The sequence below is a fragment of the Crinia signifera genome, chromosome 7, assembly GCF_055691185.1.
Source record: "Crinia signifera chromosome 7, ASM5569118v1, whole genome shotgun sequence".
Classification (NCBI taxonomy): Eukaryota; Metazoa; Chordata; class Amphibia; order Anura; family Myobatrachidae; genus Crinia; species Crinia signifera.
Window position 1 is genome coordinate 2,848,030 of NC_139223.1, and position 144,179 is coordinate 2,992,208.

The 144,179-nt window shown below is 49.1% G+C and overlaps 4 protein-coding genes and 1 pseudogene across 8 annotated transcripts in view; 3 read left to right on the plus strand and 2 right to left on the minus strand.

The window, feature by feature from the left end:
• The first annotated feature begins 1,040 nt into the window (after positions 1-1,040).
• Positions 1,041-56,667, plus strand: MMP25 (matrix metallopeptidase 25). Of its 2 annotated transcripts, none has more exons than XM_083152231.1 (10): positions 1,041-1,138; positions 31,405-31,537; positions 31,625-31,757; positions 32,943-33,211; positions 33,421-33,597; positions 33,679-33,763; positions 44,491-44,573; positions 44,651-44,803; positions 45,316-45,573; positions 56,270-56,667. In XM_083152231.1, the coding sequence occupies exons 1-10, from the start codon at positions 1,112-1,114 to the stop codon at positions 56,533-56,535; spliced, it is 1,584 nt and encodes a 527-aa protein (XP_083008357.1). In that variant the 5' UTR covers positions 1,041-1,111; the 3' UTR covers positions 56,536-56,667. The 2 variants fall into 2 exon arrangements, with proteins under 2 accessions (XP_083008357.1, XP_083008356.1); XM_083152230.1 differs by lacking the exon at positions 1,041-1,138 and adding an exon at positions 6,909-7,142.
• LOC146025336 (5S ribosomal RNA) lies at positions 51,119-51,237 on the minus strand (annotated as a pseudogene).
• On the minus strand, positions 56,577-83,678 carry LOC146019722 (uncharacterized). 2 transcript variants are annotated; one of them, XM_083152228.1, is made up of 15 exons: positions 83,522-83,678; positions 81,687-81,942; positions 81,512-81,613; positions 81,274-81,429; positions 79,458-79,544; positions 72,867-72,917; positions 72,302-72,334; positions 72,088-72,138; positions 71,938-71,997; positions 71,713-71,860; positions 65,259-71,557; positions 63,829-64,014; positions 57,636-57,740; positions 57,476-57,565; positions 56,577-57,054 (listed from the first exon to the last, which is right to left on the minus strand). In XM_083152228.1, exons 2-15 carry the CDS (start codon positions 81,923-81,925, stop codon positions 57,045-57,047), a joined length of 7,617 nt encoding a protein of 2,538 aa, XP_083008354.1. In that variant the 5' UTR covers positions 81,926-81,942; positions 83,522-83,678; the 3' UTR covers positions 56,577-57,044. The 2 variants fall into 2 exon arrangements, with proteins under 2 accessions (XP_083008354.1, XP_083008355.1); XM_083152229.1 differs by lacking the exon at positions 83,522-83,678 and adding an exon at positions 83,361-83,491.
• On the plus strand, positions 83,603-118,181 carry THOC6 (THO complex subunit 6). Of its 3 annotated transcripts, none has more exons than XM_083152232.1 (13): positions 83,603-83,750; positions 93,853-93,968; positions 94,045-94,109; positions 94,185-94,288; positions 94,378-94,415; positions 96,343-96,391; positions 96,690-96,761; positions 106,615-106,717; positions 106,801-106,850; positions 107,879-107,941; positions 108,021-108,131; positions 108,208-108,336; positions 118,028-118,181. In XM_083152232.1, exons 1-13 carry the CDS (start codon positions 83,736-83,738, stop codon positions 118,109-118,111), a joined length of 999 nt encoding a protein of 332 aa, XP_083008358.1. In that variant the 5' UTR covers positions 83,603-83,735; the 3' UTR covers positions 118,112-118,181. The 3 variants fall into 3 exon arrangements, with proteins under 3 accessions (XP_083008358.1, XP_083008359.1, XP_083008360.1); XM_083152233.1 differs by having other exon boundaries at positions 83,691-83,782; XM_083152234.1 differs by lacking the exon at positions 83,603-83,750 and adding an exon at positions 83,886-84,144.
• An 8,497-nt stretch (positions 118,182-126,678) lies between these two features.
• The window catches only part of BICDL2 (BICD family like cargo adaptor 2), a 134,698-nt gene continuing 117,197 nt past the window's right edge, over positions 126,679-144,179 (plus strand). Inside the window, exon 1 of the mRNA XM_083155133.1 lies at positions 126,679-126,744. The gene's annotated coding sequence lies outside the window, so the exon portion shown is untranslated. The remainder of the gene's footprint in view (positions 126,745-144,179) is intronic.

The following is a 144,179-nucleotide window of genomic DNA, read 5'->3' on the forward strand; positions in this document are numbered from 1 at the left end:
AGGCTGGATGTATGATGTATATCACGCTGCACGGTGTACTGAGGCTGGATGTATGAGGTATATCACGCTGCACGGTATACGGAGGCTGGATGTATGAGGTATATCACGCTGCACGGTGTACTGAGGCTGGATGTATGAGGTATATCACGCTGCACGGTGTACTGAGGCTGGATGTATGAGGTATATCACGCTGCACGGTGTACTGAGGCTTAGTGTATGAGGTATATCACACTGCATGGTGTACTGAGGCTGGGGCCGGGATGTATCAACGCTTACCGCTGCGCTGACATCCCGTTTTCGAGGCTTTTGTCCTTCTTCCTGATGTATCAATAATGTTTCACATTTTTCATTTCCGCATTTTGAAAGTCTCGCAGTGTTCCCGCAGCGAAGTATACTTACATTGGTCTGAATGTAAGTTGACGTCCTGTGATATGTATTAATATTCGTGATGCCCTTTGTTGTTTCGCCAAGTTTGACTGGCGGTATTGGTCTGGAGAGGAGGCGGGACCTGGGTGTAAGTTGGAGGTGTGGAGGGGAAAACACATCCCCCGGGTGCCTGAGCCAAGGGACAGCTTCTTTGACATGTGGGTGTCTGACCAGGGGCAGGAGGTCAGGATGAAAGACCTCTGCTGCTGGGAGCCTGAGCGGGTAGTGAGGCGGCATGCTGCGAGAGGTAGGGAGTGTGGGACCGGCGCCGGGTGACGGGTCGGAGCATTCTCCTGCCGGCTGGAGGGGGGAGGAGTGCAGGACTGCTGCCGGGAGCCTGAACGGGTAGTGAGGCGGCATGTTGCGAGTGGTAGGGAGTGTGGGACCGGCGCCGGGTGACAAGACAAGGGTCAGAGCAATCTCCTGCCGGCTGGAGGGAGGGAGGAGTGCAGGAGATTGCTCCGACCCCTGTCTTGTCACCCGGCGCCGGTCCCACACTCCCTACCACTCGCAACATGCCGCCTCACTACCCGTTCAGGCTCCCGGCAGCAGTCCTGCACTCCTCCCCCCTCCGAGGGAGAACAGACACAAAAAAAAAAAAAACCTCGAAAAAATATCGGAGGAGGGCACAGTATACGCAGCCCAGAAAAAAATACTACATAAAGCGGAAAGTCCCGCAAAACGGATGCGATACAGGCACGAAAAAAAACAGGTAACACCCACGAATATTGATACATCCCGCCCTGGATGTATGAGGTATCTCACGCTGCACGGTGTACTGAGGCTGGATGTATGAGGTATATCACGCTGCACGGTGTACTGAGGCTGTATGTATGAGGTATATCACGCTGCATGGTGTACTGAGGCTGGATGTATGAGGTATATCACGCTGCACGGTGTACTGAGGCTGGATGTATGAGGTATATCACGCTGCACGGTGTACTGAGGCTGGATGTATGAGGTATATCACGCTGCACGGTGTACTGAGGCTGGATGTATGAGGTATATCACGCTGCACAGTGTACGGAGGCTGGATGTATGAGGTATATCACGCTGCACGGTGTACCGAGGCTAGATGTATGAGGTATATCACGCTGCACGGTGTACTGAGGCTGGATGTATGAGGTATATCACGCTGCACGGTGTACTGAGGGTGGATGTATGAGGTATATCACGCTGCACGGTGTACTGAGGCTGGATGTATGAGGTATATCACGCTGCACGGTGTACTGAGGCAGGGTGTATGAGGTATATCACGCTGCACTGTGTACTGAGGGTGGATGTATGAGGTGTATGACGCTGCATGGTGTACTGAGGCTGGATGTATGAGGTGTATCACGCTGCACGGTGTACTGAGGCTGGATGTATGAGGTATATCACGCTGCACGGTGTACTGAGGCTGGATGTATGAGGTATATCACACTGCACGGTGTACTGAGGCTGGATGTATGAGGTGTATCACGCTGCATGGTGTACTGAGGCTGGATGTATGAGGTATATCACACTGCACGGTGTACTGAGGCTGGGTGTATGAGGTATATCACGCTGCGTGGTGTACTGAGGCTGGATGTATGAGGTATATCACGCTGCATGGTGTACTGAGGCTGGATGTATGAGGTATATCACGCTGCGTGGTGTACTGAGGCTGGATGTATGAGGTATATCACGCTGCATGGTGTACTGAGGCTGGATGTATGAGGTATATCACGCTGCATGGTGTACTGAGGCTGGACGTACGAGGTATATCACGCTGCACGGCAACCGCTGGTGCAGACAGTAATGTAATGAGTGGCCATGCTGTATAATGAAGGGTCTCTGGGCACTTGTACATCACAATATACAGGGACATTACTCATGTTATTCCCAGCACTGAGCCCCCTGCAGACAATCGCTTTACTATCCTGGGGGGAGACAGACTGGGAACTGGGAGCTTTGATCACCCACCCACCCAACAATTCCAGATCCGCAGCCGCCCCCAGTACAGAGAACACAGAGATACCAGGATGGGGGAGACAGGGATCACACACTCTGATGCATTGTATGTCAGACCCCCCTACCTCCGCCCAAGGCCTATCTGTGGGTGGGATCACAGAAGAAGTGGGTGGGGGGGGGGGGGGGGGTCTTTGATGTGACATTATTTGGGGGTTGAGGTTAATAAGAGAAATGGTCACTAGTCTGTTTCCCATCACCCCTATCTTGACCCCCCCGGGACATGATAATTATAATGTTATCACTGCTATTGGCGGTTTGCAGGTATGTATCACATGACACAGGTAGTGAAAGTGATGTCACTAGTATGATCACATTGCTGGGACCCTGCAGCGGTACTGTGCTAAATGCGCGAGCCAGGAGCGGTGTAAGAGAGGAGAGGGCCCATGTTCCGTGCAGTGCAATATAATCAGGCTTCATGTAAGAATCTCTGGGAGACATGGCAGCCTGTACCTGGGTCTCCTCTACTGTGCAAACACAAGTCACCAGGAACATGGCTGCCACACCAATTCTCCCGGGACTTTTGCAGCGCCGGGCCACCAGCAGACACAGGACTGTGGCAATGGGTGACGGTGAAGGGTGGTGGTGTGAGACCACCTGACCACATCGCACACCTGGCACATATTCTATATACTCCTTTATGTCCAACACACTTTCTTCACCAAATATTTTCCGTGGGACAGATATCTTATTACATAATAGCGATGACATCACACAATATAGTCATTAATAATCCATTCAGTGTACCCTCACCTCACCACTCCCTGACTCCATATCACCCCACACCCCACCACCCCCTGCCTCCATATCCCCCCACACCTCACCACCCCCTGCCTCCATATCCCCTTACCCCTCACCACTCCCTGACCACATATCACCCCACCACCCCCTGCATCCATATCCCCCCACACCTCACCACCCCCTGCCTCCATATCCCCTTACCCCTCACCACCCCCTGCCTCCATATCCCCTCTCACCTCACCACCCCCTGCCTCCATATCCCCTCTCACCTCACCACCCCCTGCCTCCATATCCCCCTCTCACCTCACCACCCCCTGCCTCCATATCCCCCTCTCACCTCACCACTCCCTGCCTCCATATCCCCCTCTCACCTCACCACCCCCTGCCTCCATATCCCCTCTCACTTCACCACCCGCTGCATCCATATCTCCCCATCACCTCACCACCCCCTGCATCCATATCTCCCCATCACCTCACCACCCCCTACCTCCATATCCCCACACCTCACCACCCCCTGCATCCATATCTCCCCATCGTCTCACCACCCCCTGCATCCATATCTCCCCATCACCTCACCGCCCCCTGCATCCATATCTCCCCATCACCTCACCACCCCCTGCATCCATATCCCCCCACACCTCACCACCCCCTGCATCCATATCTCCCCACACCTCACCACCCCCTGCATCCATATCTCCCCACACCTCACCACCCCCTGCATCCATATCTCCCCATCACCTCACCACCCCCTGCATCCATATCTCCCCACACCTCACCACCCCCTGCCTCCATATCTCCCCATCACCTCACCACCCCCTGCATCCATATCTCCCCATCACCTCACCACCCCCTGTATCCATATCCCCCCACACCTCACCACCCCCTGCCTCCATATCCCCACACCTCACCACCCCCTGCATCCATATCCCCACACCTCACCACCCCCTGCATCCATATCTCTCCTCTCACCTCACCACCCCCTGCCTCCATATCCCCCACAACCTCACCACCCCCTGCCTCCATATCCCCCACAATCTCACCACCCCCTGCATCCATATCTCCCCATCGCCTCACCACCCCCTGCATCCATATCTCCCCATCACCTCACCACCCCCAGCCTCCATATCCCCCCACACCTCACCCCCCCTGCATCCATATCTCCTCTCACCTCACCACCCCCTGCATCCATATCTCCACATCACCTCATTACCCCCTGCATCCATATCTCCTCTCACCTCACCACCCCCTGCATCCATATCTCCACATCACCTCATTACCCCCTGCATCCATATATCCACGCCACAGTGATTAAACAAAGTGGGTAGAAACGAACAGACAGAGGTAGGAGGGCAAGCTTACAATCAATAGGGATACCCTACCTGCATCCATATATCTTTCTCACTGCATCCACATCTCAAGGGGAGGTTTCAGGTACATGGAGTGTTCAATAAATGGAGTCTCGGGTACAGGAAGACTCAAGTACAGAGAGGGGAGGGGTGGTTTCAGGTACCAGAGGGGTCTATAGTACAGTAAATGTGGGATATCAGGAAGTAAATGGTGATTTAAGGTGTTGGGAGAGGGGTCTCAGTTACAGGAGGCATCTTAGAAGTAAGAGAAAAGGGGTGGTTTAAGGGACAGGAGGTTTCAGTTATGGGAGGAGTCTCAGGGACTGAGTAGAGGTCTCAGGCATAGGAGATATCTCGGCTAGAGAAGAGGACGTTTTAGGAAAAGGAGCACAGGATCTCAGTGACTGTGTGGGTCTCAGATGTAGGAAGGATCTGAGGTACAGGTGGGAAGACCTCACGTATAGAAGAGGTTTCATGGGGGGTTTCAGTAATAGGATGGGGTTTGGGGACCTCAGGTTTAAGGGGGCACATTAGGGACAGGTGGGAAAGTAGTGGAGTCTAAGGTATAGGAAGAGTCTGAGGTTCAGAGAGGATGGTCTCAGCTATAGGAGAGATCACTGGACTTGGAGAGGACTCAGGAACTGGGGGATGACTCAGGTATAGCAGGGGTCTCAAGCATATGAGATTTACAGAATGGGTCTCTGAGACAGTTGGGGTCTCAGGAATACTGTAGGTGGAATCTCATGGTCAAGGAGATGTCTCAGCTATACAAAGGTTCTCAGGGACAAGGGGACTCAGGTATATGAAGCATCTGAATTACAAGGTGGAAGGTCTCAGGTAAAAGAAAGATCTGAGGTACAGGGGGAAGATCTTTTGTATTTGAGAGGTTTCAGGTAATTTGGGTCTTGGAGAGAGTATCAGGTTCAGGAAGCACCATGGGGACAGTGGGAAGGTCTTTGGTACAGTGGGTTCTCAGATATAGAAAGTGTCTCAGGTATATGAAGGGTCTGAGGTACAAGGCAGAAGGTCTGAGTTATAGAAAAGATCTTTTAAAGAGAGATTTCAGGAAGGTCGTTAGGTATAGGATGGGCCTCAGGGACAAGCCAGAAGATCTCAGGGATGGGAAGAGTCATACGGAGGTCTCAGGCATAGGAGGGATCTCCAGGAATCTCATTTATAGTATGGGTCTCAATGACAAGGGGGGGGGGTGGGGGGGAGTCGAGTATAGAGGTCTGCAGGAGAGGAGGGGAGGTCTCTGTTATAGGTGAAGTCTCAGGGAGAAGGGTTCTCTGGAATAGGTGGGGTTTCTCTTATAGGATGTGTCTCAGGTTCATGAGGCATCGTAGAGTCAGAGAGAAGGTAGGTTCCAAGCTATAGAAAGGGTCTCAGGGTCAAGATGGAAAGTCTCAGACACAGGAGGGGATGGTCTCAATGGTATTCATCAGAGGTCTCAGGTAGAGGAGGGATCTCCAGGACAGTAGGGGAAGGTCTCAGTGGTATTAATAAGAGGTCTCAGACACAGTGCGGTCTCAGGTATAGGAAGGGTGGGGTCTCGGGTACAGGAGGGGTCTCGGGTACAGGAGGGGTCTCAGGTAAATGGACTCTCAGGGACATGGGGGGGGGGGTCTCCGGTGTAGGAGGGGTTTCAGGGACATGGGGTCTCAGGTACAGGAGGGGTCACAGGAACATGGGGGAGAAGGTGACAGGTACCCACCCCATGTGATACAGCAGGGACCCGGTGGGGGAGGGCAGCGGAGAAGGTGGGGCAGGAAGTGCAGCTGGTGCTGATGGAGAGCGGACACTACAAAGCGCAGACGGAACAAGACGCAGATGCGCGAAGGGAGGAAGATCAGAGAGTGCCGGGGCACAGAAAGAGAGAGAGTGCCGGAGAATACGGAGGGAGTGCCGGGGCATAGGGAGAGAGAGTGCCGGGGCATAGGGAGAGAGAGAGCGCCGGAGAATACGGAGGGAGTGCCGGGGCATAGGGAGAGAGAGTGCCGGAGAATACGGAGGGAGTGCCGGGGCATAGGGAGAGAGAGTGCCGGGGCATAGGGAGAGGGAGTGCCGGGGCACAGGGAGAGAGAGTGCCGGGGCATAGGGAGAGAGAGTGCCGGGGCATAGGGAGAGAGAGTGCCGGGGCATAGGGAGAGAGAGTGCCGGGGCATAGGGAGAGGGAGTGCCGGGGCATAGGGAGAGGGAGTGCCGGGGCATAGGGAGAGGGAGTGCCGGGGCATAGGGAGAGGAGTGCCGGGGCATAGGGAGAGGGAGTGCCGGGGCATAGGGAGAGAGAGTGCCGGGGCATAGGGAGAGGGAGTGCCGGGGCATAGGGAGAGGGAGTGCCGGGGCATAGGGAGAGGGAGTGCCGGGGCATAGGGAGAGGGAGTGCCGGGGCATAGGGAGAGGAGTGCCGGGGCATAGGGAGAGGGAGTGCCGGGGCATAGGGAGAGGGAGTGCCGGGGCAGGGTGCATGGAGAGACAGCCCGGGCTGGGGGCTCAGAGGGTGGAGACTGACCGGTAGTTTCCCATCTGTCCCGGGTGACTGCAGAGCGGATGCTGACCATGATCATCGCCTGGATGCTGTGCGGGTGTCTGGGGACAGCGGGGAGTAACCCGAGTGCCCGGGACATCAGCAAGGGAGTGGTGAGACCGCTGCACTGAGATATACTGTATACCATTGTGTGCTGCACTGATACCTCTGCTATATACCACTGTGTGCTGCACTAATACCTCTGCTATATACCACTGTGTGCTGCACGGATATATACTGTATACTATATACCTCTGCTATATACCATTGTGTGCTGCACTGATACCTCTGCTATTTACCACTGTGTCCTGCACTGATACCTCTGCTATATACCACTGTGTGCTGCACTGATACCTCTGCTATATACCACTGTGTGCTGCACTGATATATACTGTATACTATATACTATACACACACACACACACACACACACACACCACTGTGTGCTGCACTGATACCTCTGCTATATACCACTATATAACGCACAGTGCTGCACTGATACCTCTGCTACACATATACCAGTGTGTGCTGCACTGATACTTCTGCTACATATATACCACTGTGTGCTGCACTGATACCTCTGCTACATATATACCACTGTGTGCTGCACTGATACCTCTGCTATATACCACTATATAATGCACAGTGCTGCAGATACCTCTGCTATATACCACTGTGTGCTGCACTGATACCTCTGCTTATATACCACTGTGTGCTGCACTGATACCTCTACTATATACCACTGTGTGCTGCACTGATATATACTGTATACTATATACCACTGTGTGCTGCACTGATAACTCTGCTATATACCACTGTGTGCTGCACTGATACCTCGTCTATATATATACACCACTGTGTGCTGCACTAAAACCTCTGCTATATACCACTATATAATGCACAGTGCTGCACTGATACCTCTGCTATATACCACTATATGCTGGACAGTGCTGCTACTGACACCTCTGCTATATACCACTGTGTGCTGCACTGATACCTCTGCTGTACACCACTGTGTGCTGCACTGATACCTCTGCTATATACCGCAATATACTGCACAGTGCTGCTACTGATACATTGTATACACCCTGCTCTATACTACTATATACTGCACAGTGCTGCTACTGATACATAGTATACACGCCTGCTGTATACTGCACAGTGCTGGTACTGATACATTGTATACATGCCTGCTATATACTACTATATACTGCACAGTGCTGGTACTGATACATTGTATACACACCTGCTATATACTGCACAGTGCTGCTACTGATACATTGTATACATGCCTGCTATATACTACTATATACTGCACAGTGCTGCTACTGATACATTGTATATATGCCTGCTATATACTGCACAGTGCTGCTACTGATACATTGTATACACGCCTGCTATATACTACAGTGCTGCTACTGATACATTGTATACACGCCTGCTATATACTGCAGTGCTGCTACTGATACATTGTATATATGCCTGCTATATACTGTACTACACAGTGCTGCTCCTGATACATTGTATACACGCCTGCTATATACTACACAGTGCTGCTACTGATACATTGTATACACGCCTGCTATATACTACACAGTGCTGCTACTGATACATTGTATACACGCCTGCTATATACTGCACAGTGCTGCTACTGATACATTGTATACACGCCTGCTATATACTGCACAGTGCTGCTACTGATACATTGTATACACGCCTGCTATATACTGCACAGTGCTGCTACTGATACATTGTATACACGCCTGCTATATACTGCACAGTGCTGCTACTGATACATTGTATACACGCCTGCTATATACTGCACAGTGCTGCTACTGATACATTGTATACACGCCTGCTATATACTGCACAGTGCTGCTACTGATACATTGTATACACGCCTGCTATATACACTACACAGTGCTGATACCGATACATTGTATACACGCCTGCTATATACTACACAGTGCTGCTCCTGATACATTGTATACACGCCTGCTATATACTACACAGTGCTGCTACTGATACATTGTATACACACCTGCTATATACTGCACAGTGCTGCTACTGATACATTGTATACACGCCTGCTATATACTGCACAGTGCTGCTACTGATACATTGTATACACGCCTGCTATATACTGCACAGTGCTGCTACAGATACATTGTATACACACCTGCTATATACTGCACAGTGCTGCTACTGATACATTGTATACACACCTGCTATATACTGCACAGTGCTGCTACTGATACATTGTATACACGCCTGCTATATACTACACAGTGCTGCTACTGATACATTGTATACACGCCTGCTATATACTACACAGTGCTGCTACTGATACATTGTATACACGCCTGCTATATACTACACAGTGCTGCTACTGATACATTGTATACACGCCTGCTATATACTACACAGTGCTGCTACTGATACATTGTATACACACCTGCTATATACTACTATATACTGCACAGTGCTGCTACTGATACATTGTATACACACCTGCTATATACTACTATATACTGCACAGTGCTGCTACTGATACATTGTATACACGCCTGCTATATACTGCACAGTGCTGCTACTGATACATTGTATACACGCCTGCTATATACTACACAGTGCTGCTACTGATACATTGTATACACGCCTGCTATATACTACTATATACTGCACAGTGCTGCTACTGATACATTGTATACACACCTGCTATATACTACACAGTGCTGCTACTGATACATTGTATACACGCCTGCTATATACTACTATATACTGCACAGTGCTGCTACTGATACATTGTATACACACCTGCTATATACTACTATATACTACACAGTGCTGCTACTGATACATTGTATACACGCCTGCTATATACTACTATATACTACACAGTGCTGCTACTGATACATTGTATACACACCTGCTATATACTACACAGTGCTGCTACTGATACATTGTATACACGCCTGCTATATACTACTATATACTACACAGTGCTGCTACTGATACATTGTATACACACCTGCTATATACTACACAGTGCTGCTACTGATACATTGTATACACGCCTGCTATATACTACTATATACTGCACAGTGCTGCTACTGATACATTGTATACACGCCTGCTATATACTACTATATACTACACAGTGCTGCTACTGATACATTGTATACACACCTGCTATATACTACACAGTGCTGCTACTGATACATTGTATACACGCCTGCTATATACTACTATATACTACACAGTGCTGCTACTGATACATTGTATACACGCCTGCTATATACTGCACAGTGCTGATACTGATACATTGTATACACGCCTGCTATATACTGCACAGTGCTGCTACTGATACATTGTATACACGCCTGCTATATACTGCACAGTGCTGCTACTGATACATTGTATACACGCCTGCTATATACTGCACAGTGCTGATACTGATACATTGTATACACGCCTGCTATATACTGCACAGTGCTGATACTGATACATTGTATACACGCCTGCTATATACTGCACAGTGCTGCTACTGATACATTGTATACACGCCTGCTATATACTGCACAGTGCTGCTACTGATACATTGTATACACGCCTGCTATATACTGCACAGTGCTGATACTGATACATTGTATACACGCCTGCTATATACTGCACAGTGCTGATACTGATACATTGTATACACGCCTGCTATATACTGCACAGTGCTGCTACTGATACATTGTATACACGCCTGCTATATACTGCACAGTGCTGCTACTGATACATTGTATATATGCCTGCTATATATTACTATATACTGCACAGTGCTGCTACGGATACATTGTATACACACCTGCTATATACTGCACAGTGCTGCTACAGATACATTGTATACACGCCTGCTATATACTACTATATACTGCACAGTGCTGCTCCTTATACATTGTATACACGCCTGCTATATACTACACAGTGCTGCTACTGATACATTGTATACACGCCTGCTATATACTGCACAGTGCTGCTACTGATACATTGTATACACACCTGCTATATACTACTATATACTGCACAGTGCTGCTCCTTATACATTGTATACACGCCTGCTATATACTACTATATACTGCACAGTGCTGCTCCTTATACATTGTATACACGCCTGCTATATACTACACAGTGCTGCTCCTGATACATTGTATACACGCCTGCTATATACTACACAGTGCTGCTACTGATACATTGTATACACGCCTGCTATATACTGCACAGTGCTGCTACTGATACATTGTATACACGCCTGCTATATACTACACAGTGCTGCTACTGATACATTGTATACACACCTGCTATATACTGCACAGCGCTGCTACTGATACATTGTATACACGCCTGCTATATACTGCACAGTGCTGCTACTGATGCATTGTATACACACCTGCTATATACTACACAGTGCTGCTACTGATACATTGTATACACGCCTATATACTGCACAGTGCTGCTACTGATGCATTGTATACACACCTGCTATATACTACACAGTGCTGCTACTGATACATTGTATACACGCCTGCTATATACTACACAGTGCTGCTACTGATACATTGTATACACGCCTGCTATATACTACACAGTGCTGCTACTGATACATTGTATACACGCCTGCTATATACTGCACAGTGCTGCTACTGATACATTGTATACACGCCTGCTATATACTGCACAGTGCTGCTACTGATACATTGTATACACGCCTGCTATATACTGCACAGTGCTGCTCCTGATACATTGTATACACGCCTGCTATATACTACACAGTGCTGCTACTGATACATTGTATACACGCCTGCTATATACTACACAGTGCTGCTCCTGATACATTGTATACACGCCTGCTATATACTACACAGTGCTGCTACTGATACATTGTATACACGCCTGCTATATACTGCACAGTGCTGCTACTGATACATTGTATACACACCTGCTATATACTACTATATACTGCACAGTGCTGCTCCTTATACATTGTATACACGCCTGCTATATACTACTATATACTGCACAGTGCTGCTCCTTATACATTGTATACACGCCTGCTATATACTGCACAGTGCTGCTACTGATACATTGTATACACGCCTGCTATATACTACACAGTGCTGCTACTGATACATTGTATACACACCTGCTATATACTGCACAGCGCTGCTACTGATACATTGTATACACACCTGCTATATACTGCACAGTGCTGCTACTGATGCATTGTATACACACCTGCTATATACTACACAGTGCTGCTACTGATACATTGTATACACGCCTGCTATATACTGCACAGTGCTGCTACTGATACATTGTATACACGCCTGCTATATACTACACAGTGCTGCTACTGATACATTGTATACACGCCTGCTATATACTGCACAGTGCTGCTACTGATACATTGTATACACGCCTGCTATATACTGTACTACACAGTGCTGCTCCTGACACATTGTATACACACCTGCTCAGTGCCAGATTAAACCTTCGGGGGGCCCGGGGTACTTTAGCCAGGGGGGCCCCCTTGCACTTGTCACTACTGGCCGCACACTGCATGGGAGAATATTACACTGTCAAAACACAGAGTAAAGGCAGTATAAACTTGGTCAATGGGTAACTGTGTGTGTTACACACATATATACATACACACATACCATATGAAAAGCCTGTGTTTGTCCCTTTGCACCTTACTCTGTAGGAGACCTCACAGTTCTAGTGCTGCCTTTCATTAAAAACCCTCCCATGACTGAGCTGCTGCTGCTGTTCTCCATGGGCATGTAATGAGCTCCACCAATTAGAGCTCAGGACAAACCTCTCAGCCTCTGCCCTCTGGTTTAAAGTGTCATGGGACTTAGTCAACTCCCAGTAATGCACTGCACACTTGTGCAATCAGTGTGCCTTGGCTCCTGATGCTCAGCACCATTAATCATTGTCACATTGGCAGATAGGTGAAGCTGCAGCACTACCCCACTCCCATGCACAAAACCTTTAGCTAAATTTTTTTTTTAAATACATGCCAACCACAGGGGGCCCCTAGCTAGTGGGAGGCCCAGGGGCACTGACCCCTTGTGTCTCCATTATAATCCGGCCCTGCACCTGCTATATACTACTATATACTACACAGTGCTGCTACTGATACATTGTATCCACACCTGCTATATACTACTATATACTACACAGTGCTGCTCCTGATACATTGTATACATGCCTGCTATATACTACTATATACTACACAGTTCTGCTACTGATACATTGTATCCACACCTGCTATATACTACTATATACTACACAGTGCTGCTACTGATACATTGTATCCACACCTGCTATATACTACTATATACTACACAGTGCTGCTACTGATACATTGTATACATGCCTGCTATATACTACACAGTGCTGCTACTGATACATTGTATACACGCCTGCTATATACTACACAGTGCTGCTACTGATACATTGTATACACGCCTGCTATATACTGCACAGTGCTGCTACTGATACATTGTATACACGCCTGCTATATACTACACAGTGCTGCTCCTGATACATTGTACACACGCCTGCTATATACTACACAGTGCTGCTACTGATACATTGTATCCACACCTGCTATATACTACTATATACTACACAGTGCTGCTACTGATACATTGTATCCACACCTGCTATATACTACTATATACTACACAGTGCTGCTCCTGATACATTGTATACATGCCTGCTATATACTACTATATACTGCACAGTGCTGCTACTGATACATTGTATACACACCTGCTATATACTGCACAGTGCTGCTACTGATACATTGTATACACGCCTGCTATATACTACTATATACTGCACAGTGCTGCTCCTGATACATTGTATACACGCCTGCTATATACTACACAGTGCTGCTACTGATACATTGTATACACACCTGCTATATATACTACACAGTGCTGCTACTGATACATTGTATACACGCCTGCTATATACTACACAGTGCTGCTCCTGATACATTGTATACACGCCTGCTATATACTACTATATACTGCACAGTGCTGCTACTGATACATTGTATACACGCCTGCTATATACTACACAGTGCTGCTACTGATACATTGTATACACGCCTGCTATATACTACACAGTGCTGCTACTGATACATTGTATACACGCCTGCTATATACTGCACAGTGCTGCTCCTGATGCATTGTATACACGCCTGCTATATACTACACAGTGCTGCTACTGATACATTGTATACACGCCTGCTATATACTACACAGTGCTGCTCCTGATACATTGTATACACACCTGCTATATACTGCACAGTGCTGCTACTGATACATTGTATACACACCTGCTATATACTACTATATACTGCACAGTGCTGCTACTGATACATTGTATACACACCTGCTATATACTACTATATACTGCACAGTGCTGCTACTGATACATTGTATACACACCTGCTATATACTACTATATACTGCACAGTGCTGCTACTGATACATTGTATACACACCTGCTATATACTACTATATACTGCACAGTGCTGCTACTGATACATTGTATACACACCTGCTATATACTACTATATACTGCACAGTGCTGCTCCTGATACATTGTATACACACCTGCTATATACTACTATATACTGCACAGTGCTGCTCCTGATACATTGTATACACACCTGCTATATACTACTATATACTGCAAAGTGCTGCTACTGATACATTGTATACATGCCTGCTATATACTACTATATACTTCACAGTGCTGCTACTGATACATTGTATACACGCCTGCTATATACTGCACAGTGCTGCTACTGATACATTGTATACACACCTGCTATATACTACACAGTGCTGCTACTGATACATTGTATATATGCCTGCTATATACTGCACAGTGCTGCTACAGATACATTGTATACACGCCTGCTATATACTACTATATACTGCACAGTGCTGCTCCTTATACATTGTATACACACCTGCTATATACTACTATATACTGCACAGTGCTGCTCCTGATACATTGTATACACACCTGCTATATACTACACAGTGCTGCTACTGATACATTGTATACACACCTGCTATATACTACACAGTGCTGCTCCTGATACATTGTATACACACCTGCTATATACACTACACAGTGCTGATACCGATACATTGTATACACGCCTGCTATATACTGCACAGTGCTGGTACTGATACATTGTATACACGCCTGCTATATACTGCACAGTGCTGCTCCTGATACATTGTATACACGCCTGCTATATACTGCACAGTGCTGCTACTGATACATTGTATACACGCCTGCTATATACTACACAGTGCTGCTACTGATACATTGTATACACGCCTGCTATATACTACACAGTGCTGCTACTGATACATTGTATACACGCCTGCTATATACTGCACAGTGCTGCTACTGATACATTGTATACACGCCTGCTATATACAACACAGTGCTGCTACTGATACATTGTATACACGCCTGCTATATACTGCACAGTGCTGCTACTGATACATTGTATACACGCCTGCTATATACTGCACAGTGCTGCTACTGATACATTGTATACACGCCTGCTATATACTACTATATACTGCACAGTGCTGCTACATTGTATACACACCTGATATATACTACACAGTGCTGGTACTGATACATTGTATACACGCCTGATATATACTACTATATACTGCACAGTGCTGCTACTGATACATTGTATACACACCTGATATATACTACACAGTGCTGGTACTGATACATTGTATACACGCCTGATATATACTACTATATACTGCACAGTGCTGCTACTGATACATTGTATACACGCCTGCTATATACTGCACAGTGCTGCTACAGATACATTGTATACACACCTGCTATATACTGCACAGTGCTGCTACTGATACATTGTATACACACCTGCTATATACTGCACAGTGCTGCTACTGATACATTGTATACACGCCTGCTATATACTACACAGTGCTGCTACTGATACATTGTATACACGCCTGCTATATACTACACAGTGCTGCTACTGATACATTGTATACACGCCTGCTATATACTACACAGTGCTGCTACTGATACATTGTATACACGCCTGCTATATACTACACAGTGCTGCTACTGATACATTGTATACACACCTGCTATATACTACTATATACTGCACAGTGCTGCTACTGATACATTGTATACACACCTGCTATATACTACTATATACTGCACAGTGCTGCTACTGATACATTGTATACACGCCTGCTATATACTGCACAGTGCTGCTACTGATACATTGTATACACGCCTGCTATATACTACACAGTGCTGCTACTGATACATTGTATACACGCCTGCTATATACTACTATATACTGCACAGTGCTGCTACTGATACATTGTATACACACCTGCTATATACTACACAGTGCTGCTACTGATACATTGTATACACGCCTGCTATATACTACTATATACTGCACAGTGCTGCTACTGATACATTGTATACACACCTGCTATATACTACTATATACTACACAGTGCTGCTACTGATACATTGTATACACGCCTGCTATATACTACTATATACTACACAGTGCTGCTACTGATACATTGTATACACACCTGCTATATACTACACAGTGCTGCTACTGATACATTGTATACACGCCTGCTATATACTACTATATACTACACAGTGCTGCTACTGATACATTGTATACACACCTGCTATATACTACACAGTGCTGCTACTGATACATTGTATACACGCCTGCTATATACTACTATATACTGCACAGTGCTGCTACTGATACATTGTATACACGCCTGCTATATACTACTATATACTACACAGTGCTGCTACTGATACATTGTATACACACCTGCTATATACTACACAGTGCTGCTACTGATACATTGTATACACGCCTGCTATATACTACTATATACTACACAGTGCTGCTACTGATACATTGTATACACGCCTGCTATATACTGCACAGTGCTGATACTGATACATTGTATACACGCCTGCTATATACTGCACAGTGCTGCTACTGATACATTGTATACACGCCTGCTATATACTGCACAGTGCTGCTACTGATACATTGTATATATGCCTGCTATATATTACTATATACTGCACAGTGCTGCTACGGATACATTGTATACACACCTGCTATATACTGCACAGTGCTGCTACAGATACATTGTATACACGCCTGCTATATACTACTATATACTGCACAGTGCTGCTCCTTATACATTGTATACACGCCTGCTATATACTGCACAGTGCTGCTACTGATACATTGTATACACACCTGCTATATACTACTATATACTGCACAGTGCTGCTCCTTATACATTGTATACACGCCTGCTATATACTACTATATACTGCACAGTGCTGCTCCTTATACATTGTATACACGCCTGCTATATACTACACAGTGCTGCTCCTGATACATTGTATACACGCCTGCTATATACTACACAGTGCTGCTACTGATACATTGTATACACGCCTGCTATATACTGCACAGTGCTGCTACTGATACATTGTATACACGCCTGCTATATACTACACAGTGCTGCTACTGATACATTGTATACACACCTGCTATATACTGCACAGCGCTGCTACTGATACATTGTATACACGCCTGCTATATACTGCACAGTGCTGCTACTGATGCATTGTATACACACCTGCTATATACTACACAGTGCTGCTACTGATACATTGTATACACGCCTGCTATATACTACACAGTGCTGCTACTGATACATTGTATACACGCCTGCTATATACTACACAGTGCTGCTACTGATACATTGTATACACGCCTGCTATATACTGCACAGTGCTGCTACTGATACATTGTATACACGCCTGCTATATACTGCACAGTGCTGCTACTGATACATTGTATACACGCCTGCTATATACTGCACAGTGCTGCTCCTGATACATTGTATACACGCCTGCTATATACTACACAGTGCTGCTACTGATACATTGTATACACGCCTGCTATATACTACACAGTGCTGCTCCTGATACATTGTATACACGCCTGCTATATACTACACAGTGCTGCTACTGATACATTGTATACACGCCTGCTATATACTGCACAGTGCTGCTACTGATACATTGTATACACACCTGCTATATACTACTATATACTGCACAGTGCTGCTCCTTATACATTGTATACACGCCTGCTATATACTACTATATACTGCACAGTGCTGCTCCTTATACATTGTATACACGCCTGCTATATACTGCACAGTGCTGCTACTGATACATTGTATACACGCCTGCTATATACTACACAGTGCTGCTACTGATACATTGTATACACACCTGCTATATACTGCACAGCGCTGCTACTGATACATTGTATACACGCCTGCTATATACTGCACAGTGCTGCTACTGATGCATTGTATACACACCTGCTATATACTACACAGTGCTGCTACTGATACATTGTATACACGCCTGCTATATACTGCACAGTGCTGCTACTGATACATTGTATACACGCCTGCTATATACTACACAGTGCTGCTACTGATACATTGTATACACGCCTGCTATATACTGCACAGTGCTGCTACTGATACATTGTATACACGCCTGCTATATACTGTACTACACAGTGCTGCTCCTGACACATTGTATACACACCTGCTCAGTGCCAGATTAAACCTTCGGGGGGCCCGGGGTACTTTAGCCAGGGGGGCCCCCTTGCACTTGTCACTACTGGCCGCACACTGCATGGGAGAATATTACACTGTCAAAACACAGAGTAAAGGCAGTATAAACTTGGTCAATGGGTAACTGTGTGTGTTACACACATATATACATACACACATACCATATGAAAAGCCTGTGTTTGTCCCTTTGCACCTTACTCTGTAGGAGACCTCACAGTTCTAGTGCTGCCTTTCATTAAAAACCCTCCCATGACTGAGCTGCTGCTGCTGTTCTCCATGGGCATGTAATGAGCTCCACCAATTAGAGCTCAGGACAAACCTCTCAGCCTCTGCCCTCTGGTTTAAAGTGTCATGGGACTTAGTCAACTCCCAGTAATGCACTGCACACTTGTGCAATCAGTGTGCCTTGGCTCCTGATGCTCAGCACCATTAATCATTGTCACATTGGCAGATAGGTGAAGCTGCAGCACTACCCCACTCCCATGCACAAAACCTTTAGCTAAATTTTTTTTTTAAATACATGCCAACCACAGGGGGCCCCTAGCTAGTGGGAGGCCCAGGGGCACTGACCCCTTGTGTCTCCATTATAATCCGGCCCTGCACCTGCTATATACTACACAGTGCTGCTACTGATACATTGTATCCACACCTGCTATATACTACTATATACTACACAGTGCTGCTCCTGATACATTGTATACATGCCTGCTATATACTACTATATACTACACAGTGCTGCTACTGATACATTGTATCCACACCTGCTATATACTACACAGTGCTGCTACTGATACATTGTATCCACACCTGCTATATACTACTATATACTACACAGTGCTGCTACTGATACATTGTATACATGCCTGCTATATACTACACAGTGCTGCTACTGATACATTGTATACACGCCTGCTATATACTACACAGTGCTGCTACTGATACATTGTATACACGCCTGCTATATACTGCACAGTGCTGCTACTGATACATTGTATACACGCCTGCTATATACTACACAGTGCTGCTCCTGATACATTGTACACACGCCTGCTATATACTACACAGTGCTGCTACTGATACATTGTATCCACACCTGCTATATACTACTATATACTACACAGTGCTGCTACTGATACATTGTATCCACACCTGCTATATACTACTATATACTACACAGTGCTGCTACTGATACATTGTATCCACACCTGCTATATACTACTATATACTACACAGTGCTGCTCCTGATACATTGTATACATGCCTGCTATATACTACTATATACTGCACAGTGCTGCTACTGATACATTGTATACACACCTGCTATATACTGCACAGTGCTGCTACTGATACATTGTATACACGCCTGCTATATACTACTATATACTGCACAGTGCTGCTCCTGATACATTGTATACACGCCTGCTATATACTACACAGTGCTGCTACTGATACATTGTATACACACCTGCTATATACTACACAGTGCTGCTACTGATACATTGTATACACGCCTGCTATATACTACACAGTGCTGCTCCTGATACATTGTATACACGCCTGCTATATACTACTATATACTGCACAGTGCTGCTACTGATACATTGTATACACGCCTGCTATATACTACACAGTGCTGCTACTGATACATTGTATACACGCCTGCTATATACTACACAGTGCTGCTACTGATACATTGTATACACGCCTGCTATATACTGCACAGTGCTGCTCCTGATGCATTGTATACACGCCTGCTATATACTACACAGTGCTGCTACTGATACATTGTATACACGCCTGCTATATACTACACAGTGCTGCTCCTGATACATTGTATACACGCCTGCTATATACTACACAGTGCTGCTCCTGATACATTGTATACACACCTGCTATATACTTTACAGTGCTGCTACTGATACATTGTATACACACCTGCTATATACTACTATATACTGCACAGTGCTGCTCCTGATACATTGTATACACACCTGCTATATACTGCACAGTGCTGCTACTGATACATTGTATACACACCTGCTATATACTACTATATACTGCACAGTGCTGCTACTGATACATTGTATACACACCTGCTATATACTACTATATACTGCACAGTGCTGCTACTGATACATTGTATACACACCTGCTATATACTACTATATACTGCACAGTGCTGCTACTGATACATTGTATACACACCTGCTATATACTACTATATACTGCACAGTGCTGCTACTGATACATTGTATACACACCTGCTATATACTACTATATACTGCACAGTGCTGCTCCTGATACATTGTATACACACCTGCTATATACTACTATATACTGCACAGTGCTGCTCCTGATACATTGTATACACACCTGCTATATACTACTATATACTGCAAAGTGCTGCTACTGATACATTGTATACATGCCTGCTATATACTACTATATACTTCACAGTGCTGCTACTGATACATTGTATACACGCCTGCTATATACTGCACAGTGCTGCTACTGATACATTGTATACACACCTGCTATATACTACACAGTGCTGCTACTGATACATTGTATATATGCCTGCTATATACTGCACAGTGCTGCTACAGATACATTGTATACACGCCTGCTATATACTACTATATACTGCACAGTGCTGCTCCTTATACATTGTATACACACCTGCTATATACTACTATATACTGCACAGTGCTGCTCCTGATACATTGTATACACACCTGCTATATACTACACAGTGCTGCTACTGATACATTGTATACACACCTGCTATATACTACACAGTGCTGCTCCTGATACATTGTATACACGCCTGCTATATACTGCACAGTGCTGCTACTGATACATTGTATACACGCCTGCTATATACTACACAGTGCTGCTACTGATACATTGTATACACGCCTGCTATATACTACACAGTGCTGCTACTGATACATTGTATACACGCCTGCTATATACTGCACAGTGCTGCTACTGATACATTGTATACACGCCTGCTATATACAACACAGTGCTGCTACTGATACATTGTATACACGCCTGCTATATACTGCACAGTGCTGCTACTGATACATTGTATACACGCCTGCTATATACTGCACAGTGCTGCTACTGATACATTGTATACATGCCTGCTATATACTACTATATACTGCACAGTGCTGCTACATTGTATACACACCTGATATATACTACACAGTGCTGGTACTGATACATTGTATACACGCCTGATATATACTACTATATACTGCACAGTGCTGCTACTGATACATTGTATACACACCTGATATATACTACACAGTGCTGGTACTGATACATTGTATACACGCCTGATATATACTACTATATACTGCACAGTGCTGCTACTGATACATTGTATACACGCCTGCTATATACTGCACAGTGCTGCTACTGATACATTGTACACACGCCTGCTATATACTACACAGTGCTGCTACTGATACATTGTACACACGCCTGCTATATACTGCACAGTGCTGCTACTGATACATTGTACACACGCCTGCTATATACTACACAGTGCTGCTACTGATACATTGTATACACACCTGCTATATACTGCACAGTGCTGCTACTGATACATTGTACACACGCCTGCTATATACTACACAGTGCTGCTCCTGATACATTGTATACACGCCTGCTATATACTACACAGTGCTGCTACTGATACATTGTATACACGCCTGCTATATACTGCACAGTGCTGCTCCTGATACATTGTATACACGCCTGCTATATACTGCACAGTGCTGCTACTGATACATTGTATACACGCCTGCTATATACTACACAGTGCTGCTCCTGATACATTGTATACACGCCTGATATATACTGCACAGTGCTGCTACTGATACATTGTATACACGCCTGCTATATACTACACAGTGCTGCTACTGATACATTGTATACACGCCTGCTATATACTACACAGTGCTGCTACTGATACATTGTATACACGCCTGCTATATACTACACAGTGCTGCTCCTGATACATTGTATACACGCCTGCTATATACTACACAGTGCTGCTACTGATACATTGTATACACGCCTGCTATATACTGCACAGTGCTGCTACTGATACATTGTATACACGCCTGCTATATACTGCACAGTGCTGCTACTGATACATTGTATACACGCCTGCTATATACTACACAGTGCTGCTACTGATACATTGTACACACGCCTGCTATATACTGCACAGTGCTGCTCCTGATACATTGTATACACGCCTGCTATATACTGCACAGTGCTGCTTCTGATACATTGTATACACGCCTGATATATACTACACAGTGCTGCTCCTGATACATTGTATACACGCCTGCTATATACTGCACAGTGCTGCTACTGATACATTGTATACACGCCTGCTATATACTACACAGTGCTGCTACTGATACATTGTATACACGCCTGCTATATACTGCACAGTGCTGCTACTGATACATTGTATACACGCCTGCTATATACTGCACAGTGCTGCTCCTGATACATTGTATACACGCCTGCTATATACTGCACAGTGCTGCTCCTGATACATTGTATACACGCCTGCTATATACTGCACAGTGCTGCTACTGATACATTGTATACACGCCTGCTATATACTACACAGTGCTGCTACTGATACATTGTATACACGCCTGCTATATACTACACAGTGCTGCTACTGATACATTGTATACACGCCTGCTATATACTACACAGTGCTGCTACTGATACATTGTATACACGCCTGCTATATACTACACAGTGCTGCTACTGATACATTGTACACACACCTGCTATATACTGCACAGTGCTGCTACTGATACATTGTACACACGCCTGCTATATACTACACAGTGCTGCTACTGATACATTGTATACACGCCTGCTATATACTACACAGTGCTGCTACTGATACATTGTATACACGCCTGCTATATACTACACAGTGCTGCTACTGATACATTGTATACACGCCTGCTATATACTACACAGTGCTGCTCCTGATACATTGTATACACACCTGCTATATACTACACAGTGCTGCTACTGATACATTGTATACACGCCTGCTATATACTGCACAGTGCTGCTACTGATACATTGTATACACGCCTGCTATATACTGCACAGTGCTGCTACTGATACATTGTATACACGCCTGCTATATACTGCACAGTGCTGCTACTGATACATTGTATACACGCCTGCTATATACTGCACAGTGCTGCTACTGATACATTGTATACACGTCTGCTATATACTGCACAGTGCTGCTACTGATACATTGTATACACACCTGCTATATACTGCACAGTGCTGCTACTGATACATTGTATACACGCCTGCTATATACTACACAGTGCTGCTCCTGATACATTGTATACACGCCTGCTATATACTGCACAGTGCTGCTACTGATACATTGTATACAAGCCTGCTATATACTACACAGTGCTGCTACTGATACATTGTATACACGCCTGCTATATACTGCACAGTGCTGATACTGATACATTGTATACACGCCTGCTATATACTGCACAGTGCTGCTACTGATACATTGTATACACACCTGCTATATACTGCACAGTGCTGCTACTGATACATTGTACACACGCCTGCTATATACTACACAGTGCTGCTACTGATACATTGTATACACGCCTGCTATATACTACACAGTGCTGCTACTGATACATTGTACACACGCCTGCTATATACTACACAGTGCTGCTACTGATACATTGTATACACGCCTGCTATATACTACACAGTGCTGCTACTGATACATTGTATACACGCCTGCTATATACTACACAGTGCTGCTACTGATACATTGTATACACACCTGATCTATACACTACACAGTGCTGCTACTGATACATTGTATACACGCCTGCTATATACTGCACAGTGCTGCTACTGATACATTGTATACACGCCTGCTATATACTACACAGTGCTGCTACTGATACATTGTATACACGCCTGCTATATACTGCACAGTGCTGCTACTGATACATTGTATACACGCCTGCTATATACTGCACAGTGCTGCTACTGATACATTGTATACACACCTGCTATATACTACACAGTGCTGCTACTGATACATTGTATACACGCCTGCTATATACTGCACAGTGCTGCTACTGATACATTGTATACACGCCTGCTATATACTGCACAGTGCTGCTACTTATACATTGTATACACGCCTGATATATACTACACAGTGCTGCTACTGATACATTGTATACACGCCTGATATATACTACACAGTGCTGCTCCTGATACATTGTATACACGCCTGCTATATACTGCACAGTGCTGCTACTGATACATTGTATACACGCCTGCTATATACTACACAGTGCTGCTACTGATACATTGTATACACACCTGATATATACACTACACAGTGCTGCTACTGATACATTGTATACACGCCTGCTATATACTGCACAGTGCTGCTACTGATACATTGTATACACGCCTGCTATATACTGCACAGTGCTGCTACTGATACATTGTATACACACCTGATATATACACTACACAGTGCTGCTACTGATACATTGTATCCACACCTGCTATATACTGCACAGTGCTGCTACTGATACATTGTATACACACCTGCTATATACTGCACAGTGCTGCTACTGATACATTGTATACACATCTGCTATATACTTCACAGTGCTGCTACTGATACATTGTATCCACACCTGCTATATACTACTATATACTGCACAGTGCTGCTACTGATACATTGTATACACACCTGCTATATACTACTATATACTGCACAGTGCTGCTACTGATACATTGTATACACACCTGCTATATACTACTATATACTGCACAGTGCTGCTACTGATACATTGTATCCACACCTGCTATATACTACTATATACTTCACAGTGCTGCTACTGATACATTGTATACACACCTGCTATATACTACTATATACTATACAGTGCTGCTACTGATACATTGTATACACACCTGCTATATACTACTATATACTGCACAGTGCTGCTACTGATACATTGTATACACACCTGCTATATACTACTATATACTGCACAGTGCTGCTACTGATACATTGTATACACACCAGCTATATACTACTATATACTGCACAGTGCTGCTACTGATACATTGTATACACACCTGCTATATACTACGATATACTGCACAGTGCTGCTACTGATACATTGTATACACACCTGCTATATATTACTTTATACTGCACAGTGCTGCTACTGATACATTGTATATATGCCTGCTATATACTGCACAGTGCTGCTACTGATACATTGTATATATGCCTGCTATATACTACACAGAGCTGCTCCTGATACATTGTATACACACCTGCTATATACTCAGGGGCGGATTTAGGGATGAGGGCGCCCCTAGGCACACCAATAATCTTGCCCCCCCCCCCCCCACCTTATTGTATTATTTTTATTGATTACTTATAAGCCCTAATTTGATAATAGCCAATATAATGATTTATTTTTAAAAAGCCACTAACTGTGACGTGTTCTTTTATTATGAATACATTACTAAGTAGGACAGTTACAGGGGCAGTATCTGCATGTCCTATCCATTTACACTCTATTTAAGATGGAATATAGTACAGTACAGGGGATATTTTGCAGGTATTGGTATATTTTGGGCTGACAGTACCATCACAGGCATCCAAGTGCCGCCCCTAGGCACGTGCCTAATGGGAAATTCGGCTCTGTATATACTTCACAGTGCTGCTACTGATACATTGTATACACACCTGCTATATACTACACAGTGCTGCTCCTGATACATTGTATACACGCCTGCTATATACTGTATATACAGCACAGTGTGCTGCTTGTTTTAAGCCACCTCTTCCTGGTCCTTGTATCTTCAGCCTGGCTCTGTATGTGTGGTCTGTGCAGTCTCACCTGTCATATAATTAGACCATTACCTTGTGTCTGGCTGCCCAGTAGGCTTGTCCATTCTTCACCGCTCTGATTGGTTACTGCTTCCTATATTACCCAGTCTGCCCTATATTAATGGCTGGTTATAATGTTAAGGCTGGTTGCAAGGTGACAGTGTAGTACATTACAGCTGGGTGCAAGGTGAAACTGATGCTCTAGCCCAGCAGTCCTCCTGGGTGCTAAAGCTTTGCCTATAGCATCCGCCTTTCCTGGGTGAATTAGGTCCACCCAGTACTCAGATGCCCCCAGGTCTTCTAATGGACAAGGCTGCTACAGGAGGCTAAGCAAGACAAATACAGACAAAAAGAAAGGACTAGACAGACAAAGAACAAAAGGTACACTATTGTGTGAGACTGGCACTGGCCACTGTGGCAGATGGTGCACACCAGCGTCTCTGTACTGTAAATATTAGCATGTAATTCAGGGTAGTGGCTGCGGTGTAGTGTAACAGTCACTGATAGCGTCTAAATGCAGTATTGAGAAACACTGGTTACTGGCAGACGGACTACTGGACCGGACTGCGGAGCTGTACCGATACAAACACACTGATACACAGGAATGTGGGAGTAACCGCAAATAGCAACTAAGTACCTATACACACTGGCAGACGGACTACTGGACTGGACTGCGGAGCTGTACTGATACAAACACACTGACACACAGGAATGTGGGAGTAACTGCAAATAGCAACTAAGTACCGGTACACACTGGCAGATGGACTTACTGGACTGGACTGCGGAGCTGTACTGATACAAACACACTGACACACAGGAATGTGGGATTAACCGCAAATAGCAACTAAGTACCTATACACACTGGCAGATGGACTACTGGACCGGACTGCGGAGCTGTACCGATACAAACACACTGATACACAGGAATGTGGGAGTAACCGCAAATAGCAACTAAGTACCGGTACACACTGGCAGATGGACTACTGGACTGGACTGCAGAGCTGTACTGATACAAACAGATCTACGGATTTTGATTGTCTCGCTTGGGGCTTGTATGAGTGCTATAGCACTAGCCAGTGCAGATATACCCCCTTCCCCTTTCCCCCATAACTGATAAAAACACACAGGAATGTGGGAGTAACCGCAAATAGCAACTAAGTACCGATACACACTGGCAGATGGATTACTGGACCGGACTGCGGAGCTGTACCAATACAAACACACTGACACACCGGAATGTGGGAGTAACTGCAAATAGCAACTAAGTACCGGTACACACTGGCAGATGGACTACTGGACCGGACTGCGGAGCTGTACCAATACAAACACACTGACACACAGGAATGTGGGAGTAACTGCATATAGCAACTAAGTACCGGTACACACTGGCAGATGGACTACGGAGCTGTACTGATACAAACACACTGACACACAGGAATGTGGGAGTAACTGCAAATAGCAACTAAGTACCTATACACACTGGCAGATGGACTACTGGACTGGACTGCAAAGCTGTACTGATACAAACACACTGACACACAGGAATGTGGGAGTAACTGCATATAGCAACTAAGTACCGGTACACACTGGCAGATGGACTACTGGACCGGACTGCGGAGCTGTACCAATACAAACACACTGACACAGGAATGTGGGAGTAACTGCATATAGCAACTAAGTACCGGTACACACTGGCAGATGGACTACTGGACTGGACTGCGGAGCTGTACTGATACAAACAGATCTATGGATTTTGATTGTCTCGCTTGGGGCTTGTATGAGTGCTATAGCACTAGCCAGTGCAGATATACCCCCTTCCCCTTTCCCCCATAACTGATAAAAACACACAGGAATGTGGGAGTAACCGCAAATAGCAACTAAGTACCGGTACACATGGACAGATGGACTACTGGACTGGACTGCAGGGCTGTACTGATACAAACACACTGACACACAGGAATGTGGGAGTAACTGCAAATAGCAACTAAGTACCGGTACACACTGGCAGATGGACTACTGGACCGGACTGCGGAGCTGTACCAATACAAACACACTGACACACAGGAATGTGGGAGTAACTGCATATAGCAACTAAGTACCGATACACACTGGCAGATGGACTACTGGACCGGACTGCGGAGCTGTACCAATACAAACACACTGACACACAGGAATGTGGGAGTAACCGCAAACAGCAACTAAGTACCGATACACACTGGCAGATGGACTACGGAGCTGTACTGATACAAACACACTGACACACAGGAATGTTGGAGTAACTGCAAATAGCAACTAAGTACCGGTACACACTGGCAGATGAACTACTGGACCGGACTGCGGAGCTGTACCAATACAAACACACTGACACACAGGAATGTGGGAGTAACCGCAAACAGCAACTAAGTACCGATACACACTGGCAGATGGACTACTGGACTGGACTGCGGAGCTGTACTGATACAAACACACTGACACACAGGAATGTGGGAGTAACTGCATATAGCAACTAAGTACCGGTACACACTGGCAGATGAACAAACTGACTACTGAATCCGCATAAGCAGAATAGAAACAGACTTACGAACAGGGCAGGACATGGGTATCAAACAGAACATAAACAGAAGCTCCAATGAAGCTAGTATCAGCTGGGGGTAAACAGGACCCAACAGCACATTGCAAATGAGGGGTGACAGCAAGCTCTGAGAAACAGGATCCAGCTAGGTAATAGCAGTACTTGACAGGATCTGTTCAGAATGACACCGGCTTCGTCAGGAAATGCACACTATACAGGATGAGGATAAGTCAGGGTAGTTCAGAGTAACATAGGCAAGGACGGAGTATAACCAGCCAAGGATCTAGTGCAGGCTGGGTAAAATAGGAAGCATTTCCCAATCAGGATGGCCAAGAATGGACAAGCCTATTGACACACTGATTCACTGCAGCTGGGAAGCCAGACACAAGGTAATGACCTAATTATGTGACAGGTGAGACTGCACAGACCACACAGAGTCAGGCTGCAGTTACAGGGATCAGCCAGAGGCGGCTCATGCCACTGATATATTGTATACATGCTTGCTATACTTTGTATATACAGCTTTTTATATACTGTTTGTTACCTCCTATCCTGCTGTTAGTATTTTGAATGGTTCTCCGGCTAATTAGCTCCCATCTCTAATTTTTCAAACACATGACCATTAGAAGCTGTACACATGGCAGAAGCTGATTGGCTTTAGCACCACTTATCATTCATAACGAGTTTTATCCTTCTATGGGGCCGATGTACTAAGCCTTGAAGAGTAATAAATTGGAGAAATAGAGATGTCTCTGGCGCTGTGGGCATTTGCTGAGTGTATTATATGCCAGCAGCCTCTACGGTAAAGGGATGCCACCCTCTAATTACAAAACTAGAAACAATACCGTTGGCGCTGGGCATATAATTAATGACACAAACGGACAGTATTTAATTAAAAGGAAACAATATACAAATATCACAAAAGTATCACAATAATTGCAACATACATACTAAAAAACAATTATATCTACACTAAAACGGGCTATTGGCTGGTGGATTACATCTCCATGCATGGGGTTCCAATATAATGGTGGTAATTAGTCACTGACTTTGCACTTACATGAAATGCAGACAGGTGCCCTCTTTCTGCATGGAGTGAACACTTGGTTGAAATAAGAGCCAGTTGACACCAGAAGCACAAATGATCTGTGGATTTAGAAGTATCAGCTTCTTAATTCCAATTTTCAGTAGACTGTAGCTCGATGTAGACAGCGGGGGCTCCAATGTGTTTACAGTGGCTGGGATTGATCCACATTACTCCACAGTAGCCATCCTGCTTTAGGGTGCAAGTCCGTTCTGTATCACTGGCACTGATGTAAAGCCGGAGGCCGCCTTGATGTCACTCAGTGGGCAGCAGTGGGCAGGTCCCTGGAGTTTTTTTAGGGGACTGCGGCTTAGAGTACAGATGCCGCTTTCTGACCGGACAGGTACTACGCTGCAGTCAGCCGTATGTGGGGGTGTCAAGGCCGCTGTATGGCATACAGGTACCGTTTCCATCAGTCTCTGCAGTTCTGCTACTCTGTATGTGGGCTCCGTGGCAGTGCCTAGGGGTGTCAGCGACCTCCAGACTACCCTGCTCGGAGCACAGTAGCCACTCCTATGCCGTTTGCTCGGGTCCTTAATTAGCAGCGGCTGGGGGTGTCAGGAATTGGGTGGGTCTCAGTCCCCTGGAGCTCTCACTGTGCAGAGCGATAGATTGATCTTCATTAATTATATGCTCAGCGCCAACGGTATTGTTTCTTGTTTTGTAATAAATTGGAGAGATGGGAGCGGATGGGCTGCTACATTATCTCTCTCCAAGGGTTAGTACATCTCCCTCACACTGAGCCCCGATATCTCATGTGCTGTGTGTGTTACCCTGTTATAAGCATTACAGTAATGCCATGTTATTGCCATCCCTTCGCACCTGGTACTGCTCCGGTTCCATCCGTCACTTCGGTGTTACAGTGACACCATAGGGGATTATTCCTGCTTCCTATAGTGACTCCGGTTCTCCATGTCACACACAGGACTGGCTGACACGATACGGCTACCTGCCACTCCCGGACCCCTACTCCGCTCAGCAGCAGACACTGGATGGACTGATCAAAGCAGTGAAGACCATGCAGAGATTCGCTGGCCTGAAGGAAACCGGGGAGCTGGGTGAGTAAGAGAGAACACGCCCCCGTACCCCGAGTCTCAGAGATTGTACTCGTCCCAAAATTCACCGCTCTCTCCTCTTGCTGCTAGATGACCAGACCGTCGCCATGATGCACAGACCTCGTTGTTCTCTTCCTGACGTCATCATGACACCGGAGGGACGCCGCAAAAAGCGTTACGCCCTGAGTGGGGCGGTGTGGCCAAAGCAGCTCCTGACCTGGAGGTAAGATGGCTCCTGGGAGAAGGGGGGGGGGGGGGAAGGATTTGTGAGACTTCACCACAAAGCACATTATGTCCAAACACATTCTGATGGAGAACTGGAGTCGGAATCCCTTGTTGAAGCTGCCTTGTAAAGTTGCTTTAATCCTCAGCCCCCACCACAATAACAAAGAAGTCATACTAACGTAGTGACATAGGAACAAACAGCAATACCTGCCAAATAGGGTTACAGCATACAGGTTTAATGGTGGACCAGTGGTCCATTCGGCAGTCCACAGCCTGTCATATCACCTGCGCAGCTGGTCCACCTTCATGAGCAGTGACCGCCTACCCTGGAAACACTTCTGGCAGGAGAGCACAGGTGCTGCTAATCAGACCAACCCTGATCACATCACGCTGCTCTATAACCTGGCCCAGATCCTTCACATTACCTTCATCTGGAAGTATTATCCAAGAGGGGCATCGGGGTGATTGACCACCAGAGGAGAGTTCCGGGTCGCACACACACACACAATATACATATATATATACACACATTTATACAGCACAGGTGTGGCTTGACGACAACGTTTCAGATATTTATTAACTGTTTTCAAGTCATATAAAATGTGCACATTACATACCTTTATACATGTTTTACCTGTGAATAGCGGCAGTGGGCGGCGCGGCGTGGTGCGCCGGATAACAGTGGCCACCAATGATGATGTCATTAAACGCCTACAGCAAGCCACCAATGACTAACAGTGTACCATCACCAGGGCAACATAACAACAGGCTGAAATAAAGAGATTATAGGAACTTCATGGATACTGCAATAAACACATATGTTAGCGGAAGCATTGCATATGCTGTACTTTCCTTCAGGCCTCTTGGTGCTATGACATCTAATATAAATATCCATCTGGCTTCACATTGCAGCAGTCTTAGTGACCGGTCTTCCCCACGAATGGAAGCTGGAACTGTATCTATGATATGATAACGGAGCGAGCTAAGAGGGTGACCTAGCAACTGGCTGCTCGCTGGGACCAGATACAAGTGCTTTGTGTATTGCCGAACTGTCCGGCATCATAGGGCAATACGCAAAGCACTTGCATTTTGTTCCTTCCCTAGTTGTCTGAGTGCCACACCTGTGCGGTCAACATTACACTACACACACACCCCTGGTGAGATAAGATTGCCTGTGTTGCAGAGTGAAGAGCTTCCCCATATCATTGGATCAGAGGACCACTCGGGACCTCATCAGGAGCGCTCTCTCAGTGTGGAGCCGGGAGACGCAGCTCAGCTTTACAGAGACCCAGGATGAAGCTGACCTACGTGTTAGCTTTGTGGGGGGATCTCATATGGATGGGTACCCCTTTGATGGCCCTGGGGGTACCCTTGGACATGCCTTCTTTCCTGGCGTTGGGTCCAGTGCAGGAGAAACACACATGGATGCTGACGAGACGTGGACGTACAATGGTAAGTAGCCAGCAGACGAGTAGACGTATGCAGGTGGGTAGTCCTGCCTGTTCAGCACCTGTGTGGTTGTGATATAGGCATGTTCCCATACTCCCAACCAAGTCACGTGTGGTAAAGGAGCTTGGTGAATGTGCCACAAATCTACTGCAGCATCAGGCCAGGACCTACCTGCAGATAAATCTATGCTCCCCATGTCTTTGTTATCTCAGTGGAACACGGGACAGACCTGTTTGCAGTGGCCGTACACGAGTTTGGACATGCTCTGGGACTGTTCCATTCATCTGAGGAGAACTCCATCATGAAGCCATACTACCAGGGGACGCTGGGGGACCACAGGAGATACAGACTCTCTCCGGACGACGTGGAGGGAATACAGGCTCTGTATGGTGAGGACAAGCTGCATATCTGCAACTCACACGTTAGCCATGACCACGGATACAGATAGAACTTTATTGTTTTTCATTCAGGTAGAAGAACGCCACATGCTGGGGACACTCCTCCACGCCCCCTGCCCACTCGGCCCATAATTCCCCCACAGGGGCCAACGTACCAGTAAGTACAAAGATCAAGGTAATGATGAGTGACAGAAAGGCGACAAGTGGCCAACAGGCTCTTATCCATTTAATATCTAATCCCAGACTTCCCAGTATATTTAGCAGTCTGTGATGTGGGACAGTGTCCAAAGCCTTACTGATGTCTAGATAAGCTACGTCTACGGCCCCTCATTTATTTAGTATTTTATTCACAAGAAAGTCAGTAAATCCATGCTATGTGACATCTGGTAAATTGCTGATCTTAAGCTATGCCACTACTCTCTTAATAGTGTGTCCATTACTTTCCCTACTACTGATGTGAGGCTCACTGGTCGGTAGTTACTTGCATCTTCCTTGCTTCCTCTTTTTGGCAGTGGTACTACGTTAACTCTTTCCCAGTGCTCTGGGATTACTCCTGTAACTAGTGACTGGTGTAATAATTCTGTAAAGCTATTTTAGTATATTTAGATGTATCCCATCTTGCCCAAGTAAATTATTCACTTTCAGATTTGAGAGTTCTGTTAGGACCGTCTCCTTTGTAAATGTACTTTCATCCACTTTATTTTACCGACTGCCCTGCAAAATAACTGTGGCCCGTTCCCTTCTTCTGTAGTAAATACTAAGCAAAAACAATAATTCAGTTGAACTTCTATTACTTGGTCTTAATATTCCTCCATTTCATTTTCTTCTTTCACTCATATATTTAGAAAATGTTTAGCACCCTTTATCTATTGAGCAGGCCATTTTCTCCCCAGCTTCTGCTGTTGCACGGATGACCACCTTCTTATTATTAACAGTTTCTTATATAGCGCAGCAGATTCCGTTACAGTGTCTTATATAGCGCAGCAGATTCCGTTACAGTGTCTTATATAGCGCAGCAGGTTCCAGTACAGTGTTACAGTATAGAGCAGCAGATTCCGTTACAGTGTCTTATATAGCGCAGCAGATTCCGTCACAGTGTCTTATATAGCGCAGCAGATTCCGTTACAGTGTCTTATATAGCGCAGCAGATTCCGTTACAGTGTCTTATATAGTGCAGCAGATTCCGTTACAGTGTCTTATATAGCGCAGCAGATTCGGTTACAGTGTCTTATATAGAGCAGCAGATTCCGGTACAGTGTCTTATATAGCGCAGCAGATTCCGTTACAGTGTCTTATATAGCGCAGCAGATTCCGTTACAGTGTCTTATATAGCGCAGCAGATTCCGTTACAGCGTCTGATATAGCGCAGCAGATTCCGTTACAGCGTCTTATATAGCGCAGCAGATTCCGTTACAGTGTCTTATATAGCGCAGCAGATTCCGTTACAGTGTCTTATATAGCGCAGCAGATTCTGTTACAGTGTCTTATATAGCGCAGCAGATTCCGTTGCAGCGTCTGATATAGCGCAACAGATTCCGTTACAGCGTCTTATATAGCGCAGCAGATTCTGTTACAGCGTCTTATATAGCGCAGCAGATTCTGTTACAGTGTCTTATACAGCGCAGCAGATTCTGTTACAGTGTCTTATATAGCGCGGCAGATTCCGTTACAGCGTCTCATATAGCGCAGCAGATTCCGTTACAGTTTCTTATATAGCGCAGTAGATTCCGTTCGTGTCTTATTTAGCGCAGCAGATTCCGTTACAGTGTCTTCTATAGCGCAGCAGATTCCGTTACAGGTTCTTATATAGCGCAGCAGATTCCGTTACAGAGTCTTATATAGCGCAGCAGATTCCATTACAACGTCTTATATAGCACAGCAGATTCCGTTACAGTGTCTTATATAGCGCAGCAGATTCCGTTACAGTGTCTTATATAGCACAGCAGATTCCGTTACAGCGTCTTATATAGCGCAGCAGATTCCGTTACAGGTTCTTATATAGCGCAGCAGATTCCGTTACAGCGTCTTATATAGCGCAGCAGATTCCGTTACAGCGTCTTATATAGCGCAGCAGATTCCGTTACAGTGTCTTATATAGCGCAGCAGATTCCGTTACAGTGTCTTATATAGCGCAGCAGATTCCGTTACAGCGTCTTATATAGCGCAGCAGATTCCATTACAGGTTCTTATATAACGCAGCAGATTCCGTTACAGCGTCTTATATAGCGCAGTAGATTCCAATGCAGCGTCTTATATAGCGCAGCAGATTCCGTTACAGTTTCTTATATAGCGCAGTAGATTCCGTTAGTGTCTTATATAGCGCAGCAGATTCCGTTACAGCGTCTTATATAGCGCAGCAGATTCCGTTACAGTGTCTTATATAGCGCAGCATATTCCGTTACAGCGTCTTATATAGCGCAGCAGATTCCGTTACAGGTTCTTATATAGCGCAGCAGATTCCGTTACAGTGTCTTCTATAGCGCAGCAGATTCCATTACAGCGTCTTATATAGCGCAGCAGATTCCGTTACAGCGTCTTATATAGCGCAGCAGATTCCGTTACATTGTCTGATATAGCGCAGCAGATTCCGTTACAGTGTCTTATATAGCGCAGCAGATTCCGTTACAGCGTCTTATATAGCGCAGCAGATTCCGTTACAGCGTCTTATATAGCGCAGCAGATTCCGTTACAGCGTCTTATATAGCGCAGCAGATTCCGTTACAGGTTCTTATATAGCGCAGCAGATTCCGTTACAGTGTCTTCTATAGCGCAGCAGATTCCATTACAGCGTCTTATATAGCGCAGCAGATTCCGTTACAGCGTCTTATATAGCGCAGCAGATTCCGTTACAGTGTCTGATATAGCGCAGCAGATTCCGTTACAGTGTATTATATAGCGCAGCAGATTCCGTTACAGTGTCTTATATAGAGCAGCAGATTCCATTACAGTGTCTTATATAGCGCAGCAGATTCCGTTGTGCTTTACAATTGTAAACCGAGATAAAACAAACTATGTAATAACAGACAGACTTGGAGGTAGGAGGGCCTTGCTGCAAGTTTACAATCTATAGGGACATAGGAGGGAAACACAAGGACAGGCACCAGTAATAGCATAGCAGTCCCAACAAGTTACAAGTCCAGAATGGAAGCTATATAATACATAAGTGCCTCAGAGGGTTATGTGTGTGGTATATAAATATGATAGGCTTGCCTGAAGAGGTGAGTTTTCAGGGAACACTTGAAGGTTTGGAGGCTAGTGGAGAGTCTTATTGTGCGTGGAAGGGCATTCCATAGGGTGGGAGCAACCCAATGAAAGTCCTGTAATAGTGAATGGGAGCTAGTGATCCGTGCAGAAGAGAGACGCAGATCATGTGCAGAGCGGAGCGGTCGAGATGGGAGATATTTTGTGATAAGTGCAGAGATATATGCTGGTGCAGTATGGTTAATAGCTTTATATGCGAGTAGAAGTGTTTTATATTGAATACGGTAAGATACAGGTAACCAATGTAGGGACTGGCAGAGCGGATCAGCAGACGATGAGCATCTAACAAGGAAGATCAGCCTAGCAGCAGCATTTTGAATGGATTGCAGTGGTGAGAGTCTGTTCTTGGGAAGACCAGTTAGGAGACTATTGCAATAATCAATGCGGGATATAATGAGTGCATGGATAAGAGATTTAGTAGTGTCTTGTGTGAGATACGGTCATATTTTGGATATGTTGTTTAGATGCATGTAACATGATTTGGAGACAGATTGATTGTGGGGAAGAAAGGACAGTTCAGAGTCGAGGATGACCCCTAGGCAACGAGCTTGTGCGGTAGGTAAATTGTCGAGTTGTCAACAGTGATGGAGATATCAGGATGGTAACTGTTCTTAGTTGGCGGGAATATAAGTAATTCCATTTTGGAAATATTGAGTTTGAGTTGGCGAGAAGACATCCAAGATGAGATGGCAGAGAGACAATCAGAGACTCGACCCAAAAACCACTGGTGACAACTCTGGGGTTGATATATAGATTTAAGTATCATCCGCATATTAGTGATACTGAAATACAAAAGAGCTCATTAGTTTACCAAGCGAGGAGGTATAGATTGAGAAAAGCATAGGACCTAAGACTGAGCCTTGCGGAACTCAGACTGACAGAGGTAGTGAAGAGGAAGTAGAGTCAGAGAAGCGAACACTGAAAAAGCGATCAGATAGGTAAGATATGAACCAGGAAAGGGCTGTATCATTAAGACCTAGGGAGTGCAGTGTTTGTAGGAGAAGAGTGTGATCCACAGTGTCAAACGCAGCAGAAACATCTAGAAGAAGAAGTAGTGAGTAATGGCCTTTAGACTTAACAGTTACCAGACCATTCACCACTTTAGTCAGTGCTGTCTCAGTGGACTGTTGGGAACAAAAGCCTGACTGAAGTGGGTGTAACAGGCTGTTAGAGTTAAGAAAGTGTGTGAGGCGAGAGTAGACAACTCACTCTAGTAGCTTGGAGAGGCATGGGAGCTGAGATATAGGACGGTAGTTAGAGAGAGAGTTTGGGTCAGTAATCACTGCTTGTTTAAACAGAGTAGGAAAAGTACCAGTAGCAAGAGAGAGATTGCAGATTTTAGTTAAGGTTGGGATAAGCACAGGAGATAGATTTTTAATGACTTGCGCTGGTATAGGATCGAGAGGAGAGGTATTAGAGTAAGAGGATAAGAAGAGTGCGGATACTTCCTTTTCATTTGTGGGCTCAAATGAAGAGAAAGTGCCAGAGGGTTCAGGTGGGGAAGAAAGTGGTTTAGAGGTTAAGAAAGAGGATACCATTTCATCTTGGATGTTATCAATCTTAAAGTAGGAGGCAAGTTCTTGTGCACTGATGGTAGCCAGTGGGGGAGGAGTGGGAGGGTACAGAAGAGACTTAAAGGTGTTAAAAAGTCACTTAGGGTTGGTGGCATGAGAAGAGATGAGAGATTGGTAGTATGTTTGTTTGGCAGTGTCCAAAGCATTGCAGTAGGAGTGGTAGCTAGTCTTATATGTGAGGAAATCAGTAATATTACGAGATTTACGCCATTGGCGTTCAACTTTACGTGACTGATTTCGTAGTTGTCTTGTTGTGTTGGAGTGCCACGGTTGGCATCTAAGCTTACGTGGGGTGTAATGGGAAGCTGGAGCCACTTCATCAAGGGCTGTTTCAAGAGTCTGGTAGAGGTGGGAAACAGCAGAGTCAGGAGAGGTAAATGTAGAAATTAGTGAGAGCTGTTGTTGGAGGGAGGTGGAAAGTTGTGGAAGATTAATAGCATTAGTATTTCTGCGGGTTAGAGTAGGCTTGCATGATTTCAGTGTCAGTGAGCTTGGGGTAATGGAGGAGAGTGAGAGGGTAATGAGATTGTGATCAGAGAGAGGGAAGGGAGTGTTAGTAAAATCAGAGACTGAGCACAGCCTGGTGAAAACAAGGTCAAGGCAGTGGCCTTCCTCCTGAGTAGAGGCGTCGGACCACTGGGAGAGGCCAAGAGAGGAGGTTAGAGAGAGGAGCTAGGAATCAATCTGTCAATAGCAATATAGAAGTCACCCACGATGATGGTCGAGATGTCAGAGGATGAGAAATGGGGGAGCCAAGCAGAGAAATCTTCTAGAAATTGAGGTTTGGGAAGCCCAGGTGGGCGATAGATGGCAGCAACACGCAGAGAGAAAGGGGAAAAATCCTAATGGAGTGTACTTCAAATGATGTAAATGTGAGTGAAGGAACTGGTGGTAGAATTGAGTATGTGAAGGCTTGTGACAGTAATATACTAACCCCACCTCCTTTACAGTTACCAGGCCTGGAGGTGTGAGTGAAATGGAAACCTCCATGTGACAGTGCTGCAGGTGATGCCGTGTCTAATTGTGTGACCATGTTACAGTTACCAGGCCTGGAGGTGTGAGTGAGGCGGAAACCACCATGTGACAGTGCTGCAGGCGAGGCCGTGTCTGATTGTGTGACCATGTTACAGTTACCAGGCCTGGGGGTGTGAGTGAAGTGGAAACCACCATGTGACAGTGCTGCAGGCGATGTCGTGTCTGACTGTGTGACCATGTTACTGTTACCAGGCCTGGGGGTGTCAGTGAAGTGGAAACCACCATGTGACAGTGCTGCAGGCGAGGCTGTGTCTGACTGTGTGACCATGTTACAGTTACCAGGCCTGGAGGTGTGAGTGAGGCGGAAACCACCATGTGACAGTGCTGCAGGCGAGGCTGTGTCTGATTGTGTGAGCCAGGTTTCTGTAATGGCCATCAGGTTGAAGTTGTGAGAGATGAAGAGGTCATGGATGGATGTTCATCTGCATATAAGTGAAACTGAAATCCAAAAGAGCTGATTAGTTTGCCAAGCGAGGAGATATAGATTGAGAAAAGCAGAGCCTGAATGCACACTTAAGTTGTTTGGTGTGTGGTGGGAGGCATGTGATATTTATGAGGTTAGCTGAGTTTCTATAAGGCTCAGAACCAGTAGAATCTGGGTGGGTCAGGTGGTTGGGGCCTGGGTTTGGTGATATGTCACCAGCTAATAAGATTAGAATGGAGAGATAGATATAGGTGGATGTTTGTGGTTTTTGTATCGGTGGTGGGATGTGGATGTGAAAGTACAAGTAGAGAAGTAAGTAAATAGCTCATGAGTGTTTAGAAGAGGGGAGTGAATAATGGAAGAGGCAATGGGGCAGGTGTATTAGGCCTTAACAAGAGATAAATGCCAGGGTGATAAGGAGAGATAAACCTCCAGCCAATCACCTGCTACCTGCCATGTTACAGGCTGTGTTTGAAAAAAGTCAGTTAGGTGCTGATTGGCTGAACGTTTATCTCTCCTTATCACCCTTGCATTTATCTCTTGTTAAGGCTTAATACATCTGCCCCATTGTGCACTGAGTGGTGAGTGTCAGAGAGATTAAAAGATGGTAGAAGTTTGGTGAGTATTCCACATAATGAAATGAGACGTAGCAGTTTGGTGAGCATGATGTGATTGGTGTATGTTATGCTGTGTACACACGGGGGCGATAGGGGCTATAATCGCCAGTGATGTGAGTGTGCCCCGGCGATAAATCGCCGGGTGCGTCGTTCCCGTTTTCTGCCCCATTGTCATCGCTGGTCGCAGGAGTACCAGCTAATTACCTCTGCGGCACCCCCAGCAGAGGTTCCCCTTCATCAGCGACCATCTCTGGTTGCTGATGAAAAGGAGACACTGGGCAATATATCTCCCCCCGTGTGTACGCACCTTTAGAGATAGGGATAAGTATAGTAATAATGTGTAATAAGTATTGTATTTACCTTACTTGAAGTTGTTCAATGTTTTTCAACTGTTCTCTATGAGTAATTCCCACTTTGTAATTTCTCACTTAGTATATTTCTAACTTCTAGAACCGCCCTCTATGTGAACAGATATACCACCAGGTCTAATTAGGAGAGCCTACAGCTGAGGTCACATGACCAGCTAATCAAAGGACATAAATTAGCCTGGGTTAAATAAACACTAGGCAAAACATATACTCCAATACAATTTGCCTCAGTGACCACAGCTTCCATCAGGTACTACAAAGACTAGAAACACATTAACAATACAACACTGGTTATGCAATGGGCAAAATACAGATTAGCAGTTATAGTGACTAATGTAAATCACGTACATTGTATATTACTGCAATGGGCTCATAGGAGTTTATGCAGAGCAGACTGCTGGGACTTGTAGTGCTGACACATGTCATCACGTACATAGTATATTACCGCACTGCAGACTGCTGGGACTTGCGGTGCTTCTTGTCATTACTATTTGTACATGCTGCCACACCAGCCGTTACCTGCCTGTAACCACAGCGACTTCCTCCCAAGTTACATCAGGGACATTACAGTCTCCTGTGGTTACTGCTGTTCTAGTGACACCCTGCTATAGGTACCGGGCCAGTTCCTTCCCCTGGCCTGGTGGTCTATAGAATGGGATACGGTCACCAGGTCTACAACAACTAGGTCACCATGCATGGAGGTCGACAGGGTCTCTGATTTATTTATATATATATATCTACATACATACACACATACATACATACATACATACATACATATACACCCCCCCCCTCCCCCCCCCCCCCCCCGAATCTGTCCCACTCTGCCCCTCCTCATCACTTGTATCCTCATACGGGGCCTTATTCTAGTTCACTCTTTCTGACAAACTCCTTTTTAGATGGACAAAACCATGTGCACTGCAGGTGGGGCAGATGTAACGGAGAGAATTAGATTTGGGTGGGGTTTTACTTTAAAGTGAGATCTATATTGCAGTGTAAAAATAAAGCAGCCAGTATTTACCCTGCACAGAAACAAAATAACTCACCCAAATCTAATTCTCTCTGCACAAGCAACATCTGCCCCCCTGCAGTGCACATGGTTTTGTCCTAAGAAGGATTTTGTCAGAAAGAGTGAACCAGAATTGCCCCCATAGTTCTGTCCCAGCCATCGGTCCCATTGCACTAGTATCCTTCATGGAATACTATTGGATTATTTGCCTGAGTCCCCCAAACACCCCTGAAGCCTTTTCCTAAAGCAGCCCCGGTGCCATCAGTTCCAGTCCAGGGGAAAACGCAGGATTTTCAGAAGGGGGTTTCCAGAGGGGTGCAGCAAAGCACGGAGATGGACACTTCGGTGACCCAGTATATGCCGGGTCAGTTAAAGTATTATAGATAGACCAAATGTATAATAATAATAATAATAATAATAATAATAATAATTAAAAAAATAAATAAGTATATATATATATATATATATATATATATACATACAGGGGTGTCAACAGCAGTGTAGACCCCTGGGCATAGCAATGTATTGGGGCCCCTACCGATCCTCCAGTGGTAGGGGAAGCTTTGATGTCCCGCGGGTGGCAGGGGGTATTATATCAACCGCTCAGCATGTAGGGCCTAGATCAGTAATTTCCACTAATTACCCCTTTACTGCACAGATGGTGGGAGATGGGGTGGGAGAAGGGGGCATTGGGCTGAATGAAGGGGCCCTGATACATAACTTCCAGGGTGGTAGAGGAGGTTTAATATCCAGAGGAGGGGTGTATAGTGGAGTGGGCTCATTATTCAAAATTTTCTGGTGGGAGGACAGCTTGCTTGACTGCAGATATCTCCAGTTCCCGGTAATAGATTTCTTAGATTTTAATGGAATTAAAAACTAGAGAATCCCACCTACCAAATGGTACTGGGGACTAGGGGATCAGAGTTCAGGAGACAGAGCAATCTGCCCACGAGTATACAATACTACATACCAGGTGTGTGGAGCTGGAGCAGTAACCAGCTGCTGGAAGGCTGATATCTCTGGTTCTGGGAACAGTAGAGACAAGCTACTAGTGTCCTTCAAAGGGGGAGAGTCCCAGCTTTTGGAATATACCCTCAGAAAAACTCTACGTCAGACAGAACCTGAAATATCTGACTGGGAATAGCAATTAACAGGCTTGGATGGGGACCACTGCTTTGAAGTCAGATATCTCCAGTTCCCAAGTGCCGATTTTTACAATTCTTATACCCATGGAAAGAGGGGACCCTCAGCTTTCAGGTAATGGCCCTTAGACTCCTAGGGGGGGGGGGTTCTGGGTACTCAGAACCCCCCCCCCCCCCCCCCGCGTGCGCTACTGCAGTCATTGACTGAAGCTCTGTGGTACAGATAAAGGGGGCTATGTACCAAGCCTTGGAAGGTTATAAAGTACAGCCATGTTTAGGGGATGCACACCGTAACTATATGTAATGAGTTGTTCTCCTTGCTGAGTCTTGTAGTGCGACACAAAGAGAAGAAATGCACGTACACTATACAAATAATACTAATAATTGTACATTTACATAGAGTTGTTTTTTTGCATAATCTTGGCCAAAATGATGATCTGACCCACCACATCAGGTAACCTCATCATACGGTAGGTCCCTCATATTCTGGGGGTTCACATGTACAGCAAGTGGCATCCCAAGCCAGCTCAACCAAACCCCCCAAAGTGTTGTAAAGTGCTGAAATAAGTGTTACATTGTGGTGCCCTGAAGCAGCCCCGTCAGAGCAATCCAGGGGTCCCCACACCCTGAAACTCACCCCACAACTCATATACTACTATATATTAATGTATACAGGTCTTACCTGCTTCAATGTGCACGGATCCTACAATCAGGGACAGGCAGGGAGGTATGCTAGTCCAGACTGAAGGCGCCTCCTGCCTTAGGGCCTTATTCTGGTTGTAAGTCTTTGGGTACAAAAGAAAATATACTCTGAACTGGGCGCTCCTCTTGTGGACACTTTAGGATATGCCAATCAAATTCAATTAAATTAAAATTTGAAGAATACTCCCCTTCTTTGGTGTATTGATTGTTATTTCCTCAATGAAGAATCTTGTTGTTTTCAGTCATCTTCTGAGATTTTCCTCGACGTTATGAAATGAGAGGAAAAAAGGCAAATGTATAGAATAGTCTCCATCGTCTTAGTTTATCATGTTAGAGTCAGTTTCATTGAATTTGATTGGCATATCCTAACGTGTCCATAATAGGAGCGCCCAGTTCAGAGTATATATTCTTTTGTACACGTTTTTGGGGATATGGGGACATATCCCATGACTCAGAACAGGAGAACCCCTATCAGACTAGCGCTAAGAGTTTTTCTTTTGATCCCAATTTCCATGTAAGTCTTTGGGCGCCTGCGCACTCGCTTGTTCGGTGCAGCCTTGCGAATCAACCAGAATAACCATCTTAAAGTGGACATATAAATACGTAATACAACCTGCATAGACATGATCCAGAGTATGGCCATACCCAATACTCGGCCACTGTCACTCATCTGTCCACCGAGAAGCCAGAGGCTTGGCGCATCTGCTAAGCGGGAACCACCATGCATCTTATAACGTCCATTTCCCCAACAGGCCCCGCCCTGCATTCCCTGATCGGTGCTCCGCCCACTTTGATGCAGTTGCCAGCATCCGGGGAGAAGTCTTCTTCTTTAAGAGTAAGACTCCGCTCATATGTCCACATGCCGGTCTATCCGGAAGACCCATCGTTCTGACATTCCCACCCCGTTCTCAGACAGGTACTTCTGGCGAGTGCAGTCTAGCAAGCAGCTGGTCTCCCTGACACCGGCACAGCTCAGTCGCTTCTGGCTGGGGCTGCCCGCCGACCTTCCCAAGGTGGACGCAGTGTATGAGAGGATCAACGACAGCAAAATCATCTTCTTTTCAGGTCAGTGATCACATGCGGAGGACTCCATATACTTTGATGGAAGATGTTCATGCTTATCATGATCAGCTCCTGGCATTACGCTCTGATGTAAGGGTCCCATTCCTTTCCTCTTCAGCCATTCTTCCTGGCTATTCATGATATTGCCAACCCACTGGTTATCCAGCCTTAGAGAGGAGCTGAGTGGGAGATCAGTTTTGGCTTGTTCTCATAACCGTTCCTACTGGGATGGGATAGGACCCCCCCCCCCATCTCACTGATAAGTCAGAGGCACCTGCTGGAACTCACCATAGTTAACAGAAACAAAATGGTGCCCATACCATTGCAAGAATGTACCCAGGGTACTGCCAGCCAGCATGTCAAAGCTTCCATCATGTTGGCAGGCCCAGTGAATGATCCTATTATTACCATTTTGAGCCCCAATTGTCTGAGACACAGGAGTGTCTGAAATAACCGACAAATGTGCCCTCTGTGCCTACAACTGGCAGTGCCCTATCCATTTATCTCCTCTGCAGGTACCAATTACTGGGTGTTTAAAGACACTCTGGCCGAGCCAGGATACCCGCGGCCGCTGACCGATTTTGGGCTCAATGAAGATGGTGTTGACGGAGCCTTTGTCTGGAAACACAACCAGAAGACATACTTCTTCAGGAGGAACCGCTACTGGAGGTTTGATGAAAAGAAAGGCCGTATGGACCATGGCTATCCCCGCGACAGTGGACAGTGGCTGGGACTGCCTACGGAGTTGGACGATGTCATCAGTTGGGTTGATGGTAAGCACAAAGTACACAAACACCAAACATATTCTTACATCTGCCCATACACGTAACAGCCATGGGAGAGCTCCTCCATCACCCTCCTCATACTCCCAACACAACACCCAGCACCCTCTCTGCCCTCCTCATACCCCCAACACAACAATTTCTCTGCCCTCCTCATACCCCCAACACAACAACTTCTCTGCCCTTCTCATACCCCCAACACAACACCCAGCAACCATTATGCCCTCCTCATACCCCCAACACAACACACATCAACCTCTCTGTCCTCCTCATACCCCCAACACAACAACCACTATGCCCTCCTTATACCCCAACATCCCTGCCCTCCTTATACTACAACACCAACCATGCCCTCCTCACACCCCCAACGCAACAACCTCCCTACCCTCCTCATACCCCCAACACAACACACAGCAACCTCTATACCCTCCTTATACCCCCAACACAACACACAGCAACCTCTCTGCCCTCCTCATACTCCCAACACAACACACATCAACCTCTCTGTCCTCCTCATACCCCCAACAAAACAACCACTATGCCCTCCTTATACCCCAACATCCCTGCCCTCCTTATACTACAACACCAACCATGCCCTCCTCACACCCCCAACACAACACACAGCAACCTCTCTGCCCTCCTCATACTCCCAACACAACACGCAACAACCTCTCTACCCTCCTCATACCCCCAACACAACACACAGCAACCTCTCTGCCCTCCTCATACCCCCAACAACACACAGCAACCTCTCTGCCCTCCTCATACCCCCAACAACACACAGCAACCTCTCTGCCCTCCTCATACCCCCAACAACACACAGCAACCTCTCTGCCCTCCTTATACCACAACACCAACCATGCCCTCCTCATACCCCCCAACACAACACGCAACAACCTCTCTGCCCTCCTCATACCCCCAACACGCAGCAACCTCTCTGCCCTCCTCATACCCCCAACACGCAGCAACCTCTCTGCCCTCCTCATACCCCCAACACGCAGCAACCTCTCTGCCCTCCTCATACCCCCAACACGCAGCAACCTCTCTGCCCTCCTCATACCCCCAACACGCAGCAACCTCTCTGCCCTCCTCATACCCCCAACAACACACAGCAACCTCTCTGCCCTCCTTATACCACAACACCAACCATGCCCTCCTCATACCCCTAACACGCAACAACCTCTCTACCCTCCTCATACCCCCAATAACACACAGCAACCTCTATGCCCTCCTCATACACCCAACACACAGCAACCTCTATGCCCTCCTCATACCCCCAACACAAAGCAACCTCTATGCCCTCCTCATACCCCCAACACGCAGCAACCTCTCTACCCTCCTCATACCCCCAATAACACACAGCAACCTCTCTGCCCTCCTCATACCCCCAACACGCAGCAACCTCTATGCCCTCCTCATACCCCCAACACGCAGCAACCTCTCTGCCCTCCTCATACCCCCAACACGCAGCAACCTCACTGCCCTCCTCATACCCCCAACACGCAGCAACCTCACTGCCCTCCTCATAACCCCAACACAAAGCAACCTCTATGCCCTCCTCATACCCCCAACACGCAGCAACCTCTCTACCCTCCTCATACCCCCAATAACACACAGCAACCTCTCTGCCCTCCTCATACCCCCAACACGCAGCAACCTCTCTGCCCTCCTCATACCACCAACACGCAGCAATCTCTCTGCCCTCCTCATACCCCCAACACAATATGCAGCAACCTCTCTGCCCTCCTTATAACCCCAACATGCAGCAACCTCTCTGCCCTCCTCATACCCCCAACACGCAGCAACCTCTCTGCCCTCCTCATACCACCAACACGCAGCAATCTCTCTGCCCTCCTCATACCCCCAACACGCAGCAATCTTTCTGCCCTCCTCATACCACCAACACGCAGCAATCTCTCTGCCCTCCTCATACCACCAACACGCAGCAATCTCTCTGCCCTCCTCATACCCTGTACATGCAGCAACCTCTCTACCCTCCTCATACCCCCAACACGCAGCAACCTCTCTGCCCTCCTCATACCCCCAACACGCAGCAACCTCTCTACCCTCCTCATACCCCCAACACGCAGCAACCTCTCTGCCCTCCTCATACCCCCAACACGCAGCAACCTCTCTGCCCTCCTCATACCCCCAACACGCAGCAACCTCTCTGCCCTCCTCATACCCCCAACACGCAGCAACCTCTCTGCCCTCCTCATACCCTCAACACGCAGCAACCTCTTTGCCCTCCTCATACCCTCAACACGCAGCAACCTCTCTGCCCTCCTCATACCCTCAACACGCAGTAACCTCTCTGCCCTCCTCATACCCTCAACACGCAGCAACCTCTATGCCCTCCTCATACCCCCAACACGCAGCAACATCCAGAACCTTGCGGGACCAGACTATAGCCCGTGCTGTAACACTGGCACCAGTAATAACGTCCTGCTGCCAACAGAGAGCACCCAGCATTCCTTATAGTCCTGACAGATGTGATGGGCAGGAATGCAGGGGCAATAACCGCAACCTTGAACAGTATGAGGGGCAATGCCTGCCTTACCTACTGGCTGGCACCAGGGAAAGCAGTATCTTCTGTCTGGGTGCCAGCAGTGCCAAGCATTCATCTTTGAAACACTGTGTACTTACTGCAAATGCTGCATGATAGCGCTGTAGAATAATACATGAGATTCTCGCGCTGGAGATCTGGTCATTGTGTTAGTTATACCCTACACTCATCACGTATAGTATTAGAATCAGGGGCGCGGCTTCAGCCTGGTTTACATGAAATTAGCAACCAATTAAATACAATTCAAAGCACATTAAGGAGGCATCCTTAGTGTAGCGCACCATTACTAATGTACGGAAAGGAGGCGTCCTTAGTGTAGCGCACTATTACTAATGTACAGAAAGGAGGCGTCCTTAGTGTAGTGCACCATTACTAATGTACAGAAAAGAGGCGTCCTTAGTGTAGCACACCATTACTAATGTACAAAAAGGAGGCATCCTTAGTGTAGTGCACCATTACTAATGTACAAAAAGGAGGCGTCCTTAGTGTAGCACACCTTTACTAATGTACAGGAAGGAAAGGAAGCGTCTTTAGTGTAGTGCACCATTACTAATGTACAAAAAGGAGGCGTCCTTAGTGTAGCGCACCTTTACTAATGTACAAAAAGGAGGCGTCCTTAGTGTAGCGCACCTTTACTAATGTACAGGAAGGAAAGGAAGCGTCCTTAGTGTAGTGCACCATTACTAATGTACAAAAAGGAGGTGTCCTTAGTGTAGCGCACCTTTACTAATGTACAGGAAGGAAAGAAGGCGTCCTTAGTGTAGTGCACCATTACTAATGTACAAAAAGGAGGCGTCCTTAGTGTAGCGCACCTTTACTAATGTACAGGAAGGAAAGGAGGCGTCCTTAGTGTAGTGCACCTTTACTAATGTACAGAAAGGAGGCGTCCTTAGTGTAGTGCACCATTACTAATGTACAGGAAGGAAAGGAGGCGTCCTTAGTGTAGTGCACCTTTACTAATGTACAGAAAGGAGGCGTCCTTAGTGTAACGCACCTTTACTAATGTACAGAAAGGAAAGGAGGCGTCCTTAGTGTAGTGCACCATTACTAATGTACAGGAAGGAAAGGAAGCGTCCTTAGTGTAGCGCACCATTACTAATGTACAGAAAGGAAAGGAGGCGTCCTTAGTGTAGCGCACCTTTACTAATGTACAGAAAGGAAAGGAGGCGTCCTTAGTGTAGCGCACCATTACTAATGTACAGGAAGGAAAGGAGGCGTCTTTAGTGTAGTGCACCATTACTAATGTACAGGAAGGAAAGGAGGCATCCTTAGTGTAGTGCACCATTACTAATGTACAAAAAGGAGGCGTCCGTAGTGTAGCTCACCTTTACTAATGTACAGGAAGGAAAGGAAGCATCCTTAGTGTAGTGCACCATTACTAATGTACAAAAAGGAGGCGTCCTTAGTGTAGCGCACCTTTACTAATGTACAAAAAGGAGGCGTCCTTAGTGTAGCGCACCTTTACTAATGTACAGGAAGGAAAGGAAGCGTCCTTAGTGTAGTGCACCATTACTAATGTACAAAAAGGAGGCGTCCTTAGTGTAGCGCACCTTTACTAATGTACAGGAAGGAAAGAAGGCGTCCTTAGTGTAGTGCACCATTACTAATGTACAAAAAGGAGGCGTCCTTAGTGTAGCGCACCTTTACTAATGTACAGGAAGGAAAGGAGGTGTCCTTAGTGTAGTGCACCTTTACTAATGTACAGAAAGGAGGCGTCCTTAGTGTAGTGCACCATTACTAATGTACAGGAAGGAAAGGAGGCGTCCTTAGTGTAGTGCACCTTTACTAATGTACAGAAAGGAGGCGTCCTTAGTGTAACGCACCTTTACTAATGTACAGAAAGGAAAGGAGGCGTCCTTAGTGTAGTGCACCATTACTAATGCACAAAAAGGAGGCGTCCTTAGTGTAGCGCACCTTTACTAATGTACAGGAAGGAAAGGAGGCGTCCTTAGTGTAGTGCACCATTACTAATGTACAGGAAGGAAAGGAGGCGTCCTTAGTGTAGCGCACCATTACTAATGTACAGAAAGGAAAGGAGGCGTCCTTAGTGTAGCGCACCTTTACTAATGTACAGAAAGGAAAGGAGGCGTCCTTAGTGTAGTGCACCTTTACTAATGTACAGGAAGGAAAGGAGGCGTCCTTAGTGTAGTGCACCATTACTAATGTACAAAAAGGAGGCGTCCTTAGTGTAGCGCACCTTTACTAATGTACAGGAAGGAAAGGAGGCGTCCTTAGTGTAGTGCACCATTACTAATGTACAGGAAGGAAAGGAGGCGTCCTTAGTGTAGTGCACCATTACTAATGTACAAAAAGGAGGCGTCCTTAGTGTAGCGCACCTTTACTAATGTACAGGAAGGCAAGAAGGAGGGTATAGATCCGCACAGACTAGGAATTAGTTTATTGATCAGAAAACCAACTAAATTATAACTACTGAGGATATAATTTCTGGTAGTTATGGGGTTGGCGGTGCGCCCAGCGTTTAGGGTCAATGATTGTACACTGGGGTTTTGTCAGGGAAGACCTGACAGAGAGAGAAAAACGCTTTTTGGGCGCACTCCTTTTTTGTAAATTTACAAGTATTAGATGATTATTTTAAGATATAACTTTTATTATAGACTTTGTTAAAATAAGTGGCACTCTGAATTCAAATAGTTGAATGGGTTAAAAATGTAGTGTGATCCTCAAACTATTATTGTTTAAGGAATAATAATTAGTATGTCACACTTTACTTTGTCATTTATGCACTGAGTTTTTCAAAGGTACGATTACCAGTGAACATAGGCAGAGAAATGATTTAGTTCCCTTAATGGATCAATATAGTGTGCTAATATTGCACAATGGGTATATATAATGGTATACACAAATAAGTCACAGCCTTATGTAATAAATAATTTCTAATAACAACAATTCTCTCTAGCAGTCATGGGTACAGTGGTTAAATTGAAGCAGCGACTTGCTTCCCTTATATTTGTATTGCCACACCTGGTCTTCCCCAGGGGTCTCCCACCTGGGTACTGTCCTGGCCCTCCACTGCTTGGCTTCCAAGTTCGGAGAGGGGTTGGGCAAACCAGCGGGGTATGGTGGCAATAGGTCAAAAATTAATGCAAGGTGCTTCAATCAATTATTACTGTTTGGCTGCAGATAGCGGTGGCGCATCACACTGGGCCTTTTTAATGGCCTATTAATTTCACAAAGGGTTAGTGATATATAGCTTATTGGGAATGCAGTTATATTGGCAGGTAGAGCACCCTGGTACTGTAGAACAAAATTATATTAAATATGATAGGGTGGTTGACACAAGTTGTGTCGACACAATTTTAGTTAGAAGGAGAAAAAGATATAATTATTATACATTGGTAGAGAGTAACGTTATGAAAGGTAAATTATTTTGGAGAAAAAATATGTTAGTAAGTAGAACACATTGTTGCAAGAAATCGTGCTTTGAGAAACTTGCTGTCTGTAGATAGAGTTAATTTTTGACAAGTATAAGGCACTGATTTAGAGCAATCTGCGCAGGATACATTGACACATTGTAATGGTTTTCTACAAATAGACACAATGTTGATGAAATGCTCCTGGTTGATCAAAGGAAAGGGGGAGATACTGTAGCCAGAGTCTAGTAGCCGGCTTGCTGAAAAAATTATAAAGAAATATATAGAGCTGACGCTGTGTTTTGGTGGTTGACACACAATGTGTCGACACAATGTTGCCTGTGGTATGCAGTACAGAGATGACGCCAAGTGGGGGATAATGTTAGAGCGAGCACTTCCCAAATGCAAAGGCACAGGGGAGTGTGCTCGTGTACCTGCTGCCGCTGCCTGTGTTAGCGGCTGATGACGGGATTTGGCGTGTCTGCGGCTTGCTGTAGTGAGCGTCGCGGTGTTGGACCAGACCAGGAGATGTGGTCTGCCGCTGACTGATGGGGTACAGGGAGATCCAGGGCGCAAGAAGCCGGACCTGCTTGTTGCGGATACTCCGTCGCGGAGATTGACGGCTGGTGGGGTCACGGCTGTATCGCGTTGATTATCGGTGATATCCGGTAGTTGCTGGCGAGGTAGGCTGGACGGGAACTAGCTGTGGACACGTGTTTCGCCTATGAGGCTTCGTCTAGCAGTGCCCAATAGAGCACACTATATTGATCCATTTAGGGAACTAAATCATTTCTCTGCCTATGTTCACTGGTAATCGTACCTTTGAAAAACTCAGTGCATAAATGACAAAGTAAAGTGTGACATACTAATTATTATTCCTTAAACAATAATAGTTTGAGGATCACACTACATTTTTAACCCATTCAACTATTTGAATTCAGAGTGCCACTTATTTTAACAAAGTCTATAATAAAAGTTATATCTTAAAATAATCATCTAATACTTGTAAATTTACAAAAAAGGAGTGCGCCCAAAAAGCGTTTTTCTCTCTGTCAGGTCTTCCCTGACAAAACCCCAGTGTACAATAATGTACAGGAAGGAAAGGAGGCGTCCTTAGTGTAGTGCACCATTACTAATGTACAGGAAGGAAAGGAGGCGTCCTTAGTGTAGTGCACCATTACTAATGTACAGGAAGGAAAGGAGGCATCCTTAGTGTAGTGCACCTTTACTAATGTACAGAAAGGAGGCGTCCTTAGTGCAGCGCACCTTTACTAATGTACAGAAAGGAAAGGAGGCGTCCTTAGTGCAGCACACCTTTACTAATGTACAGGAAGGAAAGGAGGCGTCCTTAGTGTAGTGCACCATTACTAATGTACAGGAAGGAAAGGAGGCGTCCTTAGTGTAGTGCACCTTTACTAATGTACAGAAAGGAGGCGTCCTTAGTGTAGTGCACCATTACTAATGTACAGGAAGGAAAGGAGGCGTCCTTAGTGTAGTGCATCATTACTAATGTACAGGAAGGAAAGGAGGCATCCTTAGTGTAGTGCACCTTTACTAATGTACAGAAAGGAGGCGTCCTTAGTGCAGCGCACCTTTACTAATGTACAGAAAGGAAAGGAGGCGTCCTTAGTGCAGCACACCTTTACTAATGTACAGGAAGGAAAGGAGGCGTCCTTAGTGTAGTGCACCATTACTAATGTACAGGAAGGAAAGGAGGCGTCCTTAGTGTAGTGCACCTTTACTAATGTACAGAAAGGAGGCGTCCTTAGTGCAGCGCACCATTACTAATGTACAGAAAGGAGGCGTCCTTAGTGTAGCGCACCTTTACTAATGTACAGGAAGGAAAGGAAGCGTCCTTAGTGTAGTGCACCATTACTAATGTACAGGAAGGAAAGGAGGCATCCTTAGTGTAGCGCACCTTTACTAATGTACAGGAAGGAAAGGAAGCGTCCTTAGTGTAGTGCACCATTACTAATGTACAAAAAGGAGGCGTCCTTAGTGTAGCGCACCTTTACTAATGTACAGGAAGGAGGCGTCCTTAGTGTAGTGCACCTTTACTAATGTACAGAAAGGAGGCGTCCTTAGTGTAGTGCACCATTACTAATGTACAGGAAGGAAAGGAGGCGTCCTTAGTGTAGTGCATCATTACTAATGTACAGGAAGGAAAGGAGGCATCCTTAGTGTAGTGCACCTTTACTAATGTACAGAAAGGAGGCGTCCTTAGTGCAGCGCACCTTTACTAATGTACAGAAAGGAAAGGAGGCGTCCTTAGTGCAGCACACCTTTACTAATGTACAGAAAGGAAAGGAGGCGTCCTTAGTGCAGCGCACCTTTACTAATGTACAGGAAGGAAAGGAGGCGTCCTTAGTGTAGTGCACCATTACTAATGTACAGGAAGGAAAGGAGGCGTCCTTAGTGTAGTGCACCATTACTAATGTACAGGAAGGAAAGGAAGCGTCCTTAGTGTAGTGCACCATTACTAATGTACAGGAAGGAAAGGAGGCATCCTTAGTGTAGCGCACCTTTACTAATGTACAGGAAGGAAAGGAAGCGTCCTTAGTGTAGTGCACCATTACTAATGTACAAAAAGGAGGCGTCCTTAGTGTAGCGCACCTTTACTAATGTACAGGAAGGAGGCGTCCTTAGTGTAGTGCACCTTTACTAATGTACAGAAAGGAGGCGTCCTTAGTGTAGTGCACCATTACTAATGTACAGGAAGGAAAGGAGGCGTCCTTAGTGTAGTGCATCATTACTAATGTACAGGAAGGAAAGGAGGCATCCTTAGTGTAGTGCACCTTTACTAATGTACAGAAAGGAGGCGTCCTTAGTGCAGCGCACCTTAACTAATGTACAGAAAGGAAAGGAGGCGTCCTTAGTGCAGCACACCTTTACTAATGTACAGAAAGGAAAGGAGGCGTCCTTAGTGCAGCGCACCTTTACTAATGTACAGGAAGGAAAGGAGGCGTCCTTAGTGTAGTGCACCATTACTAATGTACAGGAAGGAAAGGAGGCGTCCTTAGTGTAGTGCACCATTACTAATGTACAGGAAGGAAAGGAGGCGTCCTTAGTGTAGTGCACCTTTACTAATGTACAGAAAGGAGGCGTCCTTAGTGTAGTGCACCATTACTAATGTACAGGAAGGAAAGGAGGCGTCCTTAGTGCAGCGCACCATTACTAATGTACAGAAAGGAGGCGTCCTTAGTGTAGCGCACCTTTACTAATGTACAGGAAGGAAAGGAGGCGTCCTTAGTGTAGTGCACCATTACTAATGTACAGGAAGGAAAGGAGGCGTCCTTAGTGTAGTGCACCTTTACTAATGTACAGAAAGGAGGCGTCCTTAGTGTAGTGCACCATTACTAATGTACAGGAAGGAAAGGAGGCGTCCTTAGTGTAGTGCATCATTACTAATGTACAGGAAGGAAAGGAGGCATCCTTAGTGTAACGCACCTTTACTAATGTACAGAAAGGAGGCGTCCTTAGTGCAGCGCACCTTTACTAATGTACAGAAAGGAGAGGAGGCGTCCTTAGTGTAGTGCACCTTTACTAATGTACAGAAAGGAGGCGTCCTTAGTGCAGCGCACCTTTACTAATGTACAGGAATGAAAAGGAGGCGTCCTTAGTGTATTGCACCATTACTAATGTACAGAAAGGAGATCTCTCACCGATACACAGACACGGATCCACCCACCACAGCCCCGATATCTCACCGATACACAGACACTTATCCACCTGCCACAGCCCCGATATCTCACCGATACAGACACGGATCCACCCACCACAGCCCCGATATCTCACCGATACACAGACATGGATTCACCTGCCACAGCCCCGATATCTCACCGATACAGACACGGATCCACCCACCACAGTCCCGATATCTCACCGATACACAGACATAAATCCACCTGCCACAGCCCCAATATCTCACCGATACAGACACGGATCCACCCACCACAGCCCCGATGTCTCACCGATACACAGACACGGATCCACCCACCACAGCCCCGATATCTCACCGATACACAGACATGGATTCACCTGCCACAGCCCCGATATCTCACCAATACAGATCCACCCACCACAGTCCCGATATCTCACCGATACACAGACACTTATCCACCTGCCACAGCCCCAATATCTCACCGATACAGACACGGATCAACCCACCACAGCCCCGATATCTCACCGATACACAGACATGGATTCACCTGCCACAGCCCCGATATCTCACCGATACAGACACAGATCCACCCACCACAGTCCCGATATCTCACCGGTACACAGACATAAATCCACCTGCCACAGCCCTGATACCTGGCACACACCTGTCCCAGCACAATGTCACCTCCGATGCTGAAGGGATACGGTCACACCAATCACCCCTGCTGACAACGCAGGAACCCAATGCAGCAGCACAACCCACTCTCCATGCTATACTGGCCCTACCGGTACACACATTAGTGCCTGACGTGGGGATGGGAGACAAGCTAATAAGCGTCCAGTGTCCAGATGATCAATGGCCTCATATGGCAATGAGTACAAAGCAACTAACACAGCATGGCACCTTCTACCAGCCTCAGCAAGGGGTAAGACATAGGCACCCACCTGCCAGTCCGGGGACACATGTAAAGCCATATAACATGGCTACCTGTAAGTTTTGTGTAATACCCCAGCATGTCCCTACTTGCCCCGCTGTAGTGTAATCTTCCGGATCTATGACTAACGCTACCACTCTTCCACCCCCACACAGGTGACACGTATTTCTTTAAGGGAGCTCAGTACTGGAAATTCCAGGATGGTAACCTGGAGGCAGAGCACGGGTACCCCCGTAGTATTGCGCAGAACTGGATGTACTGTCTACAAGCCGCTCCTCCCCTGTTACCCACGGGAGAACCCGAAGGACGCGGTCAGTGCAACTGCCACTGTCTTACTGGGAAGGGCCTGGCTGTCCATGGTGCCAGGCTGGGGGCCACCAGCATGGCTGCTGTGCTCACTCTATGGCTATCCTCATATTGAGGCGGAGAGAAGAAGCAGCCGGCAGCGGCTCACCGGTCCCCTCTGTGCACAACCTTTTATTGACAGAAAGAATTCTCGCTGTACAGATTACAAAAAGAAAAAGGAACAAAAATAAACACAACAGAAGTTTCACTGTTTCAATTCACTTCTTACGAAATTGCCTACGCAGAACAAAAAGGGGGTTGGTGGGGTGGGGGAACATGTTGGGCATCATCACCTCGAGAAAGGGGGATGGTGGCACTTGTCCAAAACAACCATGGTGGGGCAAAATTGTGCCAACAGCAGTTCACTGGTGGAAGATGGGGCAGCAGAGAGCTCCACACAGGGGTGGCAGAAAATGTCCCGAAATCTGTCCACTGAAGTGGAGGGGCAAATCCCCCAACAATCTGTCCGCTCCATAAAAGTCCCGGAACCAAGGAGAATGGATGAACTTGGTAGGTAACTGGTAATGGGCTCCTGAAGAGTGCAAGTCCGTGGTTGTTAGAGATAAATCACGAGGAGGCGACCAATCAGGGAGACCTGGAGAGGAGGATGACAAGGAGAGGTCACAGCTGGCATCATAATAAAACATTACACAGAGACCATATGAGATATTACACCTAGGGGGCCCCGTGCTCCGCTCGCCCCACCTATAGAAAGTGGTCAGACGAGACACATCCTGTGGCCAAGCTATGGTGGCCTGGCGCCTCTGAGGCATCACAGGGCTGTCCAATGGTGGCCTGGCGCCTCTGAGGCGTCACAGGGGCCATGTCTCACTGCTTACGCATACATCATTAGGGCGATACAGTTACAGCACAGTCAGGCACAAGCTACACAGGGCATAGATCCGTGTCACCCGGGTATTGGTGGTAAAGCATTAGAACTGTGTGTGACATGACATACATGCCCCAGCCGTCGCTGACTTGTGGATAACAGAAGCCGCACATGCAGCAGCCATTACCTGGACCTCCGCTGTGAGAACCTGGAGCCATGAGTCTCTCTCCTGCGCTTCCTCTCAGGGGAACCGGGACCTTTCCGAGGTTCATGGTCCCTGCAACAGACAGAGGTCAGTCCTGTACCCAGCAGATTGGGGGGGGTGCGCTAGCCATGAGATTACCTACCTCTGGCGAGGCGGGGGAGATGGAGCGCGCCGTCGCTCTGCCGGAGAGTAACTCAGGGAACGGGAATCGCGCAGGGAATCAATAGGCTTCCGAGGACTCCGGGACCTAGAAACGTGAAGGGAACATTCAGTATCGCAGTAGGCCGAGTATACACTGAGTGCGGTCACACTGCACTATATAACAATGCCGAGTATACACTGAGTGCGGCCACGCTGCACTATATAACAATGCCGAGTATACACTGAGTGCGGCCACGCTGCACTATATAACAATGCCGAGTATACACTGAGTGCGGCCACGCTGCACTATATAACAATGCCGAGTATACACTGAGTGCGGCCACGCTGCACTATATAACAATGCCGAGTATACACTGAGTGCGGCCACGCTGCACTATATAACAATGCCGAGTATACACTGAGTGCGGTCACGCTGCACTATATAACAATGCCGAGTATACACTGAGTGCGGCCACGCTGCACTATATAACAATGCCGAGTATACACTGAGTGCGGCCACGTTGCACTATATAACAATGCCGAGTATACACTGAGTGCGGCCACGTTGCACTATATAACAATGCCGAGTATACACTGAGTGCGGTCACGCTGCACTATATAACAATGCCGAGTATACACTGAGTGCGGCCACGCTGCACTATATAACAATGCCGAGTATACACTGAGTGCGGCCACGCTGCACTATATAACAATGCCGAGTATACACTGAGTGCGGCCACGCTGCACTATATAACAATGCCGAGTATACACTGAGTGCGGCCACGCTGCACTATATAACAATGCCGAGTATACACTGAGTGCGGCCACGCTGCACTATATAACAATGCCGAGTATACACTGAGTGCGGCCACGCTGCACTATATAACAATGCCGAGTATACACTGAGTGCGGCCACGCTGCACTATATAACAATGCCGAGTATACACTGAGTGCGGTCACGCTGCACTATATAACAATGCCGAGTATACACTGAGTGCGGCCACGCTGCACTATATAACAATGCCGAGTATACACTGAGTGCGGCCACGCTGCACTATATAACAATGCCGAGTATACACTGAGTGCGGCCACGCTGCACTATATAACAATGCCGAGTATACACTGAGTGCGGCCACGCTGCACTATATAACAATGCCGAGTATACACTGAGTGCGGCCACGCTGCACTATATAACAATGCCGAGTATACACTGAGTGCGGCCACGCTGCACTATATAACAATGCCGAGTATACACTGAGTGCGGCCACGCTGCACTATATAACAATGCCGAGTATACACTGAGTGCGGCCACGCTGCACTATATAACAATGCCGAGTATACACTGAGTGCGGTCACGCTGCACTATATAACAATGCCGAGTATACACTGAGTGCGGTCACGCTGCACTATATAACAATGCCGAGTATACACTGAGTGCGGCCACGCTGCACTATATAACAATGCCGAGTATACACTGAGTGCGGCCACGCTGCACTATATAACAATGCCGAGTATACACTGAGTGCGGTCACGCTGCACTATATAACAATGCTGAGTATACACTGAGTGCGGTCACGCTGCACTATATAACAATGCTGAGTATACACTGAGTGCGGCCACGCTGCACTATATAACAATGCTGAGTATACACTGAGTGCGGCCACGCTGCACTATATAACAATGCTGAGTATACACTGAGTGCGGTCACGCTGCACTATATAACAATGCTGAGTATACACTGAGTGCGGCCACGCTGCACTATATAACAATGCTGAGTATACACTGAGTGCGGCCACGCTGCACTATATAACAATGCTGAGTATACACTGAGTGCGGCCACGCTGCACTATATAACAATGCTGAGTATACACTGAGTGCGGCCACGCTGCACTATATAACAATGCTGAGTATACACTGAGTACAGTCACGCTGCACTATATAATACAGAGTATACACTGAGTACGGTCACGCTGCACTATATAATACAGAGTATACACTGAGTACAGTCACACTGCACTATATAATACAGAGTATACACTGAGTGCGGTCACACTGCACTATATAATACAGAGTATAAACGGAGTGCGGTCACGCTGCACTATATAATACAGAGTATACACTGAGTGCGGTCACGCTGCACTATATAATACAAAGTATACACTGAGTGCGGTCACGCTGCCCTATATAATACAGAGTATACACTGAGTACAGTCACGCTGCACTATATAATACAGAGTATACACTGAGTGCGGTCACGCTGCACTATATAATAGAGAGTATACACAGTGAGGTCACACTGCACTATATAATACAGAGTATACACTGAGTGCGGTCACACTGCACTATATAATACAGAGTATACACTGAGTGCGGTCTCGCTGCACTATATAATACAGAGTATACACTGAGTGCGGTCACGCTGCACTATATAATACAGAGTATACACTGAGTGCGCTCACGCTGCACTATATAATACAGAGTATACACTGAGTGCGCTCACGCTGCACTATATAATACAGAGTATACAATGAGTGCGCTCACGCTGCACTATATAATACAGAGTATACACTGAGTGTGCTCACGCTGCACTATATAATACAGAGTATACACTGAGTGCGGTCATGCTGCACTATATAATACAGAGTACACAGAGTGCAGTCATGCTGCACTATACAATACAGGGTATACACAGTGTGGTCACGCTGCACTATATAATACAGAGTATACACTGAGTGCGGTCACGCTGCACTATATAATACAGAGTATACACTGAGTGCGGCCACGCTGCACTATATAATACAGAGTATACACGCACTATATAATACAGAGTATACACGCACTATATAATACAGAGTATACACCGAGTGCACTCACGCTGCACTATATAATACAGAGTATACACTAAGTGTGCTCACGCTGCACTATATAATACAGAGTATACACCGAGTGCGCTCACGCTGCACTATATAATACAGAGTATACACCGAGTGCGCTCACGCTGCACTATATAATACAGAGTATACACTGAGTGCGGCCACGCTGCACTATATAATACAGAGTATACACGCACTATATAATACAGAGTATACACGCACTATATAATACAGAGTATACACCGAGTGCACTCACGCTGCACTATATAATACAGAGTATACACTGAGTGCGGCCACGCTACACTATATAATACAGAGTATACACTGAGTGCGGCCACGCTGCACTATATAATACAGAGTATACACTGAGTGCGGCCACGCTGCACTATATAATACAGAGTATACACTGAGTGCGCTCACGCTGCACTATATAATACAGAGTATACACGCACTATACAATACAGATTATACACTGAGGGCCTTATTCTAGTTCACTCTTTCTGACAAAATCCTTCTTAGTTGGACAAAACCATGTGCACTGCAGGGGGGCAGATGTAAAATGTGCAGAGAATTAGATTTGGGTGAGTTATTTTGTTTCTGTGCAGGGTAAATACTGGCTGCTTCATTTTTATACTGCAATATAGATCTCACTTTGAAGTAAAACCCCACCCAAATCTAATTCTCTCTGCACAAGTTACATCTGCCCCACCTGCAGTGCACATGGTTTTGTCCAGCTAAGAAGGATTTTGTCAGAAAAAGTGAACTAGAATGAGACCCTGAGTGCGGTCACGCTGCACTATATAATACAGAGTACACAGAGTGCGGTCATGCTGCACTATACAATACAGGGTATACACAGTGCGGTCACGCTGCACTATATAATACAGAGTATACACTGAGTGCGGTCACGCTGCACTATACAATACAGGGTATACACAGTGCGGTCACGCTGCACTATATAATACAGAGTATACACTGAGTGCGCTCACGCTGCACTATATAATACAGAGTATACACTGAGTGCGCTCACGCTGCACTATACAAGACTAAGTATGGTACTTATGTAATATCTGGGCTCCCGTTTTTCTTATGAGACCGCGTCCGCTCGCCACGCTTCGGGCACGGTGGCTCGCTGCGCTCGCCACACTATATAAAATCAACTCCATGCGTAGTTGGATAGTAGGGGTATGAAAAAATGGGGTGCATTTAACATGGGAGCCCAGATAATACATAAGTACCCTAAGTATACACTGAGTGTGGTCACGCTGCACTATATAATACAGAGTATACACAGAGTGCGATACAATACAGAGTATACACAGTGCGGTCACACTGCTCTATACAGTACAGAGTATACACTGAGTGTGGTCAGTGTACCGGTCACACCGCTCTGTATAATAATACAGAGTATACGCTGATACCGGTCACACCGCACTGTATAATAATACTGAGTATACTCTGATACCGGTCACACCGCACTGTATAATAATACTGAGTATACGCTGACACCGGTCACATCGCTGTGTATAATAATACTGAGTATACCCTGATACCGGTCACACCGCTGTGTATAATAATACTGAGTATACGCTGATACCGGTCACACCGCACTGTATAATAATACTGAGTATACACTGACACCAGTCACACCGCTGTGTATAATAATACTGAGTATACGCTGATACCGGTCACACCGCACTGTATAATAATACTGAGTACACACTGACACCAGTCACACCGCACTGTATAATAATACTGAGTACACGCTGATACCGGTCACACCGCTGTGTATAATAATACTGAGTATACGCTGATACCGGTCACACCGCACTGTATAATAATACTGAGTATACGCTGATACCGGTCACACCGCACTGTATAATAATACTGAGTATACGCTGATACCGGTCACACCGCTCTGTATAATAATACTGAGTACACGCCGATACCGGTCACACCGCTCTGTATAATAATACTGAGTACACGCCGATACCGGTCACACCGCACTGTATAATAATACTGAGTATACGCCGATACCGGTCACACCGCACTGTATAATAATACTGAGTACACGCCGATACCGGTCACACCGCACTGTATAATAATACTGAGTACACGCTGATACCGGTCACACCGCTCTGTATAATAATACTGAGTACACGCTGATACCGGTCACACCGCACTGTATAATAATACTGAGTATACACTAATACCGGTCACACAGCACTGTATAATAATACTGAGTACACGCTGATACCGGTCACACCGCACTGTATAATAATACTGAGTACACGCTGATACCGGTCACACCGCACTGTATAATAATACTGAGTATACGCTGATACCGGTCACACTGTACTGTATAGTAATACTGAGTATATGCTGATACCGGTCACACCTCTCTGTATAATAATACTGAGTATACGCCGATACCGGTCACACCGCAGTGTATAATAATACTGAGTACATGCTGATACCGGTCACACCGCACTGTATAATAATACTGAGTACACGCCGATACCGGTCACACCGCACTGTATAATAATACTGAGTATACGCTGATACCGGTCACACCGCACTGTATAATAATACTGAGTACACGCTGATACCGGTCACACCGCACTGTATAATAATACTGAGTATACACTGATACCGGTCACACCGCACTGTATAATAATACTGAGTATACGCCGATACCGGTCACACCGCACTGTATAATAATACTGAGTATACGCTGATACCGGTCACACCGCACTGTATAATAATACTGAGTACACGCTGACACCGGTCACACTGCACTGTATAATAATACTGAGTACACGCTGATACCGGTCACACCGCTCTGTATAATAATACTGAGTATACGCTGATACCGGTCACACCGCTCTGTATAATAATACTGAGTACACGCTGATACCGGTCACACCGCACTGTATAATAATACTGAGTATACGCTGATACCGGTCACACCGCACTGTATAATAATACCGAGTATACGCTGATACCGGTCACACCGCACTGTATAATAATACCAAGTATACGCTGATTCCGGTCACACCGCACTGTATAATAATACCGAGTATACGCTGATTCCGGTCACACCGCTCTGTATAATAATACTGAGTATACGCTGATACCGGTCACACCGCACTGTATAATAATACCGAGTATACGCTGATTCCGGTCACACCGCTCTGTATAATAATACTGAGTATACGCTGATAACCGTCACATCGCTGTGTGGTATTACACAGAGGAGTAAAATGGAATTATATTAAGGACGGTTGCACCATACAGAGGTCTGCAGAGCATTGCACTCACCTCCTCCTATTCGGTGCGGCTGCTTTCTTATGAGAAGAGGAAGAGGAGGATGAGGAAGATGATGAAGAGGAGGAGGAGTCTGAATCTGAAGAAGAGCTTGATGAAGAGGATGAAGATGAAGAGGAGCTTGAGCTTCGGGAACGTCGGGATTCTCCCTTTGTCTTGTGATGCTCAGGGAGCAGTGAGCTGGGGGAGACAGAAAGCAGGACGAGTCACCCAAATGCAGACCGTCACAATGTTAGAGTGCCCATACCAGAGTGTCCCCCAGCCACCACACAGTCAGCATACCAGAGTGTCCCCCAGCCACCACACAGTCACAAGGCCAGAGTGTCCCCAGCCACCATACAGTCAGCATGCCAGAGTGTCCCCCAGCCACCATACAGTCAGCATGCCAGAGTGTCCCCCAGCCACCATACAGTCACAAGGCCAGAGTGTCCCCCAGCCACCATACAGTCAGCATACCAGAGTGCCCCCAGCCACCATACAGTCAGCATGCCAGAGTGTCCCCCAGCCACCATACAGTCACAAGGCCAGAGTGTCCCCCAGCCACCATACAGTCATAAGGCCAGAGTGTCCCCCAGCCACCATACAGTCAGCATGCCAGAGTGTCCCCAGCCACCGTACAGTCAGCATACCAGAGTGTCCCCAGCCACCATACAGTCAGCATGCCAGAGTGTCCCCAGCCACCATACAGTCAGCATACCAGAGTGTCCCCAGCCACCGTACAGTCAGCATACCAGAGTGTCCCCAGCCACCATACAGTCAGCATGCCAGAGTGTCCCCAGCCACCGTACAGTCAGCATACCAGAGTGTCCCCAGCCACCGTACAGTCAGCATACCAGAGTGTCCCCAGCCACCATACAGTCAGCATGCCAGAGTGTCCCCAGCCACCATACAGTCACAAGGCCAGAGTGTCCCCAGCCACCATACAGTCACAAGGCCAGTGTCCCCAGCCACCATACAGTAAGCATGCCAGAGTGTCCCCCAGCCACCATACAGTCAGCATACCAGAGTGTCCCCAGCCACCATACAGTCAGCATGCCAGAGTGTCCCCAGCCAGCATACAGTCACAAGGCCAGTGTCCCCAGCCACCATACAGTCAGCATGCCATAGTGTCCCCAGCCACCATACAGTCACAAGGCCAGAGTGTCCCCCAGCCACCAGGCCAGAGTGTCCCCCAGCCACCATACAGTTACCATGTCAGAGTGTCCCCCAGCCACCATACAGTCAGCATGCCAGAGTGTCCCCCAGCCACCATACAGTCAGCATGCCAGAGTGTCCCCAGCCACCATACAGTCACAAGGCCAGAGTGCCCTCCAGCCACATGTATACAGAACGCACTGCGAGGCACTGACTGCAGGGCAAAGCTAGAAGAACAGGTGTTCACACCCGTACTAATATGTACATGGAAGTAGTCACTACATAATCACCTTTCAGGATTTGAAGCATTGTCAGGAGGTGCAGCCGCCTTTCGGTGGGTCGCTTCCAGCTCAGACAGAACCCTGGTTGGACTCGTCAGTTTTGGAGGTTTTCTTGATGGGGCACTCGAATCCGTAGACTGTCCACCTTGTTTGGAGAAAACATTGTGTGGGGACAACGAGAGGTCCTCTCCATCTAAGTTTTCTGCCATGGCGCTGGCTGACAGTTCTGCCTCGATTTTCTGGCTACCGATGTGTGCCATCTTAGAGTCCAGTTCAGAATGGACCTCCATGCTCCGAGAGGATGGAGGGGTACCTGGGGCTGTGTTGGCTCTGAGCAGCCGTGGAGGAGATCGGCTACATTCATCTACAGCTGGCTGCGTGTGAGAGAATGAACTACTGGTGTCAGGAGTTTCGGTCTTACTGGCAGTATGCCTTTCCTCCAGTGCAGCTGGATCTCCCTGGGATGGGCTTCCTGCCGGCCTGTCGGTATGCTTCTCCAGTTGTGGTGGAGATGGGGACTGCAGCTTCTGGGAGACCTCTAGCTGGCTGGGCTGCACAGTGGTGGAAAGTGATAGTGTGGCTGAAGGAGGTGGTTTTGCAGGTGGGCTAGATATTCTTGCTGGCGAACGAGAACTCTGTGGATGTAAGTCATATTTGTCTGCCCTTGGAGACTTGGATCTTCCATGTGCTCTTGGCCCTCGAGACCTGTCTGGACCAGGAGACGATGGTGAGCGGCTGTGCCTAGAAAAAGCAGTCACCTTGCTGCTCTTATACCTCGCAGGTGAACGGGACCTTGGCCGCCTCCTCTCAGGTGACCGGGATTTCCTCTGCGGTGTCCATGGTCTCCTACGTCTAGATGTGGACCTGGACCGGTCCCTTTGGTAGTAACCAAGAGGCCTGTCACGCCTGCGTGGGGAGCGGGATCTTTTTGGGGAAGATCTGGAATTATCCCGACGGGAATAACGGGACGGTTCATTTCTGGATAAAGACCTTGATCTGGCTCTCCAAGGTGAGGAACCAGAACGGCCCCGATGAGAGCGCCATGTTCGGTCAGCGCGTGGCCGTGACCCAGAACGACCTCGCCTAGGAGAGGAAGGAGATCTGCGACTCACCCATCTCCTACGATCTTGCCAGGATGGTGAACGCCTTGTAGGCGATCGTGAGCGATTTCTACGAGTGTATCTGTCCGTCCTGGATCGAGAACGAGACCTAAAGGCTCGGGGAGGTGTCCTGCGCCGGGGTGGGGTTTTGGATAATGCTTTTTTAGGAGGAGATCGTGATGGAGATAGTCTACTGGGTTGGTGCAATTGCTTGCCTACTGGACGCGAGACCTCTTTCTCCCTTACTGGTGACCTAGATGAGGAATGAGAACGGCTGGGTCTTATTTTCTCTCGTACGGCTCCTGACCTGAAAGGCTCACGTCTAGGCGAGGGAGAACTTGCTCTTTTAGCTGGTGATGCTATGCGTCTTATTGGAGGAGGATCAGACATTGGGACCCTTTGGCGATGAGGAGAAGTGCTTTCTTCAGAATGGCTGTGCTGGCTTGAAGAGTCTGAACTGCTGTCTTCAGAAGATGAATCTGAGCTACTGCGCCTCAGAGAAGATTGGGACTTAGGACTATCGGGAGGCGATTTCTGTTTGAGCACATGATCCTGCCTTACAGACTCCGTCTTCTCCAGTTTTTCTGTGGCTGGGCTATCAGAGGGATCTGTTCTTCTACACGCAGCAGGTAGAGCAGGGCTGGCCTGTCTAGGAGAGTCATCATCCGGATGGTTGTTTGGAGACTCTTCGCAACTCTTCGCAGGGGCTTTGCCTTCACTACCTGAGTATATAACAGGACTGGTAATTCTTGGAGAGGAAGAGATTTCTTGAATTGGAATTTTAGCTAAAATTTGACCAATAGTAGTTGGACATTCCTTGTAAGTTCCAGGAGATGTAGCAATATCTGTGAATTCAGTCACCGGCTTCTCAGGAGAAGCTCCTATATTGATCTTGTTAGATGCGGCTTTTTCTGCCAAGTAGCCAGGACATTTATCAGTGCTCAGGGACGCATCAGCAATCGAGGAAAGGGGCTTTAATTCACTATGGGATAATCCTACATATTTTTCATCAGATACATCCCGATTTACAGGAGACACCAGTGGCCTTACAGTTTCCAAAGGGTCCTGCTTTGGAGAAAGACTGGCCGCGGAATCACGGCTTGTCCGTAGCCTTTTTGAGGGAGGTGATGCAACTTTCTGCACCGGTAAAGAACTTTCTGCATCTTCCTCTTCTGAAGAGGAGGAGGAGGAAGATGAGGAGGAGGAGGAGGAAGAGGAGGTTGAAGAGGAAGACGAAGACGAGGATGATGAAGAGGAGGATGATGAAGACGAGGAAGTTGATTTACCTCTCTTGGTTGATCTTTTCTGTATAGCCTTTGGAACTGGAGAAGAGTCAGCATTTATGGGTGGGGAATCATCCTCCGACACATGATCAGATGGTTTGGTTTGATTACACGAAGCTTCCTTAGCTGGTTCAACTGGAGAGGCCTTTAACTCCAGGTCAGGCTGATCATCCAGCCTATTCCTGTGCAGCTTAGACACTGTTAGGCAGGATCCTGTGCCATTGGTATCGGGGGCCAAAGCCATTGATGCTTTATTAGGGACTCCTGAAAGTAAAGGTTTAGAGGACATCTTAGCATCATCAGAACTATCAGAAGTAGTCTTGCTCTTTGAACGGCTTCTTGCTTCATCCCAACGTGAAGATTTATCTTTACTGGTAAGTGGGGGAGTTTCGCATTTTTGTGACTTTTCCAAAGGAGAGTCAGGTCGCAACAAGAGTGGCTTCACATAAGAGGTCTTTGACCTGCTAACATTGTCATCAAAAGAAGATTTCACTTCATGCCAAGAATGCACAAATGCCTTATTATGCAATGGTGACTTGGACTTCTCTTCACAGTCTGAGTGGTGTGGAGGGGACGCTTTATCTACAGACAATTTTGAGTGCTTGTCCTGTACAGAGGACCTTCGTTTGTGCTCGGACATCTCAGACCCAGAATCGCTTTCAGAGGATGACTCAGAAGTCCTTTTGCATAGTGAAGTCTTGGATGCCAGAGATTTCTCTCGAGATTGCCTGGATTTAGAGTCCGGTTCTGGTGATGAACCAGAAATAGACTTTGGTCTGTGGGATGCACCTTTGTGTTCCATTTCTAATGCTTTAAAACTTTTTGTGTGTGACAATTTAGATTCGGGCTCCTGCTCGGATCTAGAACCACTCCTATGTTGGGATGACCTTGGTTCACACTCTGATGACCTAGAAGTAGCTTTGTTACCAGGAGATGTTGGGTAACTAGACTTCGAATCAATTGAGGAATGAGAGCTAGATCTGTGTTTATTTTGTTGCATCAATGATAAATCAGAACTAGTTTTGCTTTGTTGTGGTCTAGATTTCATGGTTCTTTCTGCTGACGATTCTGATCTCTCCCTATTCGGATAAGCTTTCACTGTAGAACTTTTGCCTGGTGATGACCCAGAGCTAGTTCTGAGTTCTGCTTTCCTACTTCTAGGTTTGCATTCCGTAGAGGAACCCGAGCTGTCCCTTTTCGGTGGTCGCCTACTCCTGGGCTGGCGTTCTGAGGAGGACCTTGAACTAGATCGGGTTTGTGGCAATCTACTTCTGGGCTGGCTCTCTGAAGAGGACCTTGAACCAGCTTTAGACTGTCCTGATAATGATCTAGGTCCAGATAGAATGGACTTTGATGTACCATAAGATGATTCAAACATTTGCTTATTGTGTTTACTGGTTTCAGGGTCAGAAATTTTGGACTTTACTTTAGAGGATTTGAAGTCACTAGATGAAGAGTCAGATCTACTTCTGTCCTTTGAAGGCTTTGTTTTGCATTCGGTAGATGATGAGGAACCAGTCTTCTGTGGAGAAAATCTTTTCATTTTCTCTTCCGAACTTTGTCTTGATCTTCCTCTCTTTAGCAATTGTTTCTCTCTGTAATCAGAGTCTGGTGAAGACCCAGACCTCTCTTTGCTCTGTGAGGAACTAGACTCATTTCCACTTTTGGAGGAGGATCCAGACCGGCTTTTATGCCCAACTTGCCTCGGTCTAGCTGCATGCCCCAAAGTCTGGACCTTTTCTGGGGGAAATATTCGTTCACGATCAGACGAGGAATCAGATTGATCTTTTTGAGAGGTTTTACCTTTGTATTCATGAGATGATCTGGATTCATTTTTATGTGGAATTATTTTGGAACTGCTTGAAGATGACATATCTTGCTTGCGTTCCAAAGACCGATTCCTTACAGGAGACACAGGTGACTTGCCACGAGAAAGGGTGGACATACCATCAGACTTCGGCCTGGACTCAGGAGACACACTGGCCTCCTTAAGCACGGTTCTTGATTTATCAGCATCACTACGGATTGGTGCTGTATATTCGGGGGATCTACTTCTGTGTGAGTTCTGAGAGACTGGTGACCTTGATGGGCTCCTAACTCGTGCAGCCTTGTTTCTCCATAGCTCTTTATTTTCCGAAGTCTCCAGTGGCTTTGTTGTCTCTGGAGAATGCTTTTTATGTCTACCTCTGCTCTCAGGGGAAGAGCTACATCTTCTATTAGAATCAACCCGTTTCACTGCCTTTCTGGATGCATTATGCCTTTGGAGAGATGGTGATCTGGATGTCCTTGTTGGCTTACGTTTTGCAGGGGATTTGGACCTGGAAACAGAGCGTCTGTCTTTTGTTCTTCTAGAGAGACTTTTTTGTACTGGAGACACTGAACGTGATGGAGATCTTCTGTAGGTCCGAGGTCTCTCTACAGCTTTAGGAGATAGTGCTTTCTTCTGAGTTACTCTAGAATGCACCTGTTGCTTCGGAGACAATGAACGTGGGGCTTCTCTCTTTCTTGGCGTTTGTGAACGAGAATTGTTCTTTGCATAAGAACGTGGGCTAATGCTGCGTGACCTAGAACCCAACTGAGCTTCAAAAGGCGACCGGCCCTTGTGGTATCTTGATGTAGAACGAGAACGCGATCTTCTACCACGCGATGTTATCGGTTTCTGTTCAGTCTTTGACAGAGTTGTATTTCTCCGCTTTAAAGACCGAGAACGTGACTTTGCTCTCCTTAGTGGAGATCGGGTGCATGATCTTCTTTGTCTAGAAGATGACTTAGAACGTGATCTTGACCTCCTTCGAGGCGAAGGAGCAGCTGAGCTTTTATTCCTGACTGGAGACCTAGAAGGTGACCTTGCTTTAGTCTTATATGACTGGGACCGACCCCCTCCTCTCTTCTGAAAATTGTCAGAAGCAGACTTTTCATATGGCAGTGCTGTCTCACGTTTGCCATCACCACGAGGGGACTTTACCTTATCACGATAGTGGTGAGGTGGTGTCCTTGATGCAGATCTTGCTCTTCGCTGGGGAGTTCTTGATCTAGCTTTGTGCGGGGGACTAGGAGAGGGCGATCGTGCTTTTCGTGGGGATTTTTGGGGCGATCGAACTCTGCTTCTAGGAGTTTTTGATTTTGCCCTTCTTGGGGGTGTAAAGGAGGGTGATCTTGGTTTGCGACGAGGAGATTTTGAACGACCTTTTCTTGGTGGGGATTTAGAGATTGAACGATTTTTAGGGGGCGGGGTATGTAATTTAAGTGGTCTCTGAGGACTGCGTGAAACACTTTTCCTTGACATCCTGCCAGGGTCTCCTCGTCTAACTGGTGACTGTTTTGCTTGTGCTGCAGACTTTCCGAGGTTACTGCCACTTTGTTGTTCTGCTCTATTGCTCATTTCTTTCCTGCCCTTCTCATGATCAGACGTTTCACTTCCTGAGGATGAGGAAGAGGAGGAGGAAGAAGATGATGACGAGGAAGAGGACTGTGCACTGTTTGATTCATCCTTACTTGGGACTGGTGGAGAGAGTTTCTTATCAGTATATTTTCCGTGCCTTGAAGAACTCTCCTTGGGTACTTGTTTTGGGGAAGCCTTCTCTTGGGATGGACTTCTTTCCCTCCTTGATGATTTAGTAGACTGCTTCTGCCTAGCAGGTGATGGCCTTTGTTCAGGAGAATGAACCCTGTGTCTCCCTTCCATAGTCTTCTCCTTTGGACTGTCATTTTTACCTCTCTTCCTGAGAACCGGACTATATGCAGGTGACTTCTCTCGGACAGGTGACTTGTCTCGGGTAGTAGCAGGAAGTGAACTCTTCTCAGTCCTCTCTCGGTTCTTGGTTTCTCGCTTATTGATGTCCTTATCAGCTCCCGGCTCTTTACGCCTTTTAGGAGATAATGATGAGGACCGGTCTCTGCTACTTGGCTCCTTTCTTGATCCCTTCTGAAAGGCAAAGCCAGGAGAGTGTAAGGATACAGTAGGACACCGCAGTATAAAACCACCCAGATAAAGACAAGAGGAACAATGATGGAATCTTACCAAATGCATGCATTATGCTACCATTCCCCCCATTGTAAGATATCAGGGGCAATACATACCACTCTATGTCCCTGCTCTGGACTCCGGCCTCGGTCAGCTCTGCGGTCCCGGCTGGGGGTGACCGATCTACGTCTCTCTGGGGTACGCTTTGTGGTATCAGAGGGTTTGCGCTTTTCCACGTTACTCTTGTGTGGACTGCTCCGTGACCTGCGAGATAAGAGGTGTGTGAGGGGAGATTACCACACGCATACAAATGGCATGAACAGGACAGCTAGCACCGTTACCTGCTGCCGGAGCTCCTGTCGGCTGAGGACGATGACGCACGTCTCTCCTTAGAGGAACCACTGCAGGAGACAAATAAGGGCAGTGTTGTATGATGGTACAAATGTGACCGATTGAGGGTCATCCGCACTTATACACAGTCAATCGCTCACCTTTTAGCCTTCTTGTCCTTAGTTTTGCGTTTGTTTTTCGGGCTGGATGACCTGGAAACAAAGTTACAGATGAAAAAAAAAAAAAAAAATCATTTTCAACAGGGGGACAATCATTGGGCATGAGGAAACACCCCCCGTTATAGCAGGCCATTAAGTTCCAATGGAACCTCAGAAGTAACTGGTATGTGATCATGTGTGACATCAGCCTTCTCACCTGTGCTTCCTCTTTTTAGAGTTTGAAGAAGACCTAAAAGAGGCAGAAAACACATGAAGCGGTTATACAAGTGGCGCGACGCACAACCAGAGCGCGACGCACAACCAGAGCGCGATACACTGGTCCTACTTGTCTCCCCAGGAGGGGCACTTAATATGCCTTTTTTTACATGTGATAAATGATATGCGATTTATAGTCTGTAAAAAAAACTCCCAGGGCAGCTCAAGGGAAATCAGATATGATACATTGCGGGCGCTAAAAAGCACGTGTTGCTGATGGGCAGATTCCGATGTTTCTTATGTACAGTACATCAGGAGACCACACAGGTTCAAGATCTTTCGAGATTTAATCTCGTCATCAGGTCGAAAGATCTTGAACCTGTGTGGTATCCTGTTATTTCAAGTCGTCTGAGTGCCGCCAGTGTACCAGTTTATAGGATGGGACACACACGGCGTATATAGTTGGGGGAGAAGTGCACATATACAGGAAGTAATCACACAGGTTGTAGGATGGGACACACACACACACACACACACACTACAGTAGATGGGGCTGGCAGGCGTACCTGTGTTTTCGGGACCCTTTCTCCCGGTGACTGGAGGAGCGGCTGGTAGACCTGGGGGACACATAACCAGATATAAACACAGTGTTCCCTGGTGTCTGCGCCAGCTGCTGATCTGTGCACTGTGCCATCCCAAATCAACGACAGAGAGACAAACAGCATATTCCCCTGTGACCCCAGAAACAGGCGCAGCCGGCCAGCAATGTGCTTCTCTCTGCTGGTGCTAGTGTGCTCTGCTCGCTCCCGGGTCACACGCTATTTACCATAACACAGCAGGTAACCCCGGGGCCGTGCCCATATGCAGGTCACCGCCAGTTCCCCCCGTGGTGTCCTAATACAGCAGGTAACCCCGGGGCCGTGCTCATATGCAGGTCACCGCCAGTTCCCCCCGTGGTGCCCTAATACAGCAGGTAACCCCGGGGCCGTGCCCATATACAGGTCACCGCCAGCCCCACCCCCCTGGTGCCCTAATACAGCAGGTAACCCCGGGGCCGTGCCCATATACAGGTCACCGCCAGTCCTCCCCCGTGGTGCCCTAATACAGCAGGTAACCCCGGGGCCGTGCCCATATACAGGTCACCGCCAGCCCCCCCCCTGGTGCCCTAATACAGCAGGTAACCCCGGGGCCGTGCCCATGTACAGGTCACCGCCAGTCCTCCCCCGTGGTGCCCTAATACAGCAGGTAACCCCGGGACCGTGCCCATGTACAGGTCACCGCCAGTCCTCCCCCGTGGTGCCCTAATACAGCAGGTAACCCCGGGACCGTGCCCATGTACAGGTCACCGCCAGTCCTCCCCCGTGGTGCCCTAATACAGCAGGTAACCCCGGGGCCGTGCCCATATACAGGTCACCGCCAGCCCCCCCCCTGGTGCCCTAATACAGCAGGTAACCCCGGGGCCGTGCCCATGTACAGGTCACCGCCAGTCCTCCCCCGTGGTGCCCTAATACAGCAGGTAACCCCGGGGCCGTGCCCATATACAGGTCACCGCCAGCCCCCCCCCTGGTGCCCTAATACAGCAGGTAACCCCGGGGCCGTGCCCATGTACAGGTCACCGCCAGTCCTCCCCCGTGGTGCCCTAATACAGCAGGTAACCCCGGGGCCGTGCCCATGTACAGGTCACCCCCCCCCCCCAATGGTGCCCTAATACAGCAGGTGTATTTGTAAACAATGCAGAAAGTCTTCAAAACACGTATACACTTCCAGATGCGTCTACTATACATATATGTACATACGTAGTGTTCTTTCCAGTACCCTGCACCTTTCAATACCCGTGCAGTTCCGCTGTCTGCTGTGGAGCTTCTAGTGTAATCTGGTCTGTACTGCGATACAGACTCCAATATGATATAGACACCACAGCAGACAGTGACACCCCAGGCAGGGAAAATGAACTACAAGAGGGTGCTAGACTGAACACTACATACCGATCATTATACACATGCCAGGTACTGCTGGCACTACATACTGCTACATTATACACATGCCAGGTACTGCTGGCACTACATACCGCTACATTATACACATGCCAGGTACCTGCTGGCACTACATACCGCTACATTATACACATGCCAGGTACCTGCTAGCACTACATACTGATACATTATCCCTGCCAGGTACCGCTGGCACTACATACGCTGGATACATTATACACATGCCAGGTACTGCTGGCTCTACATACCGCTACATTATACACATGCCAGGTACCTGCTGGCACTACATACTGACCATCCGACCATTACAGCACTAAGTTTACTACCGTATATACTCGAATATAAGCCGAGTTTTTCGGCACATTTTTTTGTGCTGAGAAAGCCCTCCTCGGCTTATATTCGAGTGAGGGTCACACTGTGGGGGAGACGGGAGGACGGAGCTGCCAAAGGTGGGACCCGGCATGTGCGCAGGCTGCCACTCAGACGGACCAGTCCTTCGGCGCAGCCCAGCAGCCGCGTCCAGGAGCGCACGGTCCAGCTCCGAGTCACACAGCAGCACAAGGAGGAAGTCGCGGTCCTGACCACCTGCAGCCGCCGGGAGAGAAGGATAACAGACCAGGACGATTGCGGGAGGGACGGCGTCTCACATGGCGCTGCAGCACCACAGGCCCCAGCACACTTCAGGTACTCCACAGCAGCGCAGGTCCCACAGAATGGGGTATAAGGGGAACCACAGATGCCAGCATTGTTCCACCAGGAGGGGAGGGTGGGGTGGGCAGACTGAGTGGCCTGGAAGCACACACATTGTTGTGTGCAGACATCAGATTGCAGCTGCTGGCTGCTCTCAGTCAGTGGGCTGTGTCGTGATGTCTCATGTGGTAGGTTCTGCTGTGTTGGTAGACCTCCGGCTCCAACGCGGCCAGCCTCCGACCGTTATCTGTGCTGCTATCTATTTTGCTGTTGGTGTGTACTACTATTGGCTCTGGCATCTTTACCACTTTCCTCCGCTCCACCTAATCCTCTCCCCATCAATCCTCTCCCCCTCTCCTTTGGCTCCTAGGCTTATACTCGAGTCAATAAGTTTTCCCAGTTTTTTGGGGTTAAATTGGGTGCCTCGGCTTATACTCGGGTCGACTTATATTCGAGTATATACGGTATGTAAGGAGTCCTCAGTAATCCAGCAACTCCCACATGTACCAAGCAGTGAGTATGATTACTAGAGCGGAGCGACTGACCTTACAGCTCTATGTAACCAGGAGATGGTGTTCTCCCATTTATTTCTCTGTATGTGGGGTCACTGCGGCTTCTAGGACACATGTACCAAGCACTAAGTATGATTACTAGAGCGGAGCGACTGACCTCACAGCTCTATGTAACCAGGTGGCGCCATTCTCCCATTTATTTCTCTGTATGTGGGGTCACTGCGGCTTCTAGGACACATGTACCAAGCAGTGAGTATGATTACTAGAGCGGAGCGACTGACCTCACATCTCTACATAACCAGGAGGCGCCATTCTCCCATTTATTTCTCTGTATGCGGGGTCACTGCGGCTTCTAGGACACATGTACCAAGCACTAAGTATGATTACTAGAGCGGAGCGACTGACCTCACAGCTCTATGTAACCAGGAGGCGCCATTCTCCCATTTCTCTACATGCAGGGTCACTGCGGCTTCTAGGACACATGTACCAAGCAGTGAGTATGATTACTAGAGCGGAGCGACTGACCTCACAGCTCTATGTAACCAGGAGGTGCCATTCTCCCATTTATTTCTCTGTATGTGGGGTCACTGCGGCTTCTAGGACACATGTACCAAGCAGTGAGTATGATTACTAGAGCAGAGCGACTGACCTCACAGCTCTATGTAACCAGGAGGTGCCATTCTCCCATTTATTTCTCTGTATGTGGGGTCACTGCGGCTTCTAGGACACATGTACCAAGCAGTGAGTATGATTACTAGAGCGGAGCGACTGACCTCACAGCTCTATGTAACCAGGAGGCGCCATTCTCCCATTTATTTCTCTGTATGTGGGGTCACTGCGGCTTCTAGGACACATGTACCAAGCAGTGAGTATGATTACTAGAGCGGAGCGACTGACCTCACAGCTCTATGTAACCAGGAGGTGCCATTCTCCCATTTATTTCTCTGTATGTGGGGTCACTGCGGCTTCTAGGACACATGTACCAAGCAGTGAGTATGATTACTAGAGCAGAGCGACTGACCTCACAGCTCTATGTAACCAGGAGGCGCCATTCTCCCATTTATTTCTCTGTATGTGGGGTCACTGCGGCTTCTAGGACACATGTACCAAGCAGTGAGTATGATTACTAGAGCGGAGCGACTGACCTCACAGCTCTATGTAACCAGGAGGTGCCATTCTCCCATTTATTTCTCTGTATGTGGGGTCACTGCGGCTTCTAGGACACATGTACCAAGCAGTGAGTATGATTACTAGAGCAGAGCGACTGACCTCACAGCTCTATGTAACCAGGAGGCGCCATTCTCCCATTTATTTCTCTGTATGTGGGGTCACTGCGGCTTCTAGGACACATGTACCAAGCACTAAGTATGATTACTAGAGTGGAGCGACTGACCTCACATCTCTACATAACCAGGAGGCGCCATTCTCCCATTTATTTCTCTGTATGCGGGGTCACTGCGGCTTCTAGGACACATGTACCAAGCAGTAAGTATGATTACTAGAGCGGAGCGACTGACCTCACAGCTCTATGTAACCAGGAGGCGCCATTCTCCCATTTCTCTACATGCAGGGTCACTGCGGCTTCTAGGACACATGTACCAAGCAGTGAGTATGATTACTAGAGCGGAGCGACTGACCTCACAGCTCTATGTAACCAGGAGGCACCATTCTACCATTTATTTCTCTGTATGTGGGGTCACTGCGGCTTCTAGGACACATGTACCAAGCAGTGAGTATGATTACTAGAGCGGAGCGACTGACCTCACAGCTCTATGTAACCAGGAGGCGCCATTCTCCCATTTATTTCTCTACATGCAGGGTCACTGCGGCTTCTAGGACACATGTACCAAGCAGTGAGTATGATTACTAGGAGCGGAGCAACTGACCTCACAGCTCTATGTAACCAGGAGGCACCATTCTACCATTTATTTCTCTACATGCAGGTTCACTGCGGCTTCTAGGACACATGTACCAAGCAGTGAGTATGATTACTAGAGCGGAGCGACTGACCTCACAGCTCTATGTAACCAGGAGGCACCATTCTACCATTTATTTCTCTACATGCAGGTTCACTGCGGCTTCTAGGACACATGTACCAAGCAGTGAGTATGATTACTAGGAGCGGAGCAACTGACCTCACAGCTCTATGTAACCAGGAGGCGCCATTCTCCCATTTATTTCTCTGTATGTGTGGTCACTGCGGCTTCTAGGACACATGTACCAAGCAGTGAGTATGATTACTAGGAGCGGAGCAACTGACCTCACAGCTCTATGTAACCAGGAGGTGCCATTCTCCCATTTATTTCTCTGTATGTGGGGTCACTGCGGCTTCTAGGACACATGTACCAAGCAGTGAGTATGATTACTAGAGCAGAGCGACTGACCTCACAGCTCTATGTAACCAGGAGGTGCCATTCTCCCATTTATTTCTCTGTATGTGGGGTCACTGCGGCTTCTAGGACACATGTACCAAGCAGTGAGTATGATTACTAGAGCGGAGCGACTGACCTCACAGCTCTATGTAACCAGGAGGTGCCATTCTCCCATTTATTTCTCTGTATGTGGGGTCACTGCGGCTTCTAGGACACATGTACCAAGCAGTGAGTATGATTACTAGAGCGGAGCGACTGACCTCACAGCTCTATGTAACCAGGAGGTGCCATTCTCCCATTTATTTCTCTGTATGTGGGGTCACTGCGGCTTCTAGGACACATGTACCAAGCAGTGAGTATGATTACTAGAGCGGAGCGACTGACCTCACAGCTCTATGTAACCAGGAGGTGCCATTCTCCCATTTATTTCTCTGTATGTGGGGTCACTGCGGCTTCTAGGACACATGTACCAAGCAGTGAGTATGATTACTAGAGCGGAGCGACTGACCTCACAGCTCTATGTAACCAGGAGGCGCCATTCTCCCATTTATTTCTCTGTATGTGGGGTCACTGCGGCTTCTAGGACACATGTACCAAGCAGTGAGTATGATTACTAGAGCGGAGCGACTGACCTCACAGCTCTATGTAACCAGGCGGCGCCACTCTCCCATTTATTTCTCTGTATGTGTGGTCACTGCGGCTTCTAGGACACATGTACCAAGCAGTGAGTATGATTACTAGAGAGGAGCGACTGACCTCACAGCTCTATGTAACCAGGAGGCGTCATTCTCCCATTTATTTCTCTGTATGTGGGGTCACTGCGGCTTCTAGGACACATGTACCAAGCAGTGAGTATGATTACTAGAGCAGAGCGACTGACCTCACAGCTCTATGTAACCAGGAGGTGCCATTCTCCCATTTATTTCTCTGTATGTGGGGTCACTGCGGCTTCTAGGACACATGTACCAAGCAGTGAGTATGATTACTAGAGCGGAGCGACTGACCTCACAGCTCTATGTAACCAGGAGGCGCCATTCTCCCATTTATTTCTCTGTATGTGGGGTCACTGCGGCTTCTAGGACACATGTACCAAGCAGTGAGTATGATTACTATAGCTAAGTGACTGACCTCACATCTCTACATGACAGTGGGGATTTGCAGCCAGAAGACTACTAGTTAGGCTGGCCTGTCATGGTGGGGTCCCAATCGTTAGGTTCTTCCACACCACACTCAGCAAATCCCTGTAGTGGGAGCGAGTGTGGCTTAACACTTTAGTGACAGCACACTTGCAGGTGACCTGGTAGTTCCAACAGGGCAGACTTTGACCAAGCACCCTATGGCAGTGCCAGTCAGTGAGGACCCAGGCATTGCTATAATCATCCTGTACTGCTGTCACCCGCTCCAACTCAGCATCCACCTATACATCAGAGCAGAAGTAACTGGTGCATGCATGATACATCCGTCTCACAAGTACATAGGCTACAAATATGTCCAGGACAGTCGGCCTTGCACAGGTAAGCAGATAAGCCAACAACATAAATGTACGCAGTAACCCCATGACTGCTCGGTGCACCCAAATATACTGCACTCACCGGCCTCCATCTTTTTTCTTCTTCTTTTTCTTGTGCTTGGATGGCGTAGGAGAAGGAGAGCGCGACGTGTCAGAGCCGGCGACCATACTGCGAAGCACACAGAGAAGATAGTTACTGCGTGGTGATATGGCGGTTACTGCGCAGTGTCATACACTACATGCGGCTCATAAGGTCATAGACAGAGCGAGTGCAGCCCCCCAATAACTGGAGGACTGTGCAGCAGGAGTGGTTATATATCGCCAATACAGGGGAGAGTCCTAAAGCTACAGCAGAGGCCCTGACTGGAAGAGGCCAGGTCCAGCAGCTTTATGGTAACAGCAGACGTCACTGTAGCGCTCAACACGGCCCGTTATATTTATGGTTGGGCCTTACGCAGTACGGACCAGCTTACCAGTTACCACACTCGTCCTGTAAGGCGGGCTAAAGATTTCTGCTCAATCTGCCTGGTGGGTACAAAATCCGGCAGTTTATTACCCAGTTTCATTTCACTGGTTGCTTGCGGAATGTAAAAAAATAATATGTATATAATTTTTTTTTACATTCCTACTTCTATTTTTTCTTTCTATATTCATTGTTTTCCAGCTCCATTTCATTCTTTTTCTTCACTGTGGTTTTACTTCAAATACTTCCCATTATATTCTCTTTATTAATACAGCTGCTCCCTATACCATAAACCCAGGTAGATGGTCCATTACCATCTCCAGTCACCACTTTAATAATCTTATTGTCACATTCTCAAACCTACCTAACCACAAATTAGCGCTCATCCTTCTATAAATGTACCTAATTCAACATGGATCGCAGCTGTGAAGCTGAAGATGACTGAGGAGAAAACCTCCACCGTCCAGACAGAAAATGCCCTGTGCAAGTCTGTGACTATCGCAGATCACTACACACCCGCAGGTCCCTACACAAATCCCAAAGTACAGAAGTGACTGCAAATGTGAGTAATTCTGAGGCTGTCACTACTCTGCGACTGAGATGGGTCCACTGCGTGTTAATCCCTTACATTAACGCGGTGATACAGACATATCTCCACACACCTATTGTGGGAGAAAGCTATACATATGTCATGTACTTGGTACTTCGAGTTAAGGTGCATACACACTGGGCCCAACATGTAAGCAGAGCGATAATGGGGAAAATCGCTCAGTACATATACAAATGGATGGTTATGGAAAGCCGTCCACCCCATCATTCATTCGCTGGTAATACCAGCAGAAGAGCGGCGACCAGCCACGATGCAGGAGCCGGTGAAAGTGAGCTGGGCCTTTAGCGTAATGTAGCAGATACAAATGACCTGCGCCAGACATTTTATCAGACGTGTGATTTGCCTATTTACTCCTTCATTTGGCCTCATACGGCCCGTATACACCAGCCGATTGCGGTGGGAGTCAGCAGCACAGTTCCTGATGCCGGCAGGGAATAGGCTGCGGAGCATTACGCAGCATGTCCCTCATTAAGGATCCGCTCCCTCGTCTGTACGTGGGACCACGCATCGATCGTCATTGGAGACACACATACAGGGGAATATAATAATAAATGTCGCTCAGAAGTGCCAAAATACGGGATCTGGCTCATTATATCACCCAGTGTGGACATACCTCAAGTTCCCTACAGTGTACTAAGTACTTAGCCTGTCTCGCACTAAACAGGGACATCTGATGCCCTCTTTATCTTGTAGCACTACAGACACCCCACCTGCGCAGCTCAGGTCACATGACTGCTGGATATGGAGACGCATTACATGTTGCGAGGAGAGACACAGTACTCCATGATCACAGTGAGGCCATAAAGCACCGCTCAGCCCACCCACCTGTAGGACTTCTGCTGCTCCTGCTGCTTGGCGGTTGCTCTGCGGTTGGGGTCGAAGCTGCTTCCATCCACATAACTGTCGCTGATGCCAAACGCAGCACGCAGACGCTCGTTCTTCTTCTCATTGGCCTCTGCCAGCTGGTGAGTCTCTGAAAGGCTGGAAAGGTGAGGGGTAAGAAAGGGGCTGACCCGGCAAGGGGCTGGTAAGGGAAGGACAGGTGGGGTGAAGGAGCACCTACTTGGCTTTCAGCTTCTCCCCTTCTTTGATGGCAGTCAGATCCTTCTCTTGCAGCATGAGCCTAAAGGTGGCCACCTTCTCCTGAATCTCAGCCTCGCTGTACCTGGAAGATAGAGAGAGCGTCAGCAGATACGGACAGGGAGCGTGGCACAGAAAGCCCAGGTGTGGCATATTACCCCTGCTCCTCCATCATCTCTTCCAGCTCCAGGCATTTCAGCTCCACCTTCCTTTTTCTTTCATGGTCCAAGATCTCCTGATTGGGCTTCTTCACCAGGAGATTCTCCAGTTTCTTCAGCTCTTCCTCAGACTTATAATCCGTCCGGTCCTTCTTATGTCTCACCGATGACAGGTTCCGCTGGACATACCCATTTGTGCCACTGCCTCGCGGGGTCGGTAGCCCAATTCCATTGTACATTGTACTGACGTCACGGCCTGTAGAGGACAAAAGGAGACATGGCTCAGAGCACACGGCTTATAGACCTAGATCAGGGGTAGCCAACTCCAGTCATTGTTAACGATATGGGTGGTAAGGCCTGTTGTGGAGTGTCTGGGGCTTACCGCCTGTTGTGGAGTATCTGGGGCTTACCACACAGATCCATGGGAGCTAATTAATTACTTCCCTTGTGACCAGGAAAATGTAACAACTGCTAGTTCCAGAGGACCAGATCTGTCTGCCACTGTCTGACACATACCCCCGACCTCCCCTCCACCTTTACCCCAGGGCCACCCAGACCTCCCATCCACCTTTACCCCAGGGCCACCCAGACCTCCCATCCACCTTTACCCCAGGGCCACCCAGACCTCCCATCCACCTTTACCCCAGGGCCACCCAGACCTCCCATCCACCTTTACCCCAGGGCCACCCAGACCTCCCATCCACCTTTACCCCAGGGCCACCCAGACCTCCCATCCACCTTTACCCCAGGGCCACCCAGACCTCCCATCCACCTTTACCCCAGGGCCACCCAGACCTCCCATCCACCTTTACCCCAGGGCCACCCAGACCTCCCATCCACCTTTACCCCAGGGCCACCCAGACCTCCCATCCACCTTTACCCCAGGGCCACCCAGACCTCCCATCCACCTTTACCCCAGGGCCACCCAGAACTCCCATCCACCTTTACCCCAGGGCCACCCAGACCTCCCATCCACCTTTACCCCAGGGCCACCCAGACCTCCCATCCACCTTTACCCCAGGGCCACCCTGACCTCCCATCCACCTTTACCCCAGGCCATCCTGACCTCCCCTCCAAGCTTACCCCCAGGGCCACCTTGACCTCACCTCAACCCTTACGCCAAAGCCACCCTGATCTCCTATCCATCCTTACCCCACAACCACCCATACCGCAGGGCCACCCTGCCCCCCAATACCCCCCTGACATATGGGCCACCCTGGCCCCCTATACCCCTTGTGCCACCCTGCCCCCTATACCCCCCTGAGATATGGGCCACCCTGGCCCCCTATACCCCTTGTGCCACTCTGCCCCCCCCTGACATATGGGCCACCCTGCCCCGTATACCCCCCTGACATATGGGCCACCCTGAACCCCCTATACCCCTTGTGCCACCCTGCCCCCTATACCCCCTGACATATGGGCCACCTTGACCTCCTATACCCCTTGTGTCACCCTGCCCCCTATACCCCCTGACATATGGGCCACCTTGACCTCCTATACCCCTTGTGTCACCCTGCCCCCTATACCCCCCTGACATATGGGCCAACCTGCCCCCTATACCCCCCTGACATATGGGCCACCCTGCCCCCTATACCCCCCTGACATATGGGCCACCCTGACCCCCTATACCCCCGGGGTCGTATTGTACCCAGGAGGCCCCGGGGCGGCAGGTACCGGTTGGGACACGAGGCAACAGTCGGTACAGCGCCGGTAGGCAGCCCAGTACCAGGCGGCGGATCCCGGGGTCGGGTCAGGGACTAGGCCGGGGTAGTGCCAGCACCGAGCACTCCGCTCCCGCCAGCCGCATACACAGAACCCCGAGCGGGCATCATTACCTGTGCGGGAGTCCCGGGCGGCGGGTTCCGGTTCCGGTCTCAAGGCCTGGCGCGGGGACTGATCGCTGCGACACTCGGGACGGCGCGTGCACCGTACGTAGCCTGCGTCACTGGCGTGCCATGCGTGCGGGGCGGGGCCTCTGCCGACGTCAGCCTCCCAGGCTGCACCGCGCTTCCGTGACGTCAACGCAGAGCGCCGAGGAAACGTGACGTCATGTTACCGGCGGAGGTGAGAGGGCAATCGGGGTACGGGGACTCCCGGTAAATACTCAGGGGAACGGGACGGGTGCAATGGGGGGCTCCCAGGGTCTCCTCAGGGGAGGGGGGTGAGTAAACGCTCTGCTCCCGGATCTCCCAGGTAATGCAGGATTGCCAGCACCTGTGGTGACACCGGTCTGAGGACCTCCCATGTAATGTAGGATTGCCAGCACCTGTGGTGACACCGGTCTGAGGACCTCCCATGTAATGTAGGATTGCCAGCACCTGTGGTGACACCGGTCTGAGGACCTCCCATGTAATGTAGGATTGCCAGCACCTGTGGTGACACCGGTCTGAGGACCTCCCATGTAATGCAGGATTGCCAGCACCTGTGGTGACACCGGTCTGAGGACCTCCCATGTAATGTAGGATTGCCAGCACCTGTGGTGACACCGTATGAGCCCGAGGTGTGCTCCCAGCACCAGTGCTGTGCCTAAACCCGTGCATTGGGGGTCGTGCGATCGAATGGACCGGGCCCCGTTACTCCCCTAACCCCTCTCAGCCATAAGGCCGAAGAGGGGAAAGATGGGATCGGGGGTCCTCTTCGCGGAAGCTTAGAGAGACCCGCCCCGGAAGGGTCAGGACGGTGGGTCCTCCGCACCCGAAGGTTTGGAGAGACCCGCATTAGACTTCCCTCTGCCTTGTGGTTCGGGGTCGCCATCGAGGGGACCGAAGCTCTCCCCAAAAGGATGAGATCTTCGGTACATTGGGGAATGAATGGCCCATAAGGGTCAACCACACTACCCAAATAAAGTGACACACAACAGAAAACGTGAAAAGTGACAAATGTGAGAGGCAAAATAAATAAATTATAAAGAGAACTCCAGCCAGGTGTGGAAAACTGTCCTACCCCATCCAAAAGGACGAGGTAACCTAGAGGGGAAGTGCGCAGTGCAAGTGCTTACTTGTGCAAGGTGATTTTGGGATCACCCGTGCAGGTTCGGCACCCGGGGGCACAGTGCAGCCTCGGACTCCAGGCAGCCGACCGATCAGCGTCAGACCAAGTGTTTCTCTGCTCCCATCATAGGGCACTTTCTCTTTCAATGGTCCTGGTGACACAGCTCAACACTGGGATGTAGGAGGGTCCGAAGGAGCCAGGCACCTATCCTAAAGCTTTAGAGGGTAGGCTCCTCCCCTACTGCATCCCGGACTCTTCAGTTCGTGTTAGGTGCCCACTGGAGTGGGTGCTATTCTAAAGGGCTGCGGGAGCAGCCGAAGAAATAGAGTAGTTAGGGAATTTTTATTGTTTTATTAACTTTCACCCTAGCTAGGTAGGCACAGTGTGAGGATTCTCATAGTGAATCCTCACACTGCTAGCGCAGCAGGAGCTGACAGAATCGCGTCCTGTCAGCTCACTGTGCACAGGGGAGACGCTGTCTGGCCTCCCTGTGCAGCGTTTTCAGCCTCTATTAAGAGGCTGCCTGGGCTCCGGAGTATCCTGAAACCGGCTCCACGTTTAGGTGGGGATCATGGGGGACAGGCGCTCCGTGATGGCGGCGGCCATTTTATGCGGAGCTTACACGCTGAGCTCCTATATTGAGAGGACAGCAGCGTTGTGACAGGCATGTTCCAAGTGGTCCCCAGTCGAGGGGGAGACACTGGAACTAGGAAATCCTACCTAAGGAGCGGCTGGCTGGGGGTGGTTGGCGCCAAAAGTCACGGACCCCGCAGCAGCAGGGACTTTTGGTCTCTTCCTTCACTCTGACTTTGGCGCCTTTCAGAACGCTTGCAGCGGAGCTGAGCTGGCTTACTGATCCTGGCAGAGTGACTTGGATTTCCTGGGCATCGCTTCCCCGCAGTTGAAACCAACAGACAGATAAGTGATTGGGTGCATTGACTCTGTATAAACCTCTGCCACCCTGATGATTGCTTCAGTGTCCTGTCCCCTGATGCAACTATCCGTATTAACCATGTACTTGTCCTAAACTGTCTTGTAAATGTAATTTGTTATGTGTTTTTGATTATAACTATGCTCTGTAAAGCGCTGCGGAATCTGTGTGCGCTATATAAGAAACTGTTAATAAATAAATAAATAAATAAACGCTTGTACATTGTTGGCACTGTGTATATCGATATTTGTCACTTGCATCATGTCTGAGCATCAGGCTGTGGTTTTGGGGGAGGGAGCCCTTAGTGCACTGAGCGCGTGCAATGTTTGCACACAAAAGTTTGTCCCTGAGCAGATGGCCAAGGGGGGCTTATGTATTACTTGCGCTGATGTGAGACCCATGGGCAGTGAACCCCATAGGGCAGAGCAGATTGAACCTGCGTGGGCCAGTGCCCTAGGCAGGTCAGTAAACGCTTTGGTGCAGCTTCTGGACAGGCAGAGTGATGTGTTGGTAGAATCACAGAGACCTATGCCATCATCTCAGCAGTCTTCTGGCTCCTTGCCTCTTACCCAGGCAGATCCTGCGCTTATTCAGGTGATGCAGGATACTGCTAAGGGGATCAACAGGTTCAGTGAAATACTGGACAAAATGGATGATGTTGCAGGGACCCCTAAAAGGTCTTATGCTATGCCTACTGTGGTAGATGAGGAGGAGGGGGCGTACACTGACATCCCCTGGGATCAGGGTGATGATTTTGAAGAGACCTCTGCGGCTGGTATAGAGGATCTTATTGTAGCTGTGAAACAGGCTTTAAAACTGTCGGTGGAGGATAAGACTCCTGTTAAGGGTGTTTTTAAGCGACAGCGGAAGGAGGCTGTTACTTTTCCTTCAGATGAGGGGTTGCAGGAATTATTGGAAGGGGCTTGGAAAACCCCGGATAAGAGGCTTCAGATGCCTAAGAGATTCCTTAGTCTGTACCCCATGCCAGAGTCTCATGCTGAGCTCTGGGAAAAGGTGCCTGTGGTGGATGCTTCAGTGGCACGTTTATCCAAAGCTACGGTATTGCCTGTACAGGGCGGTGCAGCTTTTAAAGATTCTGTGGATAAAAAGCTGGAGGGAAACCTCAAGGCTATTTTTGAAGGGGTGGGGTTTACCCTACGGCCCCTTATTGCCTCAGCCTGTGTCTCTAAGGCCATGATAGAGTGGGCTGGTGAATTATGCACCATGCTGCAGGCTGACCCTGGTGCTTTGCTTATAGCGGAGAAGATTAAGGCCGCTGCAGAATATGCGGTGGAAGCAGAAGAGGAAGCGCTTAAAATGGCGACCAGAGTGTCCACAGTGTCTATTAATGCCAGGAGAGTGCTCTGGCTTAAGGCCTGGGAAGCGGACAATGAGTCCAAGAAGGCCCTAGAAATGTTAGCTTTCAAGGGAAAGTTACTTTTTGGTTCTGAGCTAGAGGAGATTATAAAACAAGCCACGGGCGGCAAGAGTACATTTCTGCCGGCTCCCTCAGCAAAGCAGACATCCAGATTCGCTGCTTTTAGGCCGTCCTTTCGGCCCTCCCCTAGAGGTGGTGCGTCCTTTTGAGGACAGTCTTTCAGGGGAAAGTTTCAGTCCTCTAGGGGCAAAACTCAAAGGTCAAAGTTTGGCTCCTTCCATAAGAAGCCTGCCTCCAAAGGAGAAGACAAACCCTCCGCATGACTGTCAGGGGATGGGCCCGACAGTGATAAAGGTGGGGGGGCGTCTCACACACTTCAGGGACGCATGGGCTTCTCTAGACCAGGATGCCTGGGTTTTAGATGTTATAACCCAGGGTTACAAAATCCCTTTCAGAGGGTTGCCTCCGAAGAGGTTCATCCCCACATCCTTGCCGAAACAGGCGCTCCTTCGCACAGCTCTTATGAGAGCGGCTCATTCCCTTTTGAAAAAAGGGGTGGTTATTCCGGTTCCCAGGGCAGAGTGGAAGAAAGGCTTTTACTCCACGCTGTTCCTGGTGCCCAAACCAGACGGGTCTTTCAGACCAATACTAAACTTGAAAGCCTTAAATGTCCATCTATGGGTAGACCATTTCAAAATGGAGTCTTTAAGGTCAGTACTCCTGAGTCTGGACCAGGGAGAATTTTTGGCGTCCATGGATGTCCAGGACGCATATCTGCACGTCCCCATTCACCTGGAACATCAGACCCTGTTGAGGTTTGCTATAGGAGACATGCATTTACAATTCCGGGCGTTACCCTTTGGGCTGGCAACCGCACCAAGGGTATTCACCAAAATAATGTCAGTGATGGCGGCGGTGTTGAGGCTCAGGGGAATCACAGTAATACCCTATTTGGACGATCTCCTGTTCAAAGCAGAGTCAGCAGCCATGCTTCAGGGTCACTTGGCGGAGGCCATCAGTTTTTTACAAGTTCACGGCTGGATTTTAAATTTGCAAAAATCTCAGTTGGTACCATCACAGAGGCTCCAATTCTTGGGGGTCATTCTAGATACCCATCTCCACCGGGTATTTCTCCCGGAGGTAAAGGCCAGGGACCTGGTCACCTTAGTCCAGGAGATCCTCAGGGCTCCGAGCATCTCAGTGTGGAGGTGTCTGAAGCTCCTAGGAAAAATGGTGGCGTCATTCAAGACGCTTCATTATGCCAGGTTCCATTCTCGGGTGTTCCAATGGAACATTTTGTCAGCATGGTCAGGAAACACTCTGACAATGAAGTCGGAGATGATAGTACTGTCTTCGGACACTCTAGACTCCTTGAAATGGTGGACAGAAGTGGATTCCCTTCAGTGGGGCCGGTCATTACAGACCTGGGACTGGTTGGTAGTAACTACCGACGCCAGCCTAAGGGGCTGGGGGGCAGTAGTCCGGGATCTCAGGCTGCAGGGGCTGTGGACGCCAGAGGAGTCTGTATTGCCAATAAACATCTTGGAGTTGAGAGCTGTCTGGAAAGTGATTTCCTTGGCGGGAGACAGGTTACGGAACCGCCCTTTGAGGATTCAGACAGACAATGCCACAGCTGTGGCGTATCTGAATCACCAGGGAGGTACGCGCAGCAAATTGGCCATGTGGGAGGTGTCCAGAATCTTCCTATGGGCGGAACAGAATGTTCCAGCTGTATCGGCTATATTCATTCCAGGAGTAGAGAATATAGAAGCAGACTTCCTGAGCAGGGAGGAGCTCAAGGAAGGGGAATGGAGCCTACATCCTCAGGTGTTTCAACAGATCACTTGGAAGTGGGGAACTCCGGATGTGGATCTGATGGCATCCAGGTTCAATCATCAAGTGCCCAGGTTCTATTCCAGAACGAGGGATCCACTAGCGGAGGCAGTGGATGCCATGACTACTCGATGGCAGGGAGATCTTCTTTATGCATTCCCTCCAGTACCAATGTTAGCGAGACTTTTGAAAAGAATACAGGAACAGAAGGTTCCGGTGATCCTTGTGGCCCCAGATTGGCCAAGGAGGTCCTGGTACTCGAGACTTCAGAGGTTGTCTGTGGACTCATGGCGTCTGCCTCCGAGATCAGATCTGCTAAGACAAGGACCATTCAATCACCTGGATTTCGATCGATTGATTTTGACGGCCTGGCTATTGAAGCCGCCATTTTGAAAAGAAAAGGATTTTCTGAGGCAGTAGTACAGACTATGATAAAGGCCAGGAAAGCTGTATCCTCGGCAAATTATTATAGAGTCTGGAAGACGTACATCAGATGGTGTGAGAGACGAAAGGCTCACACATCTCACTTCAAGCTATCAAGAATGTTGGAATTCGAGAGCGGGTGCGGGGAATGTGAGCTCCGTGAATATCCTCTACAAATATCCTGCCCCGGGACCTGCGGACGGTGTATACGTACCTCCACTGCCTCCGCAGACGCTCCTCTACCACCTGTGCTGCCCGCGGCTCTCCTCGACGGCTTGGGGAGTCTCCATTCGGCTGGGCCTGCTGTGCCTCGTGCATCTACTCCGGGCTCCGGCGCCATCTTGGATCCGCCAGCAGTTCTGACTACACGAGGGAGCCTTTAGTGTGCCACTCCGGTGCCCGACTGTGCGGCTGCCGCTGACTGGGTGAATAGGTGGGTGGGGGCAGCCGGTGACTCTCCGGAGGATAAGCGGGAGAGAGTGGGAGCTGTCTCCCTGGAGGCACGCCGCTCAGGCCGCACGGAGGGGCTGGCGCCACCCCGCTTGCCTGTCCCCAGGGCTGCGGTACTATATCCTGCCTCCTTTTGCTTGTGGCCGTGACCGGAGCTGGGTCTTTCTGTGAGCGGTGGAGTTTATGCTACTGGTGAACTGGTGTGGGGGATGCGCTACTGTGGATGCCTTTGAATTCCTGCATTATCTTGACGTGTGTCTATCCGACAGAGGTCCTGCTACACACTGGTTTAGACTGCTGACCGCGGCCAGCTCTCATACTCTGACTCCACTTGTTTGCTAACCTACTGGTTTCTTCCAAGCTGCCTGAAGGTATTGGTGCACTCTCCTATACAGTCCTCTGGTACAGTCTAGTGGTGTGCTAGTCACCGCCATTTTGCCATTATTCTCCGGTCTGAGTGTTACCTAACCGTCCATGATGATTGGATCCTTGCAGCAAATCCTCCGTGCTATTAATGCCTCGACCCAGAGACTCCTTGCTCAATTTGATGATATGGGGGTGGTGCCTTTCTGTCCTGATACTGTGGTCTCCACACCATCTATGCCGGCCTTACTTCTGGATTCTACTGTTAAAGAGGAGGCATCCTCAACACCACTTGCTATCAGTTTAACTTCTGTTATTGAGGACTATTTAAAGATCCGGTCTGTGAATTTGAAGCTCTGTATCTTTTTATTTGACTATTCTAACTGCCTTCATGTATGTTCTGGACTGGACGGGTTATTTCTGGGATTTGCATTTCCGTATTTTCAAAGTTTCTTTCATATGTATTTTCATGGGTTCAAGGATAGTTTTGTCATTTCCCTGATTCCGCAGGAGGAAAAGCCCTGGCCAGATTAACATATTAGGCTCATTTACCCAATTGTATATGTATAAATATAATTTTTTCCTATATGTCGGATGTTTAAATTGGTTTGAATATTCTTTACTGAGTATTACACTATTCCTCCTTTTACATGACGTGACCCTTTTATAACAATCTGGGATGCCCACTTTAATCTTGTCATATTTTTTTTTTTTTTCCATCATATTACAGTCCTATATATATATCCTGTTTTCTCTGATACAGATGCTACATCCTTGTTATACCCTTGAATATTATATGTAGAATGTACGTATCTTCTGTGGAAGTGCTGGCTTTCAGTTTTCCTAGATTAAGCTCATTCTTATATTGCCCCGAGTATTCATCCGATAAACTATCCTGTTCAATAAGGGGGGGGGGGTGGTTCTAGGAGTAGGTAATAGATAGTAGGTTTTGTAGTTTGTGGGATGGGGTAAGGTTTTGGGCTCCAGGTATACCTCAAGTTGGGTGTAGGTAATACAGGGTGGGGGGTTTTCAGGGCGGGTTGATTTCGGGGGTTAGTTTAATTTCTATTGCTTAGTTTGTCACGTCAATGTCCAAACAATGTAATGCTTCCAGCAAGTGTGTATTCTATCGATGTTTTGCTTTGGATGGGATTATACTGTACATTTCATCTATTGCAAGCCTGTTATATATATGTTCCTGCTATTTATATTAGACACCTACCCGAATGGCGCCTTCGGGTATTCCTGTCGTTAAAACTTATGCAGGACATACTGCTTATATCCTGCAATCGATACTTGCTTCCTATATGATCATAATGTACTGTGATGCCTTCTTGCTGTACACCTCCTTTACATTGTCGTGACTACGTGTTAGGTTGTCATGTTTATTTCGCTTTGTGCAAAACCAATAAAAAATACTGAATTAAGAATGTTGGAATTCTTACAGGATGGGTTTTCATCGGGCCTAAGCCTTCAATCATTGAAGGTGCAGATTTCGGCCTTGTCCTTCTATTTCCAAAAAAGGATAGCTATTTTGCCGGAGATTCAAACCTTTTTACAAGGGGTATCCAGATTGAAACCCCCTTACAAGCAACCAGTAGCGCCTTGGGATCTGTCACTGGTTTTGGATTGCCTTCAGAAGGCACCATTTGAACCTTTAAGGTCGGCTGACTTTAAGTTTCTAACGTGGAAGCTAGTGTTTTTGTTAGCAGTAGCATCTGCTAAAAGAGTGTCAGAGTTGGGAGCCTTGTCATGCAAATCTCCCTTCTTAATTTTTCATGATGACAGGGCTGTTCTGAGAACAGTGCCTCAGTTTTTACCGAAGGTAGTCTCTGCCTTCCATTTAAATCAGGAGATAGTTCTACCTGTGTTTCAACCCCCAGAGGGTTCTAAGAAAGGGGACAAGTTGAAGACTTTGGATGTTGTGCGTGCTTTACGCATCTATGTGGACAGAGTGAAGAGTGTCAGAAAGACTGACACATTATTGGTACTGTATGACGTACACAAAATTGGTTGGCCTGCATCTAAGCAGACTATTGCTAGGTGGTTGCGATCTGTGATAGCCTTTGCATACACCAAAGTGGGTAGGCCTGTACCGGCCAGAATTAATGCGCATACCACCAGGTCAGTTGCCACCTCTTGGGCGGTTCGACATGGGGCCACAGCTGAGCAGGTTTGCAGAGCTGCCACTTGGTCATCTGTTCACACATTTGCCAAATTCTATAGATTCCATGAGTTCGCGTCGGAGGACGCATCATTCGGGCGAGCAGTGCTGAGAGCTGCAGACCTGAGCGTACCCACCCAAAGGACCGGCTCTGGAACGTCCCAGTGTTGAGCTGTGTCACCAGGACCATTGAAAGAGAAAAAGGGATTTTTGTAAGAACTTACCGTTCGAATCCCTTTCTCTGATATGGTCCTGGTGACACAGCGATCCCTCCCTTACGCTCAGTAAGTATGCCAGAAGTTTCATGATGTTCATGTTAAAAGTTAACAGTTTCTGTTATAAAATGTGCATATAATATGTGCAGGCGTTTGTACTGAGTTAATGTATTCCAGTGGCTTTGAAAGATTGAACTGAAGAGTCCGGGATGCAGTAGGGGAGGAGCCTACCCTCTAAAGCTTTAGGATAGGTGCCTGGCTCCTTCGGACCCTCCTACATCCCAGTGTTGAGCTGTGTCACCAGGACCATATCAGAGAAAGGGATTCGAACGGTAAGTTCTTACAAAAATCCCTTTTTTCAGCCCCTGGCATGGGAATGGGTACTCCACTGGGCTTTTCGAATTACTCCCTTAGGGGTTGAGTCCCCCTCGGAAGAGCAATCTACTCAGTCTCAGTGTTTCTCCGATCCCAAGGTTAAGGTACTAAGCTGGGCCTTTCGCGGTCTCCCCATTAGAGGCTACGAACCTCTGGAACAGGAGCCATCTACTCAGTCCAAGCCTTTCTCCGCTCCCTGGAAATGGATACTAGACTGAGCGTTTTGCTGTCTCATCCTTCGGGTTCCCCGAACTCCGTCAAGCGAGCCAAACTACTAGGCCCAGTGTCCCCCCCCCCTCCTACTAGTGGCTTTACGGAAACAACACCTCCTACCACATGGCAGAGGTGAAGGTACTCAGACAGACTTTTCACCACTCTTCTCTCTTCAATTTTCTCACTTTTTATGTTTTCTGTAGTGTCACTGTTTTTTTGGGGGTTGTGTGGTTGACCCTTATGGGCCATCCACTCCACAATGTACCAAAGCTCCTTTTGGGGAGAGCTTCGGTCCCTCAAGGGCGACCCCGAGCCGGAAGGCGGAGGGATGTCTAGTACGGGTCTCTCCAAACCTTCGGGTGCAGAGGACCCACCGTCCTAACCCTTTGTTTAGGAAAGAGGGTCTCTCTGAGCTCCGGCAAAGAGGACCCACCGATCCTTTTTTTCCCCTCTTCAGCCTTATGGGTTAGGGGAGTAACGGGGCCCATCTCCTTTGGGAGAGGGTCCATTCGATCGCACGACCCCTAGTGCACGGCTTTAGTCACTGCACTGGTGGTGGGAGCACACCTCGGGCTCCCTGAGTTTCTTCAAACTCAAGACACCATTCTTTGCCAGTTACCTAGCTCCCCACAGGTGATGGCAATCCTACATTACCAGAAAAGGCCAGGAGCAGAGCATTGTGGGGGAATGTGTGCTGGGGGGGGGTGGATTCTGACGTCTCCTTGTGGGGATCACGGCATCTTCTTGGAGGCTATGTGTGGGGGATACGGGTCTCTCGGGGTGCGGGGGCCACTAGGCGTTGTGGTACTGACACCCTTCTCTCTCCGCAGGCTGACATCACCCGCTCCCTGGAGCTCCTCCATATGACCGTATTCAGCCAGTGCTTCTCCCCGTGTGGTAAATTTCTGACTGTTGGCAATAACTTGGGTCAGATTGGTGTGTTCAGGTGAGGATTATGGGGTGTCCTAGGGTCTCTCCACCAAGCTAGCTCTGGACTTATTCATTCTCTGCCCTCTCCACAGCCTCTCCTCTGCCCTGAGCTCTGAGGCCAAGGAACAGAGCAAGGAGCCCACAGCCCTCGTACAAGGTAACAGGCAGCGCACTATGCGGAGCGTCTGATCTGCAGGTAATGGCGGGCTCTGCTAGTAACGTCTCTCTCCAGCACATTCAGGTCCGGTGTACAGTCTGACCTCTACTGAGCGCCATCTGATCAGCGCTGGAGGGAAGGAAGTGAAGGGCTGGGCATGGAGTGACCTCTGTAAGAAGGTGACGTATGCCCGCATAATAGCACTATATAGCGGTATGATTGCAGGTGTCCCCTACATCTAATCTCCCATCTATCCCCTCATGTACAGGGCTGTGTGGCATCATGGAGCCGTATCACCCCCACAAGGTGAGTCCCCTACACTTCATGCTGTATAGGGGGTAATGCTGGACGTCTGGGGACTCTTGTACTACAGGCTGTATAGGGGGTAATGCTGGATGTCTGGGGACTCTTGTACTACAGGCTGTATAGGGGGTAATGCTGGACGTCTGAGGACTCTTGTACTACAGGCTGTATAGGGGGTAATGCTGGACGTCTGGGGACTCTTGTACTACAGGCTGTATAGGGGGTAATGCTGGACGTCTGAGGACTCTTGTACTACAGGCTGTATAGGGGGTAATGCTGGATGTCTGGGGACTCTTGTACTACAGGCTGTATAGGGGGTAATGCTGGATGTCTGGGGACTCTTGTACTACAGGCTGTATAGGGGGTAATGCTGGATGTCTGAGGACTCTTGTACTACAGGCTGTATAGGGGGTAATGCTGGATGTCTGAGGACTCTTGTACTACAGGCTGTATAGGGGGTAATGCTGGATGTCTGAGGACTCTTGTACTACAGGCTGTATAGGGGGTAATGCTGGATGTCTGAGGACTCTTGTACTACAGGCTGTATAGGGGGTAATGCTGGATGTCTGAGGACTCTTGTACTACAGGCTGTATAGGGGGTAATGCTGGATGTCTGAGGACTCTTGTACTACAGGCTGTATAGGGGGTAATGCTGGATGTCTGAGGACTCTTGTACTACAGGCTGTATAGGGGGTAATGCTGGACGTCTGGGGACTCTTGTACTACAGGCTGTATAGGGGGTAATGCTGGATGTCTGGGGACTCTTGTACTACAGGCTGTATAGGGGGTAATGCTGGATGTCTGGGGACTCTTGTACTACAGGCTGTATAGGGGGTAATGCTGGATGTCTGAGGACTCTTGTACTACAGGCTGTATAGGGGGTAATGCTGGATGTCTGAGGATTCTTGTACTACAGGCTGTATAGGGGGTAATGCTGGATGTCTGGGGACTCTTGTACTACAGGCTGTATAGGGGGTAATGCTGGATGTCTGGGAACTCTTGTACTACAGGCTGTATAGGGGGTAATGCTGGATGTCTGGGGACTCATACTACAGGAGTGCCAGACGCAGTCCCAACAGTCATTTACCCGACGTCGGGATCCCGACTGTCAAAACTCTGACAGACGGTTGCTCGATGGCCACCGGCTATTCTCCCTCGTGGGGGTCCACGACCCCCATAGAGGGAGAATAGAATAGGTACTGTGCCGCAAGGGGCTTTGTTGCGCTCACCATGCTTTCTAAGTCCGGGCAGTCGGGATCTCGACTGTCGGTAGCCTATACCACACCCTACTACAGGCTGTATAGGTGGTAATGCTAGACAACTGGACACTCATACTACAGGCTGTATTGGTGGTAATGCTAGACAACTGGACACTCATACTACAGGCTGTATAGGGGGTAATGCTGGACGTCTGGGGACTCTTGTACTACAGGCTGTATAGGGGGTAATGCTGGACGTCTGGGGACTCTTGTACTACAGGCTGTATAGGGGGTAATGCTGGACGTCTGGGGATTCTTGTACTACAGGCTGTATAGGGGGTAATGCTGGACGTCTGGGGACTCTTGTACTACAGGCTGTATAGGGGGTAATGCTGGACGTCTGGGGACTCTTGTACTACAGGCTGTATAGGGGGTAATGCTGGACGTCTGGGGACTCTTGTACTACAGGCTGTATAGGGGGTAATGCTGGACGTCTGGGGACTCGTGTACTACAGGCTGTATAGGGGGTAATGCTGGACGTCTGGGGACTCTTGTACTACAGGCTGTATAGGGGGTAATGCTGGACGTCTGGGGACTCTTGTACTACAGGCTGTATAGGGGGTAATGCTGGACGTCTGGGGACCCTTGTACTACAGGCTGTATAGGGGGTAATGCTGGACGTCTGGGGACTTGAGCTCTTACAGTGACTGCAAAACTTTTTCCCTCCTCAGAAACACACTAGAGACGCCAGAAATCAACAGTCTTGTTCTAAACCAGAAGGTTTGACACCTCCTCTGCCACCTCCCCACTCCCTTTCCCAAACTAACTGTCTTACTGTCTCTGTCTGCCGTTCGCTGTCTGTCTGCCGCTCTCTGTCTGTCTGTCTGCCGCTCTCTGTCTGTCTGTCTGCCGCTCTCTGTCTGTCTGTCTGCCGCTCTCTGTCTGTCTGCCGCTTGCTCGCAGCCTGCCTGACGCTCGCTGGCTGGCTGCCTGCCTGCCCCTCTGTGGCTGCGGCCTCTTTCTCACGAGGCTTGTGTCTTAGCAATGCAGTAAGCATGTCTCTTCTCGTCCTGCGCAGGATAACAGTCTGCTCCTTGGAGGAGGAAGCGGTCACGTGCATGTAATGGACCTGGAGACCGGAGCTTTCACTGTAAGTGGATCTCTCCCGCTACGATTTAGGGGACCATAGGCTACATCCCAAACTAAAACTATTGGGGAAGTGACTAAGCCGAAATGTGACGGCCTTTGCGGTGTGTGAGCCTTCTACAGCCCACAGTGGTAGGGGATCTATGTGTGTGTGTATATATATATATATAAAGATACTATCTTCTTTGTCTGCTTTATTTGCTGAGTGACATCCGTTTGGGATACTGTAAACTTCATTGCATGAAGCACCAGTTCCAGCTGCCTATACAATAGAGTGCCGGTCAATTTGGGACTATATATGTGTGTATGTATGTGTGTGTATATATATATATATATATATATATATATATATATATATATATATATATATATATATATATATATATATATATATATAATTACACACACACACACACAGATATACAGCCCTGTCTTATATAGCGCAGCAGATTCCGTTACAGTTTCTTATACAGCGCAGCATATTCCGTTACAGTGTCTTATATAGCGCAGCAGATTCCGTTACAGTGTCTTATATAGCGCAGCAGATTCCGTTACAGTGTCTTATATAGCGCAGCAGCAGATTCCGTTACAGCGTCTTATATAGCGCAGCAGATTCCGTTACAGTGTCTTATATAGTGCAGCAGATTCAGTTACAGTGTCTTATATAGTGCAGCAGATTCCGTTACAGCGTCTTATATAGCGCAGCACATTCTGTTACAGCGTCTTATATAGCGCAGAAGATTCCGTTACAGTGTCTTATATAGCGCAGCAGATTCCGTTACAGCGTCTTATATAGCGCAGCAGATTCCGTTACAGCGTCTTATATAGCGCAGCAGATTCCGTTACAGTGTCTTATATAGCACAGCAGATTCTGTTACAGTGTCTTATATAGCACAGCAGATTCTGTTACAGTGTCTTATATAGCGCAGCAGATTCCGTTACAGAGGCTTATATAGCGCAGCAGATTCCGTTACAGTGTATTATATAGCGCAGCAGATTCCGTTACAGTGTCTTATATAGCGCAGCAGATTCCGTTACAGCGTCTTATATAGCGCAGCAGATTCCGTTACAGTGTCTTATATAGCGCAGCAGATTCCAGTACAGTGTTACAGTATAGCGCAGCAGTTTCCGTTACAGTGTCTTATATAGCGCAGCAGGTTCCGTTACAGTGTCTTATATAGCGCAGCAGATTCCGTTACAGCATCTTATATAGCGCAGCAGATTCCGTTACAGTGTCTTATATAGCGCAGCAGATTCCGTTACAGTGTCTTATATAGCGCAGCAGATTCCGTTACAGTGTCTTATATAGCGCAACAGATTCCGTTACAGCGTCTTATATAGCGCAGCAGATTCCGTTACAGTTTCTTATACAGCGCAGCATATTCCGTTAGTGTCTTATATAGCGCAGCAGATTCTGTTACAGTGTCTTATATAGCGCAGCAGATTCCGTTACAGTGTCTTATATAGCGCAGCAGATTCTGTTAGTGTCTTATATAGCGCAGCAGATTCCGTTAGTCTTATATAGCGCAGCAGATTCTGTTACAGTGTCTTATATAGCGCAGCAGATTCCGTTAGTGTCTTATATAGCGCAGCAGATTCCGTTACAGTGTCTTATATAGCGCAGCAGATTCCGTTACAGCGTCTTATATAGCGCAGCAGATTCCGTTAGTGTCTTATATAGCGCAGCAGATTCCGTTACAGTGTCTTATATAGCGCAGCAGATTCTGTTACAGCGTCTTATATAGCGCAGCAGATTCCGTTACAGTGTCTTATATAGCGCAGCAGATTCCGTTACAGTGTCTTATATAGCGCAGCAGATTCCGTTACAGTGTCTTATATAGCACAGCTGATTCCGTTACAGCGTCTTATATAGCGCAGCAGATTCCGTTACATTGTCTTATATAGCGCAGCAGATTCCGTTACAGCGTCTTATATAGCGCAGCAGATTCCGTTACAGTTTCTTATACAGCGCAGCATATTCCGTTAGTGTCTTATATAGCACAGCAGATTCTGTTACAGTGTCTTATATAGCGCAGCAGATTCCGTTAGTGTCTTATATAGAGCAGCAGATTCCGTTACAGTGTCTTATATAGCGCAGCAGATTCCGTTACAGCGTCTTATATAGCGCAGCAGATTCCGTTACAGTGTCTTATATAGCGCAGCAGATTCCGTTACAGTGTCTTATATAGCGCAGCAGATTCCGTTACAGTGTCTTATATAGCGCAGCAGATTCCGTTACAGTGTCTTATATAGTGCAGCAGATTCCGTTACAGCGTCTTATATAGCGCAGCAGATTCCGTTACAGTTTCTTATACAGCGCAGCATATTCCGTTAGTGTCTTATATAGCACAGCAGATTCTGTTACAGTGTCTTATATAGCGCAGCAGATTCCGTTAGTGTCTTATATAGCGCAGCAGATTCCGTTACAGTGTCTTATATAGCGCAGCAGATTCCGTTACAGCGTCTTATATAGCGCAGCAGATTCCGTTACAGTGTCTTATATAGCGCAGCAGATTCCGTTACAGTGTCTTATATAGCGCAGCAGATTCCGTTACAGTGTCTTTTATAGCGCAGCAGATTCCGTTACAGCGTCTTATATAGCGCAGCAGATTCCGTTACAGTTTCTTATACAGCGCAGCATATTCCGTTAGTGTCTTATATAGCACAGCAGATTCTGTTACAGTGTCTTATATAGCGCAGCAGATTCCGTTAGTGTCTTATATAGCGCAGCAGATTCCGTTACAGTGTCTTATATAGCGCAGCAGATTCCGTTACAGCGTCTTATATAGCGCAGCAGATTCCGTTACAGTGTCTTATATAGCGCAGCAGATTCCGTTACAGTGTCTTATATAGCGCAGCAGATTCCGTTTCAGCGTCTTATATAGCGCAGCAGATTCCGTTACAGTGTCTTATATAGCGCAGCAGATTCCGTTACAGTGTCATATATAGCGCAGCAGATTCCGTTACAGCATCTTATATAGCGCAGCAGATTCTGTTACAGCGTCTTATATAGCGCAGCAGATTCCGTTTCAGCGTCTTATATAGCGCAGCAGGGTCCGTTACAGGTACTTATATAGCACAGCAGATTCTGTTACAGTGTCTTATATAGCGCAGCAGGTTCCGTTACAGTGTCTTATATAGCGCAGCAGATTCCGTTACAGCGTCTTATATAGCGCAGCAGATTCCGTTACAGTGTCTTATATAGCGCAGCAGATTCCGTTACAGTGTCTTCTATAGTACAGCAGATTACGTTACAGCGTCTTATATAGCGCAGCAGATTCCGTTACAGTGTCTTATATAGCGCAGCAGATTCCGTTACAGTGTCTTATATAGCGCAGCAGATTCCGTTACAGTGTCTTATATAGCGCAGCAGATTCAGTTACAGTGTCTTATATAGCGCAGCAGATTCCGTTACAGTGTCTTATATAGCGCAGCAGATTCCGTTACAGTGTCTTATATAGCGCAGCAGATTCCGTTACAGTGTCTTATATAGCGCAGCAGATTCAGTTACAGTGTCTTATATAGCGCAGCAGATTCCGTTACAGTGTCTTATATAGCGCAGCAGATTCCGTTACAGTGTCTTATATAGCGCAGCAGATTCCGTTACAGTGTCTTATATAGTGCAGCAGATTACGTTACAGCGTCTTATATAGCGCAGCAGATTCCGTTACAGTGTCTTATATAGCGCAGCAGATTCCGTTACAGTGTCTTATATAGCGCAGCATATTCCGTTAGTGTCTTATATAGCACAGCAGATTCTGTTACAGTGTCTTATATAGCGCAGCAGATTCCGTTACAGTGTCTTATATAGCGCAGCAGATTCCGTTACAGTGTCTTATATAGCGCAGCAGATTCCGTTACAGTGTCTTATATAGCGCAGCAGATTCAGTTACAGTGTCTTATATAGCGCAGCAGATTCCGTTACAGTGTCTTATATAGCGCAGCAGATTCCGTTACAGTGTCTTATATAGCGCAGCAGATTCCGTTACAGTGTCTTATATAGTTACATAGTAGGTAAGGCTGAAAAAAGACTTGCGTCCATCTAGTTCAACCTGGTATAGATATCCATTGCTGATTTGGTAGGTTCTGGTATTTTACAGACCGATTATATTTCTTATTTGTACCCATGGATGTTTTTCTCCAGTAAATGTTTGTCCAACTTTGCCTTGAACGCATTTAATGAGCCAGCCGTTACCACCTCTCTGGGAAGAGAGTTCCAGAGTTTGACTGTTCTGACCGTAAAGAAATTCTTTCTACTAGCTGAATGAAATCTTTTTTCTTCTAATCTATACTCATGCCCTCGTGTCCTAGATTCCTTTCTAGTAGAAAAGAGGGTGTGTGACAGTTCCTTATATTGGCCCTTGATATACTTGTACATGTTGAGCATGTCCCCCCTTAAACGTCTCTTTTCTAATGTAAATTGTCCCAAATTGCTTAATCTCTCCCCGTAGCTTAAATTCTCCATTCCCCTAATAAGCTTTGTTGCTCGCGTTTGGACTTTTTCTAATTCTATGATGTCCTTTTTATAGTGTGGGGCCCAGAACTGCACTCCGTACTCTAGGTGAGGTCTCACCAATGCTTTATATAGTGGCATAATTACCCTTGAGTCCCTAGTTTCCATTCCCCTCTTAATACATGCCAGAATTTTGTTGGCCTTTTTTGTAGCTACATTACAATGGGCACTACACCCCAGTTTGCTGTCTATTTGGACTCCTAGATCCTTTTCAAGTATGGAATTACCCAGTTCCTCTCCGCTAAGGTTGTAACTTGCACACTGGTTGTGTCTCCCAAGGTGCATAACCTTACATTTATCTACATTGAACCTCATCTTCCATTTTTTTGCCCACTCATCTAGAATTGCATGATCATTTTAGAGCATGGTGACATCTTCTGATGATTTGATGACTTTGCTAAGTTTTGTATCGTCCGCAAAGATGGATACATTGCTGAGTAACCCTATCCCAATATCGTTAATAAAAATGTTAAACAAAATGGGCCCCAAAACCAAACCCTGGGGCACTCCACTTAGTACCGGTATCATATCTGATACGGCACCATTCACAACCACTCTTTGTTCTCTATTACATAGCCCATTCCCTACCCATCTGCAGATATTTTCACCCAATCCTAGGTTCTCCATTTTATTAATCAATCTCTTGTGTGGGACAGTATCAAATGCTTTAGCGAAATCTAGGAAAATCACATCTACAGCATTTCCATTTTCAAGGTTTTTGCTAACCTCTACATAGAACCAAGTAGATTAGTTTGGCATGAACGATTCTTCACGAACCCATGTTGGTTAGTACTGAGTAGACAGTGATGGTCTAAATATTCCTGGATACCATCCCTTAAAAATCCTTCAAATAGTTTACCCACAATTGATGTTAAACTAACGGGTCTGTAATTAGCGGGATCTTCCTTTTTTCCTTTTTTGAATATTGGCACTACCTCTGCTATTCTCCAATCTTTTGGTACTATACCTGACGATAGTGACTTGCTAAAGATATAATGTAGGGGGGTAGCTAGTTCATCCCTTAATTCCATTAATACCCTGGGATGAATCCCATCTGGCCCTGGTGACTTATTTGTTTTGAGTTTGCTTAGCCTCAGTATTATTTCCTTCGGCGTGAAATCCACAATGAGATCTGGCTTATTTGTCCCGTTTGTGGTAAATGTTCGTTCCACAGTCTGCTCTCCCTTAGTAAATACTGATGAGAAGAACTTATTTAACAGTTTTGCTTTTCCCTTGTCCTCAGTAACACTTTTTCCACTAGTATCAGTTAGTGGGCCTATGTTTTCCTTAATTAAACGTTTACTATTTATGTATTTAAAAAACTTCTTTGGGTTAGTTTTGCTTTCAGTGGCTATGCACTCTTCATATAATATTTTAGCTGCTTTGATTACCCCTTTACAAGTTTTGTTTGATTCTTTGTATTTTGCGAAGGCCTCCTCATTCAAGTTATTTTTATAGAATTTAAAGGCTCTGGTTTTATTGTTGATAGCTGACCTTACTTCTTTGTCCAACCATGGGGCTTTTTTTTGTTGAATTTACCTTTAGTTACTTTAGGAATGTATTCAATAGTTAGGGGGGTATTCAATCTTCTGGTCACGGCAGACGAGCTTGCTCGCCTGCCATGACCCAGTCCCGTTCTCGGTCAGCTCGACCGAGAACATGCAGGCGGGATTCAATGTCCCGCCTGCAGCGGGACGAGAAGGGGGCGTGGCCGCGAGTTGCGGCCGGGAAGTGACGAGATGCAGCCGGCAGCCCGTCACTTCCCGGCTGTTCTCGGCAGAATGAGCCCGACAGCTAGAGATGTCGGGCTCGTTCTGCCAGGAAACCTTGTTCAATGCTGTCGGGGAAGACAGCATTGAATAGGGCCCGTCGAGCATCTCCCCCACGGGAGATGCTCGACGGCGATTGAATATCCCCCTTAGTGAATCAAGCACCTTTTTTAGAGTATCCCACATTTCCTCTGCATTTTTTCCCTCCATAACTGTTTCCCACCCAATTCCTGTAACGGCTTCCCTGAATAATTCAAAGTTTGCTTTTCTGAAGTTTAGTATTTTTGCAGATCCTTTTTGATGTAATTTACTGAAGTTGATTTCCAGTGAAACCATATTGTGATCACTGTTCCCTTATTGTTCAATTACTTTTGTGTTTGAAACTAAGTCTGTGTTATTTGTTAATACTAAGTCCAAGAGTGCCTCATCACAAGTTGGAGTTTCTACCGTTTGTGTAATAAACTGGTCTTTAAGTAAGCTTAAGAACCCATTGCTTCTTGCTGATTTACCTGTTTCGTTTTCCCAATCAATGTCGGGTAAATTAAAATCCCCCATAATTAATACCTGACCCTGATTTGATGCTTGTTTGATTTGGTTTAAAAGAAGAGACTCTTCCCTTTCGTTTATATTTGGTGGTCTATAGCATACCCCTATTATAAATTTGTTTTTTGTTTTTTTATTATTGTCGGTTATCTCTGCCCACACTGTCTCCGAGTTGTCTTCTACCAGGTCTGTGCTCATATTTTTCTCACATGATGTTAAGTTGTTATTTACATATAGGCACACACCCCCGCCCCTTCTATTTTCCCTGTCTTTCCTGTAGAGTGTATATCCCTCCATGTTTAATGCCCAGTCATGCGACTCATTACACCATGTTTCTTTAATACCAATGATGTCGTAGTCATCCCTACTGATCACCGTTACAGATTCCGTTACAGTGTCTTATATAGAGCAGTAGATTCCGTTACAGAGTCTTATATAGCGCAGCAGATTCCATTAGTGTCTTATATAGCGCAGCAGATTCCGTTAAAGCTTCTTATATAGCGCAGCAGATTCCGTTACAGTGTCTTATATAGGGCAGTAGATTCCGTTAGTGTCTTATATAGCGCAGCAGATTCCGTTACAGTGTCTTATACAGTGAAGCAGATTCCGTTACAGTGTCTTATACAGCGCAGCAGATTCCGTTACAGTGTCTTATACAGCGCAGCAGATTCCGTTACAGGGTCTTATATAGCGCAGCAGATTCCGTTACAGTGTCTTATATAGATCAGCAGATTCTGTTAAAGTGTCTTATATAGCGCAGTAGATTCCGTTACAGCGTCTTACATAGCGCAGCAGATTCCGTTACAGTGTCTTATATAGCGCAGCAAATTCTGTTACAGCGTCTTACATAGCGCAGCAGATTCTGTTACAGCGTCTTATATAGCGCAGCAGATTCTGTTACAGCGTCTTACATAGCGCAGCAGATTCCGTTACAGTGTCTTATATAGCGCAGCAGATTCCTTTACAGTGTCTTATATAGCGCAGCAGATTCCGTTACAGCGTCTTATATAGAGCAGCAGATTCCGTTACAGTGTCTTATATAGCGCAGCAGATTCCGTTACAGTGTCTTATATAGCGCAACAGATTCCGTTACAGTGTCTTATATAGCGCAGCAGATTCCGTTACAGTGTCTTATATAGCGCAGCAGATTCTGTTACAGTGTCTTATATAGCGCAGTAGATTCCGTTACAGCGTCTTACATAGCGCAACAGATTCTGTTACAGCGTCTTACATAGCGCCGCAGATTCTGTTACAGCGTCTTATATAGCGCAGCAGATTCTGTTACAGCGTCTTACATAGCGCCGCAGATTCTGTTACAGTTTCTTATATAGCGCAGCAGATTCCGTTACAGTGTCTTATATAGCGCAGCAGATTCCGTTACAGTGTCTTACATAGCGCAGCAGATTCTGTTACAGCATCTTATATAGCGCAGCAGATTCCATTAGAGTGTCTTATATAGCGCAGCAGATTCCGTTGCACTGTCTTATATAGCGCAGCAGATTCCGTTACAGTGTCTTATATAGCACAGCAGATTCTGTTACAGCATCTTATATAGCGCAGCAGATTCCGTTACAGTGTCTTATACAGCGCAGCAGATTCCATTAGAGTGTCTTATATAGCGCAGCAGATTCCGTTGCGCTTTACAATAGTAGACAGTGATAAAACAAACTGGATAACAACAGACAGACTTGGAGGTAGGAGGGCCCTGCTGCAAGCTTACAATCAATAGGGATATAGGAGGGAAACACAAGGACATAGGTCTCCCCACTCAGATAATAGTACAGCACATAGGTCCCCCCATATAGTACATTACATAGGTCTCCCCACTCAGATAATAGTACAGCACATAGGACCCCGTATAGTACAGCACATATAGTACATTATATAGGTCCTCCCTACCCAGATAATATGGCACATGTCCCACACACACACATACACAATACAGCACATACCCCTCAAAAAAAAATAAAAGGCGGAATATAAAAAAGTTAATACAGCACATGGTTAGGTTAGTTACCTACTAATTTGCAGAAGGGGTCCATAAGCAAGCAGCTCCCTCTCCACTAGCCCCGCAGTTCTTATCCTGCAGCCAGGGGAGGTGGTTACCGTGCGGGCGGGGATCTGTGTTTGGGGCCCTGGTGGCAGCTGCTCCCGTCCTGTACAGAGTCCTCTGCTGCGCCGGCGGGAGTCGGGACAACTGTGGTGTGGCGTGTGGCGTCTGATGTCATGACGCAGCGCAGCAGTGTGACAGGATCCCAGGCAAGGCTCCTCTGCCCTGCTTGCAGCCGCCGGGATAATGCTATTGGGGCGGGGGGGATAAAAAGATAGCCCCCCCCCCTAAACAAGTGGGCGGGGTCCTAAATCACCGGGGGGGTTCCCCGCCAAGCCAGTCCGAGCCTGCAGGGGACGTTCTGTCAACAGCCGCTAAGAAGGGGTTGGTTAGTTCCACAGCAAGGTGGTACAATAACCAATCAAAAATATAACAAAATGTATTTATATCATAAGCATATACCATGTGTATGATACTTTAAGGATAGAGGATAATCGAAGTAAGATAAAACAAGTAACAATGACAAAAAAAAATTGTATAGGTGGCCTGACGACCAAATTGAATAAGAAAGTCACTGGTGGTTATTTTATTGGTTATACCAGCGCCACTTTCTATTTTATTGTACACTGCAGTAGTGGGATGCAGTGTAAATCCCGGCGGTCAGGATCCCGACGTTCAAAATCCCGATGCTGGAATCCCGACCGCCGAAATCCCGACACCCTCGGAGGGAGAATAAATTAGTGTGCCGAGCGTAGCGGGCACAGCGAGCTCACAAGGGGGGGCGATCCACGTCCCCCCCCCCCCTTGTCGGGATTCGATCCCGACCGCCGGGATTTAATACTGAATCCGCTGTAGTAGCTCAGCACCTTGATGCTTGTGGTACTGAAGGAGGCTGAGCGCCATCTGCTGGGGGTAGTCAGGTATATACTGTACACCTCACCCCACACATGCTAGCAGAATAATGGAATCCGCTGTCTTTTAGATGGCCCTTGAGGGGCATGAGGATTACATCCATTGCCTAGCTCTGAGGGACCAGCAGAGAGAGTGTGTGTCTGGGAGTGAGGACGGGTCTGTCAGGCTCTGGGGTAAGTTTTGCCATGCCTTACCTGTCTGGTAGTGGGGGGCATCTGTAATACACCCCTCACACATTAATGTTTCCATCCAACAGATCTCAGGACAGGATCACAGACCCACAAGATCGAGGTTTATAAATATGAGGTAATGTCCCCTACTCTGCTGCCGTCCCGTATGTGGCTGGCGCCACCTGGCCTCTCCCACCTGTGGCTGGCTTTGCCGAGCCCCTCCGCACTGTGGTTGGCCTCTCCCCTCTGTGGCTGGCTCTGCCTGGCCTCTCCCCTCTGTGGCTGGCTCTGCCTGGTCCCTCCCCTCTGTGGCTGGCTCTGCCTGGCCCCTCCCCTCTGTGGCTGGCTCTGCCTGGCCCCTCCCCTCTGTGGCTGGCTCTGCCTGGCCGCTCCCCTCTGTGGCTGGCTCCGCCTGGCCCCTCCCCTCTGTGGCTGGCGCCACCTGGCCTCTCCCCTCTGTGGCTGGCGCCGCCTGGCCTCTCCCCTCTGTGGCTGGCTCTGCCTGGCCTCTCCCCTCTGTGGCTGGCGCCACCTGGCCTCTCCCCTCTGTGGCTGGCTCTGACTGGCCTCTCCCCTCTGTGGCTGGCTCTGCCTGGTCCCTCCCCTCTGTGGCTGGCTCTGCCTGGCCCCTCCCCTCTGTGTCTGGCTTTGCCGAGCCCCTCCGTACTGTGGTTGGCCTCTCCCCTCTGTGGCTGGCTCTGCCTGGTCCCTCCCCTCTGTGGCTGGCTCTGCCTGGTCCCTCCCCTCTGTTGCTGGCTCTGCCTGGCCTCTCCCCTCTGTGGCTGGCTCTGCCTGGCCCCTCCCCTCTGTGGCTGGCTCTGCCTGGCCCCTCCCCTCTGTGGCTGGCTCTGCCTGGCCCCTCCCCTCTGTGGCGGGCTCTGCCTGGTCCCTCCCCTCTGTGGCGGGCTCTGCCTGGCCCCTCCCCTCTGTGGCTGGCTCTGCCTGGCCCCTCCCCTCTGTGGCTGGCTCTGCCTGGTCCCTCCCCTCTGTGGCTGGCTCTGCCTTGCTCCTCCCCTCTGTGGCTGGCTCTTCCTGGCCCCTCCCCTCTGTGGCTGGCTCTGCCTGGCCCCTCCCCTCTGTGGCTGGCTCTGCCTGGCCCCTCCCCTCTGTGGCTTGCGCCTTCCACCCCATAGATCATGGCTTACTCTCCTGTTTTCTTCCTAGGAATGTGCTCGGCCGCAGTATGGGAAATGGATTAGTTGCCTGGCGACCGATTCGGACTGGATGGTGAGAGACAGCCTATAATTTGATTAGGGGATTGTTGATCTGTTGGTGTGAGATTTATAGTAAATCTGCTTCCGTTCAGGTCTGTGGTGGAGGCCCGATGTTATCTCTGTGGCATCTGCGTTCAGTCACCCCTACTACCATATTCCCAATTCCAGAGAGCCAGCAGCAAGTAATGTTCTACCAGGACCTGGTAAGTGTCAGAGACGTCCCCCTCCTGTCACTACCCTGCGGCGCTGCGGACCCCGCTCACCATGTTCTATTCTCAGATCCTGTGTGCGGGGCAGGCGCCTCACATCAATCACTGCCAGATAAATGGAGAGGTCCGTGCCCGGATCCCCTGCAGCCCCTGCTCCATCTACTCTCTGTGCATCAATGAAGGTTCCCAGGAAAACAAGGTAAGGATCTGCAGAGCCGATACGGTGTCACCGGGATGGTCCTGAAGTTATGTGGGGGTGTGATGGGTGGAGAGCGCTGGGTCAGTCAGTGTGTCGGGGATAGGGCGCGGCCTGTCAGTGGGGTGGGAAAAGGGCGTGGCCAGTCAGTGGGGCGGGGAAAGGGCGTGGCCAGTCAGTGGGGCGGGGAGAGAGCGCAGCCAGTCAGTGGGGTGGGAGAGGGCGTGGCCAGTCAGTGGGGCGGGAGAGGGCGCGGCCAGTCAGTGGGGCAGGGAGAGGGCGCGGCCAGTCAGTGGGGCAGGGAGAGGGCGCGGTTAGTCAGTGGGGTGGGGAGAGGGCGCGGACAGTCAGTGGGGCGGGGAGAGAGCGCGACCAGTCAGTGGGGCAGGAGAGGGCGTGGCCAGTCAGTGGGGCGGGAGAGGGCGTGGCCAGTCAGTGGGGTGGGGAGAGGGCGCGGTTAGTCAGTGGGGCGGAGAGAGGGCGCGGACAGTCAGTGGGGCGGGGAGAGGGCGTGGCCAGTCAGTGGGGCGGGAGAGGGCGTGGCCAGTCAGTGGGGCGGGAGAGGGCGTGGCCAGTCAGTGGGGCGGGAGAGGGCGTGGCCAGTCAGTGGGCCGGGAGAGGGCGTGGCCAGTCAGTGGGCCGGGAGAGGGCGTGGCCAGTCAGTGGGCCGGGAGAGGGCGTGGCCAGTCAGTGGGGTGGGGAGAGGGCGCGGACAGTCAGTGGGGCGGGGAGAGGGCGCGGACAGTCAGTGCGACATGGGCAGTCATAAAGTGAATATGCCAGCGCTGGCTGAATGACAATACACAAGGTGGTTCAAAAGCAATACAAAATAATAATAATCACAGTTGATATAAGTGCGGTGAATAAATCCCACCAGTTGTGTAATTTCTCTGATGTGGTTGCTAATAGACCAATTAAAAGTCAAGATTTTTCTGACTGGGTAGATCATTTATATTACCGTTCTTATGATGATCGGCTGATGGGTACTGTAGGGATGAAGGACGTGTGTGATAATCGAGTATCGGTATTCCCGAAGCAGCGCTCTATGATGATCCACTGATGGGTACTGTAGGGATGAGGGACATGTGTGATAATCGAGTATCGGTATTCCCGAAGCAGCGCTCTATGATGATCCACTGATGGGTACTGTAGGGATGATGGACATGTGTGTGATAATCGAGTATCGGTATTCCTGAAGCAGCGATCTATGATGATCCACTGATGGGTACTGTAGGGATGATGGACATGTGTGTGATAATCGAGTATTGGTATTCCTGAAGCAGCGATCTATGATGATCCAGTGATGGGTACTGTAGGGATGAGAGACGTGTGTGATAATCGAGTATCAGTATCCCGAAGCAGTGCACTGATGACCCACTGATGGGTACTGTAGGGATGATGGACATGTGTGTGATAATCGAGTATAGGTAGTCCCGAAGCAGTGCTCTGATGACCCACTGATCAGTACTGTAGGGATGAGAGACATGTGTGTGATAATCGAGTATAGGTAGTCCCGAAGCAGTGCTCTGATGACCCACTGATGGCTACTGTAGGGATGATGGACATATGTGTGATAATCGAGTATCAGTATCCTGAAGCAGCGATCTATGATGATCCACTGATCAGTACTGTAGGGATGAGAGACATGTGTGTGATAATCGAGTTTAGGTATTCCCGAAGCAGTGCTCTATGATGATCCACGGATGGGTACTGTAGGGATGATGGACATGTGTGTGATAATCGAGTATCAGTATCCTGAAGCAGCGATCTATGATGATCCACTGATCAGTACTGTAGGGATGAGAGACATGTGTGTGATAATCGAGTATAGGTAGTCCCGAAGCAGCGCTCTATGATGATCCAGTGATGGGTACTGTAGGGATGAAGGACGTGTGTGATAATCGAGTATCAGTATCCTGAAGCAGTGCTCTGATGACCCACTGATGGCTACTGTAGGGATGATGGACATATGTGTAATAATCGAGTATCAGTATCCTGAAGCAGCGATCTATGATGATCCACTGATGGGTACTGTAGGGATGAGAGACATGTGTGTGATAATCGAGTATAGGTAGTCCCGAAGCAGTGCTCTGATGACCCACTGATGGGTACTGTAGGGATGAGGGACATGTGTGTGATAATCGAGTATAGGTATTCCCGAAGCAGTGCTCTGATGATCCATTGATGGGTACTGTAGGGATGATGGACATGTGTGTGATAATCGAGTATCAGTATCCTGAAGCAGTGCTCTATGATGGTCCACTGATGGGTACTGTAGGGATGATGGACATATGTGTGATAATCGAGTATAGGTAGTCCCGAAGCAGTGCTCTGATGACCCACTGATGAGTACTGTAGGGATGATGGACATGTGTGTGATAATCGAGTATCAGTATCCTGAAGCAGCGATCTATGATGGTCCACTGATGGGTACTGTAGGGATGATGGACATATGTGTGATAATCGAGTATAGGTAGTCCCGAAGCAGTGCTCTGATGACCCACTGATGAGTACTGTAGGGATGATAGACATGTGTGTGATAATCGAGTATCAGTATCCTGAAGCAGCGATCTATGATGATCCACTAATGGGTACTGTAGGGATGATGGACATATGTGTGATAATCGAGTATAGGTAGTCCCGAAGCAGTGCTCTGATGAACCACTGATGGGTACTGTAGGGATGAGAGACATGTGTGTGATAATCGAGTATAGGTAGTCCCGAAGCAGTGCTCTGATGATCCATTGATGGGTACTGTAGGGATGATGGACATGTGTGTGATAATCGAGTATCAGTATCCTGAAGCAGCGATCTATGATGATCCACTGATGGGTACTGTAGGGATGAAGGACATGTGTGATAATCGAGTATAGGTAGTTCCGAAGCAGTGCTCTGATGACCCACTGATGGGTACTGTAGGGATGAGGGACATGTGTGTGATAATCGAGTATAGGTATTCCCGAAGCAGTGCTCTGATGATCCATTGATGGGTACTGTAGGGATGATGGACATGTGTGTGATAATCGAGTATCAGTATCCTGAAGCAGCGATCTATGATGGTCCACTGATGGGTACTGTAGGGATGATGGACATATGTGTGATAATCGAGTATAGGTAGTCCCGAAGCAGTGCTCTGATGATCCATTGATGGGTACTGTAGGGATGATGGACATGTGTGTGATAATCGAGTATCAGTATCCTGAAGCAGTGCTCTATGATGGTCCACTGATGGGTACTGTAGGGATGAGAGACATGTGTGTGATAATCGAGTATAGGTAGTTCCGAAGCAGTACTCTGATGATCCACTGATGGGTACTGTAGGGATGATGGACATGTGTGTGATAATCGAGTATCAGTATCCTGAAGCAGCGCTCTATGATGATCCACTGATGGGTACTGTAGGGATGATGGACATGTGTGTGATAATCGAGTATCAGTATCCTGAAGCAGCGCTCTATGATGATCCACTGATGGGTACTGTAGGGATGAGGGACATTTGTGTGATAATCGAGTATCGGTATTCCCGAAGCAGTGCTCTGATTACAAGAGCTCAGGATTCCCAATGGGGAACCACTCTGACATCCGTTGTATTAGGGATTGGGCTAGGTATCTCATAGTTCAGTCACAATATCAGTTCTCTAGAACTGCTCTAGAAATTCAGGAGATGGGTAGTGGATCATAGATCAGTGAATGGGTCCCAGTAGGTCAATCAAGGTAGCTCAGCGCGTTTCCCCGGATAAAATAACCTCCGGGAAGCTGTCCCTCATCCCTACAGTACCCATCAATGGATCATCAGAGCACTGCTTCGGGATACCGATACTCGATTATCACACACCTGTCCCTCATCCCTACAGTACCCATCAATGGATCATCATAGAGCACTGCTTCGGGAATACCGATACTCGATTATCACACATGTCCCTCATCCCTACAGTACCCATCAATGGATCATCAGAGCACTGCTTCGGGAATACCGATACTCGATTATCACACATGTCCTTCATCCCTACAGTACCCATCAGTGGATCATCAGAGCACTGCTTCGGGATACCGATACTCGATTATCACACACATGTCTCTCATCCCTACAGTACCCATCAATGGATCATCAGAGCACTGCTTCGGGACTACCTATACTCGATTATCACACATGTCCCTCATCCCTACAGTACCCATCAATGGATCATCAGAGCACTGCTTCGGGAATACCGATACTCGATTATCACACATGTCCTTCATCCCTACAGTACCCATCAGTGGATCATCAGAGCACTGCTTCGGGATACCGATACTCGATTATCACACACATGTCTCTCATCCCTACAGTACCCATCAGTGGATCATCAGAGCACTGCTTCGGGAATACCTATACTCGATTATCACACACATGTCTCTCATCCCTACAGTACCCATCAGTGGATCATCAGAGCACTGCTTCGGGAATACCTATACTCGATTATCACACACATGTCCCTCATCCCTACAGTACCCATCACTGGATCATCATAGAGCGCTGCTTCGGGAATACCGATACTCGATTATCACACATGTCCGTCATCCCTACAGTACCCATCAGTGGATCATCATAGAGCGCTGCTTCGGGAATACCGATACTCGATTATCACACATGTCCGTCATCCCTACAGTACCCATCACTGGATCATCATAGAGGGCTGCTTCGGGAATACCGATACTCGATTATCACACATGTCCCTCATCCCTACAGTACCGATCAGCGGATCATCATAAGAACGGTAATATAAATGATCTACCCAGTCAGAAAAATCTTGACTTTTAATTGGTCTATTAGCAACCACATCAGAGAAATTATACAACTGGCGGAATTTATTCACCGCACTTATTTTAATTGTGATTATTATTATTATTATTATTAATATTTGTATTGATTATCTTTATTTATAATTTATTAAAGTATACTATATCATTTTGAACGTCTTGTGTGTTATCATTCAGCCAGCGCTGGAATATTCACTTTTATGTGAGTGACTACCCCTTGCAAGATGCTGTTAATTGCACACCGCTCCTTTCCTTTTCTTGGTGACAAGGGCAGTGCATGGTCAGTGAGACAGGGAGATAGTACTGTCATTGTGACAAGGGCAGTGCATGGTCAGTGTGACAGGGAGATAGTACTGTCAGTGTGACAAGGGCAGTGCATGGTCAGTGTGACAGGGAGATAGTACTGTCATTGTGACAAGGGCAGTGCATGGTCAGTGTGACAGGGAGATAGTACTGTCAGTGTGACAAGGGCAGTGCATGGTCAGTGAGACAGGGAGATAGTACTGTCATTGTGACAAGGGCAGTGCATGGTCAGTGTGACAGGGAGATAGTACTGTCAGTGTGACAAGGGCAGTGCATGGTCAGTGAGACAGGGAGATAGTACTGTCAGTGTGACAAGGGCAGTGCATGGTCAGTGTGACAGGGAGATAGTACTGTCAGTGTGACAAGGGCAGTGCATGGTCAGTGAGACAGGGAGATAGTACTGTCAGTGTGACAAGGGCAGTGCATGGTCAGTGAGACAGGGAGATAGTACTGTCATTGTGACAAGGGCAGTGCATGGTCAGTGTGACAGGGAGATAGTACTGTCAGTGTGACAAGGGCAGTGCATGGTCAGTGAGACAGGGAGATAGTACTGTCATTGTGACAAGGGCAGTGCATGGTCAGTGTGACAGGGAGATAGTACTGTCAGTGTGACAAGGGCAGTGCATGGTCAGTGTGACAGGGAGATAGTACTGTCAGTGTGACAAGGGCAGTGCATGGTCAGTGAGACAGGGAGATAGTACTGTCAGTGTGACAAGGGCAGTGCATGGTCAGTGTGACAGGGAGATAGTACTGTAAGTGTGACAAGGGCAGTGCATGGTCAGTGAGACAGGGAGATAGTACTGTCAGTGTGACAAGGGCAGTGCATGGTCAGTGGGACAAGGGCAGTGCATGGTCAGTGGGACAAGGGCAGTGCATGGTCAGTGTGACAGGGAGATAGTACTGTCAGTGTGACAAGGGCAGTGCATGGTCAGTGAGACAGGGAGATAGTACTGTCAGTGTGACAAGGGCAGTGCATGGTCAGTGTGACAGGGAGATAGTACTGTCAGTGTGACAAGGGCAGTGCATGGTCAGTGAGACAGGGAGATAGTACTGTCAGTGTGACAAGGGCAGTGCATGGTCAGTGAGACAGGGAGATAGTACTGTCATTGTGACAAGGGCAGTGCATGGTCAGTGTGACAGGGAGATAGTACTGTCAGTGTGACAAGGGCAGTGCATGGTCAGTGTGACAGGGAGATAGTACTGTCAGTGTGACAAGGGCAGTGCATGGTCAGTGAGACAGGGAGATAGTACTGTCAGTGTGACAAGGGCAGTGCATGGTCAGTGAGACAGGGAGATAGTACTGTCATTGTGACAAGGGCAGTGCATGGTCAGTGTGACAGGGAGATAGTACTGTCAGTGTGACAAGGGCAGTGCATGGTCAGTGAGACAGGGAGATAGTACTGTCATTGTGACAAGGGCAGTGCATGGTCAGTGTGACAGGGAGATAGTACTGTCAGTGTGACAAGGGCAGTGCATGGTCAGTGTGACAGGGAGATAGTACTGTCAGTGTGACAAGGGCAGTGCATGGTCAGTGAGACAGGGAGATAGTACTGTCAGTGTGACAAGGGCAGTGCATGGTCAGTGTGACAGGGAGATAGTACTGTAAGTGTGACAAGGGCAGTGCATGGTCAGTGAGACAGGGAGATAGTACTGTCAGTGTGACAAGGGCAGTGCATGGTCAGTGGGACAAGGGCAGTGCATGGTCAGTGGGACAAGGGCAGTGCATGGTCAGTGTGACAGGGAGATAGTACTGTCAGTGTGACAAGGGCAGTGCATGGTCAGTGAGACAGGGAGATAGTACTGTCAGTGTGACAAGGGCAGTGCATGGTCAGTGTGACAGGGAGATAGTACTGTCAGTGTGACAAGGGCAGTGCATGGTCAGTGAGACAGGGAGATAGTACTGTCAGTGTGACAAGGGCAGTGCATGGTCAGTGAGACAGGGAGATAGTACTGTCATTGTGACAAGGGCAGTGCATGGTCAGTGTGACAGGGAGATAGTACTGTCAGTGTGACAAGGGCAGTGCATGGTCAGTGTGACAGGGAGATAGTACTGTCAGTGTGACAAGGGCAGTGCATGGTCAGTGAGACAGGGAGATAGTACTGTCAGTGTGACAAGGGCAGTGCATGGTCAGTGTGACAGGGAGATAGTACTGTAAGTGTGACAAGGGCAGTCCATGGTCAGTGTGACAGGGAGATAGTACTGTCAGTGTGACAAGGGCAGTGCATGGTCAGTGAGACAGGGAGATAGTACTGTCATTGTGACAAGGGCAGTGCATGGTCAGTGTGACAGGGAGATAGTACTGTCAGTGTGACAAGGGCAGTGCATGGTCAGTGTGACAGGGAGATAGTACTGTCAGTGTGACAAGGGCAGTGCATGGTCAGTGAGACAGGGAGATAGTACTGTCAGTGTGACAAGGGCAGTGCATGGTCAGTGTGACAGGGAGATAGTACTGTAAGTGTGACAAGGGCAGTGCATGGTCAGTGAGACAGGGAGATAGTACTGTCAGTGTGACAAGGGCAGTGCATGGTCAGTGGGACAAGGGCAGTGCATGGTCAGTGTGACTGGGAGATAGTACTGTCATTGTGACAAGGGCAGTGCATGGTCAGTGTGACAGGGAGATAGTACTGTCAGTGTGACAAGGGCAGTGCATGGTCAGTGTGACTGGGAGAGAGTACTGTCAGTGTGACAAGGGCAGTGCATGGTCAGTGTGACTGAGAGATTGTACTGTCAGTGTGACAAGGGCAGTGCATGGTCAGTGAGACAAGGGCAGTGCATGGTCAGTGGGACAAGGGCAGTGCATGGTCAGTGTGACTGGGAGATAGTACTGTCATTGTGACAAGGGCAGTGCATGGTCAGTGTGACTGGGAGAGAGTACTGTAAGTGTGACAAGGGCAGTGCATGGTCAGTGTGACAGGGAGATAGTACTGTCAGTGTGACAAGGGCAGTGCATGGTCAGTGTGACAGGGAGATAGTACTGTCATTGTGACAAGGGCAGTGCATGGTCAGTGTGACAGGGAGATAGTACTGTCAGTGTGACAAGGGCAGTACATGGTCAGTGTGACTGGGAGAGAGTACTGTCAGTGTGACAAGGGCAGTGCATGGTCAGTGTGACAGGGAGATAGTACTGTAAGTGTGACAAGGGCAGTGCATGGTCAGTGTGACAGGGAGATAGTACTGTCATTGTGACAAGGGCAGTGCATGGTCAGTGTGACAGGGAGATAGTACTGTAAGTGTGACAAGGGCAGTGCATGGTCAGTGTGACAGGGAGATAGTACTGTAAGTGTGACAAGGGCAGTGCATGGTCAGTGTGACAGGGAGATAGTACTGTAAGTGTGACAAGGGCAGTGCATGGTCAGTGTGACAGGGAGATAGTACTGTCAGTGTGACAAGGGCAGTACATGGTCAGTGTGACAGGGAGATAGTACTGTCAGTGTGACAAGGGCAGTACATGGTCAGTGTGACAGGGAGATAGTACTGTAAGTGTGACAGGGAGATAGTACTGTAAGTGTGACAAGGGCAGTGCATGGTCAGTGTGACAGGGAGATAGTACTGTAAGTGTGACAAGGGCAGTGCATGGTCAGTGTTACTGGGAGAGAGTACTGTCAGGGTGACGAGGGTAGTGCACGGTCAGGGTGACGGGGCAGTGCATGGTTAGTGTGACGGGGAGAGAGTACTGTTGGTGTGACAAGGGCAGTGCGTGGTTAGTGTGACGGGGAGAGAGTACTGTCGGTGTGACCAGGGCAGTGCGTGGTTAGTGTGACGGGGAGAGAGTACTGTCGGTGTGACCAGGGCAGTGCATGGTTAGTGTGACGGGGAGATAGTACTGTTGGTGTGACGAGGGCAGTGCATGGTCAGTGTGACGAGGGCAGTACATGGTCAGTGTGACAGGGAGACCGTACTGTCAATGTGACGAGTGAAGTGCACGGTCAGTGTGACGGGGGCGGTGCACGGTCAGTGTGACGGGGGCGGTGCACGGTCAGTGTGACGGGGGCGGTGCACGGTCAGTGTGACGGGGGCGGTGCACGGTCAGTGTGACGGGGGCGGTGCACGGTCAGTGTGACGGGAGCGGTGCACGGTCAGTGTGACGGGGGCGGTGCACGGTCAGTGTGACGGGGGCGGTGCACGGTCAGTGTGACGGGGCGGTGCACGGTCAGTGTGACGGGGGCGGTGCACAGTCAGTGTGACAAGAGCAGTGCACGTTTAGTGCGACGGGGAGAGAGTACTTTCGATGTGACGAGGGCAGTGCACGGTTAGTGTGATGGGGAGAGAGTACTGTCGGTGTGACGAGGGCAGTGCACGGTTAGTGTAACGAGGGCAGTGAGTGCTGTTGGTGTGACGAGGGCAGTGCACGGTTAGTGTAACGAGGGCAGTGAGTGCTGTTGGTGTGACGAGGGCAGTGCACGGTTAGTGTAACGAGGGCAGTGAGTGCTGTTGGTGTGACGAGGTCAGTGCACGGTCAGTGTGATGGGGTGAGAGTGCGGTCAGTGTGATGAGGGCAGTGCACAGTCAGTGTAGCAGGGATGCATACAGTGAGCGTGGCGAGGTGAGCCCCGTTGTTAATACACTGCTCCTCATTCTCTGGTTTCTCCACAGGTCCTCACAGCCGCTGGGAGCAGCTCCAAGATTGATGTTTACACCAATTTCCGATACCGGGCGTTCTCGCTCACATTTATCTGAGTCCCCTGACTTGGCCCCTCCCACAGCGTTGTTCCCTTTTGTTACATTTATAATAAAAGTGTTTACATTCCATCTGTGTGCTGTGTGTGGCGTTTGCGATGGACCCTCCTCGTAGACACATCACGGAGACCCAGATCTGCTGATGCTGCGGGAAGTGATGAGCGTTCTTGCGCAGTGCAGTGAGCGTTCCTGTATGACATGATGATAAGGCAGGACCCGGAATCCCTTAAGGATCTGACTGATAGGAAGAATTTCTTAGTGGTTGTATTTGCATTCAGGCACCATAGCTAGGCCTACTTTGTCCTCAGCACGGGTAGCCAAGGCATTGGTAGAATGGTCAGATGCCTTATCAGCGGGCCTCTCCACGGGTACGGCAAGGGAGGAATTGCTTCCCTTAGTTTCACATATACATCAGGTGGCCTTGTATATAGGGGAGGCGGCGCTTGACGCGGCCAGCTTAGCCTCCAAAGTTTCTGCCTCTTCAGTTGCAGCCAGGAGGACCCTGTGGCTCTGTTCGTGGAAAGCGGATTATGAATCCAATAGGGCTTTAGAAGCATTGCCTTATCAGGGGTCAGTTCTATTTGGGTTTGAACTGGACAAAATTGTGGCCACAATGGCAGCTTCCAAAACCGCCTTTTTGCCTTCAGCATATTTTTAATGGTGCTCTTCCAGGTCTTTCAATCCAAGGACATACAGACTGTCTCTGATTTTATCTTTCCTTCAAAGAGGGTTTCGATGCAGGCTTGTGTCTTCTTTGTGAAGGTTCAGATTTTGGCATTGTCAATCCTATTCTGTCGGAGGTTGGCAATGCTTCCGGATATTCGGACATTCCTTCAGGGGGTGATTCGCATTCATCCTCCTTTTCTGCCTCCGGTGGCTCCGTGGGATTTGTCTTTAGTGCTGCGAGCCTTACAATTCCCCCCGTTTGAACCGTTGTGTCCAGTAAATCTCCATTGGCTAACTTGGAAGAAGGTTTTTCTTCTGGCCATTGCTTCAGCCAGCCAGGAGAATGTTGGACTTGTCTGCCCTTTCCTGCAGCTCACCTCTTTTAATTGTTCATCCGGACTGAGCTGTTTTGCAAACTGGACCTACTCACCTTCCCAAGGTTGTGTCTAGGTTCCAGATTAATCAGGAACTTGTGGTATTCCGGGGGTCGGAGTCTTCTCAGAAGAATTAGTCACTGGACGTGGTTCAGGCACTGAATATGTCAAGCTACCCGGTTGGGCTGGCCAGCGTCTAAGCCAGGCATGTCCAAAGTCAGGCCCGGGGGCCAATTGCGGCCCGTCCTGTCATTTCAAGCGGCCTGGAAGCGGGCAGAGCATCAGATGTGGGAAGCACAGCACAGGACACTAAAGGTGAGGCCCTGGCGAGCGCGCCTTTACCTTGCTGTCTGCTACAGTGAGGTGGTGCCGGCCGCCACAGTCAGGTGTGTTTGGCGTCCTGCCCCCCTGCTGCTGCAATCGTATATCACCCTACTCCCCAATCACAGTGACAGCAGTGCTTGGGGAGGGGGGCAGCAAGGGGGGAGCTTGCTCCCGTAACATGCAGAGTGGAGGAGGGCAGCAGCGGGAGCCCAAGCATCTCCTGTCCTTGCAGTGCCTGCTTTGCCTCTCCATCCTCTGGCTCACACAAGGGGCTGGGAAACATACAGAAAAGGGAGGGGGCAGAGTGGGGGACATACAGTGAATGGAGGCAGTGATGGCCATTCAGAGAAGGGGGAGCAGGGGCAGGCTAGAGGACATACATTGAATTGGGGCAGAGTGGGGTACATACAGTGACAGAGGGGCAGGCTGGGGTACATACAGTGAAGGAGGTGCAGGCTGGGGGACATAGAGTGAATGGGGGCAGAGTGGGGGACCATTCTGATGTGATTAATGATTCAAAAGAATGTCAGGCTGAATGGTCGGCCCCCCACACATTTACACTTCACCAAATCTGGCCCTCGTCGCAAAAAATTTGGACACCCCTGGTCTAAGCAGACTATTGCTCACTGGTTTCGTTCTACCATTAAACATCCTGTTTGGTGCCAGGACTGGACCTCCAACACTATACCCAGCATCTACCCTGCGTCTCCTGTGGACCTCGACGAAAGATATTTAACAGGTAAGCCCTAAATCTGCTTTATCCTCAGCAGGGTCCATAGGAATCCACAGGCGATGTCCCAAAGCAGTCATTTAAGGGAGGGAACTTTCCTCAGCAGGGAGGAGAACTCTGCATCCTGAGAGATGTATTGATAGAAGATTTGCAGAGCTGTTCCGTGGATGGCGCCTCGGTGCCACCCATAATGGGCCTACAGCTCGAGTGGGCAGAAACAGAATCCGGGACTGGATGATTCTCTCTCGCATAGGCCTTGGATCTCCTCAGGTGTAGCCATCTGGCCAGGGTCTGGTTAGTGGCTGGCCATCCACGCTTTGGGATCCAAAGAGCGAATCCATACGTCCTTCAGTGCTTTCCTTCAACATCTAAGGAAGCTTCTCCATGTGTGATGCCAGATCCCTGTAATGACAGTGGGCCTTACCATGTGCACTGCAGTGTATACAGCAGGCACTGTATGTGACATGTCAGTGTAAGTCAGGGACAGGCTTATGTCCATGCTGTGTATGAGGGAGGGGGTGACTGTGTATAAGCCGTCTCCTCCTTTAGTCCCCGGTAATGTGTATACAGCATTGGGGGTATTGGGGAGTACAGGACTTCCGGTGATGGGTATACAGCAGGCAGGGGGTATTGGGGGGGGGGGGGGTACAGGACCCCCAGTGATGTGTACGCAGCAGGCAGGGGGATATTAGGGGGTACAGGACCCCCGGTGATGTGTATACAGCAGGCAGGGGGATATTAGGGGGTACAGGACCCCCGGTGATGTGTATACAGCAGGCAGGGGGATAGGTACTTGTTTCCTAGCACGGCCACAATCGTGGGGATCGTGTACCTTTAAGTTAAGGTACACGATCCCCATGATGGACCCGATTTCCTTTGAAATCAGGTCCATTTTGCCGGCAAACGAAAAATCGGGGGCATTGCGTCGGTCGGGACCATTAACATTGGTCCCGACGCGATGCCCCCGATTTTGCCATAGGCTTCAATGTTAAAATATTTTTTAACATTGAAATCGGGAGCATCGCGTCGGTCTTGTGCCATTATAATGGCACAAGATGAGATGGACTTGATTAAGTCCATCTCACATAGTAAAAAATGTGAAATGGGCCAATATGACCCATTTCACATTATAGATGGCCCCGTCGTCATCCCACGATAGACGCCAACCTGAAGCGTCCTCAGACCTTTTCATTCCCCTACTATCCACGTCGGCGTGGAGAATATATAGTGTGGCGAGCCACCGAGCCCCGTGAGGGGACGCGTATACCTGTGAAGTTATATGCGTCCCCTCGCTGCGCTCGCCACGCTTCGGGCTCGGTGGCTCGCTGCGCTCGCCACACTATATATTCTCAACTCCACGCCGACGTGGATAGTAGGGGAATGAAAAGGTCGGAGGATGCGCACCGCCGCCCCTCGCGGGCACGCTGCGCTCGCCACGCTTTGGGTTGGCGTCTATCGTGGGGTGGGGTTTACGTCGTAAAATTTGGGGGTGTAGGGAATATTTTATATTGAATCCAATGTAAAATCCGGTCCCAGGGACCCGATTTACATTTGATTCAATCAAAAAATCGGGTCGGTCGCGTCGCATGCGACCAAATCGCATGCGATGCGATCGACGCGATTTTTCCAACACGACCACCCTGATGTAAGTCGGGGTGGCCGTGCTAGGAAACAAGTACCGGGGGATATTAGGGGGTACAGAACCCCCGGGGATGTGTATACAGCAGGGGGATATTTGGGGGTACATGACCCCCGGTGATGTGTATACAGCAGTGGGGGTATTGGGGGGTACAGGACCCCCCGGTGATGTCTATATAGCAGGCAGGGGTGATATTAAGTGGTACAGGACCCCCGATAACGTGTATGCAGCAGGCAGGGGGATATTAGGGGGTACAGGACCCCCGGTGATATGTATACAGTATTGGAGGGTACAGGACCCCCGGTGAGTGTATACAGCAGGCAGGGGGGATATTAGGGGGTACAGGACCCCCGTTGAGTGTATACAGTAGGCAGTAGGGGTATTAGGGAGTACAGGACCCCCGGTGATGTGTATGCAGCAGGCAGGGGGATATTAGGGGGTACAGGACTCCCGGTGATATGTATGCAGCAGTGGGGGTATTGGGGGGTACAGCACTGGGGGTATTGGGGGGTACAGGACCTACAGTGATGTGTATGCAGCAGGCAGGGGGATATTAGGGGGTACAGGACCCCCGGTGATATGTATGCAGCAGTGGGGGTATTGGGGGGTACAGGACCCCCGGTGATGTGTATACAGCAGGCAGGGGGGGTATTGGGGGGTACAGGACCCCCACTGATGTGTATACAGCATTGGGGGGTACAGGACCCCCGATGATGTGTATACAGCATTGGGGGTATTGAGGGGTACAGGACCCCCGGTGATGTGTATGCAGCAGGCAGGGTGATATTAGGGGGTACAGGACCCCCGGTGATGTGTATACAGCATTGGGGGTATTGAGGGGTACAGGACCACCGGTGATTTGTATACAGCAGGCAGGGGGATATTAGGGGGTACAGGACCCCCGGTGATGTGTATACAGCATTGGGAGTATTGGGGAGTACAGGACCCCCGGTGATGTGTATGCAGCATTGGGGGTATTGGGGGGTACAGGACCCCCATTGTGTATACAGCAGGCAGGGGGGATATTAGGGGGTACAGGACCCCCGGTGATGTGTATACAGCAGGCAGGGGGATATTAGGGGGTACAGGACCCCCAGTGAGTGTATTCAGCAGGCAGGGGGGATATTAGGTGGTACAGGACCCCCGGTGATGTGTATACAGCTGGCAGGGGGATATTAGGGGGTACAGGACCCTCGTTGAGTGTATACAACAGGCAGTGGGGGTATTAGGGGGTACAGGACCCCCTGTGATGTGTATACAGCAGATAGGGGGGATATTAGGTGGTACAGGACCCCCGGTGATGTGTATACAGCAGGCAGGGGGATATTAGGGGGTACAGGACCCCGGAAATGTGTATACTGCACTGGGGGTATTGGGGGGTACAGGACCCCCGGTGATGTGTATGCAGCAGGCAGGGTGATATTAGGGGGTACAGGACCACCGGTGATTTGTATACAGCAGGCAGGGGGATATTAGGGGGTACAGGACCCCCGGTGATGTGTATACAGCATTGGGAGTATTGGGGGGTACAGGACCCCCGGTGATGTGTATGCAGCATTGGGGGGTACAGGACCCCCATTGTGTATACAGCAGGCAGGGGGGATATTAGGGGGTACAGGACCCCCGGTGATGTGTATACAGCAGGCAGGGGAATATTAGGGGGTACAAGACCCCCAGTGAGTGTATTCAGCAGGCAGGGGGGATATTAGGTGGTACAGGACCCCCGGTGATGTGTATACAGCTGGCAGGGGGATATTAGGGGGTACAGGACCCTCGTTGAGTGTATACAGCAGGCAGTGGGGATATTAGGTGGTACAGGACCCCCTGTGATGTGTATACAGCAGACAGGGGGGATATTAGGTGGTACAGGACCCCCGGTGATGTGTATACAGCAGGCAGGGGGATATTAGAGGGTACAGGACCCCGGAAATGTGTATACTGCATTGGGGGTATTGGGGGGTACAGTACCCCCGGTGATGTGTATACTGCAGGCAGGGGGATATTAGGGGGTGCAGGACCCCGATGATGTGTATACTGCAGGCAGGGGGATATTAGGGTGTACAGGACCCCCAGTGATGTGTATACTGCAGGCAGGGGGATATTAGGGGGTGCAGGACCCCCGATAACGTGTATGCAGCAGGGGGATATTAGGGGGTACTGGATCCCCGGTGATGTGTATACAGCATTGGGAGTATTGGGGGGTACAGGACCCCCGGTGATGTGTATGCAGCATTGGGGGGTACAGGACCCCCATTGTGTATACAGCAGGCAGGGGGATATTAGGGGGTACAGGATCCCCGGGGATGTGTATACAGCAGTGGGGGTATTGGGGGGTACAGGACCCCCGGTGATGTGTATACAGCAGGCAGGGGGTATTAGGGGGTACAGGACCCCCGGTGATGTGTATACAGCAGACAGCGGGGATATTAGGTGGTACAGGACCCCCAGTGATGTGTATACAGCAGGCAGGGGGATATTAGGGGGTACAGGACCCCCAGTGATGTGTATACAGCAGTGGGGGTATTGGGGGGTACAGGACCCCCGGTGATGTGTATACAGCAGGCAGGGGGATATTAGGGGGTACAGGACCCCCGGTAATGTGTATACAGCATTGGGGTATTGGGAGGTACAGGACCCCCGGTGATGTGTATACAGCACTGGGAGTATTGGGGGGTACAGGACCTACGGTGATGTGTATGCAGCAGGCAGGGGGATATTAGGGGGTACAGGACCCCCGGGGATGTGTATACAGCAGGCAGGGGGATATTAGGGGGTACAGGACCCCCGGTGATGTGTGTACAGCAGGGGGGTATTAGGGTGTACAGGGCCCCCGGTGATGTGTATACAGCAGTGGTGGTATTAAGGGGTACAGGACCCCCGGTGATGTGTGTACAGCAGGGGGGATATTAGGGGATACAGGACCCCCGGTAATGTGTATACAGCATTGGGGATATTGGGGGGTACAGGACCTACGGTGATGTGTATACAGCAGGCAGGGGGATATTAGGGGGTACAGGACCCCCGGTGATGTGTATACAGCAGGCAGGGGGATATTAGGTGGTACATGACCCCCGGTGATGTGTATACAGCAGGCAGGGGGATATTAGGGGGTTCAGGACCCCCGGTGATGTGTATACAGCAGGCAGGGGGATATTAGGGGGTGCATGACCCCTGGTGATGTGTATGCAACAGGCAGGGGGATATTAGGGGGTACAGGACCACCGGTGAGTGTATACAGCAGGCAGTGGGGGTATTAGGGGGTACAGGACCCCCGGCGATGTGTATACAGCAGGCAGGGGGATATTAGGGGGTACAGGACCCCCGGTAATGTGTACACAGCATTGGGGGGTATCGAGGGGTACAGGACCCCCGGTGATGTGTATGCAGCAGGCAGTGGGGGTATTAAGGGGTACAGGACCCCCGGTGATGTGTATACAGCAGGCAGGGGGATATTAGGGGGTACAGGACCCCCGGTGAGTGTATACAGCAGGCAGTGGGGGTATTAGGGGGTACAGGACCCCCGGCGATGTGTATACAGCAGGCAGGGGGATATTAGGGGGTATAGGACCCCTGGTGATGTGTATACAGTATTGGGGGGTACAGGACCCCCAGTGATGTGTATACAGCAGTGGTGGTATTGGGGGGTACAGGACCTACGGTGATGTGTATGCAGCAGGCAGGGGGATATTAGAGGGTACAGGACCCCCGTGGATGTGTATGCAACAGTGGGGGTATTGGGGGGTACAGGACCCCTGGTGATGTGTATACAGCAAGCAGGGGGATATTAGGGGGTACAGGACCCCCGGCGATGTGTATACAGCAGGCAAGGGGATATTGGGTACAGGACCCCCGGTAATATGTACACAGCATTGGGGGGGTATTGAGGGGTACAGGACCCCCGGTGATGTGTATGCAGCAGGCAGGGGGATATTAGGGGGTACAGGACCCCCGGTGATGTGTGTACAGCAGGCGGGGGATATTAGGGGGTACAGGACCCCCGGTGATGTGTATACAGCAGTGGGGGTATTAGGGGGTACAGGACCCCCGGTGATGTGTGTACAGCAGGCAGGGGGGATATTAGATGGTACAGGACCCCCGGTGATGTGTATGCAGCATTGGGGGTATTGGGGGGTACAGGACCCCCGGTGATGTGTATACAGCATTGGGGATATTGGGGGTTACAGGACCCCCGGTGATGTGTATGCAGCTGGCAGGGGGATATTAGGGGGTACAGGACCCCCGATGATGTGTATGCAGCAGTGGGGGTATTGGGGGGTACAGGACCCCCCCGGTGATGTCTATATAGCAGGCAGGGGGGATATTAGGTGGTACAGGACCCCCGATAACGTGTATTCAGCAGGCAGGGGGATATTAGGGGGTACAGGACCCCCGGTGATGTGTACGCAGCAGGCAGGGGGATATTAGGGGGTACAGGACCCCCGGTGAGTGTATACAGCAGGCAGGAGGATATTAGGGAGTACAGGACCCCCGGTGATGTGTATACAGCAGTGGGGATATTGGGGGGTACAGGACCCCCGGTGATGTGTACGCAGCAGCAGAGGGATATTAGGGGGTACAGGACCTACAGTGATGTGTATACAGCATTGGGGGGTACAGGACCTACGGTGATGTGTATGCAGCAGGCAGGGGGGTATTGGGGGGTACAGGACCCCCGGTGATGTGTATACAGCAGGCACTGTATGTGACATGTCAGTGTAAGTCAGGGACAGGCTTACGTCCACGCTGTGTATGAGGGAGGGGGGGACTGTGTATAAGCCGTCTCCTCCTATAGCCACACCTGGTATTAGTGTACGTTGCTGTACAGGGAGGAGAGTGACAGACGTCTCACCTGCTGCTCTGTCAGACATGGTGCACTCTCCAACACATCCTCCCTTCACAGGTAAGAGACTCTACGCCGTGCCGGGTGTGTGTGTGTGCACTAGTGTGACCAGCAGTGTGTGTTATACTGTGACTGTGTGTGTGTTACACTGTGAGAAGTACTGTGACTGTGTGTTATTCTGTTATAGTTTGTGTGCTACATGGTTAGAATTACTGTTTGTGTGATACTTGGTCAGTGTGTGAGTGTTATAGTGCAGGGAGTACCTGGTGCGAGTGTGTGTTATACTGTGTGTGTGTTACACTGCAGGGAGTACTGAGTGTGTGTATGTGTGTTACACTGCGGGGAGTACTGTGTGTGTTACACTGTGTTTGTGTGTTAAACTGCGGGGAGTACTGTGTGTGTTACACTGTGTTTGTGTGTTAAACTGCGGGGAGTACTGTGTGTGTGTTATACTGCAGGGAGTACCGTGTGTGAGTGTGTGTTATACTGTGTGTGTGTTACACTGCAGGGAGTACTGTGTGTTGTGTGTTTATGTGTGTTACACTGCAGGGAGTACTGTGTGTGTGTCACTGCAGGGAGTACTGTGCATGTGTTACACTGTGTGTGTGACACTACAGCCAGTACTGTGTGTGTTACACTGCGGAGAGTACTGTGTATGTGTTACACTGTGCGTGTGTGTGACACTGCAGGGCCAGGGAGTATTATGTGTGTGTGTGTGTTACACAGGGAGTACTGTATATGTGTGGCACTGCAGGGAGTACTATGTGTGTGTGTGTGTGCGTGTTACACTGTATATCTGTAGCACTGCAGGGAGTACTATGTGTGTGTGTGTGTGTGTTACACTGTATATCTGTGGCACTGCAGGGAGTACTATGTGTGTGTGTGTGTGTGTGTGTGTGTGTGTTACACTGTATATCTGTGGCACTGCAGGGAGTACTGTGTGTGTGTGTGTGTGTGTGTGTGTGTTACACTGCAGGGAGTACTGTGTGTGTGTGTGTGTGTGTGTGTGTTACACTGCAGGGAGTACTGTGTGTGTGTGTGTGTGTGTGTGTGTGTGTGTGTGTTACACTGCAGGGAGTGTTGTGTGTGTGTGTGTGTGTGTGTGTGTGTGTTACACTGCAGGGAGTGCTGTATATCTGTGGCACTGCAGGGAGTACTGTGTGTGTGTGTTACACTGTATATCTGTGGCACTGCAGGGAGTACTGTGTGTGTGTGTGTGTGTGTGTGTTACACTGCAGGGAGTGTTGTGTGTGTGTGTGTGTGTGTGTTACACTGCAGGGAGTGCTTTATATCTGTGGCACTGCAGGGAGTACTGTGTGTGTGTGTGTGTGTGTGTGCGCGTGTGTGTGTGTTACACTGCAGGGAGTACTGTGTGTGTGTGTGTTACACTGCAGGGAGTGCTGCATATCTGTGGCACTGCAGGGAGTACTGTGTGTGTGTGTGTGTGTGTGTTACACTGTATATCTGTGGCACTGCAGGGAGTACTATGTGTGTGTGTTACACTGCAGGGAGTACTGTGTGTGTGTGTGTTACACTGCAGGGAGTGCTGTGTGTGTGTGTGTGTGTGTTACACTGCAGGGAGTGCTGTATATCTGTGGCACTGCAGGGAGTACTGTGTGTGTGTGTGTGTGTGTGTGTGTGTGTGTGTTACACTGCAGGAAGTGCTGTATATCTGTGGCACTGCAGGAAGTACTATGTGTGTGTGTGTGTGTGTGTGTGTGTGTTACACTGTATATCTGTGGCACTGCAGGGAGTACTGTGTGTGTGTGTTACACTGCAGGGAGTACTGTGTGTGTGTGTTACACTGCAGGGAGTGCTGTGTGTGTGTGTGTGTGTGTGTGTGTGTTACACTGCAGGGAGTGCTGTATATCTGTGGCACTGCAGGGAGTGCTGTGTGTGTGTGTGTTACACTGCAGGGAATGCTGTATATCTGTGGCACTGCAGGGAGTACTATGTGTGTGTGTGTGTGTGTGTGTGTGTGTGTTACACTGTATATCTGTGGCATGGATATGACCGGCATCGGCCGTATTTCGGGTAAAATACCAATCGTGAACAGGGCACATGTACTAATCTTGTGTAGTCACATGATTCGTATTTTCCGATGTCGCAGCCGGTCCTGTTCATATTTGGAATCCGGACTGAAGCTGATATTACCAGCTGATATTGTGGTGTAAAAATAGATTCATAGACTATTGGGTTTTGTTGTGGAACTACAAGTCTCAGCAAGCCTCCCCCGAATGCTGCAAGTCCCAGCATATGGGGCATTAAAGGGCCTGGTGGTAGTTGTAGTTCTACAACAAAACCAATAGTGAAATAAAACACACCGGGGGAAATGTACTAAGATGTGTGCTCTACTTCACCAATCAGAATCTACTACTTATTTATTTAGCACCCTCTAGAACAGGGGTGGCCAAAAGGTCGATCGCGGTGGTCACGCCGGTAGATCGTGATCAAGTTCCCTGCGCACAGAGGACAGAGGCTTCAGCGTTCCCAGGGATGCAGTGCGCGGGTGCACGTGTGACGTCACCCGCGCACTGCAAGTGACAAGCAGGAAACCCATGTCTGAGACGACTGGAAGGCCCAGCTTCATAGGTTCAGCAGCGGTGGGACAGGGCTGGGAGTGCAGCGCGCATAGTGGCAGCAGGGACTAGAGGCTCAGCGGCGGTGGGACAGGGCTGGAAGCGCAGCGCGCATAGTGGCAGCAGGGACTAGAGGCTCAGCGGCGGTGGGACAGGGCTGGGAGCTCAGCGCGCATAGTGGCAGCAGGGACTGGAGGCTCAGCGGCGGCGGTGGGACAGGGCTGGGAGCACAGAACGCAGTGGCAGCAGGGACTGGAGGCTCAGTGGTGGTGGTGGGACAGGGCTGGGAGCGCAGTGCACCATGGCAGCAGGGACTGGAGGCTCAGTGGTGGTGGTGGGACAGGGCACAGTGGCAGCAGGGACTGGAGGCTCAGCAGTGGTGGGACAGGGCTGGGAGCGCAGAACGCAGTGGCAGCAGGGACTGGAGGCTCAGCAGTGGTGGGACAGGGCACAGTGTCAGCAGGGACTGGAGGCTCGGCAGTGGTGGGACAGGGCTGGGAGCGCAGAACGCAGTGGCAGCAGGGACTGGAGGATCAGCAGTGGTGGGACAGGGCTGGGAGCGCAGAACGCAGTGGCAGCAGGGACTGGAGGCTCAGCAGCGGTGGTGGGACTCGGAGCGCAGAACGCAGTGGCAACAGGGACTGGAGGCTCAGCAGTGGTGGGACAGGGCTGGGAGCGCAGAACACAGTGGCAGCAGGGACTGGAGGCTCAGCGGAGGTGGGACAGGGCTGGGAGCGCAGAACGCAGTGGCAGCAGGGACTGGAGACTCAGTAGTGGTGGGACAGGGCACAGTGGCGGCAGGGACTGGAGGCTCAGCAGTGGTGGGACAGGGCTGGGAGCGCAGTACAAAGTGGCAGCAGGGACTGGAGGCTCAGCAGTGGTGGGACAGGGCTGGGACCGCAGTACACAGTGGCAGCAGGGACTGGAGGCTCAGCAGTGGTGGGACAGGGCACAGTGGCAGCAGGGACTGGAGGCTCAGCAGTGGTGGGACAGGGCTGGGAGCGCAGAACGCAGTGGCAGCAGGGACTGGAGACTCAGCAGTGGTGGGACAGGGCTGGGAGCGCAGAACACAGTGGCAGCAGGGACTGGAGGCTCAGCAGTGGTGGGACAGGGCTGGGAGCACAGTGGCAGCAGGGACTGGAGGCTCAGCAGTGGTGGGACAGAGCACAGTGGCGGCAGGGACTGGAGGCTCAGCAGTGGTGGGACAGGGCACAGTGGCGGCAGGGACTGGAGGCTCAGCAGTGGTGGGACAGGGCTGGGAGCGCAGTACACAGTGGCAGCAGGGACTGGAGGCTCAGCAGTGGTGGGACAGGGCTGGGAGCGCAGAACGCAGTGGCAGCAGGGACTGGAGGCTCAGCGGAGGTGGGACAGGGCTGGGAGCGCAGAACGCAGTGGCAGCAGGGACTGGAGGCTCAGCAGCGGTGGTGGGACTCGGAGCGCAGAACGCAGTGGCAGCAGGGACTGGAGTCTCAGCAGTGGTGGGACAGGGCTGGGAGTGCAGAACGCAGTGGCAGCATGGACTGGAGACTCAGCAGTGGTGGGACAGGGCTGGGAGTGCAGTGCACAGTGGCAGCAGGGACTGGAGGCTCAGCAGCGGTGGTGGGACTCGGAGCGCAGAACGCAGTGGCAGCAGGGACTGGAGGCTCAGCAGTGGTGGGACAGGGCTGGGAGCGCAGAACGCAGTGGCAGCAGGGACTGGAGGCTCAGCAGTGGTGGGACAGGGCTGGGAGCGCAGAACGCAGTGGCAGCAGGGACTGGAGGCTCAGCAATGGTGGGACAGGGTTGGGAGCACAGAATGCAGTGGCAGCAGGGACTGGAGGCTCAGCAGTGGTGGGACAGGGCTGGGAGCGCAGTACAAAATGGCAGCAGGGACTGGAGGCTCAGCAGTGGTGGGACAGGGCACAGTGGCAGCAGGGACTGGAGGCTCAGCAGTGGTGGGACAGGGCTGGAAACGCAGAACGCAGTGGCAGCAGGGACTGGAGGCTTAGCAGTGGTGGAACAGGGCTGGGAGCGCAGTACACAATGGCAGCAGGGACTGGAGGCTCAGCAGTGGTGGGACAGGTCTGGGAGCGCAGAACACAGTGGCAGCAGGGACTGGAGGCTCACCGGTGGTGGGACAGGGCTGGGAGTGCAGTGCACAGTGGCAGCAGGGACTGGAGGCTCAGCAGAGGTGATGGGACAGGGCTGGGAGCGCAGAACGCAGTGGCAGCAGGGACTGGAGGCTCAGCAGTGGTGGGACAGGGCACAATGGCAGCAGGGACTGGAGGCTCAGCAGTGGTGGGACAGGGCTGGGAGCGCAGAACGCAGTGGCAGCAGGGACTGGAGGCTCAGCGGAGGTGGGACAGGGCTGGGAGCGCAGAACGCAGTGGCAGCAGGGACTGGAGGCTCAGCAGTGGTGGGACAGGGCTGGGAGCGCAGAACGCAGTGGCAGCAGGGACTGGAGACTCAGCAGTGGTGGGACAGGGCTGGGAGTGCAGTGCACAGTGGCAGCAGGGACTGGAGGCTCAGCAGCAGTGGTGGGACAGGGCTGGGAGCGCAGTACAAAATGGCAGCAGGGACTGGAGGCTCAGCAGTGGTGGGACAGGGCACAGTGGCAGCAGAGACTGGAGGCTCAGCAGTGGTGGGACAGGGCTGGAAACGCAGAACGCAGTGGCAGCAGGGACTGGAGGCTCAGCAGTGGTGGAACAGGGCTGGGAGCGCAGTACACAATGGCAGCAGGGACTGGAGGCTCAGCAGTGGTGGGACAGGTCTGGGAGCGCAGAACACAGTGGCAGCAGGGACTGGAGGCTCACCGGTGGTGGGACAGGGCTGGGAGTGCAGTGCACAGTGGCAGCAGGGACTGGAGGCTCAGCAGAGGTGATGGGACAGGGCTGAGAGCGCAGAACGCAGTGGCAGCAGGGACTGGAGGCTCAGCAGTGGTGGGACAGGGCACAATGGCAGCAGGGACTGGAGGCTCAGCAGTGGTGGGACAGGGCTGGGAGCGCAGAACGCAGTGGCAGCAGGGACTGGAGGCTCAGCGGAGGTGGGACAGGGCTGGGAGCGCAGAACGCAGTGGCAGCAGGGACTGGAGGATCAGCAGTGGTGGGACAGGGCTGGGAGCGCAGAACGCAGTGGCAGCAGGGACTGGAGGCTCAGCAGTGGTGGTGGGACTCGGAGCGCAGAACACAGTGGCAGCAGGGAAGCTGCACCCAAATGGCTGCATCACAGTAAGTTAAGTGCACTGCACTTGGGGGGATAAATTTGTCCACATTTTTTTTTTCATATGTTGTGTTGTGTGGGGGAGGGGGAGGGGCTCTGTTTACAAATGTTCATCCCAGTTGCTGCCTGTGATGGAGGTGTGTGCCCCCTCAAAAAAAAAATGTTTTTAAGAGGGCACACACCTCCATCACAGGCAGCAACTGGGATGAACATTTGTAAATTTCACCCTCGTTTCCGGTGTCAGAATGTGAATTTCACCCTCGTTCCCTGTGAATGTGAATTTCAGGCACCCTCCCTGTGTCAGAATGTGAATTTCACCCTCGTTCCCTGTGTCAGAATGTGAATTTCGGCTCATTCCCTGTGTCAGAATGTGAATTTCACCCTCATTCCCTGTGTCAGAATGTGAATTTCACCCTCGTTCCCCATGTCAGAATGTGAATTTCGGCTTATTCCCTGTGTCAGAATGTGAATTTCGGGCACATTCCCTGTGTCAGAATGTGAATTTCGGGCTCATTCCCTGTGTCAGAATGTGAATTTCGGGCACATTCCCTGTGTCACAATGTGAATTTCGGGCACATTCCCTGTGTCAGAATGTGAATTTCGGGCTCATTCCCTGTGTCAGAATGTGAATTTTGGCTCATTCCCTGTGTCAGAATGTGAATTTCACCCTCGTTCCCTGTGTCAGAATGTGAATTTCGGGCACACTCCCTGTGTCAGAATGTGAATTTCGGCTTATTCCCTGTGTCAGAAGGTGAATTTCACCCTCGTTCCCTGTGTCAGAATGTGAATTTCACCCTCGTTCCCTGTGTCAGAATGTGAATTTCGGCTCATTCCCTGTGTCAGAATGTGAATTTTGGCTCATTCCCTGTGTCAGAATGTGAATTTCACCCTCATTTCCTGTGTCAGAATGTGAATTTCGGGCACGTTCCCTGTGTCAGAATGTGAATTTCACCCTCGTTCCCTGTGTCAGAATGTGAATTTCACCCTCGTTCCCTGTGTCAGAATGTGAATTTCGGCTCATTCCCTGTGTCAGAATGTGAATTTCACCCTCGTTCCCTGTGTCAGAATGTGAATTTCAGCTTATTCCCTGTGTCAGAATGTGAATTTCGGGCACATTCCCTGTGTCACAATATGAATTTCGGGCACAGTCCCTGTGTCAGAATGTGAACTTCGGGCTCATTCCCTGTGTCAGAATGTGAATTTCGGGCACATTCCCTGTGTCAGAATGTGAATTTCGGGCACATCTCCTGTGTCAAAATGTGAATTTCTGGCTCATTCCCTGTGTCAGAATGTGAATTTCGGGCACATTCCCTGTGTCAGAATGTGAACTTCGGGCTCATTCCCTGTGTCAGAATGTGAATTACGGGCGCATTCCCTGTGTCAGAATGTGAATTTCACCCTCGTTCCCTGTGTCAGAATGTGAATTTCGGCTTATTCCCTGTGTCAGAATGTGAATTTCCGGCACATTCCCTATGTCAGAATGTGAACTTCGGGCTCATTCCCTGTGTCAGAATGTGAATTTCGGGCACATTCCCTGTGTCAGAATGTGAATTTCACCCTCGTTCCCTGTGTCAGAATGTGAATTTCGGCTTATTCAATATGTCAGAATGTGAATTTCGGGCACATTCCCTGTGTCAGAATGTGAATTTCGGCACATTCCCTGTGTCAGAATGTGAATTTTGGGCACATTCCCTGTGTCAGAATGTGATCTTCGGGCTTATTCCCTGTATCAGAATGTGAATTTCGGCTCATTTCCTGTGTCAGAATGTGAATTTCGGGCACACTCCCTGTATCAGAATGTGAATTTCGGCTTATTCCCTGTGTCAGAATGTGAATTTTGGGCTCATTCCCTGTGTCAGAATGTGAATTTCACCCTCATTTCCTATGTCAGAATGTGAATTTCACCCTCGTTCCCTGTGTCAGAATGTGAATTTCGGCTCATTCCCTGTGTCAGAATGTGAATTTCACCCTCGTTCCCTGTGTCAGAATGTGAATTTTTGGCTCATTCCCTGTGTGTCAGAATGTGAATTTCACCCTCGTTCCCTGTGTCAGAATGTGAATTTCACCCTCATTTCCTGTGTCAGAATGTGAATTTTTGGCTCATTCCCTGTGTCAGAATGTGAATTTCACCCTCGTTCCCTGTGTCAGAATGTGAATTTCGGCTCATTCCCTGTGTCAGAATGTGAGTTTCACCCTCGTTCCCTGTGTCAGAATGTGAATTTCAGCTTATTCCCTGTGTCAGAATGTGAATTTCGGGCACATTCCCTGTGTCACAATATGAATTTCGGGCACAGTCCCTGTGTCAGAATGTGAACTTCGGGCTCATTCCCTGTGTCAGAATGTGAATTTCGGGCACATTCCCTGTGTCACAATATGAATTTTGGGCACAGTCCCTGTGTCAGAATGTGAACTTCGGGCTCATTCCCTGTGTCAGAATGTGAATTTCGGGCACATTCCCTGTGTCAGAATGTGAATTTCTGGCTCATTCCCTGTGTCAGAATGTGAATTTCTGGCTCATTCCCTGTGTCAGAATGTGAACTTCGGGCTCATTCCCTGTGTCAGAATGTGAATTTCGGGCACATTCCCTGTGTCAGAATGTGAATTTCACCCTCGTTCCCTGTGTCATAATGTGAATTTCGGCTCATTCCCTGTGTCAGAATGTGAATTTCCGGCACATTCCCTGTGTCAGAATGTGAATTTCGGCACATTCCCTGTATCAGAATGTGAATTTCGGGCACATTCCCTGTGTCAGAATGTGATCTTCGGGCTTATTCCCTGTATCAGAATGTGAATTTCGGCTCATTCCCTGTGTCAGAATGTGAATTTCGGGCACACTCCCTGTGTCAGAATGTGAATTTCGGCTTATTCCCTGTGTCAGAATGTGAATTTTGGGCTCATTCCCTGTGTCAGAATGTGAATTTCACCCTCATTTCCTATGTCAGAATGTGAATTTCAACCTCGTTCCCTGTGTCAGAATGTGAATTTCGGCTCATTCCCTGTGTCAGAATGTGAATTTCACCCTCGTTCCCTGTGTCAGAATGTGAATTTGGGGCTCATGTCCTGTGTCAGAATGTGAATTTCGGGCTCATTCCCTGTGTCAGAATGTGAATTTCGGGCTCATTCCCTGTGTCAGAATGTGAATTTCGGGCTCATTCCCTGTGTCAGAATGTGAATTTCGGGCACATTCCCTGTGTCAGAATGTGAATTTCGGGCACATTTCCTGTGTCAGAATGTGAATTTCGGGCACATTCCCTGTGTCAGAATGTGAATTTCGGGCACATTCCCTGTGTGTCAGAATGTGAATTTCACCCTCGTTCCCTGTGTCAGAATGTGAATTTCACCCTCATTTCCTGTGTCAGAATGTGAATATCGGCTCATTCCCTGTGTCAGAATGTGAATTTCGGGCTCATTCCCTGTGTCAGAATGTGAATTTCGGGCACATTCCCTGTGTCAGAATGTGAATTTCGGGCACATTTCCTGTGTCAGAATGTGAATTTCGGGCACATTCCCTGTGTCAAAATGTGAATTTCGGGCACATTCCCTGTGTGTCAGAATGTGAATTTCACCCTCGTTCCCTGTGTCAGAATGTGAATTTCACCCTCATTTCCTGTGTCAGAATGTGAATTTTTGGCTCATTCCCTGTGTCAGAATGTGAATTTCACCCTCGTTCCCTGTGTCAGAATGTGAATTTCGGCTCATTCCCTGTGTCAGAATGTGAGTTTCACCCTCGTTCCCTGTGTCAGAATGTGAATTTCAGCTTATTCCCTGTGTCAGAATGTGAATTTCGGGCACATTCCCTGTGTCACAATATGAATTTCGGGCACAGTCCCTGTGTCAGAATGTGAACTTCGGGCTCATTCCCTGTGTCAGAATGTGAATTTCGGGCACATTCCCTGTGTCAGAATGTGAATTTCTGGCTCATTCCCTGTGTCAGAATGTGAATTTCGGGCACATTCCCTGTGTCAGAATGTGAACTTCGGGGACATTCCCTGTGTCAGAATGTGAATTTCGGGCACATTCCCTGTGTCAGAATGTGAATTTCACCTCGTTCCCTGTGTCAGAATGTGAATTTCGGCTTATTCCCTGTGTCAGAATGTGAATTTCCGGCACATTCCCTATGTCAGAATGTGAAGTTCGGGCACATTCGGTGTGTCAGAATGTGAATTTCGGCACATTCCCTGTATCAGAATGTGAATTTCGGGCACATTCCCTGTGTCAGAATGTGATCTTCGGGCTTATTCCCTGTATCAGAATGTGAATTTCGGCTCATTCCCTGTGTCAGAATGTGAATTTCGGGCACACTCCCTGTGTCAGAATGTGAATTTCGGCTTATTCCCTGTGTCAGAATGTGAATTTCACCCTCATTCCCTGTGTCAGAATGTGAATTTCACCCTCATTTCCTATGTCAGAATGTGAATTTCACCCTCGTTCCCTGTGTCAGAATGTGAATTTGGGGCTCATGTCCTGTGTCAGAATGTGAATTTCGGGCTCATTCCCACCCCCGCCCCGCACCCCCAATCCCCCGCCGCCCATGCAAAACCCCCCCCCCCCCCCCCAATCCCCTGCAGCCTTACCTATCGCGCTGGTCCCGGCGGCTCCGTTCTTCTTCTGCTAAGGACCACCACAAAATGTTAACCCCCATACAGCAGACAGTTTCAGAGAACTGTGTGCTATATGGGGGTGGCCATTTTGTGGTGGTCCTCAGCAGAAGAACAGAGCCGCCGGGACCAGCGAGATAGGTAAGTCTGCAGGGGATTTGGGGGGGGGAGGTGTAACTATAGCACCGCAGCCCCCGGCGCCCCCACATGCACAGCGCCCCCCCCCCCCCCCCCCGCGCGGTGGCGGGGGCTGCGGTGCTATAGTTACGCCGCTGATGGAGGGGTATATTTTACACAGGGTTAGATGCTGGTAGATCCCCGGTAAGTAAGTGTACAAAAAGTAGATCCCGGATTGTAAAAGTCCGGCCACCGCTGCTCTAGAAGATAGTAGACAGGATCTGATTGGTTGCCCATAGCAACATCACATGTGAAGTAGTATACACATCTTAGTACATTTCCCCCACAGACATAAGAAAAATACAACTTGAATTCACTCTGCAATCATACAAACTCACCTATGGATTCCACCTTAGGCCCGTCCTCTTCGGTATCCGGAATATTTGTCTACAGCAAAAAGATAGACAACCATTAGGTCGACACCATTAGTTAGACAAGCAAATAGGTCGACATGCCAAAAGGACGACAGTCAAAAGGTCGACATGGGGTTTTCCACTGTTTTTTGAGCCGACATGTGCCGACAGGCGGTATTTCATGCCCTACTATCCACTAGGGCGTGGTGGGAGAATAAAATAGTGTGCCCGAAGCATTGCGAGCGCTGTGAGGGGCTGCGGTTCACTCCAAACTGTGTCCATGTCGACTGTGTCGACATTTGGGTAAAAAAACCTGTGAAAAACCCCATGTCGACCTTTTGACTGTCGACCTAATGACAGTGTCGACCTTTTTGCATGTCAACCTTTTGGCATGTCGACCTATTTGCTTGTCTAACTAATGGTGTCGACCTAATGGTTGTCTATATTTTTGCTGTAGACAAATGGTCCCGCTTCCGTCCTCTTCTCCAGAAGTATCCTGTGAAAGCAAATTATACTCACTAGGGCCTCCGGGGGAGATCGCATCCTCTTCGGTCCATGTAGGTATCCTCGGGGTTAAAATAACAAACCAAGGAGTCCCATACCACCGAACTGGAGGAGCAGTAATTGTTTGTTTACACTTGGGACTCCTCCCCCGTACTGGGGGCTTACCCCCTCAGGATCGGTGCCGCTAATGCCATCGTGTGCCAGCTGCCCCTCTGCCATCTCATTACCCCCTCAGGAACTGTGTTTGCTAATGCCCTCCTGTGTCAGCTGCCCCTCTGCCCCCTCATTACCCCTCAGTAACTGTGCCCGCTAATGCCCTCCTGTGTCAGCTGCCCTCTGCCCCCTCATTCGACCCTCAGTAATTGTGCCCCCCCCCAGTAACTGTGCTTGCTAATGCCATCCTGTGTCAGCTTCCCCTCTGCCCCCTTATTCCCCCATCAATTACTGTGCTGTTAATGCCCTCCTGTGCCAGCTGTACCTCTGCTTCTCTCATTACCCCCCTCAGTAACTGTGCCCGCTAATGCCGACCTGAACCAGCCACCACTCTGCCTCTCATTCCCCCTCAGTAATTGTGCCCGCTAATGCCATCCTGTGCCAGCTGCCCCTGTGCCATTTCATTCCCCCCTTAGTGACTGTCCACGCCCATGCCATCCTGCAGAAGCCACCCCCTCAGTGACTGTGCCCACTAATGCCCTCCTGTCAGCTTCCCCCTCAGTAACTGCGCCTGCTAATGCCATCCTGTGCCAGATGCCCCTCTGCATCCCTCATTCTTCCCTCAGTAACTGTGCCCACTCATGCCTCCCTGTGACAGCTGCCCCTCAGTAACTGTGCCCACTAATGTCATCCTGTGCCAACTGCACTGCTGCCTCCTCATTCCTCCCTCAGTTAACTGTGCCCGCTAATGCCATCCTGTGCCAGCTGCCCCTCTGCCCCCTCATTACCCCTTCAGTAACTGTGCTGCTTATGCCATCCTATGCCAGCTCACCCCTTAGTAACTGTGCCCGCAAATGCCCTCCTGTGCCAGCTGCCCCTCTGCCCCCTTATCCCCTATTTAACTGTGCCCATTAATGCAATCCTGTGCCAGCTGCCCCCTCAGTAACTGTGCCCACAAATGCCCTCCTGTGCCAGCTGCCCCCTCATTCCTCCTTCAGTAACTGTGCTCGATAATGCCCTCCTGTGCCAGCTGCCCCTCTGCCCCCTTATCCCCTCTTTAACTGTGCCCATTAATGCCATCCTGTGCCAGCTGCCCCCTCAGATACTGTGCCCGCTAATGCCCTCCTGTGCCAGCTGCCCCACTGCCTCCTCATTACCCTCTCACCAACTCTGCCCACTAATGCCCACCTGTGCCAGCTGCCCCACTGCCTCCTCATTCCCCCCTCACCAACTCTGCCCGCTAATGCCCACCTGTGCCAGCTGCCCCTCTGCCTACTCATTACCCCTCAGTAACTGTGCCCGCTAATGCCCTCATGTGTCAGCTGCCCTTCTGCCCCATCATTCCCCCCTCAGTAACTGTGCCCATTAATGCCATCCTGTGTCAGCTGCCCCTCTACCCCCTCATTCCTCCCTCAGTAAGTGTGCCCGCTAATGCCCTCCTGTGCCAGCTGCCCCTCTACCCCCTCATTACCCCCTCAGTAACTGTGCCCGCTAATGCCCTCATGTGTCAGCTGCCCTTCTGCCCCCTCATCCCCCCTCAGTAACTGTGCCCACTAATGCCCTCCTGTGCCAGCTGCCCCTCTGCCCCCTCATTACCCCCTCAGTAACTGTGCCCGCTAATGCCCTCCTGTGCCAGCTGCCCCTCTGCCCCCTCATCCCCCCTCAGTAACTGTGTCCGCTAATGCCCTCCTGTGTCAGCTGCCCCTCTACCCCCTCATTACCCCCTCAGTAACTGTGCCCGCTAATGCCCTCATGTGTCAGCTGCCCTTCTGCCCCCTCATCCCCCCTCAGTAACTGTGCCCACTAATGCCCTCCTGTGCCAGCTGCCCCTCTGCCCCCTCATTACCCCCTCAGTAACTGTGCCCGCTAATGCCCTCCTGTGCCAGCTGCCCCTCTGCCCCCTCATCCTCGCTCAGTAACTGTGCCCGCTAATGCCATCCTGTGCCAGCTGCCCCTCTGCCCCATCATTCCCCCCTCAGTAACTGTGCCCGATAATGCCCTCCTGTGCCAGCTGCCCCTCTGCCCCCTCATTACCCCCTCAGTAACTGTGCCCGCTAATGCCCTCCTGTGCCAGCTGCCCCTCTGCCCCCTCATCCTCCCTCAGTAACTGTGTCCGCTAATGCCATCCTGTGCCAGCTGCCCCTCTGTCCCCTCATTACCCCCTCAGTAACTGTGCCCGCTAATGCCCTCCTGTGTCAGCTGCCCCTCTGCCCCCTCATTACCCCTCAGTAACTGTGCCCGCTAATGCCCTCATGTGTCAGCTGCCCCTCTACCCCTTCATTACCCCTCAGTAACTGTGCCCGCTAATGCCCTCCTGTGTCAGCTGCCCCTCTGCCCCCTCATTACCCCTCAGTAACTGTGCCCGCTAATGCCCTCCTGTGTCAGCTGCCACTCTGTCCCCTCATTACCCCTCAGTAACTGTGCCCGCTAATGCCCTCCTGTGTCAGCTGCCCCTCCATTACCCCTCAGTAACTGTGCCCGCTAATGCCCTCCTGTGTCAGCTGCCCCTCTGCCCCCTCATTACCCCTCAGTAACTGTGCCCGCTAATGCCCTCCTGTGTCAGCTGCCCCTCTGCCCCCTCATTACCCCTCAGTAACTGTGCCCGCTAATGCCCTCCTGTGCCAGCTGCCCCTCTGTCCCCTCATTACCCCCTCAGTAACTGTGCCCGCTAATGCCCTCATGTGTCAGCTGCCCTTCTGCCCCCTCATCCCCCCTCAGTAACTGTGCCCACTAATGCCCTCCTGTGCCAGCTGCCCCTCTGCCCCCTCATTACCCCCTCAGTAACTGTGCCCGCTAATGCCCTCCTGTGCCAGCTGCCCCTCTGCCCCCTCATCCTCCCTCAGTAACTGTGTCCGCTAATGCCATCCTGTGCCAGCTGCCCCTCTACCCCCTCATTCCTCCCTCAGTAACTGTGCCCGCTAATGCCCTCCTGTGTCAGCTGCCCCTCTACCCCCTCATTACCCCCTCAGTAACTGTGCCCGCTAATGCCCTCCTGTGTCAGCTGCCCCTCTGCCCCCTCATTACCCCTCAGTAACTGTGCCCGCTAATGCCCTCCTGTGTCAGCTGCCCCTCTGCCCCCTCATTACCCCTCAGTAACTGTGCCCGCTAATGCCCTCCTGTGCCAGCTGCCGCTCTGTCCCCTCATTCCACCCTCAGTAACTGTGCCCGCTAATGCCCTCATGTGTCAGCTGCCCCTCCATTACCCCTCAGTAACTGTGCCCGCTAATGCCCTCCTGTGTCAGCTGCCCCTCTACCCCCTCATTACCCCTCAGTAACTGTGCCCGCTAATGCCCTCCTGTGTCAGCTGCCCCTCTGTCCCCTCATTACCCCCTCAGTAACTGTGCCCGCTAATGCCCTCCTGTGTCAGCTGCCCCTCTGCCCCCTCATTACCCCTCAGTAACTGTGCCCGCTAATGCCCTCCTGTGTCAGCTGCCCCTCTGCCCCCTCATTACCCCTCAGTAACTGTGCCCGCTAATGCCCTCCTGTGCCAGCTGCCCCTCTGCCCCCTCATTACCCCTCAGTAACTGTGCCCGCTAATGCCCTCCTGTGTCAGCTGCCCTTCTGCCCCCTCATCCCCCCTCAGTAACTGTGTCCGCTAATGCCCTCCTGTGCCAGCTGCCCCTCTGCCCCCTCATTACCCCCTCAGTAACTGTGCCCGCTAATGCCCTCCTGTGTCAGCTGCCCCTCTGTCCCCTCATTACCCCCTCAGTAACTGTGCCCACTAATGCCCTCCTGTGTCAGCTGCCCCTCTGCCCCCTCATTACCCCTCAGTAACTGTGCCCGCTAATGCCCTCCTGTGCCAGCTGCCCCTCTGCCCCCTCATTACCCCTCAGTAACTGTGCCCGCTAATGCCCTCCTGTGCCAGCTGCCCTTCTGCCCCCCTCATCCCCCCTCAGTAACTGTGTCCGCTAATGCCCTCCTGTGCCAGCTGCCCCTCTGCCCCCTCATTACCCCCTCAGTAACTGTGCCCGCTAATGCCCTCCTGTGCCAGCTGCCCCTCTACCCCCTCATTCCCCCCTCAGTAACTGTGCCCGCTAATGCCCTCCTGTGCCAGCTGCCACTCTGTCCCCTCATTACCCCCTCAGTAACTGTGTCCGCTAATGCCCTCCTGTGCCAGCTGCCCCTCTGTCCCCTCAATAACTGTTCCCACTAATGCCCTCCTGTGCCAGCTGCCCCTCTGCCCCCTCATTACCCCTCAGTAACTGTGCCCGCTAATGCCTTCATGTGTCAGCTGCACTCTGCCCCCTCATCACCCCTCAGTAACTGTGTCCGCTAATGCCCTCCTGTGCCAGCTGCCCCTCTACCCCCTCATTCCCCCCTCAGTAACTGTGCCCGCTAATGCCCTCCTATGTCAGCTGCCCCTCTGCCCCCTCATTACCCCTCAGTAACTGTGCCCGCTAATGCCCTCCTGTGCCAGCTGCCCCTCTGTCCCCTCATTCCCCCATCAGTAACTATGCCCGCTATTGCCCTCCTGTGATGTGTTTGGCTGTGTGCGGAGGTGTGTGTGAGCCGGTGTGTGGCTGTGTGCGGAGGTGTGTGTCTGTGTATGGCTATGTTTCTTAATGTGTGTGTGTGAGCCGGTGTGTGGCTGTATGAGCCGGTGTGTGGCTGTGTGCAGAGGTGTGTGTCTGTGTATGGCTATGTTACTTAATGTGTGTGTGTGAGCCGGTGTGTGGCTGTGTGCGGAGGTGTGTGTGTGAGCCGGTGTGTGGCTGTGTGCGGAGGTGTGTGTGTGTGTAAGCCGGTGTGTGGCTGTGTGCAGAGGTGGCTGTGTGCGGAGGTGTGTTTGTGAGCCGGTGTGTGGCTGTGTGCGGAGGTGTGTGTGTGAGCCGGTGTGTGGCTGTGTGCGGAGGTGTGTGTGTGTGTGTGAGCCGATGTGTGGCTGTGTGCGGAGGTGTGTGTGTGTGAGCCGGTGTGTGGCTGTGTGAGCCGGTGTGTGTGGCTGTGTGAGCCGGTGTGTGGCTGTGTGCGGAGGTGTGTGTGTGTGTGTGTGTGTGAGCCGGTGTGTGGCTGTGTGCGGAGGTGTGTGTGTGAGCCGGTGTGTGGCTGTGTGCGGAGGTGTGTGTGTGTGTGTGAGCCGGTGTGTGGCTGTGTGCAGAGGTGTGTGTGTGTATGGCTATGTTAATTTACTAACCTGCGGTATTTTAAATACGGCCGGTAATAAGCGGGATGCTGCAGCTAATTGCTGTTCAAATACGCCTGGAAAATACACTTCATCTTCCTGCGTATTTGGCAGGAAACCATTCAAATAGTTACTCCGCTGATTTTTTTAAACCAGCACCAGGCTCCAGGTCCGGGGCTGGTTCCCAAAATACGGGGGACAAAATGAGTAGGGGTCCCCCGTATTTTATTAACCAGCCCCAGGCCCAACCAGCCAGCAGGGTTATGCCACAGCCGGGGAGGGGGGGGGGGGGGTGTCACGCCGTTTATTTATTTTTCTATTTTTTTCTTTACACTCTGCAGCCTGCACGGATCTGACTGACCCACGTATATATACGGCCGCTAATACGAATCAATACGACATCAGGGATTACAATCAGTCGTATATGACTGACCCATGTATATATACGGCCACAAATACGACATCAGGGATTACAATCAGTCGTATCTGACTGACCCACGTATATATACGGCCGCTAATACGAATCAATACGACATCAGGGATTACAATCAGTCGTATCTGACTGACCCACGTATATATACGGCCGCTAATACGAATCAATACGACATCATGGATTACAATCAGTCGTATCTGACTGACCCACGTATATATACGGCCGCTAATACGAATCAATACGACATCAGGGATTACAATCAGTCGTATCTGACTGACCCACCTATATATACGCCCACCAATACGACATCAGGGATTACAATCAGTCGTATCTGACTGACCCACGTATATATACGGCCGCCAATACGAATCAATACGA

Excerpts from the sequence above, each read along its gene's own strand:
- MMP25 (XM_083152230.1), top strand. The coding sequence starts at position 7,053 with ATGCTGACCATGATCATCGCCTGGATGCTGTGCGGGTGTCTGGGGACA. Across the intron at positions 31,538-31,624 it reads GAAGGAAACCGGGGAGCTGG|ATGACCAGACCGTCGCCATG; the intron begins GTGAGTAAGAGA and ends TCTTGCTGCTAG. Across the intron at positions 31,758-32,942 it reads AAGCAGCTCCTGACCTGGAG|AGTGAAGAGCTTCCCCATAT; the intron begins GTAAGATGGCTC and ends CCTGTGTTGCAG.
- LOC146019722 (XM_083152228.1), bottom strand. The coding sequence starts at position 81,925 with ATGTACAATGGAATTGGGCTACCGACCCCGCGAGGCAGTGGCACAAAT. Across the intron at positions 71,861-71,937 it reads GACAGGAGCTCCGGCAGCAG|GTCACGGAGCAGTCCACACA; the intron begins GTAACGGTGCTA and ends CTTATCTCGCAG. Across the intron at positions 57,566-57,635 it reads TCTCCCCCGCCTCGCCAGAG|GGACCATGAACCTCGGAAAG; the intron begins GTAGGTAATCTC and ends TGTCTGTTGCAG.
- THOC6 (XM_083152232.1), top strand. Across the intron at positions 96,762-106,614 it reads TGGAGACCGGAGCTTTCACT|ATGGCCCTTGAGGGGCATGA; the intron begins GTAAGTGGATCT and ends GCTGTCTTTTAG. Across the intron at positions 108,132-108,207 it reads TAATGTTCTACCAGGACCTG|ATCCTGTGTGCGGGGCAGGC; the intron begins GTAAGTGTCAGA and ends TTCTATTCTCAG.